Consider the following 144179-nt stretch of genomic DNA (forward strand, 5'->3'; position numbering starts at 1 on the left):
AAGTCGACTTCCTGGAATTCATACTGCCTGCGTAGTCTAAATCCACATATCATACCAACTTTGCTCCTATCTTCTCAAAAGATAAGACGTAGTCTTCTGTACCATCTCACCGCCACCCAATATTGCTTGTTGGGGTATTTGCTCACAACATCGATAGCCTGTAAAATAACCGGTCTAATACAGACTATGGCATGCACTGCCAACCACATTCGAATAAGGCTCATGAGACATATCCTGCTTTTCCTCATCTGTATTAGGACACATCCTGAGAAAAACTAGAAGTGAGCCGCGTAGGGAACGCTCACCAGCTTTGCTTGGTCCATCACATAATTGAACAATACCTACTCAAGGTATTCAACCTGAGATAACCAAAGCATACTCCTCTTCCAGTCTCTATGAATATCACCACCGAGAACCTTCTTTGTAGCCCTTAGATCCTTCATCTTGAATGTCACACTTAACCGAGTCTCCAGTACATTGATTTCAGACATGTCATGATTGATGATCTATATGTCATTAACATATAATTCCAGGATGATAAATGTATCATCACTCAGTGTCTTGCAATCGACACTGTGATCGTATTCACTCCTAGAAAATTTCTGACTCACCAATAAGGAATTAAATTTTATAACACTGCCTAGGCGACAGGTTGTGTAACGACCTCCTGCAAACTTTTCTTCTCAGCCCCTTTAAACTTTGAACCGCTCTAATTGCTTCATGAAGAACAACACTTTCAAATTCCCATGCAAAAGTGCAGTCTTCACATCCATCCGATCCAGCTCTAGATCGCATTAAGCAACCAGCGCCCCATACGAATCTAATAGACACCTACTATACCGCCAGCGCGAATATCTCTAAGAAGTTAATCCCTTCTCTCTGAGCATGACCCTTCGCTACCTGCCTCGCTCCGTATCTATTCTGTACCCTTTTAAAGATCCGCTTGCATCCAATCGCTTTTTGGCCCACTGGAAGTTCCACCAACTCCCATGTGTCGGTCTGGTACAACGAGTCCATCACATCGTTCATAATTACCTTCTACTTCTCAGCACTAGGCTCACCTAGAGCCATCTGAATAGTAGACGGATCCCCCTCGTCTATAACGAGAGCATATGAAATGTTGGAGTCATCCATGTACCTCACCGATATCTTGCGATTATGTTGTGTAATTCTTCTCACATGTGACTGCTCCACTTGCTCTATATCTCTGTCCACGCGTCTCAGCCTTCATGCCCTGCCCACTCATGTCACCATGCCCAGCATGCCACACAGTGCAAAGGTGGAATCCGCTACAGCTACTGTAGCTCCACCTGTTGAAGTGCTCCCTATCAACCTGTAAAGATTACCGAGTCGTTGTGCTTTCATGATAACACGTGCCCCCTTAGATACTTTAAGGGCACCATCAATACTCGTGAACTTGCATCCTTTTGCCTCAAGTACACTAAGAGAAATTAAATTCTTCTTCAAATCAAGAACATGCCTGACATCAGTTAAGATACGCTCCACCCCATCAAATATCTTAATGCGCACCGTACCAACAGCCATAACATTACAGGCATTGTCAATGCCCACAAACACCTGTCCACCATCACACTCGCTATAGCTAGCAAACCAACTCCGATGAGGAGTCATGTGAAAGGATGCCCCTATGTTTAGAATCCACTCGCCCCTACAATTATTGTATAGGCGACTGATTGTAGACACAGTCAAGACATCACCATCATATCCACTCGTTCCATCTGACGTGGCAGCGTTGGCCTCCCTGTATGAAGCCTCAGATTCTTCTCTCTTAGATTTAGGAGTTGCACAATCTTTCCTCATATGTCCTTCCATCCCATAATTCTAGCACTTTATCTTACCTTTGCTCTTGCCCTTGGATTTAGATCTAGAACTTGAAGATCATGTACCTTATTCAGAATTCTTGCCCCTTGTAAATAGTGCATCAGAAGATGTCCTCATATCGCCGTTTAGCTTTCTCATGGCCTTCCCTTAAAGGGCTGAGATAACGGGGTCGACACTCAAGGTTTTATTTGTGGTGCACATTGTGTCCTTGAATGAGTCATACGATGTCGGAAGAGAATTCAGCAACATACATGCTTGTTCCTCATCTTTCATTACTTCCTCCATATCCAGCAATTTGCAAAATAATTTATTAAAGTTACTGATATGGGCCTCTATATCTCCACCCTCTGTCATCTTGAAGTTATACCATTGTCGCTTCAAGTGTAAGCGATTTTTAGAGGATTTTTTTGCATAGTGTAACGCCCTGAAAATCGGGGGTCGAGCAAGAGCCCAACTCCCGAGTCCTAAAACATTACTTATGTAACATATATGATGATGATTAAATTTTGTCTGTATTAGTGCATTAAACATGAATGGGATTATACCAAATCAGTATATCATACTCCAGAGGCAGTTAAATAACGCAAGCGGAAGACTAAGAGATGTATATAAGCGTATATGGAACAAATAGACCATTGCCGGTCTCCGGAGTATGAATACATTGCCAGGTCAAATAATTACGTGCATTAGTTCAAAATAAAAAATATCAAAGATAGTCCAACTACAAATGATAAGCCCTGCACCCCCCGTTGATCAGGACGGTCTAAGTAAACCCGCCTGATAACTGTATGTAAGAGAACTCCTCCTCGTCGTCGTAGAGGCCCGACTCCACCTCATACATTGCGTCGCCATCTACAACTAAGACAGAGTCTGGTTGGTGTTTAAAACACCGTCTCAGAACGTGGGAGTGAGTGATCAACTCAGTGGATCTATAATGCAAAGGTTAACATGTTATCAATTCAATCAAGCAGAAATGATAAAGTAGTACAACAATCAAGCCCTAAATACTCTTGTTAATGATGGTATGATATGATGTATCCCCTCGCCTGCACTCCCTCTGCGAACTTCATCTCACAGTCGCGGCATGCACCACTCCAGACACATGCTACTCCCTCACTAAAGCACCGTGCAATACAATGTTATGAACGTGTTAACCAAGTTCTTACTTAGGTTTATTCATACAACAGGGTTGGGAAGCTAAGATACCTCCCTTATATCAATTCCCAAACAATGATCCATTCTAGGGTCGTCAGTCCTAGTAAATCTCATATGATGTTGCGGTTCTAGGTCACTACAAAGGGCTCGTCAACTGATCAGTGTAGGCCTAGTTTATACTCTAGTTGCTACGGAAAGACTCGTTGACTCAACGCAGTCTTAGAGTATGCTCGAGGTTACTACAAAGGGCTCATCACCTGATCAGTGGAGGCCGACAGCTCGAATACAGTATCCCATACCACCATATTCAGCTCACGAGTTTAGGTTGCTAACTGGTCACTACGGGGAGGCTCGTCACCCAGCGTAGGCCGACAGCACGACCACGGTGTCCCATACCACTATGTCCAGCTCATGAGTCTTAGCGAATCGAGGTACCAAGGTTAAAGGGGTTTCCACTGGTGAGTTTGGTACTTTAGGTTCAAGCAGTAGCGTCCATACATGGTGAACATACATCGGGTCAATCGGGTTACTTGACGAGCTCGACTAGTACGAGCGTACATCGAGATGATCGACATGAAGTGCGTAAGCACTCCGTATGGCCTAACCATTATCTACAACCAGCGTACGACTCGGATTCCTCGAGACATATCTTATGTGGCGAAATAATCTCGACCACCAAATCAGAACTTGTTACTGATTGCCGGGACTATTTCATAGTCCCAACCACACTCAATTCCAATAAGTAATCACATGAAGTAGTAAATGCAGTATTGAACAAATAATTTAGATCCTACAACCATTTAGCATTTTATGAAATACAGCATAAACATGGATTCCTACATACACATTCCATAAGTAAAAAGGACAATATAGTGCAGGTTGCATGGAGAGATTTATACACACAGTTAAGGTAGTTGAGAATCTTATCTTGACACCCGTATAAAGTACAATGCACCAAAATACTTACTCATACCGACATTTTTACAAACACTTAGACTACACATATCGACATACATAACATATGTTGATTATAACATATACTTGGACAGATCCTTCCAACAAGGAGTTGTCATATACACAACAATCATGTATTTGCATTCCATAGACATGGCAGGCACAAATCATAATCCCATATTCATCAGTCATTTCAACAAACACTTAGACTACACATTATAACATACATGATGTATGTTGGCCATAACATGTATTAGAGCAAATCCTTTCGCCAAGGGGCTTTCGCATATACAACAACCCTATATCCACGACGGATAATCATGTCAAACACTAGTCCAAATTCTATACACATTCAATCATTTCAACTAACACGTGGAGTACACTATACTCAACGTAGTTCATATATATCTGTAAAACGAAGGAATCTTCGCATTTAGCATGTGAAATGACACCCAAATCAGTTATAAATCATTAACCAACATTGAAAGCCTTGAAAACCATAACCTAAACGTTTATAGTCCGCACCTTATGCCGGTAGACTCGTAACGATCTCAGTTTAAACACTAAGTCTTTGTCTACGGCACAACTGTAACCTACAGTATGAAATAGGTTAGCTATTTTATCTAATACACCGTTTGGAAACCTAAAACAGATTAAGGTTAGGATTTCTTACCTAAGTATGGAACCAGAATCACTAGTATAGCGACACAGTAGCAGTTTTTCGATACTCAGAGCGGCAGGGAACGATTTCTGTAGCAAAACCCTAACTTCCCTCACGCTTTCTCTCTTTCCTTCTCTTTTTCTCTTTTCTCTCCCCTAGGGTTTAGAAATTCGTATGGAGTGAGAGAGAGGGGGTTTTAAGCCTTTATATAGGCCCAGGACTGATGGAAATGGCCTCAGGGCCAAGGTATACTTAGGTTATATCCAAAGGGCATCTTTTTCAGTCCGACGGAGCACTTCTTGTGGCCTCTCTTCAGCATGTGGTCGGACTTAAGCTCTCTAACATTGGATCTAGGTTAAGCTGAGTTTTCGATCCAACTGAATTTACAGATCGACCGTGGCGGACCAGTTTCAATTCGACGGTCACCGTTACTCAATCAGGGCCATAAGTGCACCAACATGAGTTGAAATTTTTCCCTAATCCAAGGGTGTAATAGGGTCAGATTCTGATGGTCTGAATATTTAGATTTGGCCTACAAGCGAACGACTCAATTCACTTAAATTTGAGTTCGTTTTCTAAAGATATTCGCGCTTCTCACACACTTCGTTCCGGGCTCAATACGTTACTGGGTATCATTAGGACTTGATTTCCAAAGAGGTTGTCAAGTCCAATACTGTGGTCATAAACATATAGTTTCACAGTAATCGGACTTTCGACGTGCGGTTCCGGTCCGATACGGAGTTTCAAGGTGCTCCCGAGAGCAATCAGGTTTAAAGATTGATTCTAGATTTCAGGGTAAAGTAGCGCTAATGATTCTGCACATTTTGGGTCTTGCAGATCATATTTAAAGTGATTAGTACTAATTTTACAGGTACTCTAGTGTAACACTAGCTAATTCTCATCTAATTTCTAAAGGATTTGGTCCTGAGTGATCTGCCTGAGGTGATACTCGGGTCTTCGTATGGATTTTTCCGAGACGTTACACATAAACGTCCTTTAACTTTGCCCATAACTTAGCCACAATTTTCTCCCTCATGACGTTGTAGAGAACCTCATCCGTGAGATACAAACAGATGGAGGTTAAAGCATTACTATAAAGAGTCTCCAATTCTTCATCTTTCATAGTCGATTTCCGTTCCTTAAGAGGTTTAGCTTCGCCTTGCTTGATTAATAGACTAATTATCTTAATCTTTCAGAACTCAAAATTATATTTGCCTGAGTACTTCTCAATATCAAACTTGGCGTTTCCCATTATTGTTAATCATACAGATTCAGATCTGTCCCCCAAAGATAGCTCTGATACCACTTATTAGGATTTGTGCTGCAGAATCGCATAGATATGGATCTAGGATAGCAATCCAATGGCGCCAAGCAATCACAAGAGAACACAAAGATTTAACATGGAAAACCCTTTCGGGAAAAAACCACGGCACAAAGCAATAAAGATCTACTATAAAAGCATAAATTATAAAGAGAAAGGACTTACCCGATTCGAACAACCTCAAATCTCACCCTTGCTATACCCTTTGAAACCCTAGAACCCATTCTAGAAACCCTTTCGAATACTTTAGAAAACCTTATCATACCTTAGAATAGCCATAGGGACCCCTATTTATAGTTTAGAAAACCTTTCTTTCGCACCGACTTTGGAATAGTTCAGAAACTGCCTCAAATTTACGCAGTCCGCGTAACCTTCGACTGGTCGAACCTATCCTTCGACTGGTCGAAGACCTCAGGAATTCCTTGCTGGACTTCGAGCAGAGCTTTCCTTTTACTGGTCGTATTTTGCAGATTTAAGACATGTTTTAACAACAATAACCAGCTTTAGTCTATGCTTCCTTAGGTAGTTCTCAAGCGTATTAGTGAGGAGTGCCTTTGCACTTCGATGGGAGAGCAGTGGGGGATCGCAAGGAGTGGGCAAAATGGGTATGGCACTCTCAGTTACTGCCTAAGATCTTATTGTTTGGCTGGAAAGTTCTGCAGAGGGCTGTCCCAGTTGACAAAAGAATTCAAGTTAGAGGCATTCACATGGCCTCAAAATGTGTTTGCTGCGGTCTCAAGTTGAATAATTCTTCTAAGGCTGAATCGATTGACCACCTTTTCGCAATGGGAGTTTTGGCATCTCAGGTATGGAAACACTTGCTTTTAGGGATTTCCTGTAGTGCAGACCATGCAGCAGCTAGGAGGGCCAACCAGTGGTGGATGGCAAGATAGTCTATTTCTCCATTTTGCAGGGTGTCATACATACCCTGTTTGATCTTTTGGGAAGTGTGGACAGAGAGGAATGGAAGTCAGTCTGAAGGGCTTCTAATCAAAGTGTCTAGGGTGGTTACTCGGGTTCAAAGATGGGTGCAGATGATCAGCCCGTCCCTCCCTCACCCAAGAAACTTAAGATGTCCACAGAGTTTGTGTTCCAGGCCATGGGTATTGCCACAGGTGCTAGCTAAGGAATCAATTTGTTGGTGGTTAAGTGGGTGAGCCCACAAGATGGCTGGGTTAAGATTAATGTTGATGGGTCTACTTGAGGTAACCCGGGGCCCTCAAGTGGTTACGGGTTAGGCTCCAACACTTGGGCCGAAGCCAGGGCTTTTGATTGAGGGCCTTTACCATTGCGTGGACCGGGTGCTTCTCTAAGGTGGAAGTGGAGAGCAATTCCATGATCGTGGTGGATATGTTTAACAAGAAGCTCCCGTTGATGTGGAGTATGTGGTATTTACAGGTCTGGGCTAACTCCAATACCCATTCAATCCCCCCGCAGAGGGAGCCTCTTCGTTGATGGCGTTGGGGTGGGTAATATTAGAGAGGGCTAAAGTTTTCTGTTTTGGGGCATATGATAGGTGGGCCCTGGGGTTTTAGTGTTGTGGGCCTGCCCGAATGTACAACTGATGTACAGCTTCCTGTTCTCCTTTAATAAATTCTGTTCTTTAAAAAAAAATAAAAATAAATAAATAAATAAAATAAATAAATAAATAAATTGTTTGTGATTTCCTGTCCCAGCAATACTTGCTATGCAAACACTAGGTATGCAGTTATCCACTTCTATTTTTTTACCAGAACATAAGTAAATTATTTTTATCATAGGTATAACATTTTTACTATTGTTATGATATTCAAATTATTTGGAGTAAAATACAAGGAAAAGGGATGAAAATACTTTTTTTTTATCTCACTTTTACTATTCGTCACAATTTACATAGCAATGTATACTCAGGTCTCACAACATTAATAACAATTTCACTTCTTCCAATTCCTATGTATATAAACAAATTTCACACCCTCACAATCATATCTAAGTATTATGACCGCGCCCAAAATCGATAAAGGAGAAACCCCACCATGCATAAGCCACCAGATACAAGGTTTGGTAGCACAGAAGAGGTACCGTCGAACTGATCCGTATGATTTTCCTGCATGTATCAATTGTCATGTGAATAAACCATACAAAGAGATTAGCATGTGTGGGACAACTAAACCATGATTTAAGGTGGATTCCACCATGTAAATGAAACAGCCCAATCTCCAGGTACACTCATGATGAGGGCCAAATCTGTAGCTTGATGCTAACTGTTTATTGTTCTAAATATCCTCTGGTGCCAAGTAAACTCAACTGAGTTGACTCAACAGCAGTGGAGAACGAAATGAGGCATTGAGGAGTCAGGCCAGATCAAAAGGATTCTGAGTTGGAATGAGCCAGAGTGAGTGATACCTTTCTTTTATCTCAATTCACACATGGAAGAGATCCTAACTGTTCATCCTGCAGACCGTAGCTTGTATGGGGATGGCCCAAAAATCACCTCAGTTGGTTATTTCTAACCATTTTATGGGCAAGTTTTGAGGAAAGAAAATAGATGTTTATGAAATTGATCAATGGCCCATTAACTAACCATTTTCCCCTCAAAAGTCATCAGGACAGATGCTTAAGACTGCTTAATGAATGTGTTCTTTGGGATTTTGTTCCATCCATGCCCCCATGGTAGGACCTACCGAATTAAAACTGATCCTATTCATGGCGTGTGTGGCCACTCATTGGGACCACATGATTAGATGGTCCTATGATTTGAATCATACATATTCTTGTTGCTACAACAAGCTATTGTCCCATAATCATGCTTCAATGATTATCCTAACCTTCGATTTTTAAAGTTGAATGTGAGAAATTGAAAATTTTCTTTTTATTGTTATTGACAGATAGTGATGGTCACAATCACAAGTTCAGCAAAAATTTCCTACAATGGATATTATACTATAGAATTCAGAACATGGGTGGTTCTGAACATTGACCACTTTGCATGTGGGTCCCAACAGTGTTCGAAAGATTGGTATTGTGTTACGTATTGCATCCTTAGGATATAGATATGTATCTGTTATCGCACATGATATATTGTTTGTCTCGGGTAACTTATCGTACTTTTTGGGAAACATGGAGAAACATTAGGAAAATAGTTGAATTTTTCAATGAAACTTCAAGGATTAGTTAAAAAGACCTTAATACAAACTTTTAAATCATAACATCTCAAAAAAGAAGTGCACATAATAGATTTCCCTTGCATAGGGTCCTAAGCCATACGTTGTCTGACTAAACTAATGCAACTATATTCAAATTGAATGCATAATATTTAGAGTGTATGTGATTATCATTTCATCAAACACTCCTAAATACATTGAAATTAGTCTCAATAAACAGTTGGTTGAAGGGAAATTTAATATATATATATATATATATATATATATATATTATAATATATTTTTATTAATTTTTAATTAAAAATAATTTTTATTTTTCAAAAATTGACAAGGACTTAACAAATCAATAGATCAGCCCTCATGCATGCTTGATTTCATGTTTTGAGTACAACATTGCAAGCAATTTGGGAGAAATTGGAGAAATTTCGAATTTTCCCCAACTTAGATCACCTATACTTAAATTTCAAATTTAGAGTGTATGTGATGATCATTTAAACAAATACTCCTAAATACTTCGAAATTAGTGTCAATTGATAGTTGGTTAAAGAAAATTTTCAAAAAAAGAAAAGAAAAACATGGAGAATATGAAAAACTAATGGATATCAAAATTAAAGCTCCAACTCCATGATTTTTCATGCAAAACATGAAAAACCAATGGATTTATAACCATTTGACATTGATTTAATATAATTTCAAAAAAAAAAAAAAAGGAATCGGAAATTGAAATGCTCACCAGATTGAACATGTGGGATATATCGGCACTACTTGTGTGTTTCGTATCGCAAAGGTGGGATACAAGTATATCGTGGGTTATATTGGCCGATATCATTGATATTTAAAACATTGGGTTCCATAGGGAGGAGACACATGCTAGTTATATCGTGGGTTATATTGGACGACATCATTGATATTTAAAACATTGGGTTCCACAAGGAGGAGACACATGCTAGATCCTAAGTCACGACCAGTGCTTTAAAATCAACGATATCGGCCGATATATCCCACGATATTTCTTGTATCCCACCTATGCGACACGAAATGCATAGGTAGTGCGGTATATCCCACATGTTCAATCTGGTGAGTATTTTCGAATTCTGTTCCTTTTATTTTCTGTAAATCATGTTAAATTAATGTCAAATTGATACAAATCCATGATTTTTCATGTTTTACAAGAAAAATCATGGATTGGGAGTTTCCATTTCGAGATTTGGAAAAGATGGTAAGTTGCGAAAAATTGAAAAAATCAAAATTTCCCAATTTCTCGCAAATCGTTTGCAATCCTTGTGTCCAAACATAAAATTAAGCATGTATGTAACCTAATCCAGTAATTCTTCTTTTGCTTGTGAATGTCTTGCATTTGTTTCCACATGTTTTCTTACATTTATAAATTATATGAATGGGCATTGAATATATTTGAATCAATTCAGTTAGACAGTGCATAGATTAGAACCCTATACAAAGAAAACCTATTATGTGTACTTGTTTTTTGTAAGGTTTTGATTTATAAGTATGTATTGATGTCTTTTTTAACAATCACTGAAGTTTTATTGAAAAATTAAACCAATTTCCTAATGTTTCCCCATATTTCCAACAACAACGATACATTACACAATACAACCGATATATCCCATGCGATACATAATGCGATACCGATATTTTGAACACTGGTCATGACAGAGTCAAAGCTAACTTAAAAAAAGAGTGAGCAGAGGTAGGTTTTGGTAATTACTTCTGAAAATTGGATAAGTAATAAATACCTTATTCAAACTTTAAGATAAACTAGGGGATTTAAGATTAAATGGAGTAGGCTTTTGTAATTTTCACAATAGACAAAACCTTCAGCTATGTTGCTATCAGAAAACAATGCATAAATGAGCATACTAGCATAATCAATATGACCCAACTAACCCTTGAGAAAATACTTACTTCTTCAGAGTTGTGAACTGGAATTCCTGCACCCAAACAGCACAAAACATACTTCTCAGAATCAGCAAGGCGTGTAAAACATAACATCTCCATGCACAAACATGTATGACAGTCAATAGGCTGGATTAGGGCCTGACTGAGCCGAACAAGCACGACCTAACAGACTAAGCCAATTCAATATCTGGGCCGAACCAATGCAAGTCATGTTATTTAAAGAAAAATTTGCATTGAGATACATGTTATTTGGTGCCCAAAATAAGGAAAGATGAAACAAGAAGAAAGCACAAGCACAAATGACTCTAAGACAGATGCAAGAATGGATACATAAGTTGGCATCTAGTAATGGGATTCAAGTCACCAGAAAGAAAATAAGTAATTAATGATGGTGATGGTGACGATGACAGTAGTGATGGTGTTGGTGGTGATGATGTCAACAACAACAACGATTACATTGATGATGATGACGACCACCTCTGGCCAAGATTGCAACAGATTAAAGCTTGCGAGGTTCTCCAACCCCCAAAGCCCTTTGGACAATCTCATATAGTGATGCTTGGAGTAAAGACAAGTGAATAAAATTGTTGAAGAGAAAGAATGCCCTCCATATAGTCAAGGATCTTGGTGGTTATGGGTGTTTGACATAATACTCTGCAGTTGGGGAGAGTGACAGAATGCACATCAACATATATTAACTAGGAAATTAGAAATTAGACCAACCTATCTTAGACCAGATACAAATCAAACCATAGATATCTGAGTTTGCTCTGGATGCTCTTACTGCAAACCTGAGAAAGACTTAACTTATTTGATTTTTAATAGACCTACATACCTATGTACGAGATCCGGGGGTTGATTATCTAGACCTGATCGAACTTCTGCCAACCTAACCTGACCTGATAATATTGATAGTATAGGCTCCAATCATCTTGTTTCAATGTGGACATGAAGGAAACAATTACGCAATTTGCGAGCTACTTCCTAATGAATACTCTGATAAATTTTCTAGTATTTGGCCATTTCATGTTGATTAAACTGAATATTTCGCAATTGAACAAAGCACAAATGAACTACACTATTAAACACCAGCAAATTACCTCCATTGGGCTTGTCTGCATGACTACTTTCCCCGACAGCTTTTCCTTTACTCTTTTGGGAATCGATGCTAGTGCTAGTATCCATAGGTCGAGAATTACCAGTTGCTTTCGATGAACTAGCTTTCGACTCTGAACTTTCCTTAGATCTCTGTTGTCGCAATGTATAAAGGTATTGTTAAAGCCACGATAGAAGCAAAGAGCCTCCAACAGAACTGAAATCATTGAATCAGCAAACACATGCGAAATGCAGCATTTGAAAGCACATACATTTGAAATTCATTTTATTAAAGCTTGCTTGCATGCCCTGAGTGTCTCTGTCATCCATACTAATGAACGACAAGCATACGATAATATGAAAAATAAGACATATGTTACTGATTGTCTTGGTTGTCTTGGTACCTTATTCAAATTTTAAGGTAAAGTACACAATAGAGAAAACCTTTAGCTATGTTACTATCAGAAAACAATGCATAACTGAGCATATGAGCATAATCAATACGAGCCAACTAACCCTTGCAAAAGAACTAACTTCTTCAGAGTTGTGAACTCCAATTCCTGCACCTAAACAGCCAAAACAAACATCTCAGAATCAGCAAGGTATGCAAAACATAAAATCACCATGCACAAACATATACAGCAGTCAATGGACTGGATTAGGACCCGGACGAGCCAAACAAGCATGAGCTGACGGGCCAAGCCAATTCAATATCTGGGCGAACCAATGCAAGCTATGTATGTTAAAGAAAAAATTGCATTGAGATTCATGTTATTTGGTGCCAAAAAAAAAAAAGATGCAACAAGAGGAAAGTACAAGCACAAATGACTCTAGGCCACAGATGCAATAATGGATACATAAGTTGGTATCGGTGTTTTAAATAGCGGTAGCATGTTGCGTAGCATTCAGCTCTCTATAGCGTGCAGCATAAATAGCATAACGTGTAGCGTGAGCTACATGATACTTCTATTTATTAATTTTAAAATATGAAAAACATGATAAATAGCAAGGAAAAAAGTACAAAAATTTAAAAATCATTCATTGTTCAAGTATAAGCACAACCTAACGGACTAAGCCAGTTCAATATCTGGGCCGAACCAATGCAAGTCATGTTATTTAAAGAAAAATTTGCATTGAGATACATGTTATTTGGTGCCCAAAATAAGGAAGGATGAAACAAGAAGAAAGCACAAGCACAAATGACTATAAGACAAATGCAAGAATGGATACATAAGTTGGTATCTAGTAATGGGATTCAAGTCACCAGAACGAAAATAATTAATTAATGATGGTGATGGTGACGATGACAGTAGTGATGGTGTTGGTGGTGATGATGTCAACAACAACAACGATTACATTGATGATGATGACGACCACCTCTGGGCAAGATTGCAACAGATCAAAGCTTGCGAGGTTCTCCAACCCCCAAAGCCCTTTGGACAATCTCATATAGTGATGCTTGGAGTAAAGACAAGTGAATAAAATTGTTGAAGAGAAAGAATGCCCTCCATATAGTCAAGGATATTGGTGGTTATGGGTGTTTGACATAATACTCTGCAGTTGGGGAGTGATAAAATGCACATCAACATATATTAACTATGAAATTAGAAATTAGACCAACCTATCTTAGACCAGATACAAATCAAACCATAGATATCTGAGTTTGCTCTGGATGCTCTTACTGCAAACATGAGAAAGACTTAACTTAATTGATTTTTATTAGACCTACATACCTATGTACGAGATCCGGGGGTTGATATCTAGACCTGATAGAACTTCTGCAAACCTAACCTGACCTGATAATATTGATAGTATAGGCTCCAATCATCTTGTTTCAATGTGGACATGAAGGAAACAATTACGCAATTTGCGAGCTACTTCCTAATGAATACTCTGATAAAGTTTCTAGTATTTGGTCATTTCACGTTGATTAAACTGAATATTTCGCAATTGAACAAAGCACAAATGAACTACACTATTAAACACCAGCAAATTACCTCCATTGGGCTTGTCTTCGTGACTACTTTCCCCGACAGCTTTTCCTTCACTCTTCTTTTGGGAATCGATGCTAGTGCTAGTATCCATAGGTCGAGAATTACCAGTTGCTTTCGATGAACTAGCTTTCGACTCTGAACTTTCCTTAGATCTCTGTTGTCGCAATGTATAAAGGTATTGTTAAAGCCACGATAGAAGCAAAGAGCCTCCAACAGAACTGAAATCATTGAATCAGCAAACACATGCGAAATGCAGCATTTGAAAGCACAACATTTGAAATTCATTTTATTAAAGCTTACTTGCATGCCCTGAGTGTCTCTGTCATCCGTACTAATGAACGACAAGCATACGATAATATGAAAAATAAGACATATGTTACTGATTGTCTTGGTTGTCTTGGTACCTTATTCAAATTTTAAGGTAAAGTAGGGGCTTTAAGATTAAATGGACTAGGCTTTCGTAATTTTCACAATAGAGAAAACCTTTAGCTATATTACTATCAGAAAACAATGCATAACTGAGCATATGAGCATAATCAATATGAGCCAACTAACCCTTGCAAAAGAACTAACTTCTTCAGAGTTGTGAACTCCAATTCCTGCACCTAAACAGCCAAAACAAACATCTCAGAATCAGCAAGGTATGCAAAACATAAAATCACCATGCACAAACATATACGGCAGTCAATGGACTGGATTAGGACCCGGCCAAGCCAAACAAGCTTGAGCTGACGGGCCAAGCCAATTCAATATCTGGGCGAACCAATGCAAGCTATGTATGTTAAAGAAAAAATTGCATTGAGATTCATGTTATTTGGTGCCAAAAAAAAAGACGCAACAAGAGGAAAGTACAAGCACAAATGACTCTTGGCCACAGATGCAACAATGGATACATAAGTTTGTATCGGTGTTTTAAATAGCGGTAGCATGTTGCGTAGCATTCAGCTCTCTGTAGCGTGCAGCATAAATAGCATAACGTGTAGCGTGAGTTACATGATACTTCTATTTATTAATTTTAAAATATGAAAAACATGATAAATAGCAACGAAAAAAGTACAAAAATTTAAAAATCATTCATTGTTCAAGTATAAGCACGACCTAATGGACTAAGCCAGTTCAATATCTGGGCCGAATCAATGCAAGTCATGTTATTTAAAGAAAAATTTGCATTGAGATAAATGTTAGTTGGTGCCCAAAATAAGGAAAGATGAAACAAGAAGAAAGCACAAGCACAAATGACTCTAAGACAGATGCAAGAATGGATACATAAGTTGGTATCTAGTAATGGGATTCAAGTCACCAGAAAGAAAATAATTAATTAATGATGGTGAAGGTGACGATGACAGTAGTGATGGTGTTGGTGGTGATGATGTCAACAACAACAACGATTACATTGATGATGATGACGACCACCTCTGGCCAAGATTGCAGCAGATCAAAGCTTGCGAGGTTCTCCAACCCCCAAAGCCCTTTGGACAATCTCATATAGTGATGCTTAGAGTAAAGGCAAGTGAATAAAATTGTTGAAGAGAAAGAATGCCCTCCATATAGTCAAGGATATTGGTGGTTATGGGTGTTTGACATAATACTCTGCAGTTGGGGAGTGACAAAATGCACATCAACATATATTAACTAGGAAATTAGAAATTAGACTAACCTATCTTAGACCAGATACAAATCAAACCATAGATATCTGAGTTTGCTCTGGATGCTCTTACTGCAAACCTGAGAAAGACCTAACTTATTTGATTTTTATTAGACCTACACACCTATGTACGAGATCCGGGGGTTGATATCTAGACCTGATCGAACTTCTGCCAACCTAACCTGACCTGATAATATTGATAGTATAGGCTCCAATCATCTTGTTTCAATGTGGACATGAAGGAAACAATTACGCAATTTGCGAGCTACTTCCTAATGATATTCTGATAAATTTTCTAGTATTAGGCCATTTCATGATGATTAAACTGAATATTTCGCAATTGAACAAAGCACAAATGAACCACACTATTAAACACGAGCAAATTACCTCCATTGGGCTTGTCTGCGTGACTACTTTCCCCGACAGCTTTTCCTTTACTCTTCTTTTGGGAATCGATGCTAGTGCTAGTATCCATAGGTCGAGAATTACCAGTTGCTTTCGATGAACTAGCTTTCGACTCTGAACTTTCCTTAGATCTCTGTTGTCGCAATGTATAAAGGTATTGTTAAAGCCACGATAGAAGCAAAGAGCCTCCAACAGAACTGAAATCATTGAATCAGCAAACACATGCGAAATGCAGCATTTGAAAGCACATACATTTGAAATTCATTTTATTAAAGCTTGCTTGCATGCCCTGAGTGTCTCTATCATCCGTACTAATGAACGACAAGCATACGATAATATGAAAAATAAAACATGTTACTGATTGCCTTGGTTGTCTTGGTACCTTATTCAAATTTTAAGGTAAAGTAGGGGCTTTAAGATTAAATGGACTAGGCTTTCGTAATTTTCACAATAGAGAAAACCTTTAGCTATGTTACTATCAGAAAACAATGCATAACTGAGCATATGAGCATAATCAATATGAGCCAACTAACCCTTGCAAAAGAACTAACTTCTTCAGAGTTGTGAACTCCAATTCCTGCACCTAAACAGCCAAAACAAACATCTCGGAATCAGCAAGGTATGCAAAACATAAAATCACCATGCACAAACATATACAGCAGTCAATGGACTGGATTAGGACCCGGCCGAGCCAAACAAGCACGAGCTGACTGGCCAAGCCAATTCAATATCTGGGCGAACCAATGCAAGCTATGTTTGTTAAAGAAAAAATTGCATTGAGATTCATGTTATTTGGTGCCAAAAAAAAAAAAAGATGCAACAAGAGGACAGTACAAGCACAAATGACTGTAGGCCACAGATGCAATAATGGATACATAAGTTGGTATCGGTGTTTTAAATAGTGGTAGCATGTTGCGTAGCATTCAGCTCTTTGTAGCGTGCAACATAAATAGCGTAATGTGTAGCGTGACCTGCATGATACTTATATTTATTAATTTTAAAATATGAAAATATGATAAATAGTAAGGAAAAAATTACAAAAATTTAAAAATCATTCATTGTTCAAGTATAGGCATGTTGAAAAAAGTTATAAATTATTACTTATCAAAAGCCAATCCAGATATATAAAGTTATAAACCAATCAAATAATCATCATGCCAACAACATTCTAAGCAAACCACTTTAATTAGTAGTCTAATTTAAACTACATGTCACAACTCACAGGTATGAAAAAGAAATAAAAATCTGACAGATTAAAAATATTAAGTACAATACAAATGTCATCAATACAAAGAGGGATTTTCAAAAACCATCTTTCGAAACCCTCTCTCTTTTAAGTTTAGTTTTTTAATGTGTGAGTTTCACACCAACTTTAACAAAGGATCATCACCATTTTAAGTGAAAGTAAACAAAGAAAATGTTTGATTTTAACTTCACATTTTAAGTTTTTCATTATGTGAGTTTTACACCCCTTTTTTTTTTTTTTTTAAAGAGGGACGAGTATTAGAGTAAACTATCTCCATATTACACTACAACAATGTAAACCTAAGCTACAACAAATAGATCAAATCTTAAGTATTAGAAATTCGGATCTAACACCTCCACTAATTCGCGCGCTTTGCGGAAGCACGATAAATGAAGATAGAACAATATAATGAAGCAGATAACCAAACAAAAAATAATCAACCACAGAACACACGATATTTTATGTAAGACCCATCCCCCAATTAATCGACCATACATTTCAATTTTGGCACCAACATGTTCTAGGCGGACCAGATTTACGAGTTTTGATCGAGAACCTATTCTAGTACCGCAACGACCTGAGATTTGTAGCCTAGGGACCACACAGGCGTTGCGACTCCAACGCCATGTGGCACACCCTGTTACAATACCCTGGGCAAAAGATGCCTATGTGTACGCTAATCGAAGCGGGCCGTGCTACGTACGTGTGGCGTGAGGCCCACCTAAAGAATCTAGTAAGGAATATCTAAATGTATCTTTTCTTAAAACCCTAAACTATCCCTCACCCATACGCATTCCAACTACCATTAACCAAATGACCAAGAATACCCCAATGAAGGACACCTCCACCCCTACTAATCCTAAAATGCACCTACCACCCATCCCCTCACCTCACACAAGTCAAAACACCCATGCTTTCTTTCCCTTCAAATCAAGCCACCCCATACCTCTCCATGCCCTCTCTCATGACACCCCATTCCTTTCTTTGTTTCCTTCTCCCCTTCCTACCCTTCCCCCTTTCCCCTCTTCCCTCTCTATCCTAAAATTCCTACCACAAAGCCCTAAATCCATTCTAATTTCCACCACATTTCCTAGCAAAAGAGAGTGAGAAGAAAAGATCGAGAGAGAGAGAGATTAGAGAGAAATTCAAGCAAGAGGGAGAGATTAGAGAGATGGTTTGGGAGAAAAGAGAGCTTGAGAGAGAATTAGGGAGAGATCAAGAGGTTAAGAGGAAGAGAGATTAGAGGAGATTAGGAGTGGAGAGAAGCTTGGTGAACCGTCCGTTCACTGATCCGAACCGATCCAACCGTCCATCTTCGTCGTGAGTGCATGGAGGATGAAAACCCCCATTTATTTTTTTTTGTTTTGTGTTATCCCATTTTTTGGTGGGCCCATAAGGGCGGGACCCACCTTGAGTATGTATGGAGTGTATGGTGGACCCCATAGTGACGGGGGGCCACCTCAATCACCGGAATCTTCCTTTCTTCCCCTTCTTTTCTTCTCTTCTTTTCTTAAAATTATGGCACTATGGGGCCCACAAGTGGGTCACGCTGTTGGAGAGAGTGCCCCGCATGCTATCACAGCGTGTACCACCTTGTGTGGCCCACCACGACATTTATTCTGTTTTACTCACTGATTTGGTTCACATAGATCTAGATGGTGGAAAAACACAAATTTCAGCTTGGCTCGAAGCTCCTAGGCCTTGCCATGAGCTGGCCAATCTGATGGACGGATTGGATTTTTCTAGGTGGGCCCCACCACCACTTAAACAAAGTAAGAGACGGGGGCTGCTGCTGCTATCGTTGGATGCAAACAAAGTCTAGAGACGCTACTACCCAGCCGCCAGTGCTGCTTGGATTAGAGAGGGCCACAAAGTGGACCCACTTGTGAGTCCCACCATGATGTACATGCCTCATCCATGCCGCCCATCCGATTCCCCATATCATTTTAGGCGTTGAGCCCAAAAAGAAAGCCGATCCACACCTCAGGTGGGCCACACCACAAGGAACATTTGGGTTGGGACCCCTCCCTACGTCAGCGTCCCCGCATGGGACGTGGGGAGCGGGTTCCCCACTCGTGGGACCCACCTTCATGTATTTATTTAATCCACACCGTTCATCTATTTGCCAGATCATTTTAGGCATTGAGCCCAAAAATGAAGCTGATCCGCATCTCAGGTGGACCCAAGGTGTTCCATAACGGTAACGGTGGCTGTAACGGCCACCACCATTACCTTTACGATATGGGGCATAACAGCCGTTACGGTCTCTCTTTTTTATTTATTGAAAAAAACCCCGAAAAACCTGTTATTGCGTCGTAATGTTGATTAAAAAGCATGAAAAACCTATATATGTCCCGTAATAGACCAGTACGAGGCTATTATGGCCTTTATAGGGGATGTAACGTGCCATTAACAGCAATTACGGGTCTTTTTTTTTTCCATAACGGTTGTTACGGCCCTTACGACCCCGTAACGTGTAATGGTTGCCACCGTTACCTTTACGTAACGGCCTTTACAACCCCATAACGGCCTTTACGGCACACCATGGGTGGACCACACCACAAGGAACATGAGGCTAGGGACCCACCTTGATGCATTTGTTTAATCCCCGCCGTCCATCTATTTCTCTAGACTATTTTAAGCCATGAGCCAAAAAATGAGGAAGATCTGAATCTCGAGTGGACTGCACCAAATGAATCACAGCCCATTGTTAAATCCTTCCAAGGCCCACTATGATATTTCTGTTCATCCAAACCAGCCCAAGTCAGGGCTCATTGAGCCCCTCATGAGCCAACCAATTCAATGGACAAATTGGATCATTCAAATGGGCCTCACCTGGATGGGGAAAGCAAAAAATAAATAAATAAATAAATAAAAGAGAGTTGTTTGGGCGTTGTGCCCAACATCCCGAAAGCCCTTCTTGGGCATGGAGTGGGGGCCCACTCGTGGGACCCACCATGATGTATTTGTTCGATCCGCGCCGTTCATCTATTTTTCCAGATCATTTTAGGCTAGGGGCCGAAAAATCAGGCAAATCTGAATCTCACGTGGACCGCATCGAGGGAAAACAATGGGCCAAGGGCTGCCACTTTTTGCAGCGGCGAGTGGGACCCACCTTGATGAGTGTGCTTCATTCGTGTTGTTCATCCTTTTCTCCAGAACATGTTAGGCCATGGGCCCATCAGGCCGATCAATACCTCGGGTGGGCTACACCACAGGGAACTCGTGGATTGGGAATCCTTGGATTTGGGATCCCTGGATTTGGAATCCCCTAACTATGTTTGGCACCCTAGATTCAGAATCCCTATAATCCAAAGGTAGCTATGTGTAATATATTTTTCAGGGGTTTGAATTTAATTATTAAATTAACTTTAATATCTTTAATTAATGTACGTATGTAATGTTTGACACAGTGGTTGTAATAAGCCCATTGGAAACATATGCTTTGCATGGGAATGATGAAATCCCAAGACTCAGATGGGCCACAAGCACAAGATCACATCCTAGTAACTAACCAATGATGTGTAACCACTGACTTACATCGATAACGATTAGACAGGTGCAACTCATCCTATTGAAGTAATTATAGTGATGTCGTTGATAATGTGATTGTTTTGGGATATCATCAGTGGGCCATGTGCCCAATAGATTGGTAGCCTAACGACACACAGGTTGCACATGTGGGTGTCTATCCGGGTCATTCCCAGTGGGCCACGTCTTGGTATATGTGTTTTATCCATGCCTTACATCCGGTTGCTAGACCTTTTCATGTATTGGCTACATGAGGAGCCAATGTTAGTCTAACGTGGGCCAAACCACATAGACCTCTATATTTCTAATGGAGTCTGTCGTTCGGGTCCCGCTTTCTGTATATGATGTGCCAATTAAGGCCGATTATCACATGATATGTCTGATAACATGCTAGTGTACTTGGCCTAATAGGACACACCAATAACATGCTTAGTGTAATGGATATTGTTGATGCAGTTTTCTGGCAGACCTTCTATGGTGTTTTTCCTTTGAACCTGCACAAGCAAAGGTGAGAGACAAAGGAGGCCCTGATTCGTTCAGGGGACTCTCTGATGCCTAAGTCAGGCTCGTGGTCTAAGAAGGATCTCCAGAAAAGAGATCAAAGTGATCTTTAAGGTTTCTGTGAACGTACCTCCCTCGGTGAAAAACATCCCTATATTTATAAGGAAGAAAGAGTTCCGCCGTAAGGAGGCTCTTTCCGATTGTCTTGGACATTTGGTATTGTCTGGGATCTTCTCGAGATCATAGGATCCCGAGATCATCGGGATCTGATCTTATCTCTTAAGATCTTAGGAGAGATCTTCAGATTTTATAAGGATCCTCCAGATGATAGCTTGGCTTTGGGTCGGATCTAAAGCGGGAGCTATCCTGGAAGGTTCTGCACTTCCTGTTGCCCGAGTATTGAGATCTTTCGACTTTGTCGGGGGAGTTGTTCTAAATCAGGACAGATCTATGACCGAACTATGGCCGTTCTACGATCGTCTTATATCTGATCTTCGACCGATCTATGGCCAATCTACGACCGAGCTATGGCTGGTCTGTGATCGTCCTGTGACCGATCTATGACCGAACTATGGTCGGTTTGTGATCGATCTGTAACCGAGCTATGGTCGATCCATAATCAACCTTTAGCCGACCTATGAATTAGGTCGATCATTCAACCTCTATTGGCCTTTTAGGTGCTCTTGTATTGGCATTACCCTTCTTTGAAGGTCAGCCTGTTCTCGCGCCTAGAAGCCTTGTCAAGCTCAGGCCCTTGTCGGCTGAGGCCGGTTCAGTAGAGTTGGTCCATTCCATAAGCCGACTTTCGGACTTGTAGATTTTTCCCCAACAGTGAGCCCCCTTTGCTTTTCAAACAGAGCTCGGAAAGTAAGCTCAACCATTGTTTGGTCGGGTTATGTGTGGACTAAGTCGGGCTGTGTAGTCATTAATGTCAGGCTTGGCGGCCAGCATGGCAATCGAGGTGTCGTTCATGACATGTCGTCGCGTGGCTCGAGGTCACGTGGAGCGCCAAGTTGTCGTTTCGGTGACAAGCCAATAAGACAGCAACACGTGGCGTCACAAATGATTTCATGGGCGAGCAGCGCGTGTGGTTGTGACACGTGGTGAGACGGGGTAAATGAAGGGGCGTTTGAACGGCGTGAAGTTAATGCGTCTTCCCCCTTTCATTCTCCTCTGCTCACGCTCCGACGATCATCCTCGCCGCACACTACTTGTCATCCAGTCATTCCTAGCTCCGATGAGCTCCACTTCTTCTTCCCTTTCCATTTGATTTCAATGTCTTGGTCCAGGAGCTCGCGGGAGGGGATTTCTGGTGGCAAAAGTGAGGCGAGCAGTCGCCTCCGGGTAATGTCGAACTCACCTTCGCCGCTGGTAGTAATGGCGGTTGCCGCTTTCCGGAATTCGTCTTCTAGGAGAGCGGAGGAGAGATCTCCGGCTTAAAGGCCGATGCCTACTGCTAGGGCATCTGCCGCCAGGGCACTGGATTTATTGTCCAGGCAGGAGAGGGCCTCTGGTATGCTAGGGCCCAGCCTATCTTCAGCGACTGACTGCGTTGCTGAGGCACGTGATCCACCCAATGATGATGGGGCGGGCGAGGAAGATCTGAGGGGGCCTGTGCCCTCGACTTTGACTGCCGATGATTTGATCCGGATCAGGCTCGGTTATCATATTCCCGAGTATGTAATCTTTGGACTTCCTTCGGTGGACGACCTCCTGAGGGTGCAGTGGCGATCTTCCAGGTCGCCCTTCAATGTGGCCTGCGATTCCCGCTTCAGGGGATCGTTCAGCCTGTCCTAGGTTGCCTTGGCTTGGCTCCGGGGCAGTTAACTCCGAACGGGTGGAGGGACTTGTTTGGCTGTGCAGTTCTATGGACTAAGCTGGAGCAGCCTAAGCTGTCGGTGAATGAGTTCCTTCACTTGTATCAGGTGAGACCGAACACCCTCCAGCCTGGCTAGTATTACTTCTCCGCTTGGTGGAACACTGGAAGTGCCCTGATAACCGACTCTCCTTCCTCCAACAAGCACTGGAGGGATAAGTGGTTCTGGGTATACAGGAGCTGGGAGACGGCTGACCCAGAATCGATGCATTCCCTCATCCCCCGAGCTTTTTTCGAGCCAGGTTTGTATTACAATGATAGAACGTCCTTCATTGGTCGGTTCATACTGCTTGCTGGCCTTATTCTATTCTTTGTTTCAATCATCCCAAGAACCAGCCCCTGCTCGATAGCGTGTCTGTAGCTCAGATCCGAGATTTGAAGGCCCTTGACGAGGTTCAACGATCTTGGAGGGTTCTTCTTCAACCCGAGCGACTTCTGCAAGCGGGTTTAGACAAAGTCCTCACAGGTACAACCTTTGGTAAGATCTTCGGTTGAACCTCGTAACTTAGAGAGTTCCTTTTGCTTGAACACCTTTTTTAACATGCTTGTTTTTATGCGAGATGCCTGAGACTCGGCCACATATCTGTCCTCCCTCTAAAGTTCGTACACCTCCTCGGGACGAGGGGGCGGCCCCGAAGAAGAAGCAAAAGACTTCTTCAAAGTCCAAGGGGAAGGTCGCTCCACCTCGTCTGGTTGTCGTTGTGGACGATGGAGAGGGTCGGGAAGTAGAGACTTCCTCTGGGGCCGCAGGGACGTTCGTCCCTGACAGTCCTGCTCATGATGGAGCTCAGGGGGCCTCAGGACTTAAGGGTCGACCTTATGGGGGAGCGGAGGCCGGAGAGGGGCAAGGGAGCTGACTTCATCAGAGTGTGGAGGATATCCTCCCTTGGGTCGATCGCCATACAACCGACAAGGAATGTGTCGGTTTATTCAACGCTCTGACTGAGGTGGCCCTTACGCACATGACGACCACCTTGCTCAGGGTAACTTTGTTGGAACGAATTTCATTTGTTTGTTTTTGTGTCTGCTTGTACTTATCACCCTGTTCTTTCCTATAGTTCGCTCCGTGCATACTGAAGTCGCATGCGGAGTTCGCTCGGATGCGCAATCGGGCGGAGGGAGCTGAGCAGAGGGCAGATCGGTTGGATGCCGAGCTTGAGGACGTGAAGGTGGCCGTTGAGACGTCGACAGCTGCGATGACGGCTCGGCTGGAGGAGGCCAAGCGGGCGTACGATAAGTGCCACGCCGAGCTACTCGAGCCTACGGGGAAGCTTGACAAGCTGAAGGCGGAGACGAAAGGCGTCATCACTATGACTCGGGAGGAGTCCATCCGTCAGTTTGTAACCTCCCAGGCGTTCATGAATGAGAGAGATACTCTCTTTGGCCAAGGCTACGCCGAGTGTACGAAGGACATGAGGGCTTCTTTCCCTGACCTTGATCTCTCAACCTTTGACGAGGCGAAATCGAGTACTGATGAGTTGGGCAATGATGGAGTTCTCGACGCTGCACCCGAACTGGCACCCGAGTCTTGAAGTTAATTTTGCAGAGCTTTTCGTCTTCAGGCATTTCAAGCACACCAGGAGGCCGAGCCTCAAGCACTTCAAACACATCCAGCGTCGTCTTCCTCTTTAAGCTTTTAGTCGTTCTTTGATGTACAAACCTTGATATTGTAGTCAATGTAAAACCGATGTAAACAGATTCTTGGGTTTTATTAATGAAAAGTGTTCCTTCTGTTTTGTCAACTCTCATGTGTTTGAGCCGACCTAGTAGAATCACTTTTTCAACTTTTTCTGCTATTGGTTGAACTGATGCCGAGCTGTTACCCGAGCATTAGTCTAGAGCGAGCTAAGGTTGTTATTGCCGACTGAGTCTTGATTAGACCTTCGACAAAACTCGCACGGATAGAGATCAGGTGTAGATCGGATATTGATCGGGCATAGGTCTGATGAATTCTTGTTATTTACTCTTGACTAATACAAAAGAGAACAAGTATTATTTCAATCTACCTATGGATGATAGATCTTCAGATGCTCGGCATTCCAGGGGTGCAGGAGCAACTGGCCACCGAGGTCCTTTAGTTAATACAATCCGAGTCAGCTTGTATGTGATACCACGTAGGGTCCTTCCCCAGTTTGGGCCTAGGGCCCCTATTCCCTCTTCTTTGGTGTTTTGAAACACCTTTCAAAGAACTAACTCCCCGACCTGGAATCTTCCGATCTTAACCCGAGCGTTATAGAACCGAGACACTTGCTGTTGACGAACAATGGTTCAAAGCCGAGCCAGCTCCCTTCGTTCTTCCAGGAGGTCGAGGCCGAGGCACATGAGCTTGTCATTAGTCGGTTCATCGAACGAACTTGTCCAAGCCGATGATAGTCCGATCTCTACAGGGGTAACCGCCTTTGCCCCATATGCCAGAGAAAACGGAGTCTCCCCGGTAGCAGTCCGAGTTGTAGTTCGGTAAGTCCACAGAACCTTGGGAAGTTCCTCGGCCCACGCTCCCTTAGCTTTCTCGAGCTTGGTCCGAAGGTGATGTTTGATGACCTTGTTAACTGTCTCTCTACTTGCCCATTTGCCTGGGGATGTCGTGGCAATGAATAGATGTTACAAATTCCGAGGTTCATGCATATCCCCTGGTATTGCTTATTGTCAAATTGCTTCCCATTATCAGAGACGATAGTTTGAGGGATTCTGAACCTGCATATGATGTTTCTCCAGACGAAATCTGTGAACTTTTGCTCGGTAATCTTTGCTAATGGCTCGGCCTCTACCCACTTGGTGGAGTAGTCGACTACAACAACGGTGAATTTGGTCCGACCTTTGCCCGTAGGGAGAGGACCAGTAATATCGATCCCCCATTGGGCAAAGGGACAGGGCCCGGCCATTGGTGTGAGCGCCTCTGGGGGCTGCCAAGGGATGTTTGCGAATCTCTAGCATTTATCGCATCTTTGGATGAGCTTTCGGGTATCATGTTGGATGGTTGGCCAATAATATCCCTGTCGAACGACCCTGTGTGCCAGGGAGCGTCCTCCCGAGTGATTCCGGCAAATCCCTTCGTGGATCTCCTTTAGGACGTACTCTGCTTCTTCTGGTCGAACACATCTTAGATAGAAGAGTTAGAACCTTTTTTTTATATATAAAGTATGCTGTTAAGCATGGTGTATCGGGCGGCCTTGACCTTCATTCGTCGCGCTTCTGCTCAATCTTCGGGGAGTTTGCCACTCTCAAGGTACCGGATGATCGGATCCATCCACGTTGGTTCCGAGCTAACCGGAAGAACGGGAGTAGGGTCGGCTTCTTGGATACTCGGTTTAGCCAGGAACTCAATCGGGATGGACCTCAGGATTTCGTCCTCATCTGCTGTAACAAGCTTCGCTAGCATGTCGGCCTTAATATTCTCTGCTCGTGGAATTAGGGTGAAGTTACACTTCTGGAAGCCCCTGATCAATTTCCTGGCTTGCTGGAGATAGGCTTTCAAGCGATCTTTCTTAGCTTGGTAGACGTTGGCTATCTGATTGACGATCAGCTGTGAGTCACTGAAGACTTGGAGGTGCTGAGCCCCCATGTTCACCACTAACTTGAGCCCGACGATCAGGGCTTCGTATTCCGCCGTATTGTTTGAGGCTTGGAATCCAAATCTCAAGGCATACTGCATGCATGTATGGTCGGGAGTCTCTATGACCACCCCGACCCCGCTTACCTTGGAGTTGGATGACCCATCAACATAAAGTGTACAGAGTGGAGGGTCGGGGAGTGTTTGGGCAGCGGCAGGCTCTGCGATTTGCTAATCAGAGGAAAGCCCGGGTCCATTTAGGTCAACCAAGGGTCGGTCTTCAGTCAACACTTGCTCAGGCGACTCTGTTAGTTCGACGATGAAGTCCGCTATTGCTTGGCCTTTTATTGCTGTTCACGGCTGGTACTAAATATCGAACTCGCTTAGCTCGATCGCCCACTTAGCCGGCCGAAAGCTTCGGGTTTCTGCAAGACTTGGCGAAGTGGATGATCAGTCAGGACATTGATTGAGTGAGCTTGAAAATATGGCTGCAAGCGTCGGGAGGATGTAACCAAGGCTAGGGCTAATTTTTCCAAGGTCGGATATCTCCTCTCCGTCGGAATTAATGCTTTGCTAACGTAATAGACTAGTAACTGTCTTCCATCGTATTCCCTTATCAATGCCGAGCTTACTGTTGCATCAAAAACGGCTAAATATAGTAGTAGTGTTTCCCCCAGCTCAGGTTTGGAGAGTAACGGATGCGATCCTAAGTATTCCTTAAGCTATCGGAAAGCGGCCTCATAATCTTCGGTCCATTCAATAATCTGTCTTCCCTTCAACTGTTTGAAGAAAGGGAGGCACTTATCAGTGGCTCTAGATACTAAGCGATTAAGGGCGGCCACTCTTCCAGTTAATCTCTGTATGTCTTTATTTGTTTTTGGAGATTGCATGTCGAGAAGGGCCTTTATCTTTTCAGGATTAGCCTCTATCTCTCGCTGGCTGACCAAAAATCCGAGGAACTTTCCCGAGCCTACGCCGAAGGCACATTTGCTCGGGTTTAGTTTCATCTGATATTTTCGGAGGATGAGGAACATCTCCTCTAGGTCGGCCACATGGTCTGCTACTTTTACTCTCTTGACGAGCATATCGTCAATATAGACCTCCATGGTCTGACCTATCTGTCAAGTGAACATTTTATTAACCAACCTTTGGTAGGTCACTCCTGCATTCTTTAAACCGAAAGGCATCACTCGGTAACAATAAAGACCTTTGCTTGTGACAAAGGCAGTCTTAGATTTATCTATTGGGTGCATTACAATCTGATTGTATCCCGAATATGCATCCATAAAACTAAATAACTCGTGCCCCACGGTGCTGTCGACCAACTGGTCGATCCTGGGAAGAGGAAAGTTGTCTTTCGGGCAGGCTTTATTCAAGTTGGTGTAGTCTACACAGAGACACCACTTGCCATTGGCTTTCTTTACCAGTACGACGTTGGCCACCCATTCCGGGTAGTAGATTTCTTCGATGAAGCCGGCCTTGAGGAGCTTGCTGACCTCTTCTCCAATTATAGCGTACCTTTCTGGGCCGAGAGCGCGTCGCTTCTGTCGGATCGGTCGGTAGGACGGATCGATGTTCAATCGATGCGTCATGATGGCGGGGTCTATGCCCGGCATATCCTCATGGGACCATGCGAAAACGTCGGCAAAGAGTCGGAGGGCTACCAACTTGTCACGCATCGGAGGCATCAGGGATGATCCGATCCGTACTGCTTTAGAGGGATCGGATTCATCCAGGAGGATCGGAACAAGGTCCTCCATAGGTCGGCCACGTGCTTAAGATTCCTCTCGTGGGTCCAGAGACTCAATTGTCATTGCTTCACAAGGAACCCTCGAAACTGTGGCATAGCATTGCCGTACTTCCTGTTGGTCGCCCTTGACGATTCCTACACCATCCTCGGTCGGGAACTTCATAGCGAGGTGGTAGGTTGACACGATTGCTCGGAGAAGGTACAGCAACGGCCGACCAAGGATAGCGTTGTAGACAGATGGTTGGTTGACCACAAGGAAGTCGACCATCACAGTGGTCTAATTTGGGTCGTCTCCGGCTGTGAGTGGAAGCTAAATAGCTCCCTCTGGCATAACTTTACCTTCGGAGAATCCGACCAGGGGAGTCTTAACAGCACAAAGGGAGTCCCGACCAACACCCATCTTATTGAAGGCATGGAGGAAAAGTACATCTGCTGACGATCCTGTGTTGACCAGAATTCGGAAAACTTTCCGATTAGCTATGATGACAGTGACTGCCAATGCGTTGTCGTGAGGGTGGCGAACACCTTGAGCATCTTCATTGGCGAAGGTCACATTGTATCTCTCCAGTTTTCTTTCTTTTGAGGGTCGGGCAAGGACCATCATCTCCGCTTTTGGGTGTCTGATGCTCCTCGCATGAGCCTTTCGAGTGTTGTTCGAATCACCTCCGCCTTTATGGCCTCCAAAGATTGTTCGGATTTCTCTGGTTGGTTGGTTGTCAATCGGTTGTTCCTCGGTCTCCGTGGCTCGGCTTCCCCTTTGATCTACGTGCTGGCCGAGGTGGCCTTCCCAGATGAGCCTCTCAATCTCCTGTTTGAGGTGGTAATAATCGCTCGTATTGTGCCCGTGATCTCGATGAAAGTGGTAGTATTTGTTCTTACTTCTTCAGTCGGGATTACCTCGTAGCTTGTTCAGCCATTGGACAAAACGTTCATCCTTTATCTCCATCAGTACCTGCTCTTGAGGTTTGTTCAGCAGGATGTAAGCGATGAACTTGCTGTCAAGACGTTTGCTCGACCTATGATCATCGCGAGACCGATCCTCTTTTCGTTTTTTGCTAGTATTGCCCTTGTCTGGATCCTTCTTCGCCTGCTCTTTAGTCACGGAACTTCTGTTTTGGTCGGCGTCTCGTAAAATCCGGGACTCCTCAGCGTTAGCGTACTTCTGTGATCGGTTCAGGAACTCTGCCAATGTAGCAGGAGGATTCTTATCCAAAGAGAAGCGGAACGGTTTGTCCCTCAGCCCGGTCATGATGGTGTTCAGTGCAGTTTCGTCCGAGTGTTTTCGCACTTCGAGTGCTTCCAAGTTGAAACACTTGATATAGTCCTTTAAGAGCTCGCCATCTTTCTGGATTATGTTCATCAGGTGAGCCGGCGCTTTGAGTCTTTTCTTCCCTCCGATAAAGTTGGTGACGAAAGCCTCGCTGAGGAAAACGATCTGATGAATCTCGGTTTTAGCTATTTAAACCAAAGCCACACAGCGTCAGCCAGGGTCAGCGAGAAGGCTCGGCACATAACTGCATCAATTGCATTGTGGAGCTCCATGTATGTTAGGAATGACTCCATATGCCTGTCGGGTCAGTGCTCCCCATGTAGGGGGTTATTTGAGGCAGTCGAAACCTATCCGGCAGCCGTGCCCGCATAATGTCGACAGTGAATGGAGATTGTCTCTTCCGAAACAGCCACATAGCCTCGGGGGGTCTGCCTCATGTCGGTGATTTGTCGCATTAGGCTCTGTAGCTCGTTCCTCCAAGGCTCCTCACTGTTTGCGGTGGCCTCGACTGGGGCTCTACTGCGCCTCCGCCAATCTATCTCATGTCATAGGTCGGAGGCAGGTAGAGGAGCTGTCCCCAACACGTGAGATGGAACGGGTTCAGCAGGGGCAGATTGGTGGTTTCGTTGTGATGGGACCTGTACAACTAAGGGCTAACGAGGATTAGCACATGGTCGAACGTGGCTCGACTGTCCCTCCCTTTGATGATCGGGCTAACGAGTAAGCAAAGGCTGCATGTTTTCCATCATCTGCTTTAGATAGCCTAGATCGGCCCTAATGTCTCCAACCTCTCTCAAGAGAGCGTCTTGTCGACCACCTCTGCCGTGCTTTTGCTAACCATGTCGGCTTGAACCCGAAGTAGCCTGGCGTTGTGGGGAGCCACGGCGACTTTCCTACCGCTCAGGACATTCGACGGGATTCGTGGCCTAGAAGGGGGTAGGCACAGTTACGATCGGGATAGCTACGGGGGGAGATTGGGCTTTCTTCTTTCCTTTTGCCATTTCTGAATAGCGGACGTTCACTGGTAGAACTGGAACGGCTTAACTGTTGTCGTTTCCCATAGAAGGCGCCAAACTATTGATGAAGTTTTCCAGCAGACCTTTTATGGTGTTTTTCCTTTGAACCTGTACAAGCAAAGGTGAGAGACAAAGGAGGCCTTGATTCGTTCAGGGGACTCTCTGATGCCTAAGTCAGGCTCGTGGTCTAAGAAGGATCTCCAGAAAAGAGATCAACATGATCTTCAGGGTTTTTGTGAATGTACCTCCCTCGGTGAAATACATCCCTATATTTATAGGGAAGAAAGAGTTCCACCGTAAGGAGGCTCTTTCCAATTGTCTTGGAGATTCGATATTGTCTGGGATCTTCCCGAGATCATTGGGATCTGATCTTATCTCTTAAGATCTTAAGAGAGATCTTCGGATTTTATAAGGATCCTCCAGATGATAGCTCGACTTTGGATCGGATCTAAAGCGGGAGCTATCCTGGAAGGTTCTGCACTTCCTATTGCCCGAGTATTAAGATCTTTCGACTTTGTTGGGGGAGTTGTTCTAAATCAGGACAAATCTATGACCGAACTGTGGCCGGTCTACGATCGTCTTATATCTAATCTTCAACCGATCTATGGCCGATCTACGACCGAGCTATGGCCGGTCTGTGACCGTCCTGTGACCGATCTATAGCTGACCTATGACCGAACTATGGTCGGTCTGTGATCAATCTGTAACCGAGCTATGGTCGATCCGTAATCAACCTTTAGCCAACCTATGAACTATGAATTAGGTCAGTCTTTCAACCTTTATTGGCTTTGTAGGTGCTCTTGTATTGGCATTACCCTTCTTTGAAGGTCAGCCTGTTCTCGTGCCTAGAAGCCTTATCAGGTTCAGGCCCTCGTCGGCTGAGGCCAGTTTAGTAGAGTTGGTCCATTCCATAAGCTGACTTTCGGACTTATAGATTTTTCCCCAACAAATATCATGCCTATTTATTTGCCCATACGCATCATTTATATGCCTGTTATGGATGACGATTGTTCATAGCGTATGCCCTTCAGCTTGAGCCACTTAAGGGATCCCATACGAGATAGGGTTGCCCCTATGATCACGCGATATGCCCAAGTTCAGTGCATGACTTGGATCGTGTGACTCATGCATTTAGCACTTTGTATGTCACAATTGACTTTATGCCCTAGCGACATTAGGGTTGTGGCCACCACAGACATACCGTGGCTAGCAGGATTGGATACCGAAAATATATTCTAGCACTTGGGCGCTTGGATGTCCTTGGGTGAAAGCCCCTAAATCCTGTGGTTCCGGTAGGATGCTTCAACGTCGAGACCAAGTGGATAACATGAGTGCCCAAGTGCCAAATACCAGTAGGTCGCGTCTTCCACTATGTCGAGGTCGGTTGAAAGGCGTGTGACCTTATCCACCCCAGGGTAGGAGGTTGTAAGCTAGGTTGAGTCTGACCAGCTCGTGAAATGGGTCTGCTATCAACAAGCCGGGTGGGCATTGGCATACCACTAACGGGGCAGATAATGAAGTCATTTCCACTCACTTCGTCATGCGCACGACGGGCGGAAGCCGGGTGGGCATTAGCATACCACTAACGGGGCAGATAGTGAAGTCTTTTCCACTCACTTGGTCATGCGCACGATGGGCGGAAGCCAATGTCAGAGTGTACTAGAACCCGATGATGTTTCTAGTTACAAACTATTCTGATATGTGGACTGGTTGAAGATTGACATGTTTGCGTTGCATCTCTAGCATATGACACTCGGCTATGTAGGCCTTACATTGCATAGCCTTGGTATGGCTAATAGCATTCATGGACTCAGTAGCTTAGCCCTCCATCATTTTCCGCGTACTTTGATATTTGTATTCTTATCATATGCATTGCACACGTACACGTACTCTACTGAGCTTCATATGAGGCTTAAGCGCGTTTGTTTACGCTGCAGGTGATGTTAGGGCATATTAGCAGAATTGAGCCTGGAGCATGAGCCTGATCCTTTGAGTTCTTGGTTATATTTTGTATTTCCATTTCCAACACTGTACTTAAAGATTATATAGTGAATATGTGATGATGATGTTTTTGTGACTTTGGTACACTTCTGATTATGCTCCTTTACATAAAAAATAATAATAATAATAATAATAATAATAATAATAAAATAAAAATAAAAATCACCCTGAAAATCCTCCTTTCGAGATCCCAAGATCGGAACTTGGCGTATGAGAGCTAGGAGCCAAGAATAGGGTACTACGGAGGCTATCAGTACCGAATTCGGCGGCTGGGAATTTAGTGAGCCCGGTTCTCAAGTTTGGGGCATGGCATTTTACGTGGAAATACCTTGAGGGAAAAAAACCATGGCACAAAGCGACAAAGATCTCAACTATAATCAAAACCTTAGAGTACACCACTCACCTTCTTTAATTATAGGATCGCCCGATCTCCCATTGCTATGCACAACCCTTGGAAAACTCTTCCCAAGCTATTATAAACATTGGAAACCCTCTTACCTCGCAAACCCTTGCCCCTAAAGAGAAAACATTCATCTGGTACAAGCTCTAATTCAGAATTAGGCTTAACCTTTAATTACGTAAAAATGCGCAAACAGTCAGTCGCACCTTCGGTCGACCAAGCTTTCAACAGAGACTCTCAGTCAAATGAAACAGTCCTCGGTTGACCGGGAACCTCACAGAGAGGTTCGGTTGCCCAATGATTTTCTCGGTCAACCGAACTACCCCTGCAGCCGAAAGGCAAAATGCAAAGCATTCTACACAACAATCTCCACCTTAACTTGTATTATGCCAAGTCGCCCTGAAGATCTCCCGTACAACCTCCATCTTAAGTGTAAGCCACTCCCTACATTCTCCACCTGGAACACAGATCCATTTGCACCCCTGTGCAAGGGTGCCCATTCTCATTAATGGCTAGTGAGATTGATCAAGCCCAAGCAATGCTTGAACTTATCTGTGGTCACCGGCTTTGTCAACATGTTTGTGACATTCTCATCCATATGAATATTCTAAAATAGAATCTCTCTAGAAGTAATGAGCTCCCGTATCTTGTGGAACTTTACGTTGATGTGCTTGGTTTGCACGTGATACACCTGATTCATTGGCAGATGGTTAGCACTATGACTATCACAATGCAACCGAATCGCCTCCTACTTTAACCCAAGTTCTCCTTGTAGACCTTTCAACCATAATGCCTCCTTTGCAACTCTGACGCTGATCGATCCAGAAGGATGACAACCCCAAGTGCAAGCTGCGAAGTAGTTTTAACTCGGTGAGACCGAGATTGAATTCTCAAGGACTTATATTGGTACGTTCTCAAAACATTTTATAACTAAAACTAAAACTAGAATTAACTATGGAATTAGAATTAGAATAAATAATAATGGAAATCTAAGTAATGTTGAGAGAAAATCAATAAAACAAAACACTAGAGAGCCAAGGATCCACTTCTGATCATTCTTAATGCCTAATTTACTTGATTCAATTAGATAACACAACTAAAATCAAAGTCTTATCCTATCCAGTCGGATAATAGAGCAGTTGATTCAAAATTCACAAACCAAAATGGATTTGAACTTCAATTGATTTAGTTCCCACATGAAGCACCAAGTTATTGATCGTAGGGAATCCAAAGTATCCACCGGGCCCATAGTATACAATAAATCCATGAATTTTATAGATCAATCCCTTACAAAATAGATAAGCAAACAATCTTAGGCTTCCTAAGCATCCAAAGTGCTCGGAGTCAATAATGGATAAAAGTAAAACTAAAACTAAAGCTTTATTCAAACTAAAATTAATGAATTGTTCATTATTCAAACCATAAAACTTGAATCAAAGTAAACTAGAACATTAAAAATAACTACAAGCTTCACCTCTTAGCCCTAGCTAAGAGATTTAGCCAACCATTGTCATAGTTGAATTAAACTCAAACAAAAATATGTAAAATAAATTAGAACCGAAAGATTGAAGAAGAAGAACGGCTCCATAGATGCTCCACCACCTCTTACTCTCTCTTAAACCCTAATTCATATTTTGAATGGCTTAGATCACCCCTTTAAATCGGAAAATTCAGCACCGACTTCCAATTTTCGCACTTTTGTTACGCTTTGGTCGCACTGGTGATTACCTTCGGTCGCACCGAAGTCACACCGAATCCAACTGAATATACCTTCGGCTGCAGCCAAATTTCTCCAAAACATGTCTGAACTCTCTATCTCCTTTTGGTCAAACTAAACATACCTTTGGTGGGACCGAACATCACTTTGGTTGCACTAAATGATCGAGCCGAATATACTTTGAAAATCACTGTTTGTTGTTGGACTATTGTTGGCACTTTCAAACAAACCGAACATGCCTCAGGTGGGACCAAATGGTCTGTTATTTCCATTATTTGACTATTTGATTTTCCAGACTTCACTTCATCTTTAGCACTTTGTTTTCTTAGAACATTGGCACATGACTTAGGCTGAGAAATCCGACCTATTCTCGTAGCAGCATTCAAAGTAGTGCTATTCAATATTGTCTTCCAAGTATCCAATCCTTAACTTGATCATTCTTTGAGCTTTAAATCATTACTTTAATCAACTTTTTCATCTTAGCTCTCCAAATCACCTCGCATAGAAAAACGCACGCTATTAGATCAACTTATCATATATATGCATATAAAACCAATGCACAATTGTGGGTAAATATGCAACATTTCACATTCATCAGTCGCAACTATGTATTCTGCCATAGTTATATACAGTGCTATTATAGACTATAGCGTAGATTCCCAACATATCAATCTGCCTGCTAATGTGAAAACATATACCGTAGTGGACCTTCTGTTGTCTAGATCACCTGCACAATCCGAATCCACGTAGCCTACAACTCCACCCTAAACTTCGTGTCCCCCGAACATGATTCTAGTGTCGACTATGCCCCTGAGATACCAGAAAATTGACTTAACAACATTCCAATACTCATATCCTGGATTTGCCATATTCCTATTAACCACACTAACTGCTTATGAGATAACCGGCCTTATGCAAACCATTGCATACATCACCACTGCACTAGCGTACGACACCCATGACATTTCTGAAATCTCTTTCTTGTACTTGGGCATGATCTGGCTGATAACTTAAAGTGGCTTGCTAGAGGCGTGCTAGCAAGCTTAGCACTTTTCATATAGAACCTCTCTAGCACCTTCTACACATAACCCTTCTAAGAAAGCCACAGTTTCCCAAACTCTGCCTTTGCTTATCTCCATGCCTAGGATCTTCTTCACAGCGCCTAGATCCTTCATGTCAAACTCTTTGCTTAACAGAGACTTAAGCAAGAGTATACCCTTCTTGTCCTTTGCAGCAATCAACATATCATCTAGTAAAGCATCAGTAAAATGTAGGACCTGTCCTCAAGTATCCTGTAGCATATGTAGGAATCATACTCGCACTTGTTATACCCAATCTCTACCATGTAGGAATTGAACTGCTTGTACCACTACCTTGGAGATTGCTTATTCTTCAGCCTACAGATGTGGTCTTCCTTACTAAGCTCATTGAAACCTTCAGGCTGCCTCATGTAAATGTCTTCCTCCAAGTTTCCATAAAGGAATGACATATTCACATCAATCTGCGCCAATTCCAAATTGGATTCCCCTACCATCACCAGTAACACCCTGATTGAGGTATGTTTCACGACCGAAGAGAAAACTTCATTGTAATCCACTCCTTCCCTTTGCGAGTACCCCTTCGCTACGAGCCTTGCCTTGTACTTGTCACCCTCATTTTCTGTTAATGCTTCTTTCTTCATGTATACCCATTAGCATCCTATAGCCCGCTGACCTTTATGAAGTTCCACCAACTCACATGTCTGATTCTTGTGTAGAGATTCCATCTCCTCCACCATGGCCGACATCCACTTGTCTCCATTCTTTCCAGATTTTGCCGCTCGAAGGTGGAGGGATATCTGCTACGTCTAAACAATGTAAAGACACCATGTCCCCGAACCCATACCGAACCAAGGCTCTAATGGTTCTTTTCTCTCTATTCCTGACTATACTTTCCTAAATATGCTGATTAATTTGCTCAATGTCTTGCTCCTACTGATTTTCACCTTCGGTCACCTGCTCGACTGGCTCCACCTGCCCCGACAATCTCGCAGTCTCATAATATGTATTTGATTGCCCTCCTACAGTGTCCTTGTTGGTCTTCAGCATTGACACCTCATTGAAGATGACATCTCTGCTAATAACCACCTTATGTGAAACTGGATCCCAAAACTTGTAGCCATTAACACATTTTTCATACCCGACAAAAATGCACCTTCTAGACTTTGGATCCAACTTCGACCTCTATCTACTCTGCCCGTGAACATATGCCAAACACCTGAAGATTCTCAATCATGACTAATCAACGACCTTGCCTGTCCAAACTTCCTCTGCAACCTTGGAATCTAGCGTTGTAGATGGTGACTAATTTACTATGTAGCATGTCATATTCACCGCTTTAGCCCAGAAGGTTTCAGGCAGCCCGCATGCAACCGTATACTTCTCGCCCTCTCTAACAGAGTTCAGTTCATCATCTCTACCACCCCATCTGTTGTGGGGTTCCTATAGTTGAGAAGTGCCTTGATCTTTGCAAAATTCCATAAATTTTGACTCTTTGCACTCTATACCATTGTCTAACTTAAGACACTTAACATGTCTCCCTATTTGTTGCTCTACTTCCGCCTTCCATTACTTAAACCTAGCGCCTCAGACTTTTGCTTCATGAAGTAGACCCAAACCTTCCTTGAGTATTCGTCTCTGAAGGACATGAAGTATCGTGCTCCTCCTTTAGATGGTACTATCACTGACCCCCAGACATCGGAATGAATATAGTCGAGCACCCTACTGCCAGTGTGTGTAGCAATCTTGAACCTTACCATGCACTGCTTGCCTAAGATGCAATGCTCACAGAAATCAACCTTACATGCCTTAACTCCCTTTAACAGTTTCTGTTTGTGGAATTTCATCATGCCCCTCTCGCTCATATGCCCTAACCGCATATGCCATAAATTTGTATTATCTGTGTCGGATTTGTGTGTGAGGTGGTAGCAACCTCACCCATAACTGTGCTCCCAACCAACTTGTATAGATTTCTAACCTTATGTCCCTTCATCAACACCACTGCACCTCTGGTGACCTTTAATACACCACCGAATGAGTTGAACGTGCAATCGTTTGTATTTAAAACCCCTAAGGATAATAAGTTTTTCTTCAAGTCTGAGACATGCCTAACATCACCCATGGTCCGTCTGACTCCATCAAACATCATTATCTTGATGGTCCCTATTGTGATAGCCTTGCATGCTGCATCATTCCCCATCAGAACACTTCCACCATCATAGGACTTGTTGGAACCGAACCAAGTCTTATCTGGACACATGTAATACAAACATCCTAAATCTAGAATCCATGTGTCTAAAAGATGGCCAACACCTAAGGAGACCAAGAGGTTTCCTTCTAGGCTCTCATTTGCTACGCTAATTGATTCACCTGTGTTCCATTTTCCTTTACTTTTCAGGTCATCCTTCTATTTCTGGCAGTCTCTCTTGAAGTGCTCCTTTATACCGCAATAGAAGCATCCATCATTTGCCTTCGATTTTGATCTAGAATTTTTCTTCCTATCAGATCGAGATCACTCCACGGATCGCCCACATCCTTGGCCCCCTTTCGCTACCAACCCTTCCACCTGATAGTCCTCATCAACTGACTTCTTCCTCATCTCATTAGAAACAAGAGCCACGGTGATCTCTTCCAGCTTCATTGTATTCTTCCCATACAATAGAGTAGTGACGAGCAAGGTATTCTGTATCAGTAACGATGGACGTAACGGTCACCACCATTACCAATACGAGTATCAGCTGTAACGGCCGATACAAGGGCCTAACGACTGTTATGACCACTGTAACAGTTGAAAATTTTCTTTTGCCTGAAAAATTCTGAAATATATATATATATATATATATATTTAAAAATCAAGAATAATGTAAATATTCCAAATATGTATTCATTTTTTGTTTTGAACATGTTTATGGCAGTGTAACAGTCCACTCTTTGGTGAGAGTGTTGTATCGGGCTGTCTAGTGAATTTGTGAGCATGATTATATGTATCTAATGTTTACACATCACAATCAAGCATTAAAACTAGATATAAGAAAATTTGCATAAAAACTACTTTTTCAATTTTTTGAAAAAAAAATGCCATCGGAGCTTTTATTCGCTCAAATCACTTCAATCTACAATTTTTATATTAAAAACTATAGTAAGAGTGGTCGAAATCTATTGTAAAATTATCTAGGTGAGTTTTTGGAATGAGAAAATTAAAAAAAAGAGAGAAAATGGATTTAAATAGGGAAAAAAAGAAAGTGGCATTTTTCCACCATTACGGGGGTAACGGTCGTTATGCAACTGTTACCCCCATAACGGCCGATACAGTCCCAACGTATCACGTAACAGTCATGGCCGTTACCTATACGTATCGACCTTTACAGGCGTATTGTAACGAATACGGAACACCTTGGTGACGAGATGGTTGTATGATGCGAGAAGTAACACCACTTTGTCTTCTTCCTTAACCGTCTCTCCAAGCCTTACTAACTCGTTACATACCTTTGTAAACATGTTCATATGCTCTAGGAGATCCAATCATTCCTTCAATTTCAGACTAAAAAGTTGTTTCTTCATAAACAACTTATTTGTTAGGGACTTCGACATGTATAGGTCTTATGTGCGCTTTGCGGAAGCACGATAAACGAAGATAGAACAATATAATAAAGCAGATAACTAAACTAAGAAAAATAACCATAGAACACACGATATTTTATATGGAAAACCCTTATGGGAAAAAACCAAGCAGAAAGCAACAAAGATCTCAACTTCAATCAAAACCTTAGAGTACACCACTCACCTCTTCAATTACAAGATCGCTCGATCTTCCCTTGCTATGTACAACCCTTAAAAAACCCTTCCAAAGCCCTTATAAACGTTGGAAACCCCCTCACCTTGCAAACCCTTGCCCTTAGAGAGAAAACATTCGTCTAGTACAAGCCCTAATTCAGAATTAGGCTTAAATGCCCTTTCCTTGCGCAAAAATGCGAAAACCGTTGCTCGCACCTTCAGTCAACCGAGCTTTCAACAATGACTCTCCGTCGACCGAAACAGTCCTCGGTCGACCAGGGACATCACAGCGAGGTTCAATCGACCCAAGGATTTCTCGATCGACCGAACTGCTCCTGCAATCGAAAGGCGGAATGCAAGGCATCCTGCACAACAATGAGTTTTACACCATTTTTTACAACAACAACAACAAAAAAAAAAAAAAAAAAACATTGTAGCGTACACTACAAACGCTACACGCTACCGTAGCTATAGCGTACGCTATAAGGGATTTACATTATTTAGCTACGCTACAGCATTATTTGAAACAACGGTTGGTATTTGGTAATGGGATTAAAGTCACCAGAATGAAAATAATTTATTAAAAATGGTGACGACAACAGTAGTGATGTTGGTGGTGATGACATCGACAACAACAATTATAACATTGATGATGATGACAACTACCTCTGGGCAAGATTGCAACAAATCGAAGCTCGCGAGGGGTTATCCAACCCCCGACTCCCTTTGGAAAATCTTGTATAGTGATACTCATTGTAAAGGCAAGTGAATAGAGTTGTTGGAGTGAATGAATGCCCTCTATATAGTCAAGGATCCCTTGGTGGTTAACCTCATATGGGTGTTTGACATGATACTCCGCAGTTGGAGAGAGAGATGGAATGCACATCAACATATATTAACTAGGAAATTAGAAATTAGACCAACCTAACTTAGACCAGATATAAATCAGACCATAGATATTTGAGTTTGGTTTGGATGCTCTTATTGCAAACTTGAGAAGGACCAAACTTGTTTTATTTTTTATTCGACATACATATCTATGTGTTAGATCCGGGGGTTGATATCTAGACCTAATCAAACTCCTATCAACCTGACCTAACCTGATAATATTGAAAATATAGGCTCCAATCATCTTGTTTCAAGGTGGACATGAAGGAAACAATTATACAATTTGAGGGCTACTTCCTAATGAATACTTATGATAAACTTGCTAGTATTTGGCCATTTCTTGTTAATTAAACTGAATATTTCGCAATCAAACAAGCACACATGAACTAGACTATTAAACACCAGCATATTACCTCCATCAGGGTTGTCTCCTTGAGTACTTCCCCAAACAGCTTTTACTTTACTCTTCATTTGGGAGTCAATACTAGTGCTAGCATCCATAGGTCGAGAATTACCAGATGCTTTCGATGAACTAGCTTTCAACTCTAAACTTTCCTTAGATCTCTGTTGTCGCAATGTATAAAGGTGTTGTTAAAACCACGATCGAAACAAAGAGCCTCCAACAGAACTGAAATCATTGAATCAGCAAACACATACAAAATGCAGCATTTGAAAGCACATATATTTGAAATTCATTTTCTTAAAGCTTGCTTGCATGCCTTAAGTCTCTCTCTCATCCGTGCTAATGAAAGGCATGCATGAGATAATGCAAAAAATAAAACATGTCTTACTGCCTGCCTTGGTTGTCTTACTACACAGATGAGAAAAAAAAAAAAACTGAGGCATCATGGCCTTTTTTCTCTCTATCTTTCTTTCTTTCTTCTTCTTCTTCTTCTTCTTCTTCTTCTTCTTTTTTTTTTTTTTGCATTGCAATTCATGTACTCATGCATTAGCTCATGGGGGTCCAGTTGAAGCCATAGCCAGATGATACAAATGCCATTTGCACAAACCACCAGATGGATAATCGGTGGGATCTTGAAGTTTCATCAGCCATAAAAAGTGCGCCCACTAGAATGGTCTGGATCACTCGAAGGTGGGTCAGACATGGACACGTTATCAGCTGTTGATAGGTAAAACCCAAGATTTCAAGACGAAAATATATTTATCAGAAATATGAAATAAGAAACCCAATGCATTACGATTGTGTACTGATGTAAGGTAATGATATGAGTGTTCAAGAACAAAACAAGAAAAGAAGAAGAAGAAGATCAAAATTACAGAGATCCACAGCCAGTCTTTGAATTCAAGACCTTTGTGCCTCTGGTAGTGAGCACAATGGCACAACCACATATAAAAGAGGTCATTCTGTCTGGCGCTGGCAGACAGCCCCACAACTGACTTGCTCATATCCAACCCACAAACAACCCCCTCCCTCATGATATTCATAAGATGTGAAAGATGGGTCTTATTATCCCCAGGCCATAATCCCACAGAACCACCTTCCAATCATTCGAGATCAATGTAGGTAGCATCATGCAAGTTCTAGTCACAGGACATGATAGGTGCATCATCGGCTTGGATGATGACCCTAGTCATGCTACTTGCCATGTCCCAGATTTGGAGGGTGCCGTCGGAAGATGCAGTAGCTAAGTGCATAGGATTGCAAAGGTTCTAGGCAACAGAGGATACATCTACAACTCAGTACTCAACAATGTAGTCCCAGGATGGTTTGGACTGCTTAATGAATGTGATCTTTGGGACTTTGTTCTCTCCATGCCTCCATGGTTGGTCCCAATGAATTATCCACAGATCCTATTCTTGGAACATGTAAGGAGTAAAATGGCTGATGACCTAAACATGAACTTGGTTATTTTGTAATTATAAAAATAAATAAATAAATAAATAAATCAAAAGGAACTTTGCATCTGTTGCAACTCAAGACCTAGCGTGTGAGGTCACCCATAGGGGCTACATGATTAGATAGTCATAAGATATGAACGGTCCATATTCTCATTGCTACCACAAGCTAATGTCCCATAATCATGCTTCATTGATGATCCTAACCTTGAATGTGAAAAATCAAGCCCCCACCCCCCTTCAGCAAAAAATTTCTTACAATGGCTCTTATACCATAGAATTCACAACATGGCCAGTAACATTGGACCACTCTGCGTGAAGACACCAATGGAAGGTGACACATGCAGGATCCCAAGTCACAACAGTGCCAAAGCAAACTTTAAAAAAGTGCTAGTGCAGGTAGGTTTTGGTAATTACTTCTGAAATTTGGTTTGGTTTCAGGAATAAATATCTTATTCAAATTTTAAGGTAAATTACAGCTTTAAGATCAAATGGAGTAGCATTTTGTAATTTTTTCCTATTAGATGTATGAATGAGCATATTAACATAATCGATATGACCCAACTAATCTTTGCCAAAAACTTACTTGTTTAGAATTTTGAACTCCAATTCCTGCACCCAAACAGCCCAAAACATAAATCTCAGAATCAGCAAGGCATGCAAAACATAACATCTCCATGCACAAACATGTATGCCAGTCAATGAGCTGAATTAGGCCCTGGCCGATCCAAACAAACATGACCTGATGGGCCAAGCCAGTTCAAAATCTTGGCCGAACCAATGCAAGGTATGTATATTAAAGAAAATTTTGCATTGCAATACATGCTATTTGATGGCCAAAATATGAATATATATATATATATATACAAAAAACAAAAAATACAAAGAAAGAAGGAAAAACAGAGAGAGAGAGAGGCGAAGGCATAAATGATAGTAAGACACGGATGCAACAATCGATACATAAGCTGGCATATGCTAATGGGAATCCAGTGACCAGAATGATAAATATTTAATTAATGATGGTGAAGACGATAATAGCAGTGATGGTGGTGATGACCACCACAACAACAACAATGGCGATAATGTTGATGATCTGATGACTACCTCCATGCAAGATTGCAACATATAGATGCTCCCAGGCTCTCTAACTACCGAAGACCAGTGTTTTAAATATCCACAATATTGGCCGATATATGCCACGATATATCTTGTATCCCACCTGTGTGATACAAAACACACATGTAGTGCTGATATATTCCACCTATTTGATCCAGTGAGCATTTTCAATTTTCGATCCATGTTTTTGTTGTAAATCATGTTAAACTAGTGTCAAACAGTTACAAATCTATGATTCTTCATGTTTTCCTTGAAAAATCATGGATTTGGAACTTTGATTTCGAGATTTGGGAGAGATGGGTCAAGTTGCAAAAAATTGAGAAAAATTAAAATTTCTCAATTCCTCACAAATTAGTTGCAATCTTTGTATCCAAACACAAAATTAAACATGTGTGCAGTGTTCGAATTATCTCCAATATTATTGAAATATCTTCGATATTATCTTTATCTCTAACTCAGTGATACCGATAACACTGGTAGCGATATTGATAACACTGGTAGTATCAGAAATTCCAGGTATTATCAATGTATCACTAAGTATCACCAACGTATCAATATCGCTAATATAATCACCAATATTTTCAACTACGTAAATTCTAGGTGTCGCTTGTATTGCCAATGCATCAATATCGCTAATGTATCACTAATATTTTCGACTATGTAAATTCTAAGTAATGCTTGTATTGTAAGTGTATCAACGGTATTTCAATAATATCGCCAACGTATTGATATCATGAAAAATTTGCTTATTAAAAAAAATTGTATTTCATTTTTTTATTCATGGGCACATGGTTATATGCAGTGTTCAATTTATCATTGATAATATTGATAATATCTCAATTTTATCGATATCGCAACATGTGCAATATTAAGACCACAATCTTTCATTTCCTTTCCAATTGTTGATGATTTATTGGTGAAATATCATGTGTTGTTGATATTTTGCAATATCGATTGATATTTGGATGGAATGTTGGATGGTTAAATAGGCCGCATGGGAAACTTGTTATGTATGCATTCTTTTTGTAATTTTTTTTATATTTCTAAATATACAAATATGTACATTTTAACATCTCCTGAAGTTTCGCTGAAAATTCGATCATTTCCCCATGTTTCCCCACATTTCCATTATCAACAATATTATCGGCGATATCGATATTGTTTCCGTATCCCTGGCCAGCGAAACTTATAGCGATACCGATACTTCGAACACTGCATGTGTGTAACCTGATCTAGTGATTATCCTTTTGCTTTTGAATGTATTGCTTGTGTTTCCAAACATGTCTTCTTACGTTTATAAATTATATGAATAGACTTTGAATATACTCGCATCGGTTCAGTTGGAAAACACATATATTAGGACCCCATACAAAGGAAACACCTATTATGTGTACTTTTTTTGTAATGTTTTGATTTATAAGTGTGTATTGATGTCTTTTTCAACAAACCCTGAAGTTTCATTGAAAATTCGACCAATTTCCCAATTTTCCCATGTTTCCCAACAACAACGATACATTACGCGATACAATTGATATATCCCATGTGATAACCGATATTCATCCGTATCCCAAGGGTACGATACTTTACACGATAACGATATTTAAAACATTGCCAAAGACCTCCGGACAATCTTTTATAGTAATACTTAGAGTAAAGGCGAGTGGATAGAGTTGTTGTAGTGAATGACTGATCTCCTTATAGTCAAGGATCGTTTGGTGGTTAACCTTCTATAGGTGTGTGATATGGGAGTGGCAGATTGCACATCTGCATATATTAACTAGAAAATTAGAAAATTTTAGATCAGATACAAAACCAAACCACAGATATATTCGTTTGGTCTGGACGCTCTTATTGCAAACCCGAAAAAGACCCAACTTATTTTATTTTTTACCTAACCCAGATGCAACCTACATATCAATGTTTTGGATCCAGGGTTTGATATCTAGAGATTCTAGACCTGATTGAACTCCTCTCAACCTTACCTGACCTGACAATATTGATGGTACAGGCTCCAAAATGAAATTATGTTGTTTTCAAGGTGGACTTGAATGAAACAATTTATGAAATTTCAGGGCTACTTCCCAATGAATACTATGATACATTTGCATGTGTTTTGCTATTTCTTGTTGATTAAACTGAATATTTCTCAATAAACACAAGCACACATGAACTTCTTTATTGAGCACAAGCAAATTACCTCCATCAGGTTTGTATGCATGAGTACTTCCCCCAACAGCTTCTCCTTCACTCCTTTGGAAATCGTTACTAGTGCTAGTACTCATAGGTCGAGAATCACCAGTCTCTTTCGGTGAAATTGCTTTTGACTCTTGAGTTTTCTTAGAATCTCTGTTCTCACAATGCAAATGAAGTTGTGGTAAAGGAACAGCAAAAACAAAGAGCCTCCAACAGAACTGAAATCATTAAATCAGCAAACACATGCAAAATGCAGCATTTGAAAGCACATACATTTAAAATTCAGTGTATTAAAGCTTGCTTGCATGCTCTGATCTTTCTCTCTCATCCATGCTAATGGAAAGCATGTATAAGATAATCCAAAAAATCAAACATGTGTTACTAACTGCTTTGGTTGTCTTACTATACAGATAACAACATAATAAAACTGAGGCATCTTGGTCTTTGTTTTTCTGGAGTTCATTCTTTCATGTATTGCAATGCGTGGTACTCATGCAATAGCAGCTGGAGGTCCACATGAAGCTGCAGTCAGATGATACCAACACCATGCTAAAAATATCACACTCAGACGATGATTCTGACCATCAATCTTTCACAGTAACTGTGGACCATTGACTGTTATTATTTCTGGTCATTCATTTTAAAGCCACCAGTCAATCTTCGACATCATCTTTCCAGCCTGATTTCCTTGGACCATACTCAATAGTTCCCAGCATCATGGTTTTTCCCAGAAATCAGCAATTCCATTTGTCTGAAAATGGATACATGTGGGTCCAAAGACATGCAGGAGGAGCAAGCTATGCAGAGAATGCAAAACGAATTCTGTTTTCTGAAAAGAGTTGCATACAATTGTTCTGAAAAAACCATATCATCTCATTAATTCATATCAAACCATCAAAATTAGTCAAAACAAACAAACAAAAACCATAAAAACTGTTATCAACTGTAAGCAATAAATGCACAAATGTAATACATGGACAACAAATGTTATCACCTATTGCTTATATCACATGTACAAAAGCGTGTTCAGTGCAAAGTATAGAGTTATCGATATTTTGCACTGAACCCGCTTTCAATCCTGAGCTATTATTAGAATCTGTATACTTACAATGTGCATTAATGGGATTGCAGTGAATAGCTAGGACAAATCCAAACAACCATCTATTAAAGATGGAAATTTAAAATGATGGTTCACCTTGAAGCCATGGCTGAATCACCATGTTCCTCCCCTAGATTGAGCAAAGCCAAGTTACTTGATAATGTCCATGGAGTCAGTTCTTTTGGGACACTTAAGATGTGAAATCTTACCCTTGGAATACAATAAGCGAGTTTATGAGGGAATTAGCAACAAGGCATGCAAGACACTTATGCCATTGCATCAAAAGGTCCTCACAAGTGAAATTCAGCCTGTTTTGACCTCTAAAACATTAATGATTTAGAAATGTAAGAGAAAACTTAAAGATATTCATATAATTCTTGTTATGATCATCATAGTCTGGACCAAGCTATTTGGATTGGGCTTAATGAATCCAGAGATTTGTATCACAGACATGTCAATGAAAGCATTGAGATATGAAAAGAAGCAAAATCAAACACCAGCACATGTCTAAACAACTCTCAAATGTAAAATAACAACCTACCTTAACTGTTGGGCTGAACCCCCACGTTCATTGCCTAGATTAAGAGCAGGAAAACATCTTGATAAGTCCTCCCCATGTTCATTGGCACGGACGATTTCTTTGGCCAAACTCGCGTCCTCCATAGCGTTAAAGAAGCATCCACGACGCTTTGCATCAAGGACTATTTTCTTCCAGATAGAACCACTTTTAATTAAAGTCTGTCCATTCCCCACAATCCAAAGGCAATACCTACAATGAAAAAAAAAAAAACAGCTCGACTATATAAGTGACCTCTATGTTGCGTTTGGATGTACAATTGACTCGGAATTCAATGATTAATTTACTGCAAGCTAGAAGTGAATGATCACATTTTTTATAATAGAAATATTATTTCGTACTTCACTTGCTCACCCTTTGGGTCCCATGTCTAATGAATTGGGCTCAGGGAAATACTAGGCAGGACAGTGTTGGAATGTGAGTGGTGTCAGTGAGCTTTTAAAAAGCCCAATTAAAAAATTAATGTTGAAGCCTGGTGGGCAGCTGATTGTGAAACTTTCATCAATCTAGAACTTAAAAGGCGCCCCCACACTGCTGGGAGAAAGGCTAAGGGCCTTTTTGGTAGACACCCAAAAATGAGTTCATCTCATTTTAGTAATCATAATCATGTATTTGAAATCACATTCTTTTCGTTAAGGATTAAAAAATAATCTTTATGACCAACAACCATGATCTCAAATACATGATTATGATTAACTAAAATGAGACAAACTCAGTTTTATGTGTCTACCAGAAAGGCACTATGATGTTGATGAACAATGACAATGACTTCTCTTGTATCACAATTTGGGATGAAATCTCCACTCTAAATAGGATAAAGATTACCTATACTTAGGATGTTCTACTTTGATGCAACTTAATAATCTCAATATAAGTCAGTTGTACATCCAAATAAGCTTAATAAATGGACTTATAAGTGCTTTTATTTAATGCTTTGATGAATGATGGCTCCTAATATCTTAGTAAGAGAAGCATACCTGGCCCTGGTCAAAGCCACATTTGTCCGTTGAGTATTGGAAAGGAAACCAACTGACCCGTTACTGTTTGATCTGACAGTAGACATTATGATTACATCCTCTTCACCACCTTGAAACCCGTCAATGGACTTGACATTCACAACAAAGTCCACTTGTGTTTCATATGTTTTTCCAAGTTTCTCTTGAATTGCAATGATTTGAGCTGTGTAGGGTGACACGACACCAACACTAACCCTCTGTCCCAAAACAATGGATGCTGTAAAAGAATAAATCAAAGCGAAACTGTTCATGCCAATACTAAAGAAATGAAACATGCATCCTTAAGAGTGTCAAAGAAATACTCATTGCGAGTAAATGCATAACTATTAGTAAAAATGTGGTTGACATCCCACAATCAAGAGTACAACGTATGCAATATGTATTACTAATGACTAGTATAGAATTCCTTCATCTGTCACTTAACCTGAACCAGGTGCTATTCCAACATGTCCAGGTTATGTGACTTTCCATATGGACACAAGGGAGGAGTGCACTTGATCCAGGTCTCTCATCAAATAGGCAGACAAAGCTTTTCAACTGTCCATATTTCCTCAAAGATTGCAATGAGGGGGTCATGCCACACATGATTAAAATCTCAAAAATTACAAAGAAGCACCCAGTTACCCAATGTGACAGAGGAATCAGAAACAACAATCCCAAGACTGACTACAATCTCTAAACAGATTATCTAAGCATCATTTTGATAAGCATCTGTGAACCGGGAAGCCCCACACCTTCTAGATGACCAGGTCCAAAATCGGGCTGGCATACTTATCAGGTGGGCTACACATATAACATTCTTTAAAACAAATAATACATCAAACACAAGCATAACAAAAGTGAATTTGCATGTTCATAACCCCAAGATGAAATATTTCCTGCTAAAAACAAACTGCAGAGGATAATATTCAACCAATTGACAATGCACGCACCTCCAAAAAGGTTTCTCAATATTTGCAAAACTACAGCCACCTCTACCATATTCTTCTGACTACGACCTTCGTCGACCATCTCCCTTCCATCGTCAATATTAATAAATGAATATGAACCGTAGAAATGGTGTGGAAGGTACTGCCTTTCGTGACATTTATGCTTGACGATTGGAGCATCGGAAATCTGGTTCCCATAAAAATTGGCATTTGGGAAAGTACTTATGAAAGGATGCATTCGGTACTGCACATTGAGAAGGTGCTTCTCACGTCCCACTGAACTCAACCTCTCAAAGAGGCTTCTTCCAAATCCAGCTTTCTCAGAAATCTAAAAGAGAGTAAATTTTAAAAATACAAAGAAAAATTATATCAGAAACAATAGTATGCTGTGAGGAACTCTCTGATACAACCCGTCATCGGATTTTCTTGGGTTGTTCAAGTGGGGCCAAAAGTTGGGTGATCAACTGGAATGTGTACCAGTGTTTGAAATATCGGTATTGCGCTATGTATCGCACCCTTGGGATATAGATACGTATCCGTTATCGCACGGGATATATCATTTGTATTGCATAATTTATCGTACTTTCTGGGAAACATGGGGAGAGATTGGGAAAATGGTTGAATTTTTTAATGAAACTTCAAGGATTGTTAAAAAAGCCCTTGATACACAGTTTTAAATCATAACATCTAAAAAAAAAGGTGCACATAATAAATTTCCTTTGTATAGGGTCCCAAGCTATGCGATGTTTAACTGAACTAATGCAACTATATTTAAATTGAATGCATGACATTTATAAATGTATCAAAGACATATATGAAAACACAAGCAATTCATTGAAAAGAAAAAAAAGTAAAAAATTGAGAAATATACATATCAATTGTGGGGACTAGTTGTGGCCTAGACCCACATAGAGTTGCGCAGTGGCTCGTATTCATTATCTCCATCTCGATGGGACTGGGAATAGTATTGCTACTTCACAAATCAACAATAGTGCCCAGGTCATAGTAGAGTGGTACCAGTTAAGATACTCCCTGACATAACGCTGGTACTCATCCTCTCCGAACTGTATCAATACGTCCATCCATGGGTACTGCGTAATCGTCACAGTCTGTGACTGATATGGATCTAGGAAAGGCACATATGAAGCTCCTTAGTATCCATATTGTTGGCCATATTCATACTATAGCTCATATCCCCGCCTATATGCAGAAGTGAACTCATGACCATAGTTGAAAAATGATGTGTCATAACTGCTGGAGTCACTCACTACATATCCACTAGGTCCATATCCATGCCCATACCGTGGCACAGAACTCGAGCTACTCTCTTGTGTTTGTGATCCAGATTCATATTGTGGCATGTAACTCGAGCTCCCCTCTCTCGTCCGTGATCCAAATCTAGAGCCACCTCACCTATCACAAACGCTTGTGTCTCTCATGCATTTTGCCAGCAGCTCCACCTCAAAATCTGAAAGTTACTGAGTCTGTTTTTTCTTCAGTAACTTTAGACGCGTGTATGTCTTATTGTAAATAAGACGGGGTCGTAGTTCTCCTGGACAAGAACCATGGTCAGGGTCCTACATGGCATGATCGAAATTCTCCTCCCCAGTGAAAGGACTAAGAAGCCTCTTATCCTGACTCCCACCCGCGCCGCCACCATCCCTGTCGCCATCATCATCATCGTTACTGTCATCAGAGTCATCGTCACCCTTATCGTTGCCATCACCATCACCGGACCCATTCCCCACATCACTCTCTTATCAGTCTCGGTGTCAGACAATATCTCCTAGCCACGTGTCCCGCATGATAGTGACTGCCGTGAGCTGCCCTCCAGACTCGCCGTCAATGGGTCGAATGCCTTATCAGGAGACCTCTGCTGCTCCACATGTGCGTCAACATCAATCCCTTGTGTCTCTGCTTCCGCCACAACATGTGGATCTGGTAGCCCATCTGAGGTATCCAAGTTATCTGATCTAACCCACTGGTAAACTGGGCCATCCTCCTCATCCTCAGCATATGCATATTGTTCAACCGTCATCAATGGCTATGATGCTGGATTTTCTGATTTAGTTGGTTAGGCTATTGATGGAAGATTGGCTGATAGAGATGAATTTAAGAAAAGGGGCCATGGGAGAAGCTATGCAAGATTAACCCATCATGGCCCCATCTCCACCATCAATTAAACCATCCATGTGGCCCACACCCAAGGGATTCATGCTTTAGTTTTGTTTGAATTCATAAGTATTTCCATCGTTTTTCATCTTTGTCCCTTACAAAGTCCGCCCGCTACCTGTTTGACAAAACGTCTAAAAGAGTTGTCCTTCCTCCTTTTTGGTATAGCTAACCCTTGAGAAAAAGCATGCTTGTTTCATGAAGTCTTATAGCGGAATGAATCCCGGGTTGGATTTAGATTGGCTAAGTCATGTGCATATCATATGCATGGTTCATAGTTTGTTGTATCATTGTATGATTGAGAGTAAATGATTCATATCATGGTATGGTGATCATAGTGGGTTGTGTTGTGACACACGATGTGTCTATGATTAGTATGTGAACCGTCTAGATACAGGATATATTACATAAGACCCCTATGAGGAACTTAAATTCATGAGGAGACCACATGAGGAAGGTCGTCCTATGCTAGCCTTGAAAAACATGATATATTATGTGGACTTATGCATGCGATGATTATAAATGCGATGAAACATACTTTATTAGGACTTGAGTTGGACACCACACCAGAAATGTGTAATTCGAGAGGACACGATTAGAGGGTCCCTGGGTGAAAGTCCCTAAACCCCGATTAGTACCATCGGGAGTGACCAATGCCTAGACCGGGTGGAAGAACAGAGCGTTAGAATGCTGAAATACCAAAGTAAGTGACGACTCCCAACGACGCATATCAATTGGTTGAGAGGTTTGACCTGACCTACTTATGGGCAAGCAAAGATAGGTTGTGTGTGACGAGCTCGTAAATTGTCCGCTATCGTTTTGCCAGGCGACTTATGACTTCTCGCTGTTAGGCAGATAGTGAGGTTCAATACAAGTGGGTTAGACTAGTTCGGCCCATGACCTATGTAGTCCCACCCATTGTAGTTGACCACGGTGGAAAAGCCTATGCAAGTGGGTAGCAATCATATGCAAGTCCCACCTCTGTTTCAGACCTTGGTGATCCAATTGGAAAATGTGGAAAGTTGTGAAAACGTTGAAAGAGTATGTATGTTGCAAGTGGGTAGAAGTCCCACCTCTGTATATTAAAATGATTTGGAACATAAAAAGTAGCATAATGCATTGTATCTTTATTTTATTGTTATCGGCCCAGTAGGCCTGTGCATTATATGAGCATGACATGAAACATGCATTTTCACTGCACACACACACTCACTAGGCTTAGTAGCTCAAGGTTTCCTTTCTATTATTTTTACGGGTGAGAGTAGGGAGCTGTAGGAGTAGAGGTTACAAATCCAGTTGTCCTTTTGTTTTGTACATATCAGTGTATATATTTTTTTTGTAGTACCCTATATATGTACATCAAGTATAGTAAATATGACATGGTTTATATTTTGGTTTTGCCTTGATGTGCTCAGTTGTACACAGTAACACATGTTGAATATGATGAAATTTGAGAAATGATGCGTGTTTGTCGTCTTTACTTTCAAAAATCCTCCTTGTGGAGCCCCGCTTATGGGACTTAGTATGCGATAGTTGGAAGCCCCAAAATCGGAGTTCTGCGGAGGTTGTCAACCAAAATTTGGTGTATAGTAATCATGGATTACCAACACTAGATTTAGGGATGTGACACATAGGGCCCACCATAACATTTATTTTCCATCCAATCTATTCATAAGGTTACACAAAACTAGATGAAGAGGAAAAACAAATATCATATTGATCTAAAATTTCTATGACCCCCAAAATGGTTTCAATGGTAGACGTTCAATCCCCCACTGCTTTTTACAGTGTGGTCCAATTGATTTCTGGATGTCTTATTTTTCGGCTCAACCCCTCAAATAAGCTCTTCAAGTGGACGGATGGTTTAGATATAACTCAGGCCTCATGATGGGACCCACAAAACTAGGTGACGTCAATACGTGTCAGTGGTGCGTGCTACACAGAAGCGGACTGTGTACTGAGTAACTCAGTACGCCAAGCATACTGAGTAACTCAGTACGCCCAGCATACTGAGTTAACTTTGTGGGACTCACTGTGATTTATGTATTTTATCCACTCCCCTCATCCATTTTACTAGATAATTTTAGATCTTTAGCCAAAAAATGAAGCACATCCAAAGTTCAAGTGGACCACACCACAAGAACAAAAACGGATGAATGTCTAATGTTGAAATATTCTTGGGGGAACAGAAGTTTTAGATCAAGATGATATTTGTTTTTTCCCTTCACCCATGTCTTTGTGATCTTATGAACAGGTTGTATGACAAATAAACATCACTGTGGGCCCTAGGAGGGTATCAACGGTGGAAATCATTATTCCCACTCTTTACTGTGGTATGGTCCACTAGATCTTTGGATATGGTTCAATTTTGGGCTCAACCTCTCAAAAGAGCTGGAAAAATGGATGGACGGTGTGGATAAGCCACATACATTCAAGATGGGCCCAACAGAGTTTTATCAGTACGATAAGAGCGTACACTGTACGCCAGCCAATCCGCTTCCGTTTAAAACATGCACGCACCAAATTGGTGTGCTGGGATGGTAGGTGGGGTCCACCTTGATGTTTGTGAGTAATCCACTCCGTCCATCCATTTTATGATATCATTTTAGGACATAGGCTCGAAAATAAGGTGGATCCACAAATCAAGTGGGCCATACGAGAGGGAAAATTGGGGAAAGAGTTTTCTACCGTTGAAACCTTCGTGGGCTCCACCTTGATGTTTATATGCCATCGAACCTATTTATAAGGTCATTCCCACTGGGATGAAGTGAAAAAACTGTCCACTTAGCCTCATGCAAAAATCCCAAGTGAGGCCCACTTAAAAATATTTCAACGATGGTGACTGAATCCCCACTGTTTCCTCTAGTGCGGCCCACTTGAGTTTTGGATTCGCCTCATTTTCAGTCATATGTCCTAAAATGATCTCAAAAAACAGATGGATGGAGTGGATTTCTCACAAACATCAAGGTGGACCCCACCTAGCATCCCAGCGGCGCCCGAAATGGCTATTAAAAGGGATGAAGCCGATTTTGGGAGGCAGAGGGTTTCGGGATTCCAAAAACCTGAAACCCCAAATCACGCCCAAATCTCGCCCAAATCTCAGATAATTTCCGATTTTGGGGGGATATTTTTCTAAGTTAGACGAGATTCACTCACCTATAAGCTGCAACGATTTAATTTTTGGGGGAGCTTCCGGTCATAGCAAACCTCTTTTCGATCACAGCCCACCTCTTTCCGATCACAACCAACCTCTTTCCAGGTATGAAATCCACCCTTTAAAGCTTTTTTTTTCTCCCTTTCTTTCCGATTGTTTCGAATGATTTCGTTGGGTCGAATATACCGATGTCCCGCCACTTTTATCAGTGAAATTGGTAGGTGGCTACAGTAGCCCCGTGAATGGGTAGGTGGCTACAGCATGTTCAACGAAAAAGCCTACTAAAAGTTCTAATATTGTCAATATCACACGATATTTTGTGATATCATGCGACCGATATTCAGCGATATCGAGCATTCCCCTATTTAAAAAAAAATAAAATAAAATAATTTCAAGTCTCTCCAGCTCGGTTTCGTATCGCTGGACTGCGATACCGATAATATCGGCCGATAGCATCGATATTACGAGCACTGATGTGTACCATTATATATATAGAGAGAGAGTCACGCTCACCTGCACACCTTCTTAGGTGAGCACCTGTGCGCACCTTTGCAAACATGTCATGGGCCCAAAATCCGAACAGTCCACATGATGCAGCACCCCATGAAACCCCCAGGGCCCAATTTTCAGCCTGATCCAAAACTCCGGTGTGTATGCGGGCGCGCGCATATGCGTGCATGTGTGTGAACGCGCATGCGTGTATTCCTTGAACGTCTAGCTCCTAGCCACCAAGAGAAGGTTTAGGATAGCCCCATTGAAGGAGACTTTTTGGGTGTCAACCATTCACTATAGGGCTCATCAGATCAACAGTCTCGAACCCAACCATTGGCCCACTTTTACAAACTAAGGACCCAATTAAACCCCACAATATGCAGATAAGAACCAACAGAGGAGAAAATGCAAACCTTGCTTTTAACAAGTGCAGGCAATTGGCACTCATCACCAATAAGAATAGCATGCCGTGTACCTGGTAGTTGTAATGGAATCAATGACTCACATTCTTTCAACTGAGCAGCTTCGTCAATAACCACCAGCTCAAATGGTTCAATCTCTAAAAAATGCAATGCAGATGAACTAGAAGCCGTGCAAAAAACAAGGGAAGAACTTTTCAAGCAAAATTTTCGAATCAAATCTTTTTCGAGAAATTGGGGAATCTGAAAATTTCCTTTAAGATCTCTCAGAACTTGAAGACACTCGTTTCGGGCCTTGCACAAATTGTTTACTCCTTCGGACTGCATCAATAGTTCCTTGAGCTTCTTGTTACTGACATTATTCACACGTAACAAGCTTTCAAAAGATTCAATCAACTTGAAAGCTGAAACCATGTTGTTATAGTTATTTTTCGAAAGTGAAGATGATGGTAAGTGGGTACAAAAGCTTCTTATATGATCCTTCAATGACTTTGCAATGGCACCGAATCGGCTCTTGACGAATTCCCGAAATGTTAAGGCATTGACACCCCTGTTATCCTCCTTTGCCTTTTCATTTTCCAAATAGAATTCATATTGAGGAAAACAATCTTCAAGAAATCGTATCATTGACTCTAGCTTGTATCTCCACCCTGATAGTAGTGCAAAGCAATCTGAAAGCCTATCGATGCGGTTATTCAGAAAAATACCTTCAAGATCGTCAGTAATGTTCATCCGGTCCTTATTTCCCATTAAAATTATGTCTCCCAAAGGGTATAGGTCAGTAGGACATGACTCTCTCAACAACCTCAGGAGACGCAAGGCCACTTCTAAGACTGCAACATTCGTCGGTGCACATACAAGTATTCTGCATTTCAATTCTAGAAGTGCCAGTAGCATTGTACTGATTGTTTTCGTCTTTCCAGTCCCTGGTGGGCCCCAGATTAGTTGAATCGAGTGCTGATGCTTGCATTGCTTTGCTTCTATAGAACTCAATACTGCTCTGATTTGTGACTCATTCAGCTCGAATGAGCATAAAATAGATCGCGTTTTTTGCAACAAAACTTCGATTTTCTGTGCAAATTCTCCCGAAGAACAGGTTTTGCAACTTCTCCCAACCTGTGTAAAGAACAAAACACTGAAACAGGTTAATTGCAAAAGTGAGGGTTCTGGGTGACATGACAACGTAAAATGCCATGGATCACCTTCTATTGTTCTTCTTCAAAGAAAAATAATCAATTGATTAGATATAGGATTTCCATAAATGAACCCACCATGGATTGTGGATGCTCCAACCATACCTTAAAATCTTGAAAAAACAACTAGATTCACCCTTGTTGAATCGACTGGACCAGATTTCACCAAGATTCGAGAAAAACTCTCTGGCTATGACTCAGTCAAAATTGAAGAGAACCCCGACTCATACTTAAAAAAAATATATAAATAAATAATTAATTAAATTAAAAAAATAATAATAATTAATTAATAAAAATCTCTTAAATAATTAATAATATTTAAAAACCACAGAAAAACTAATATGAGTTTTCAAGAAACTCAGCTGAGTTTTTTAAGTTGAGTTGACCCAACTAGGTTATTTTTGTGTTTTTAAACCATCACGCCAAATCTCCCAAATGGTAGGTCATAATGCCTCAATCATCGGCATACAAATGAACAGCCAAGAAAAGAAAAGAAAAGAAAAAGACTATCGTCCACATTAAAATGGGAATTAAAAGAAAGATGAAAGGCATAAGATCTTCCAATCTGGGAGACTTTGGGGACATCACCGTTCCATGGGGACCTTCATAAGATTAAACTCTATCAGTGTGTATTTGAAAAAAAGGGGAAAACAAAATCTCTTCTTCTTTCAAAGAAAATGAGGTATGCTTGCGACAGAACATAGCCAATGAATCAAATGTATGAAAAAAATAAATTATCAAGGGACGTTGCATACCGAAGAATTGGTGCATAATGCTTCCTTTACGACATTGGAATTTCTATGGACTGCATTCAAGGCCATCCATATACGATTGTTTGTCGTAATATTGATCAAGAAAACAGCAAAAAGAGATTTCTCCTTTCCTTTTGGAGCCACAACATCCTTCGATACTTTGGCTCGAATTTCAAATGGTGGACCACTTTCAGCATCTTCATTCTTAGTAACTAAACCAAGAGTGTAGGATCTTCCATCACAGTCTAGATCAGCAACTCTTGAAGGTACCACATCGCACAAAGCAAAGATATCTCCATTCTTTGGACCGGATGTTTCTTTTCCTCCCTTATCCAAAACATTTCTGAAAGGTTCCATGGAAATGCCATATACCGACTCCTTAGAAGCAGATAACCCAACTGATCGTATTTTATAGACTGGTGCTGTAGAGAGAACCTTCATACTTGAACACAATTCAGTCCGTGTTTCCTCGATCAAAGAAAAAATGAATGATCCATAATACTGCTCTATGGATTGAAATCTCCTTGGGATCTCTCTCACCTACAAAAACAAGTGGCTATCTGAAATTTCACATGAAAATAGGAAACATGGAGAAGTCAATGGCACTATTGATTCAGCTCATATATACCAATTCAAGATATTTCAAGTTCAAGATAAGATGAAGAGAGAGCTGAGAGAAACACAGTCCAAGATGAATAATGCCGTTTTTAAATGCGAAATTTTGTTTCATTTCTCTTAATCTAGTTTGCAATTTGCTTGAGAGTTCTTAGCCTGCGTTTGGATGCACAAACAAATATTATCTCGAGCATTCAATTCAATGAAGAGCAAATCACTAGTTTAATAATGTTTCTAGTAACTCTGAAATCGCAATTCCTTTTCCCATCAACTCCAACTTCAAAGTAGAAAAATATATACATGAATGCCAAGGAAATGGAAATATGATTATTTCCTCTTCATTAGAGCAGCAATTGCAGTTTGATTCGATAGCGAACCAAATTCACATTGGTGCACTCTAAGTCAGATTGTGGAAGTCAAAAAGTAGCCAAGGAAAGGAAAACATCACATGTCGAGGAGGGAAGCGAGGCCTAAGATGGAGGTGTTATGCGTTGAGTAATGGGAGCAAAGGTGAGTGAGTGAGTGAGTGAGAGAGAGAGAGAGAGAGAGAGAGAGTTTAAATAGGGGGAGAGAGCAGCAATGCATGACTAACCTCTCCCACTCCTCAATCCACATGTAGACGGAGGAGCTACTAGCCCCTTTGTGTTACCACACGATGGGTGGGCCACACAACAGTTTACTACCCCCAACCATGTGTCCTACATCTCCCATCAACCACATAATGGGGAACAGTTTGTTAAGTCTGCCACAATAATGTTGACCGACATCATATAAAAGAGCAAGAATCGAGGAGGTTGAACCAGCTTGGGTTCTAGTGTCTCTATACATACATGTCTATACGCTAAGCAACCACCGCACTACGGCACAACCTTCCAGTGTTTCTAAGGCCTGCCCTAGACCCACATGACCACACCAGATGGAGACAAACCTCAATTAAGATCACTCTGCCAGCATACGCACTTATCATCTTTTCGAGTTCATATCACAAATTTTTTGAAATGTTCTTTGAAGTTTTTAGAAAAAAAAATTATTAAGGTACGTATAATTTCAAGAAACAATTTGTAAATCATTATCTTGTAAAACTCAATAATGCCACAGTGGATAAGTCTAAAGTTGCACAATAATCCTAGGAATTTGGTGTGGCTATCAAAGGGTCTATCTTGTGCAACTATGCAACTCAGAATCAACTAAGGGGCTATTTGTTTTCTCAATTTCATGGTAAATATGGAGGAAATGTGCATTTATTATTGTAATTCCAACAATACTTTCAATGCAAACGTGATGTTTTTGCTTTTTGAACGCTAAAATTGAAGGGTGTGAATTTCATGTGGGACCCACTATGATGTATATGGCTTATCCATGTTGCCCATCTATTCTGCTAGATGATTTTAGGGCATGAGCCAAAAAAAATGAGGCAGATCCAAAGCTCAAGTGGGCCACACCACAGGAAACAGTGAGAATTGAATGCCTATTGTTAAAAACTTCTTGGGGGCCTCAGAACTTTTGGATCGAGCTAATATTTGTGTTTTCCCTTGCTCCATGTTTGTGTGACCATACGAACGAGTTATATGAAAAATAAACAACCTTGTCGGCTTTAGGAAGAAAAAACCTTTTAATGGTGGAAATTTTACCGCCTTTGTTTCTTGTGATGTGGGGCACTTGAGCTTTGGATCTGCCTCATTTTTTGGCTCATGCCCTAAAATGTTACATTAAAATAGATGGAGGGTGTGGATATGTCACATTCATCATAGTGGGGCCCACAAATTTAAGTCGGACCTTTCAAACTGGTTTTTGAGGTGGAAATACTCATCTATTTTCAAACAAGTGCAATGAGTAATAATGACCTATTTCCTAGGTATTTACTGTGGAAATGAAAAATCAAACAGCCCCTAAGCCAGTTTCCTAGTAGTACATCCTCGGCCAAATCAATCATGACCTCCGTACTGAAGGCTAAAGTAGCAACACTCGATCTCATCCTCCTATATGCAAAGGATGGTAGTTAAAGGCACAAGGGTCACCTACAATCAAGGTGTTCCATATCCGTTACGATACGCCTGTAAAGGTCGATGCATATAGGTAACGGCCATGACCGTTGCGCGATGCGAGGGTGAAATAGGGCACTTGGTTTTTTGGAACTGTATCGGCCGTTACATTAACCGTAAAGGCCATTACGAGGCTAACGACTATTACCCATATAACGGTAAAAATAAAAATAAAAATAAAAATAAAAATAAAAAACCACTTATTTATTTCTATTTAAATCCATTTTTCTCATTTTTTTTTTTCACTTTTCTCATTCTAAAAACCTCTTATATCATTTTATAATGGATTTCGACCACTCTTACCTTAGTTTTTAAAATTAAAACTATAAATTAAAGTGATTTAAGCGAATAGAAGCTCCAAGGGCCTTTTTTCAAAAAATAAAAATTGAATATTTATGCCTTTTTTATGATTTCTAGTTTTAATGCTTGATTGTGATGTGTAAACTGTTAGACAGCCCACATTCCTTGTATAGAAGATTTTGTATTTATCATCTTATCTTGTATAGTCGTTGTAAAACTCTATATATTCAACCCTTTAGGGTTGTCTGAAATACAGAAAAACATTCTCCAAATCCGTGTGTTTTCATGGTATCAGAGCCAAGTTTCTGAACCGGCGCTCCTCCTTTGATTCCGGTGGTCCCTCTTCGATTTCCGGCAGTCCACGATTCTGGCAGCCTCCTCCATTGATTTCAATGGCTCTGTCATCTTCTCTGCAACCTGCCATCATCTCCATCATACTCCATCAACGTGCTCGCTGTCAAAAACCATCTCTAGATCCGTTGTAGTTGCGGCCAGTCTCTACCATCTCCAGATTCAGCGGCCTATACCTGCTGCACGACCATCAAAACCTCCAGATCCACATCAGATTTGGTCCTGCTCTCCATTAACAATCTCGTTCTGCTCATCAGATTTGGTCCTGCTCGTCAAATCCGATCATGCTCGCCAGATCCGATCCCTGCTACACCTGCTGCGCTCGCACCTACTGCGTCCGACCCCTCCTGTTGCGCACGCCCCTGCTGCGCTCACCCTTGCTGTTGCTATTGCTGTTGTTGTTGTTGTTGCACACGCCCTGCGCACATCCGATCTGTTTGTTGTTGCTGCTGCGCAAGCCTTTGCTGCGCTTGCCCCTGCTGCGCTCATCCTTTTGCTGTTGCGCATGCCCCTACTGTTGTTGTTGTTCTGATCTGATCCGGCTCGTCCCCTGCTACGCTCCCTCCTTTTGTTGTTCTGATTTGTTGCCGTTTGCTGGTTACGGTTCTGACCTATTGGTGGTGATATAAACCCTCTTGCTGATTGTTGTTCTGATCTGTTGCGATTCTATTGCCTGCAACCAACTCTCCTGCTGCAAGGTACCTTCTTCCTTGGCGTAGTTTATATCTTTTCCTATCTATGGACAAAGACTCTCGTACAGAGGCCCCACGATGTAATTTCAATGGCACCAACTATAATCTATGGGCCATCCACTTTCAAAGTTTTCTCAAGGGTCGTGGTTTGTGGGGACTGATTGATGGATCTGTTCCTGTTCCCGCTTCCACCGATGTCGACAAAATGGCTGATTGGGAAATGAAAAATGGACGGATTATTACCTGGATTCTTGATTCCATCGATCGATCAATAGCTGTTGGCCTCACGCCACATCGCACTGCTAAGACTATGTGGGAGCATCTCCAGACAATATATCAATAGAGTAATGCGGCTAGGTTATACCGCCTGGAACAAGATCTGGTTCACCTTACTTAGGGTGACAAAAGTATTCCATCTTTCTATTCTACAATGGTTACAATTTGGACAGATATGGCTATGATGGATCCTGACTTCCCAAATGACTTTAAAATATTCCACACAATGCGTGAGAGTGCGCAAGTTAGACAGTTTCTTATGAAACTGCATTCGGAATTTAAGCATTGCAAGGCTTCTCTCCTGAACCGTAGCCCAACTCCTTCAATGAATTCGGTTATTAATGATTTTTTAGCCAAGGAACAACGACTCCAGGTCCTCTCTCAGGGGACATCTCAAGGACCATCTGACCTGGCACTTACTGTATCCACTTCTGACCAAACCGTGGTTCCACTCCGTTAACTTGTCGCAGCTGTAACAAAGTGGGACATGTCGTCGCTCAGTGCAAAGATTGGTACACGTATTGTCGAAGGACTGGGCATGGTTTCAGGACTGTCGTTCACATGCCTACGCATCCTCATTCAGTCGTGGATGTGGTGGTCGAGGTCGTGGCGGTCGAGGTCGTGGCCATGGTCGTGCTCTTTCTGCTACTTCTGTGCCTACTTCTTCCGAGCCTTTTGTTAGTGATACTGCATCCACTGGTTTTGTTGACAGTCTTTCCTCACCTTTAACTCCTGCGATGCTCCAGCAGATCGTGCAGGCCCTTTCTACGGCCGGTATGTCAGGTATAACGGCATCTTCACCATGGTTCTTCGATTCTGGTGCTTCAAATCATATGACTGGTGATATATCCCATCTTCGCAATATTTGTCCCTACACTGGCAATCAGGCTATTTCTACTGCAAATGGAACTAAACTACCAATTCAGTTCGTTGGTTCCTTAACTTTCTCTCCTTCTGACCATCGCCAGTTTACCCTTCGTGATGTTTTTCATGTCCCTAAACTCTCCTCAAATTTAATTTCAGTTAGTCAACTTACATCCAATAACTGCCTAGTCATATTTCTTCCAAATTGTTGTTTTGTACAGGATCTGGCAACGGGAAAGGTACTTGGGAAGGGTAGGCGGCATGGATGTTTGTACGTGTTGGACTTTCACTCATCAGTTACTCCAGCTCATTGTTTCTTCTCACCCTCTTCCTCGGATATTTGTTCGACAAATAAAATGTGGAAACTCTGGCACTTTATTTTAATCACCTCGGCTATTGGTGAGAGTGTTTTATCGAGTTGTCTAGAGAATTCAGCACAATATCTTCTAATCTCACTACCACTGTGAATGTTATTCAACTCTAAGAATCCCATCACCAGTCACGCAAAGCTATCCATTGTGTGATTACATGAGCCAATACGCATTAACACTTGTAAAAATTCATCTAAATGTGCTCAACACGTTAGGGACCAAATAATACATATACATAGTTGTAACTAGATACGGTCATGCCTTGTGCTACCTCATCTTCTACATCGCTATGAAGGCAGTTGAATCTTAGCGTGCTTCCTTATCCTGAACATGGCTTCTACTCATATATCAGGGGTGGTTAATTCCCATGCGAGTGGGGAAGACCGGCCTGCCGACGAAAAAACCATGATTGATGATCTTAGGCTAAGAAAAATTGATTGTGCATGCATATTTAATTGATATGTGGCTATTAAGAAAATTAATTTTATAAAATAAATCTTAAATATAAGACAATATTAATTTACATCACCCAATCTCTAGAGAGAGTGCATGGACTCTACCACATCTCAAGTGTGGAAGTCCCAAACACTGCATAGTGGGATCTTTACCATCACAATTAGTGAAGAATATAACTGAAAATCTTAAAAAATTGCCACTCCCACATTTACAAAAAGATATTAAGCTCTCCTAAGTCCCATTTGCCTGACATGTATTTAAATATGTCTCTAACAATAGGTTTCCCCCAGTGTTTTGAATAGCACCCGCAGTGTAGCGGTAGTGTAGCTACGACACTACGTGGTGTTAGCAAATAGTGTAAATCCCCTGTAGCGTATGATACGGGGTTCGTGGTGCATGTAGCATTGTAGCGTGCGCAGTGTATGTAGCATGTGTGTAGCGTGCATAGTGTATGTTATGCCTTTTTTTTTATATAAATAGTAATTATATTTTGTACGTTTTTTAAGGTAATTATATTTTGTATTTTGTGCTTAATACTCTCAACCTGTGGGATTTTAATTTCTTTTCATACTTGTGACTTGCAGTTTCAATTAGACATTATTAATTATAGTTTGCTTTAAAAAGTTGTTGACATGATAATAATTTGATTTGGTTTATGTATGTGAATTGGCTTTTGATAAATGATGATTAATAATTTGTTTGAACATGCTTGTACTTGAAAAAATGAATAATGTTTTAGGCATTTTTTTATTCATTTTTTTTTATTTTTTGTTTTTTCTTACTAGTTATTATGTTTTTCCTATTTTTAAATTAAAAATATATATAAGTATCGTCTAGCTTAAGCTATATGCTACGCTACTTAGGCTACACGGTATAAAGGGCTAAACGCTATGCAACACGCTATTGCTATTTAACACATTGGTTTCATCATAGGATCAACTAACATCACTCAAGTAGGAATATTCAAGTAAACCCAATGTTCAAAGTATCGGCATCGCTACAAGTTTCGTTGGCCAGGGATACAGAAACAATATTGATATCGCCGATAATATCACTGATAACCGGAAATGTGGGGAAACATGGGTAAAACGAAGGAATTTTCGGCGAAACTTCAGGCAATGTTAAAATGTACATATTTAGAAAAAATAAAAATAAAAATTCAAAAGGAATGTATTCATAACAAGTTTCCATTTAATGGGGCCTTAAAAGCATGTGCTGTTGTAAGAAATCAGTCTAACCATCCCATCTGGCCTATTTAACCATCCAACCTTCCATCAAACATCCATCGATATTGCAAAATATCAACAACACATGATATTTCACCAAGAAATCATCAACAATTGGAAAGGAAATAAAAGATTGTGGTCTCAATATCGCGCATGTTGCAATATTGATAATATTGAGATATTATCAATATTATCAATGACAAATTGAACACCACATACAACCATGTACCCATGAAAAAAATTAAAATAAAAATTTACTATTGAAATATCATCGATACACTTAAGATACAAGCATTATCTAGAATTTACATAGTTGAAAATATTGGTGATACATTGGCAATACAAGCGACACTTAGAATTTACATAGTTGAAAATATTGGCGATTACATTAACGATATTCATATGTTGGCGATACTTAGCGATACATTGTTAATACCTGGAATTTCTAATACTACCAACGTTATCGGTATCGCTAACAGTGTTATCGGTATTGCTGAGCTGGAGATAACGATAATATCGAAGATATTTTGATAATATCACAGATAATTCGAACACTGAGTACAACATGCCCATCTCTCACTTGATTTCTAACGTAGTGATGTTTAACCTCAATGTTCCTGGATTTCTTATAGTGCTTTGGATCCTTCGCGAGGTTTACAGATGATGTGTTGTCATTCTTATCAAGAGAGGAGCTTTAGCAATAGGAACAACACCCAAGGCTCTTAAGGTAGGGAAAAATCCTCTTGCCTATTTACCGATGTATTTGGCCTAGATTACTTTGATATCAACTCACAAGGCCCACAACGTAACACATACCTAGCCCGGTGTTGAGGTGTGGAGCCAGTACACCAAGGCGTTGCTCGACCAGTCGAGGGGAGCTACTCGACCAGTCGAGGCTCGCTCGACTCAAAGTCCAGCTAGTGCTGTTCGAGCCGCTCGACCACTCGAAGGGGTCATTCAACCAGTCGAGGACATGGCTCAACTAGTCGAGGGTTATGCAGATTCGGCGTAAATTGCGTAAATTTGAGGCGGTTTTCGCAAATGTGCGAAAGGAAGTTGCCTAAACTATAAATAGGCGTCCCTAGGGCTCTTCTAGGGTAGTAAGGAAGCAAAAGGGGTATTAGGGTTTCTCTATCTCTGTGTATGGGAGCATCTCAAGGTTAGTATTTTGCTTGTAATTTCGTTTTCTTCATAGTGGAAGATTGCACCCATGGTTTTTTACCCTTGTTAGGGTTTTTCCACGTAAATTTTGTCTTGTGGTTTGTTGGTATGCTTTAATTCTTCTTCTAGATTATATTTCTTCTTGTTTATCGTTTTATGGGTGAGATCGAAGATTGGATCTCGATTCACCGGCGTTGTTAGCGTGCTGCGCAACAACTGGTATCAAAGCTATTGGTTTAGTTCAAGAGGGAGCGATGACAGAAGAAGGGAAGACTAGAATTGAAAAGTTTGATGGTTCAAACTTTGCTTTCTGAAAGATGCAGATGGAGGATTATCTGTATCAGAAGGACCTCTATATTCCTCTAGGAGGAAAAGAGAAGAAACCAGAGAAGATGATAGATGATGAATGGTCTTTATTGGATCGGAAGGCTTTAAGAACAATCCGACTCTCTTTGTCTAAGAGCGTCGCCTTCAATATATCCAAGGTGAAGACCACAAAAAAATTAATGCAAGCCCTAGCCACGATCTATGAAAAATTCTCAGCGTCCAACAAGGTTCATCTTATGAAACAGCTATTCAACATAAAGATGCCAGATGGTGGGAGCGTGGCTGAACATCTAAACAAGCTCAATACAGTCACGAGCCTATTGGAATCTGTTGGCATCACTTTTGACGACGAGGTCAGGGTATAATTGATCTTGTTCAGTTTGTCAGACAGTTGGGATGGTTTAGTGATTGCTGTGAGCAATTCTTCAGGGTCGACAAAGCTGAAATTCGATGATATGGTCGGTCTAATTCTCAACGAAGAATCTAGAAGAAAGTCATCGGAAGTTTCAGGGGATTCGTGGAATGCTCTAAACGTTGAAGGAAGAGGAAGATCGCTGAACAAAGGAGGTAATAAACATGGACGTTCTAAGTCGAGGAAGAAGTCCAAGGGACCGAAAGATAAGGACAGGTGTTGGCATTGCGGGAAGAAGGGGCACATGAAAGATGATTGCATAGCGCTTAAGAAACAAGAAGGAAGCTCACAAGGTGGGAAGGATTCAGTGAATCTATCTGAGGAGAGTAACACAGAGGCGCTAATCTTATCTCTTGATGCGCGGAATGAATCTTAGGTCATAGACTCGAGTGCTTCGTTTCATGCCACTTCGTGTAAGGAAGTTCTGCGTGATTATGTTTCAGGTGACTTTGGGAGAGTCTACCTGGGTGATGATGAGCCGTGCAGTATTGTTGGAAAGGGAGACGTTCATATAAGTTAGAAAGACGGAACGACTTTGAAATTGAAGGATGTCGGACATGTACCGAGTTTGAAACGGAATTTCATCTCAGTAAGGCAGTTGGCCGATACCGGATATGTGACGACATCCACTAGTGATTCCTAGAAGATCAAAAAAGGTGCCTTGGTGATATCTCGAGGCAAGAAGGAAGGTACTTTGTACGTGACTTACAGATCGTATAGTTCACTCGCAGTCGCATCAACTGGAGTGAATGGGCAATTATGGCATTAGAGGTTGGGACATATGAGTGAGAAAGGGATGAAAGTGCTATTGTCAAAAGGGAAGCTATCAGAGCTAAAGTCTGTTGACTTGGAATTCTGCGATGACTGCGTGTATGACAAGCAGAAGAGGGTAAACTTCAAGAAAATAAGACGCGCTCTAAAGATGCATCTGTTGGATCTTGTACACACTGATGTGTGGGGACCGGCACAGGTATCATCTCTTGGTGGTTCACGTTATTTTGTTTCTTTTATTCATGATGCTAGTAGAAAACTATGGATCTATTTCTTAAAGCATAAATCTGATGTATTTGATGTATTTAAGAATTGGAAAGTAATGGTAAAAAACGAAATAGGTAAAACAGTAAAATGTCTCAGATCAGATAATAGGGGAGAGTACTGTGATAAGAGGTTTGAGGAGTATTGTGTAGCACATGGAATCAAATATCAGAAAACGATTCCAAGAACACCGCAGCTGAATGGTGTGGCTGAGCACATTAACAAGACTATCCTTAAGCGCGCCAGGAGCATGAGGTTACGTGCAGGGTTGCCCAAGACATTTTGGTCAGATGCTGTGAATACTGCCGCATATCTTATCAATAGATGTCCCTCAGCACCATTAGATAGTGGGCTACTAAAAGAAACGTGAACTGGGAAAGAAGTGAACCTTACACATCTCAAAGTGTTCAGTTGCACTTCATATGTTCACATTGATGCAGAGCACAAAAACAAGCTAGATGCAAAGTCTAAGAAGTGCACGTTTATAGGCTACTGGCAGCATGATTTTGGTTACAGGTTTTGAGATACAGAGAACCGGAAAATCATTAGAAGCAAAGACGTAGTCTTCAATGAAAAAGTGATGCATGAGGACAGTGTGCAGCAAAATAAGGGCGATGAGAAAGAATTCGTAGAGTTGGAAGAGTTACCGAACACCGGTGTTACACTGCCACAGGATGAGCATGCACAGGAGCATAATGAGGCAGAGCCGCAGACACCGGTTGTGAGGAGGTCTACTCGGGAGAGGAGACCCACAGTCTGATACTCACCCTCCTTACATTATTTACTAATGACAGATAATGGTGAACCAGAGTGTTTTGAAGAGGTATTACAGTTAGATACACGGGTTAAGTGGGAGCAGGCCATGAATGATGAGATGGACTCTCTTGAGTCAAATCGTACATGGGAGCTAGTCATTCTACCTAAGGGTAAAAAAGCTCTTCATAACAAGTGGGTTTACAGACTGAAGGAGGAGCACGATGGTTCGAGCCAGATTGGTTGTGAAAGGGTCTCAACAAAAGGCAGGTATCGACTTCACTGAAATATTTTCGCCAGTGGTAAAAATGTTTATGATTCGAATGGTCTTGAGTAAAGTGGCTACAGAGGACTTACATTTAGAGCAGTTAGATATTAAGACAGTCTTTCTTCATGGGGATCTTGAAGAAGAGATATATATGTATCAGCCGACAGGATACTTGGCACCAGGAAAAGAGAACAAGGTGTGTAGACTGAAAAAGAGTCTATATGGCCTGAAGTAGGCCCCGAGGCAGTGGTACAAGAAGTTCGACAATTTAATGTCGAGAAATGGTTTTAGGAAATGTCATGCAGGCCACTGTTGCTATTTGAAGAAGTTTGATATGTCGTACATCATCCTTCTTCTGTACGTTGATGATATGCTTGTGACCGGAACAAGCATGAAGGACATCTCAGATCCCAAAAGATAATTGTCTAGAGAATTTGCCATGAAGGATTTAGGAGCTGCAAAACAAATCCTAGGCATGAGGATAAAGCGTGACAGGGAAAACAAGAAACTAGTTTTGTCACAGGCAAAGTACATAGTCAAGGTACTTAATCGATTCAATATTGGAGGTGCTAAGCCGATTAGCACTCCATTAGCAAACCACTTCAAGCTTTCTAAGGAGAAAGGTACGAAGATGCAGGAGGAATGGGACTACATGACTAAAGTCCCATACGCGTCAACCATTGGGAGCCTCATGTATGCTATGGTGAGCACGAGGCCAGATATTGCTCAAGTAGTGGGAGTTGTTAGCAGGTTCATGAACAACCCCGGGAAGGAACATTGGGAAGTTGTGAAGTGGATCCTTAGATACCTGGTAGGTACTGTGGATGTAGGGCTATGTTATGAAGGATCAGAAATCAAGCTACAAGGCTACGTAGATTTAGATTTGGCAGGAGATATCGACAGCAGAAGAAGCACTACAAGGTATGTCTTTACTCTGGGTAGTACTGCAGTCAGTTGGGTCTCTCAATTACAGAAGATAGTATCCATCAGTACAACAGAAGCAGAATATGTTGCAGATACAGAAGCGTGCAAAGAGATGGTGTGGATGCAAGGTTTCATGGAAGAGTTAGGAAAGAAGTAAGCAGATTGCAAGCTGTACAATGACAGTTAAAGTGCAATACACTTGGCTAAGAATTCAATCTTTCATTTAAGGACCAAACATATTGACATCAGATATCACTTCATACGTTCGTTACTGGAAGATGAATCGATTGCTCTAGAGAAGATTCATACAAGTGAGAATCCTGCGGATATGCTGACCAAGGCGGTCACACGAGAGAAGCTGAAATTCTGTTCAGTTTTTATTGGTCTTCAGGCTTGAAGACGAGGAGATGATGCACTCCAGATGTAGAAGACGGAGGATTATGGTGATGTGTCTCCAAGTAAGAGATTGTTGAGGTGTGGAGCCAGCACACCAAGGCATTGCTTGACCAATCAAGTGGGCTACTCGACCGGTCGAGGCTCGCTCGACTCAAAGTCCAGCTAGTGCTGTCCGGGCCGCTCGACCACTCGAAGGGGTCCCTCGACCGGTCGAGGACATGGCTCGACTAGTCGAGGGTTATGCAGATTCTGCGCGAATTGCGTAAATTTGAGGCGGTTTTCGCAGAGGTGCGAAAGGAAGTTGCCTAAACTATAAATAGGCATCCCCAGGGCTCTTCTAGGGTAGTAAGGAAGCAAAAGGGGTATTAGGGTTTCTCTATCTCTATGTATGGGAGCATCTCAAGGTTAGTATTTTGCTTGTAATTTCGTTTTCTTCATAGTGGAAGATTGCACCCGTGGTTTTTTACCCTTGTTAGGGTTTTTCCACGTAAATTTTGTCTTGTGGTTTGTTGGTATGCTTTGATTCTTCTTCTAGATTATATTTCTTTTTGTTTATCATTTTGTGGGTGAGATCGGAGATTGGATCTTGATTCACCGGCATTGTTAGCGTGCTGCACAACAACCGGTACATAGTATGGTACACATAAGGCTACCTATTGCATTAGCATAAGGCACGGATGACATAGATTGCTTTTTCTGTATCAGACTAGGGACACATACTTTTTTTTTTTTAATTTAAAGTATTTATCAATCAGAGTTTTGAATTGTGCATTATGAATATTTCTAGAATCTTCTCGATATAAGATGACTACAACATCACAAAAACTTCTTCGAACGATCTCTTGTGATTTTCACCCCACTAGAAAATTTACCTTGCCAAGGTCTTTCATTTCAAAATTTGAAGATCGTTATTCCTTAGTCGAAAGTAGCAATCCCATATTATTGCTTGCTAATAAAATATTATCAACATATAAAGATAATATCAAAAAGCGTCGATCAAATCACTTCATATATACACAATGGACTTCTTCACACAAAGACTTCGAAAAAGGTAATGGCTTCATGGAAACTCATATACCACCACCTCAACAATTGCTTTAGCTCGTAAATAGACTTTAAGAGTTTACAAACCTTGTTTGCCTGACCCTTTACTACATATCCCAGGGATTGTTCCAAACAGATCTCATGTAAGTCTCTATTCAACAAAGCAACTTATACATCCATGTAATATAATTCTAAATCAAGGTATATGCATAATTACTAAAATGCAAATTGATGTAAATCTAGCCACATGTGAGAAAGTTTTTTCATAATCAATAACTTTTACTTGTATAAAACCTTTTGCTACTAAATAAGCTTTATACTTATCAATTGAACCATCTGCCTTTCTCTTGATATGAATTGGGTTCATCTTCATTTATTGTGATACATAGTACGACTCACCTTCTATTTCAAAATGTCTTTTAGCATTTCTTCCTCGCAAACTATGTTGCAACTCAAGTACACTAGACGACGCACTACCACAATCATCATGAATCCTAGGAATGCCTTGATTATCACTGTTTAGACTACCACTCCCAATTTCTTAAACTCCATCCAATATCTCATAGAGTTCTATTTCTATTCTGGGTTTCTTTCTACTAGGAAATTCATCTTCCATAAATGTCACATCTCCATATACAAATTCAATCTATCTACCATGGTCTTCATTTACTAATACATTCCTTCAAATGGACGGGATACCGAATAAATGTATCTAACTTGTTTTTATTCAAAGCAAGAATTAAAACATGAGCCATTGAACCCCATGGACGTAAATCACACAATGAGTATCCTAGCAGTCCATAATTCAAAAGGTGTTTTGAGAATGGATTTTAAAGGAACTTATTCAATACATATGCAATTATAAGCAAAGCATCTCCCCAAAAGGTAGTTAACATAATTACATGAGCGATCATAAATCTTACCATATCTAGCAAATTTCTATTTCTCCTTTCGGCTACACCATTTTGTTGAGTATAAGACAGTACTTTTGAGCAATGTCGGCATATTCACAATATGATTTGAAGATGCCTAATGTGTATTGTCCACCTCTACCTGTCCTCAACTATTTGATGCTTCTATTTAATTGATTCTCTATTCTAATACGTATTTCTAAAATTAGTCAAGTGCTTCTGACTTTTGAGAAATTAGATATAATGTTCTGCATTGTTCGTAATCATCAATTAAGGTTATAAAATAATGACAGTCATTCGAGCTCACACATTCAGGAGTCAACATATATCACTGTGTATAATCTGTAAAAGCTCTTTAGATCTAGCTATTTTAGGGAATAGTTTTCTAATCACTTTTCCTAACACACAATATTCACAGAAGGGCAAATCTACTCTCGTCCACGTTCCCAGTAAACCTTCTCATCCTATCCTCATCATTCGATCTTCTTTTGTATATCTCAATATGTTGCGTCATTTAATAGATTCATATACAACACTAGCATCGAACACACTGCAAAAGACAAGTTACTTGGCATTGACGAAAAAACTATTTAAAACATCTAATTTAGGCAGATCTCTTGATAACTCACCCAATCACCCTACGCATGTATTACATTGTTTTCCTTCAATGAAACTATCTTCACAAAATCTTACATATCATAGGGTTGTAAGGGTTGTGGAGGTTTCATGGGATGATAGCTAGGCAGATACAGTCAGTTTTGAAATGGATATGGCCGGTATTAGGGTGAGCGTTATTGATAACAAGACGGATAAGGATGGAAATGAGGAGGAATGGGTGGACGATAAGGTGGATAAAATTGATTATTAGGAGCACTATATCTGTCTATTCTTATAAACCTTTACTTTAATCAGATATTCCGCTATTGACTTTTGGCAACAAAAACACACTACTTCTAGATTAAGCTACTTTTAATTTAACTTCATGCTCTGAACGATGGGCTAAGTTCCTAAAAGTCTTTATTGCCTCATCGTGATTTAAGATGTTTTTAATGTGGGACCATGAATCTAGTAGAGATCGAAACATCCAATAATTTTCTACTTATCTTTTAAGACGCAACCTACATTCAGAAACTCTATCATCATCTATTTCATCTTTTTAATGTAATCCTTAACGGAACATCTAACCAGCTTCTTATATGCATCAAACCTCATTTACATCATCTTGATCTTAGCGTTTGATATTTTGACATAAAACTCAACTAGGGCATCCCACATATCTGTGGCAGTCCCATAAACTTTGTATGTGGAGATCAATTCTTTAGAGCTAAGAAGAATATTTCTAGCAGCTCTATTGTTTTTCTTCAATTCTTTGTATCTCTACTATGCAAGTTTTAGGCTACTTTTTTGAATGTCTTTATATTCTATCTCCAGCTTTCACTTAATGGTTTTAACGTGTACAACACATTTTCTTCATCTTCTAGATCCTAACAGATCTGCAACAGTCATCAAAATTATTCCCGTCAAATTTTTATCCTTTTAAAAGGTCGGCCAAAACTGATTTAGGCGTCATTTCTTGTCACTACATCACATCAAGTGAGAGAGTATCTTGTATTTCTTTTCAGAAGTAGCCGTAAAAGGTGCATCTCCACAAAAGATAGTTGGCATATTTGTGTAAGCTACCATAGACCGAACCACATTTAGTAGGGTTTTATTTCTTCTTTCATCTAGACCATTCTACTAAGGAGTGTAAGCCATGGTATACTGATGAGCAACACTGACATTTCACAATATGATTTAAGATATTTTTAATGTATACTCTCATCCCCTATTTGTTCTCAACATTTTGATTCTCTTAGCTAATTGATTCTTTACTCTTAATATGTATTTCTAAAAGTAGTCGAGTGCATCTGACTTTTGAGAAATTGGATATACTATTCCATATCAAGGGTAGTCATCAACAAAAGTTATAAAATACTAGCAGCCAATTAAATTCGCATTATCTGCAAAAGTTCCATATATCTCACATTCAGGGGTCCACGTATTACTGTACATCAATGTTCGAAATATCGGTATCGCACCATTGGTATACAGATACGTATCAGTTATTGCACAAGATATATCGTTTGTATCGGGTAATTTATTGCACTTTTTGGGAACATGGGAAAACATTGGGAAAATGGTTGAATTTTTTAATGAAACTTCAGGGATTATTAAAAAAAAATATCTTAATACACACTTTTAAATCATAGCATCTAAAAAAAGTGCACATAATAGGTTTCCTTTGTAAAGGGTCCTAAGCTATGCGCTAGCTGACTAAACTAATGCAACTATATTCAAATTGAATGCATAACATTAATAAATGTATCAAAACACAATTAATTCATTCAAAAAAAAAAAAAGTAGAAATTGTAAACATAACCATCAATTATGTGACTGGTTGATTTTTGGGGCATGATGGACGTTTTATCCTCACTATTTCATGTTGTGTGGCCCATTTGATCTTAGGATTTGCCTGATTTTTGGGCTCATGCCCTAATATGCTCTGGAAAAATGGATTTATGGAGTGAATTTCTCACAAACATCATTGTGGGCCCCACCATGAGCCTCATAGGACCACCCGTCACTAACTAGGTCCTGGCAGGATGCAGATTGCCTACTGACGCTGTCAGTAGCCAGTGGCTTTGGATCCAAATCTGAGGGCCCCACCATAATACATACATTTTATCCACTCCGTCCATCTATTTTTCCAAATAGTTTTAGACCATAATCCAAAATATGAGGTAGATTCAAATCTCATGTGGACCACACATTTGGCAACATGGGCCATATGAACTTTTTAATGATGCGTCAGTGGGATTTGGATCTGCTTAATTTTTTTAGATTTTTGATAGTGAGGCACTCAACCACCACTGTTTCTTATGGTGTGGTCCACCTAAGATTTGGATTTGCTTAATTGTTTGGACCACGTCCTAATATGGGCTGGAGAAACGGATGGACAACATAGATATACAACACATCGGTAAGGTGGGGCCCACAGTAGGGGTAACACCCATGGGTATTACCCAAGTAGTACCCAATCCGCAAGGACTTGCAGGCAATGCGAAACCAACAATGTGGGTGAACCCTCATAGTAGGGCCCACCTAGATGTATGCATGGTATATCCACATCGTCCATCTATTTTGCCACCTGATTATAGGGGTTGGTCCCAAAAATGACGCAGATACAAATTTCACATGGACGTGAACCACCTCCCCATGAAACATTGATTATTGATCATTAAAAACCTTTTGTGGGCCACAATTTTTTGATCAAGCTGATTTTTGTTTTTTTCCTTTCATCCAAAAGTCTGTATGAACTTATCACCAGGTTGGATGGTCAGTAAACATTACAATGGACCCAAGGAAGTTTTTAATGGTGTGAGATCAATGACGGTATTTCTTGTAGTGTGGTCCACTTGAAACTTGTATCTACTTCATTTTTGGGACCATGCCCTAAAATAAGCAATCCAAATAGATGGATGACGTGAATATGCAATACATACATCGAGGTTGGCCTAGAGAGTTGGGTGGACCAACTATGTAGTCCGCTTTCCCAAATCCAAGCCAAATATGCAATTTGCTTCCTTAAATATAGGGTTTTGGGGCGTGGATACATAGCTAGATACGGACAATCTGTCAATGGTTTTGTGGGGCACACTGTGATGTATGTGTTTTATCCACGTCGTCCATTCATTTTAACAGATAATTTTAGAGCATGAGCTAAAAAAGTAGGGAGATCTAAGGTTCAAGTGGACCACACCATAGGAAGCTGTGAGGATTGAACGCCTACAGTTGAAAATGTCTTGGGGGCCACAAAATTTTTGGATCAAGCTAATATTTATGTTTTCTCTTCATCCAGGTCTGTCAAACCTTATGAACAGACTGGAGGGCAAATAAATATCATGGTGGGCCCTAGGAAAGTTTCAACAGTGGGCATCATTGTCACCATGACTTCCCGTGGCGTGGTCCACTTGTGCCTTAGATCTGCCTCCTTTTTGGGCTCATGCCATAAAATAACCTATCAAAATGGATGTACAATGTGGATAAAATACATACATCATGGTGGGCGCCACAGAGCCCCCGACAAGACCGTCTATCTCCAGCTACCCAATTTGTGCTCATAAAAAGGCATTCGAAGCCTTTTTTTTAAAAGCAGAGAGGGTTCTAGTCCTTCCTGCCCTGAACCCTAAAACCCAAAAGTCTCTATTTGTCTCTCAAATACACTCCAAATCTCTGGATTTTTCAAATTATTTGCTGAAATTGCATTGCCATATTCAATTTCTAATCTATTCCAAAATATATATATATATGGGAATCGAAGATTTTTTTCACACTTACCTACAAACAGGGCATTGTTTCGATCAATTGGCCCACCAAATGCAACTTCCGATTAAGCAATATCTTCTACAAGTACCGAAATACACTCCCTCGGAAGTTTTTCCCTTTTTTTAATATTTTTTTATTTTCCGGGGCTGTCCTGATTTTTTTATGATTTTTTCAACATTCCCGGCCCTTTAATTGTGAAGAAAATGTTAAAATCCCCAATAAAAAATGGTAAATGTGATAATATATGTTCATATCGCATAATATTTGGCAATCTCTCACGATATTTTGCAATATATCGCACGGTACACAAGATTCTTCGAATTTTTTGTATTTCCAAGGACCTTCTGAGGGGTTGGCCGATAGTATCGATATTACAAACACTGCTGTATATAACCCAGAAAGGTGCCTTATATTTGGTTGCTATAGAGAATGGTTTTTTAGTCACTTTTCTTAACACATAATATTCAAAGAAGGGTATGTCAATGTTCCTAGTAAACCTACTCGTGCTAATCTCATCATTTAATCCCTTCCCGTATATCCCAATTTGTTATGACAATTAATAGATTCAGATACAACACTAGCATCGGACACAACAACAAAAGATGAGTTGCTTGGTATTGACAAAAAATTACTTACAACAACTAGTTTAAATGGGTCTTTAGACAATTCTCCCCAAGCAAGTAATACATTGTTTTTACTTAGTGAAACCATGTGTTTACAGAAATTTATATCAAAATTCTCTTTAACTAGACACATGACAAATATTATATTTCTTCTCATCCCGAAAGCAAAAAGAGTGTTTTTAAGTAACATGGAATGGCATGTCTTTGACATCCTATGATGCATTGTTTCGTATATATAGCTTGTGACTTCTAAGTGGGATAATCCAAAAGTCCACAAAGCCTTCCTCATCCTTTGTCACATGCATTGTTTCCCCTAAATCCACAATCCATTACATGATGGACTATAATGGTTGTGAAGGTTTCATGGGATGATATTGACGTGGATATGATTTGTTGAGGTGGATATAGGTGGTATTGGAATGGTCATTGATGGTAACAAGATGGACACAAATGGAAACAAGGATGCATGGGTGAACAATAGAATAGATTGGACTGATGATTGGGAGCACTATGTTTTTCCATTCTCCTAAACCGTTTATTTCATCAAATATTCTTTATTTTTATTTTTATTTTTATTTTGCTTTCAACAACAAAAACCACACTACTTCTAAATTGAATAGCTTTTGACTCAACTTCAGATTCTAGATAATGGACTAAATCTTTAAAAGTCTCAATTGCTTCGTTGCAATTTCAAATGTCCTTGTTGTGGGACCAAGATTCTAGCAAAGATCAAAATATTGCTATGATTTTTTTATATTTTGTGAAGTCGCACCCTACATTCCGTAACTCCATCACTATTCGTTCCATCTTTCTAATGTTGTCCTTAATGCAGCATCCAACTGGCATCCTGCATGCATCAATTTCCATTTACATCATTCTAATCTTAGCATCCAATATTTTGGCATAGGACTTAATTAAGACATCACACATTTCCTTAGCAATTTCATATATAGGGATCACATCTTTGTGCATAGAGTTAATAAGGATATTTTTGTTTGTTTTGTTGTTTTTCTTCCATTTCTTGTATTTTTGTTGCACAAATTTCAAACTACCTTTGAAATATCTTCACGTTTTTATCTCCAGCTTTATCCTAATGGTTTTTAGGGTGTCTAATACATTTTCTTTGTCCAATATAACAACTATGTGCCAGCCATCAAATTTTTCCCCTTTCAAAATATCAACCACAACTAATTTGGACAACATATCTTATCACTACATCAGGTGAAAGAGGGTCTTGTATTAGTCAATCAAAAAACATGTTCAAGACAGATAATTTTAATAATATTCATGCACAATCATCATCAGTAGTCCGAAAGGTCGAAACTGGCATCCCATAAGCTAATTGACACAAGGTCAATACAGTCATTGTCAGTCCGACCCCAAAAGTTCCACTTACTCGATTAGTCTTAGCAGAAACAATCAAAGTCGAAAGGAAAATAAACGAATCCCTCCATGCCAAAATTTAGGTAACACTTACAATAACAAAACTTAATTGCTTCATAACATATTAGAGAAGCGCCGCTATGGCTTGTATGTTGCAGCGACCCTCGCACGACTCAAACAATAGGAATATGGCATCCTCTAAATAGAAGAATTTCACATAGGATGATAAATAGGTAAATAGGCAACCCATCTCATTACTCTTTCTCGTCGGAATCATGTCAATTGATGCTCTGATACCATTGTTCGGGGCATACGGATAGCATGACACATTATATTTATTATTGTTGTTGACTGGGTAAAGGAGTTGAAACGTGGAACCCAGTGGTCCGCTCAAATCAACCACATATGAAAAGACGAGCCAATTCACCTCACATACCATATGCAAGCACTTTGAAATGGTACACATGCCATGCATGTTAACTCAAATTAAACCAACTATACTTACATTCGAAAATCAGAATGGTTAAGCAATCCGAACCTCTGATTTATGAACCCTGTTTGTTGAAATAAGTTCAAAGGACATAATTTCAAGCTTGGAAAAAAATGTCAGCCAATCTGTGACTCTGATAATCAAATAAGCATAAGATCTGCTACCGGATAAATCTAAACTAATACCCATTTGAGCAGTTTAATTTAAATTGCTTGCATGCCACGTATGCAATTCCCATGTAATTTCTACGATAGTGGGAAAAAAAATACCTACTCAATAGGTGCGTTTGCTTGACTACAGTTGTATCTAATCGCACATACACGTGCCAAACAATACATTTGTGAAAGATCCAAGCCATCAATCAGGTTGGCACCGTTCACCACGCCCCATAAATCAGGTGGGACCTCACATCAGGTGGTACAATCGCATTAAAACGAAACGGAGAGTTTAAAGAGATTCACCAGCGGTCCGAAAAGGAGACAACAGAACGAGCGAATCCCGCCAATATTTCTAATCGAGTATGATAATCGGGTTGGATTTTTATACGTGTGTGCTGAGTTGGCACGTGTAAACTCGAAGAAAGCTGCAAGAAACGAAGATCTAACCTTTCCTTTGAGGAGATTGTCGTTGAGTACGTCTTGGATGGACCAAGCGAAGACGAAATTCACCAAACCATTCTCCGCTTTCTCTATTGCCATTGCCTCTACTGATTTCTACACGCACTCACCTGAATTGGGAAAGCAGCTCTCTCTCTCTCTCTCTCAGAGAGTATAGGAGGGGTAGGAATATAATGAGTAATAATTATAGCTTAGGAATAAAGAAAGGCAATTTGGGGAGAGCGAACGTCGGCGTCTGTTCGAGTCTCCTTCTCTTCTCTTTCTTTCGTTTTCCGTCTTTATTTCTTTGACTGAAGTTCGCCATGCCTCCCTAAATCTAAACGAATACCCAACTGGGCAGTTTAATTTAAATTGTTCGCATGCCACGTATGCAATTCCCGTGTAATTTCTACGAGTGGGAAAAAGAAAAAGGCTACTCGATAGGTGCATTTGCTTGACTACAGTTGTATCTAAACGCACATACACGTCCAAACAATACATTTGTGAAAGATCCAAGCCATGAATCAGGTTGGCACCGTTCTCTAAATACCACGCCCCATAAACCAGGCGGGACCTCATATAAGGTGGTACAATCGTATTAAAACGAAACGGAGAGTTTAAAGAGATTCACCAGCGGTCCGAAAAGTAGACAACAGAACGAGCGGATCCCGCCAATATTTCTAATCGAGTATGATAATCGGGTTGGATTTTTATACGTGTGTGCTGAGTTGGCACGTGTAAACTCGAAGAAAGCTGCAAGAAACGAAGATCTAACCTTTCCTTTGAGGAGATTGTCGTTGAGTACGTCTTGGATGGACCAAGAGAAGACGAAATTCACCAAACCATTCTCCGCTTTCTCTGTTGCCATTGCCTCTACTGATTTCTACACGCACTCACCTGAATTGGGAAAGCATCTCTCTCCGAGAGTGTTAGAGGGGTAGGAATATAAGGAGTAAGAATTACAGCTTAGGAATAAAGAAACGCAATTTGGGGAAAGCGAACGTCGGCGTCTGTTCGAGTCTCCTTTCCTTCTCTCCCGTCCTTTTTCTTTCTTCATTGGGATTTTTCCACACAGCACCCCGCCGTTTTTTTGGAAAACCTCCTGCTCGTAAACTATTTCCCGGAACCCGCCCATCTAATTCAAAAACGTTTTATAGGCGCTCATACGAATGGATGCTTGACACTACTAACTACCGAGAGGGCAATTTTACCCCTGCTCAATCGCAGATATTATGTTTCATGTCCTTGCTTGGTTTTAACAAAATGACGCTGTTGCCCCTTTTTCGCCCGTTTGAACCGACTAGAGATCGTGAGGATAGGTGGGGTCGACATGAACATCTCTCCATGAAGATAGGTGTAGTACACGTCAGCGCCGCTAATTGCATGTACATCTCTTTTGAACTAACATCCATCGATGGCAGTGATGGATCTCGATCGTCGAAATCAAACCTATCACACGCATCTAGCTATGAATTTAGCTGACGAGCAGTTGACAAATTTCTACTTTAACTATTTTTTAAGGCCACCCATGACCCAACGGACAGACAAAATTGATTTACCAGTGTTGTAGTTGGCTTGGTGGTCATCCATGCTAATACATAATTCAGGAGGACTCGGAATAATGTGTACAAGAGCACCAACCTTGGTGTTGTATTGTGGTGGCAAAGTTATGTGGGCTCTAAATTTCTTGGGGCCATTGTGTGCCATTTTGAGCTCCATATCTGCCTCATTTTTTAGTGTATGTTCAAAATGAGTTGAAAAAACATATGGACAAGGTGGATTTCTCACAAACATTAAGGTGAGCCCAACAAACGATCAAAGTTAGGTTGTCACAACAATCAACTTCCGTCAATAGCAGGCAGGAGGTTTGATGGACATTTAAGTCTAGAATGGGAGGGTTGCTCGACCTAGGTGGGGACCACCATGATGTATGTAACAAATCCAATCCATCCATCTATTTCTTCACCTCATTTTAGGACTTGGATCCAAAAATGAGGCTGATCTCTAGCTCAAGTGAGCCAAACAAATATTAAAAATAATAATAATAAGAAGAGTTAAACACCTATCATTAAAATATTTGTCAAGCCACGAGATATTTTTTTTACTAATCCACCCTGTCCATTTAATTTTCAGCTCATATTATGGCTTGTGCCCAAACATGAGGCCGATAGCAAGCTCATAGATTAAGTCCAGGGGTAGTTAGACAATAGTGGGGCCTATAATCATGTTTGTGACCAATCCACCCTGTCCATCTGTTCTGCCGCCTCATTTTAGTGCATGGAACGAAAAATGAGACCGGTAAAAATCTAAAGAAGGTAATACGAACATGAAACAGTGGAGATTAAAAGCTCACCGTTAAACACACTCATTGAGCCACAAGATGTTTGTGACAGATCCACCCCGTTCATCTATTTTTCCGACTCATTTTATGCCATGGGCTAAAAAATGAAGCCAATATCAAGACCCAGTGGGCCAAGTGACAATAAATAGCGGGAACTGAACATCCACCGTTGAAGAATCTTGGGGCCATTATATGTCCCACTTTGCACTTTGGATCTGTCGCATTTTTAGGCTCGTGCATTAAAACAAACTGATAAAATAGATGGACATGATGGATTTTTCACAGATAACAAGATGGCCCTACATACGGTCACGGGTTAACGGATTAAGGTGCAATGCCCATGTATCCAGAGCAACGAGGGGATATTACTAAGTGCGGTAAAGTGAGGGCAGTTCTGTCAATATAAAAATATGCAAATCCATTGGTACGGTAAACTAAAAGCAAGCAGTTTAATCTCTAATGTAGAAAACTGTGAGCGGGTTTTTTTTGTTTGTTTTGTTGTTTTTCTTCCATTTCTTGTATTTTTGTTGCACAAATTTCAAACTACCTTTGAAATATCTTCACGTTTTTATCTCCAGCTTTATCCTAATGGTTTTTAGGGTGTCTAATACATTTTCTTTGTCCAATATAACAACTATGTGCCAGCCATCAAATTTTTCCCCTTTCAAAATATCAACCACAACTAATTTGGACAACATATCTTATCACTACATCAGGTGAAAGAGGGTCTTGTATTAGTCAATCAAAAAACATGTTCAAGACAGATAATTTTAATAATATTCATGCACAATCATCATCAGTAGTCCGAAAGGTCGAAACTGGCATCCCATAAGCTAATTGACACAAGGTCAATACAGTCATTGTCAGTCCGACCCCAAAAGTTCCACTTACTCGATTAGTCTTAGCAGAAACAATCAAAGTCGAAAGGAAAATAAACGAATCCCTCCATGCCAAAATTTAGGTAACACTTACAATAACAAAACTTAATTGCTTCATAACATATTAGAGAAGCGCCGCTATGGCTTGTATGTTGCAGCGACCCTCGCACGACTCAAACAATAGGAATATGGCATCCTCTAAATAGAAGAATTTCACATAGGATGATAAATAGGTAAATAGGCAACCCATCTCATTACTCTTTCTCGTCGGAATCATGTCAATTGATGCTCTGATACCATTGTTCGGGGCATACGGATAGCATGACACATTATATTTATTATTGTTGTTGACTGGGTAAAGGAGTTGAAACGTGGAACCCAGTGGTCCGCTCAAATCAACCACATATGAAAAGACGAGCCAATTCACCTCACATACCATATGCAAGCACTTTGAAATGGTACACATGCCATGCATGTTAACTCAAATTAAACCAACTATACTTACATTCGAAAATCAGAATGGTTAAGCAATCCGAACCTCTGATTTATGAACCCTGTTTGTTGAAATAAGTTCAAAGGACATAATTTCAAGCTTGGAAAAAAATGTCAGCCAATCTGTGACTCTGATAATCAAATAAGCATAAGATCTGCTACCGGATAAATCTAAACTAATACCCATTTGAGCAGTTTAATTTAAATTGCTTGCATGCCACGTATGCAATTCCCATGTAATTTCTACGATAGTGGGAAAAAAAATACCTACTCAATAGGTGCGTTTGCTTGACTACAGTTGTATCTAATCGCACATACACGTGCCAAACAATACATTTGTGAAAGATCCAAGCCATCAATCAGGTTGGCACCGTTCACCACGCCCCATAAATCAGGTGGGACCTCACATCAGGTGGTACAATCGCATTAAAACGAAACGGAGAGTTTAAAGAGATTCACCAGCGGTCCGAAAAGGAGACAACAGAACGAGCGAATCCCGCCAATATTTCTAATCGAGTATGATAATCGGGTTGGATTTTTATACGTGTGTGCTGAGTTGGCACGTGTAAACTCGAAGAAAGCTGCAAGAAACGAAGATCTAACCTTTCCTTTGAGGAGATTGTCGTTGAGTACGTCTTGGATGGACCAAGCGAAGACGAAATTCACCAAACCATTCTCCGCTTTCTCTATTGCCATTGCCTCTACTGATTTCTACACGCACTCACCTGAATTGGGAAAGCAGCTCTCTCTCTCTCTCTCTCAGAGAGTATAGGAGGGGTAGGAATATAATGAGTAATAATTATAGCTTAGGAATAAAGAAAGGCAATTTGGGGAGAGCGAACGTCGGCGTCTGTTCGAGTCTCCTTCTCTTCTCTTTCTTTCGTTTTCCGTCTTTATTTCTTTGACTGAAGTTCGCCATGCCTCCCTAAATCTAAACGAATACCCAACTGGGCAGTTTAATTTAAATTGTTCGCATGCCACGTATGCAATTCCCGTGTAATTTCTACGAGTGGGAAAAAGAAAAAGGCTACTCGATAGGTGCATTTGCTTGACTACAGTTGTATCTAAACGCACATACACGTCCAAACAATACATTTGTGAAAGATCCAAGCCATGAATCAGGTTGGCACCGTTCTCTAAATACCACGCCCCATAAACCAGGCGGGACCTCATATAAGGTGGTACAATCGTATTAAAACGAAACGGAGAGTTTAAAGAGATTCACCAGCGGTCCGAAAAGTAGACAACAGAACGAGCGGATCCCGCCAATATTTCTAATCGAGTATGATAATCGGGTTGGATTTTTATACGTGTGTGCTGAGTTGGCACGTGTAAACTCGAAGAAAGCTGCAAGAAACGAAGATCTAACCTTTCCTTTGAGGAGATTGTCGTTGAGTACGTCTTGGATGGACCAAGAGAAGACGAAATTCACCAAACCATTCTCCGCTTTCTCTGTTGCCATTGCCTCTACTGATTTCTACACGCACTCACCTGAATTGGGAAAGCATCTCTCTCCGAGAGTGTTAGAGGGGTAGGAATATAAGGAGTAAGAATTACAGCTTAGGAATAAAGAAACGCAATTTGGGGAAAGCGAACGTCGGCGTCTGTTCGAGTCTCCTTTCCTTCTCTCCCGTCCTTTTTCTTTCTTCATTGGGATTTTTCCACACAGCACCCCGCCGTTTTTTTGGAAAACCTCCTGCTCGTAAACTATTTCCCGGAACCCGCCCATCTAATTCAAAAACGTTTTATAGGCGCTCATACGAATGGATGCTTGACACTACTAACTACCGAGAGGGCAATTTTACCCCTGCTCAATCGCAGATATTATGTTTCATGTCCTTGCTTGGTTTTAACAAAATGACGCTGTTGCCCCTTTTTCGCCCGTTTGAACCGACTAGAGATCGTGAGGATAGGTGGGGTCGACATGAACATCTCTCCATGAAGATAGGTGTAGTACACGTCAGCGCCGCTAATTGCATGTACATCTCTTTTGAACTAACATCCATCGATCATGTGGCAGTGATGGATCTCGATCGTCGAAATCAAACCTATCACACGCATCTAGCTATGAATTTAGCTGACGAGCAGTTGACAAATTTCTACTTTAACTATTTTTTAAGGCCACCCATGACCCAACGGACAGACAAAATTGATTTACCAGTGTTGTAGTTGGCTTGGTGGTCATCCATGCTAATACATAATTCAGGAGGACTCGGAATACAGTGTACAAGAGCACCAACCTTGGTGTTGTATTGTGGTGGCAAAGTTATGTGGGCTCTAAATTTCTTGGGGCCATTGTGTGCCATTTTGAGCTCCATATCTGCCTCATTTTTTAGTGTATGTTCAAAATGAGTTGAAAAAACATATGGACAAGGTGGATTTCTCACAAACATTAAGGTGAGCCCAACAAACGATCAAAGTTAGGTTGTCACGACAATCAACTTCCGTCAATAGCAGGCAGGAGGTTTGATGGACATTTAAGTCTAGAATGGGAGGGTTGCTCGACCTAGGTGGGGACCACCATGATGTATGTAACAAATCCAATCCATCCATCTATTTCTTCACCTCATTTTAGGACTTGGATCCAAAAATGAGGCTGATCTCTAGCTCAAGTGAGCCAAACAAATATTAAAAATAATAATAAGAAGAAGAATTAAACACCTATCATTAAAATATTTGTCAAGCCACGAGATATTTTTTTTACTAATCCACCCTGTTCATTTAATTTTCAGCTCATATTATGGCTTGTGCCCAAACATGAGGCCGATAGCAAGCTCATAGATTAAGTCCAGGGGTAGTTAGACAATAGTGGGGCCTATAATCATGTTTGTGACCAATCCACCCTGTCCATCTGTTCTGCCGGCTCATTTTAGTGCATGGAACGAAAAATGAGACCGGTAAAAATCTAAAGAAGGTAATACGAACATGAAACAGTGGAGATTAAAAGCTCACCGTTAAACACACTCATTGAGCCACAAGATGTTTGTGACAGATCCACCCCGTTCATCTATTTTTCCGACTCATTTTATGCCATGGGCTAAAAAATGAAGCCAATATCAAGACCCAGTGGGCCAAGTGACAACAAATAGCGGGAACTGAACATCCACCGTTGAAGAATCTTAGGGCCATTATATGTCCCACTTTGCACTTTGGATCTGTCGCATTTTTAGGCTCGTGCATTAAAACAAACTGATAAAATAGATGGACATGATGGATTTTTCACAGATAACAAGATGGCCCTACATACGGTCACGGGTTAACGGATTAAGGTGCAATGCCCATGTATCCAGAGCAACGAGGGGATATTACTAAGTGCGGTAAAATGAGGGCAGTTCTGTCAATATAAAAATATGCAAATCCATTGGTACGGTAAACTAAAAGCAAGCAGTTTAATCTCTAATGTAGAAAACTGTGAGCGGGTTATTGGAAATAATTTAAGTGGAAGGTTTTCGGTACATGCACTAAAGGCAGGTGGCCATATGGAAAAACCCGTATGCCTCCCATGCGTTTGGAGCCCTTTCCATTCACACGCAAGAACTTATGTCAATTAATTCGCATCTGTGCGTGGATACGAGCTGTCCATCCCAAGGGCCACATTCTTTCGATGTTGTAGTTGTTGCTAGTGTGAAGTGTGTGGTGTGCCAAAATTGAAATTGCAGCTCAATTCAAACTGAACAACTATTACCCCAAGTGCTAAGATTGGCAAACACATAATGTATGACTAAGATATGATGAGATCGATCACCTATTTACCCACTTGCTTAATGTGTAAATAGGATAAGGCGATATTCAAGGGGTAGAGTTCGTCCTTGATGATAGGTTACACTTTTGTCTTCCATATGAAAGAACTTTTCAATACAAATGAATGAAAATGAGGAAGAGATTCTTACAATCGGTCATGAAGAACAGCTGCAAAACATCTTTCTGAGTGAAGAATTGAATCCAGCATGCAAGCATAGACTAAAATTACATCTAAGGTTATCAGCTACTTGATTAACGCTATGGGTTACACTATGGAATGTAAACTGTTAGGGGGAAAATAAAACGACTTATGGAATGGACCAACTCTACAAACCAGCACGAACCCAATAGGGCTAAACCACTTAAGTGGCATCTACTGGTAAAGAAAGGTCGACCTTCAAGTAGGTCAATACAATTGTAAGTCTACTCAAATAAGATACAACTATAAGTCCACTCAAGAAGTGTCTGCTAGCAAAGAAAGGTCGACCTTTAAGTAGGTCGGCATAATCATATGTCAATTATAGGTCGGCTATAGGTCGACCTAAACCATATGTTGGATATAGCTCAGCCATATGTCGGCTATAGGTCAACCAAACCGTAAGTCGTACATAGCTCGGTCATAGATCAATACAACCTTTGACAAGATAAATGCCGAAAGACTCAGCATTATTTACTTCTACTGAATCTACCGCCTCTACCTACAGTCCTTCTAATGACCCAAAGATGTCTCCTAAGATCTTCGAGAGATAAAATCAGATCCCAAGGATCTCGGACAACCATAATGTCGGAAAGATCCCTGGCAAATTTAGAAACCTGTGTAGGAATATCTCCGACATATCAGGAATCCTGAATGAAAAAGACTCCCTACAGTTTGATCTTCTCTCTCATATAAATAGGGGTGCTTCTAGCTAATGTAAGGTACACATATTCTATCACAAAATACGACTAGTGACTCTTTTCCAAGAGATCATCTCATTTTCAAAGACCTAAGATCCTGACTTAGGCATCGGAAGGTCCCCTGTACTAGTCAGGGTCTCCTTTGTCTCTCACTTTCATCTTTGCAGGTTCTCAGGGGTTAACCAAGGAGAGTCTACCGGAAAACTGTATCAACAGTTTGGCGCCGTCTATGGGAAACAAGATCATAGTCGTTTCCTGCTCTACCATAGAAGCTACAATGGCCAGAGGAATTTAGAAAACCTGAACCTCCACGGTTGCAGTCCCAATTGCGCTTGACCTTACACCGCCACCAGAACAACCCGATGGTCATTGGGGTTTGTCCTCTCAGCATCATGTTGATTCTGATCCTGGGAGGCAAGGCCAACGGCCCCGCAACAAAGGAGGGCAGTTGAACTCCCTCGAACAGCAGGTCGGAATGCTAAGAGATAACATGAGCTATATGAAACAGTTATTGGAGCAACTACAGCCTCAGCACATCCAGAGGACTACCAGGGAGGATAAACAAATGGGTAAAAACCCTCCACCTTCCAGTTCGCCTGCCGCTTCGCAGAGAAGTCGACAATAAGGCTCGGTCAAACTAGCTTCGTCCCACATTTCGGGGACAACGGCCTTGCCTGCTTCCAATCTACGCCACGAGCTAGACCAAAAGAAGCGCGACAAAGCCCCAGTCGAGGCTACTGTTGAAAGCCGTGAGCCTTGGGAGGCCAATCTCAAAGGCCTGCGTGGTCAGATCGAGGACATATGAGAAGCATACAGTACAAATGCCCCAACCCCGATGGAGGGAATAATGGAGGAAACTGAGCCTCCATTTACGCTGACATTATGAAGGCACGACTGGCAAACAGGTTCCTCTTACCTCAGATCACCTCGTTCTCAGGCAATACTACCCATCAAAGCAAATGGAATCCTTTACGATCTACATGGAGCTCCACAATGCATCTGATGCAATTATATGTCGAGCTTTCTCCTTAACCTTAACTGAAGCCGCACAACTGTGGTTCAAGCAGTTAAAGTCGAATTCCATTGGTTCGTTCTCTCAGCTCATCCAGGCCTTCCTCGCGAACTTTATCGGGGGAAAGAAAAGACTCAAACCATACTCCCACCTCCTTCACGTTGTTCAGAAGGAGGGTGAACTGCTAAAAGACTACATCAGACACTTCAAATTGGAAGCATTGCAGGTGCGGAAGCATTATAAGGAGCTCGCCTTAGCTGCAATCATGGGAGGACTGAGAGATCAACGATTCCTCTTCTCGCCAGATAAAAATCCACTGACAACGATGGCTAAACTGTTGAACAGGTCGTAAAAATATGCCAACGCCAAAGAAGCTCGAGTCCTTTGGAACGCTATCCAAAACAAAGCTCTCCCGATCAAATAACAATAGACGAGGGTAGAACCGATTTCAGACCCTATGAATAAGAAGAGGAAGGATGATCAATCATGAGACAATCATCGCTTGAACAAGAGCCCAACAGTAAGTTTAAAACTTACACTCCGCTTAACAAAACACCCAAGCAAGTTTTAATGGAGATCCAGGACAAGTGTATCCTCTACTAGCCAAGCAAGTTGAAGTCCGATCCCAATAGGAGGAGCAAAAACAAATATTGCCTTTTTCTTTGAGATCATGGACATACAACGAGTGATTGTTTTAACCTCAACCAAGAGATCGAAGCACTCATTCGCAGCGACCATCTTGGGGAGTACGTCAGTCGCAGAAGAGATCGGGTTGCGTCAAACGACGAATGGCCCGTCAATAATGAGCCAGCTGGAGAGATCCGAACGATTTTTAGAGGTCACAGTGGTGGAGGCGATTCAAACCATGCTCGAAAAGCTCACACGACGAGTATTGGTCGTTCCAAAGAAGAGGTCCTCATTATCGGCAGGCCTCCGAAAGAGCAAAAGGTGGAGGCTCATAGCCTGACCTTTACCGAAGAAGATGCTCGAGGAATCCACCATCCGCACGACGATGTGCTTGTGGTTACCCTGACCATAGCCAATTGTAAAGTGTTTCGAATCCTCATGGATACTGGATCTTCAGCTGATGTCCTCTTCGCACAGGCATTTAACAAGATGGGAGTTGGTCGGTCCCAACTCCGGTCCGTCAAAACTCCATTGCTCGACTTCTCAAGCAGTCAAGTCATACTTGAAGGATCGATACAACTCCCACTTTTAGTCGGAGAGGGACAAAATCAGGTAACTATGATATTGACTTCTTGGTAGTGGACTGTTCGTCTGTCTACAATGTGATCCTCGACCGACCATCTCTTAACGCCCTGCACATTGTGGTCTTAACCTATCATCTAGTCATGAAGTGCCCAACTGAGCAGGGCGTCGGGTCCATAAAGGGAGATCAACATGAAGCTCAACATTGCTACGCGATGGCACTGAAAACTTTGCACCAAACAATGACCATCACTTCTTTGGACCAGCGGGAAGAGTCTGGAGAACGAGGTTGCCCCGTGGAAGATCTCATTTCCGTTCCACTCGATGACTCTAGCCCGTTCAGAATAATTCAAATCGAGTCATCTTTGACATCTCCGTTACGAGACAGAATCACAGATCTCCTTCGATGTTACGTAGACGTCTTCACGTGGTCGCATGAAGACATTCCCGGCAACGACCCAAAAGTCATCGTGCATCGTTTGAACGTCAACCCCAATTACCGACCAATTCGGCAGAAGCGTCGTGCGCTTGACCCCAAAAGATATGCAGTGATCAGAGAAGAAGTCAACAAACTCCTCAAAGCCAGGTTCATTGAGGAAGTCTACTATCTAGATTAGATAGCCAACATCGTGTTGGTCAAGAAAGCCAATGAAAAATAGCGCGTCTGTGTTAACTACACAGACCTGAACAAGCCTTGTCCCAAAGATAGTTTTCCCCTTCCCTGAATCGACCAACTTATCGACAGCACTGCTGGGCACGAGCTACTTAGTTTCATGGATGCTTATTTCAATTATAACCAAATTGTAATGCACCCATATGATAAGACAAAAACAACCTTTGTTACTAATAAAGGTCTTTATCATTACCAAGTTATGCCGTTTGGTTTGAAAAATGCTAGAGCCACTTATCAGCGGTTGGTCAACGAAATGTTTGCCCACCAAATAGGGCGAACAATGGAAGTCTACGCCAATCATATGTTCATCAAGAGCATCAAGGTAACACATCACATCTCTAATCTCGAGGAGATGTTCCTCGTCCTTTGAAAATACAAGATGAAATTGAATCCAAACAAATGCGCCTTCAGGGTTAGTTCGGGAAATTTTCTCGGTTTCTTGGTCAGCTAACGAGAAATCGAAGTAAACCCCAAGAAGATCAAAGCTCTACTCGACATGGATTCACCAAAGATGACCAAAGACGTTCAATGGCTTACAGAAAGGATCGCTGCACTCAATCGCTTCGTGTCTCGAGCTACAGACAAATGTCTCCCCTTCTTCAAACAACTGAAAGGGAAACAGGTAGTAAATTGGACCGAAGAATGTGAAACGACCTTCCAGAAGCTTAAATAGTACCTTGGGTTGTCTCCATTGCTCTCCCAACTCGAGCAAGGTGAATCTCTACTGCTATAATTGGTCATTTTGATGTTGTGGTTAGCTTGGCCTTAATTAGAGAACATGAAGGGAAGTAATTCCCGGTATACTATGTCAATAAAGCCCTCATTGCGGCCGAAACTAGATACCTGAACCTAGAGAAACTAGCACTAGCCTTGGTCATCTCTTCCCGATGACTGCGACTGTATTTCCAAGCTCACACTATCATCATCCTGACTGATCAGCCACTCCATCAAGTGCTCCAAAAGCTTGAAGCTTCAGGAAGACTGACCAAATGGCGATCGAGTTAAGAGAGTTTGATATTAAGTACCATCCTCGGACGGCCATTAAAGGATAGGCAATGACGGACTTTATCGTTGAACTAACTCCTAACTCGGACAAAAAACCGACCTACCCATGTTAGAACTTGTCCCAGGAGTTCAACAAGGTCGGATATCCGGTTCACAAGTTATGGTTTTCAAGGCTTTCAATCCCCGTTAGTGATTTATTCTTGTTATGGATGAGATTTCACATGTCAAATGTTATGTTTACATTGCTTTCCGATATGCATGTGCTATATTGAGATTTGTGTATTCTAAGTGTATTTATAAAGTACCGTATACGTATAAAATACGCACTTATGTTTGCCATGATTTTTGGTCATGTATGTATGCTAGATGCATGTATGATAACTCCTTGGAAGAAGGAATTGTCTAAGTGCATGTATTTCAACATGCGTCATGTATGTTGTTCCATGAATGCTAAGTGTTTGTAGAAATGCATGAATGATCTACGTGTAATTGATTACACTAAATGCAGGCGTTGAGAAGTGATTCTCAATACTCCTATGGATGCGCATGATTTCCTTATGCATTTACATTCCAAGTTATTTAAATTCAAGCATTCCTATGCTTACATTTATGTTAAATTGATATTCTTCAGATGTGTATGCACCATGATTTGAGTGGTTGTTCCATTACTGTTTTACATTCCATATGAATATCTGTCGTAGTGTAGGATGTTTGGGACTATGCCTTAGTCCAAGAAATCGGTAATTGACCCTTTGGTCGTGGTTGAGATTGCTTTCGCCACGTGAGACGCATTAGACGAACCCGAGTCGTATTAGAGTTGGCGGCAGTGGTTTGGCCACGCGGAGTGTTTGCGCACTCCATGTCCTTCAATTCAACGTGCGCTCGTGCTAGTCGAGTTCGTCAACTAACCCGATTGTCCAGTGTATGTTAACCATGTATGGACGCCACTCTGCTTGAATCTAGGGTACCGAACTTACCAGTGAAATCCTAATAACCATGGTACCGATCCGCTAAGACTCATGAGCCGGACATGGTGGTATGGGACACCGTGGTCGAGCCGTCGGCCTACGCTGGGTGACGAGCCTCCCGTAGTGACCGTGAGCAACTAAACTCGTGAGCCGATTATGGTGGTATGGGACACTATATTCGTCTTTGTCGGCCTACATTGATTGGTGACGAGCCCTTTGTAGTGACCTCGAGCATACCGGATACCGCAAGGAGGTGACGAGCCGATCTGTGGTAGTAAGGGCATGAAAGGCGTGCATTGATTGGTGACGAGCCCTTTGCTACGACCTCAACTATATGATCGTATGAGATGTCTAAGATTGACGACCCTAGTATGGATCACCGTTGGATGGTGATATGAGGAAGGTATCTTAGCTTCCCAATCCTGCCTGTATGAATTGGACTAATAACAACTTGGTAATCATATCCATGCACCGCATTTGCATGTGCTTTGTAGATGTGGCGCAAATTGAGGCGATGTCAAGCGTAACGTAAGATGAAGACGCGGAGGGTGGACGCGTGAGGGCACGCGTCATACCGCATGCATGCTTGCATTAATAAGAGTACTTAGGATTTATTTAATTGTCCCGCTTTATCATTATTGTTTGATTGAACTGATAGCATGTTAACCAATGTGCCTTATTGTTCCACCGAGTTGATCACTCACTCCCACGTTTCGGGGCGGTGTTACACACCCACCAGACTGTCTTAGGCCCCGATGTTGCAGATGTGGATGCGACGCCTGAGGCAGAGCGGGAGCCGGATGACGACGAGGCCGCCTTCTCCTATATGCAGTTCAGATGGGTTCTAGCGAGCCTCGTGCATTGCGCGGGATCTATGGGATGATTATTTTGGGAACTCGAAATGATGTAACTTGTACTTATAATTTTGATAAATAACACTTTTACACGATCTGGTTGTATATGTAATTCGGGACTTACACTTGTACACATATTTTACTATAAGTCTTCCGCTTGCTTTATTCACTTACCCCTGAATCATATCTGCGTTTTGGCTTAATCTATCCCATGTTTATGTGCTAATACAGTCAACATACATCTCTCATTAATTATGTTGCATAAGTGATGTTTTGGAACTCGGGAGCCGAGTTATGCTCGACCCCCGAATTCCAGTGCGTTACACCAGGACTCATCTCATTTCCGTTCCACTCGATGACTCTAGCCCGTTCAGAATAATTCAAATCGAGTCATCTTTGACATCTCCGTTACGAGACAGAATCACAGATCTCCTTCGATGTTACGTAGACGTCTTCGCGTGGTCGCATGAAGACATTCCCGGCAACGACCCAAAAGTCATTGTGCATCGTTTGAACGTCAACCCCAATTACCGACCAATTTGGCAGAAGCGTCGTGCGCTTGACCCCAAAAGATATGCAGTGATTAGAGAAGAAGTCAACAAACTCCTCAAAGCCAGGTTCATTGAGGAAGTCTACTATCTAGATTAGATAGCCAACATCGTGTTGGTCAAGAAAGCCAATGAAAAATAGCGCGTCTGTGTTAACTACACAGACCTGAACAAGCCTTATCCCAAAGATAGTTTTCCCCTTCCCTGAATCGACCAACTTATCGACAGCACTGCTGGGCACGAGCTACTTAGTTTCATGGATGCTTATTTCAATTATAACCAAATTGTAATACACCCATATGATAAGACAAAAACAACCTTTGTTACTAACAAAGGTCTTTATCATTACCAAGTTATGCCGTTTGGTTTGAAAAATGCTAGAGCCACTTATCAGCGGTTGGTCAACGAAATGTTTGCCAACCAAATAGGGCGAACAATGGAAGTCTACGTCAATCATATGTTCATCAAGAGCATCAAGGTAACACATCACATCTCTAATCTCGAGGAGATGTTCCTCGTCCTTTGAAAATACAAGATGAAATTGAATCCAAACAAATGCGCCTTCAGGGTTAGTTCGGGAAATTTTCTCGGTTTCTTGGTCAGCTAACGAGAAATCGAAGTAAACCCCAAGAAGATCAAAGCTCTGCTCGACATGGATTCACCAAAGATGACCAAAGACGTTCAATGGCTTACAGAAAGGATCGCTGCACTCAATCGCTTCGTGTCTCGAGCTATAGACAAATGTCTCCCCTTCTTCAAACAACTGAAAGGGAAACAGGTAGTAAATTGGACCGAAGAATGTGAAACAACCTTCCAGAAGCTTAAATAGTACCTTGGGTTGTCTCCATTGCTCTCCCAACTCGAGCAAGGTGAATCTCTACTGCTATAATTGGTCATTTTGATGTTGTGGTTAGCTTGGCCTTAATTAGAGAACATGAAGGGAAGTAATTCCCGGTATACTATGTCAATAAAGCCCTCATTGCGGCCGAAACTAGATACCTGAACCTAGAGAAACTAGCACTAGCCTTGGTCATCTCTTCCCGATGACTGCGACTGTATTTCCAAGCTCACACTATCATCATCCTGACTGATCAGCCACTCCATCAAGTGCTCCAAAAGCTTGAAGCTTCGGGAAGACTGACCAAATGGGCGATCGAGTTAAGAGAGTTTGATATTAAGTACCATCCGCGGACAGCCATTAAAGGATAGGCAATGACGGACTTTATCGTTGAACTAACTCCTAACTCGGACAAAAAACCGACCTACCCATGTTAGAACTTGTCCCAGGAGTTCAACAAAGGTCGGATATCCGGTTCACAAGTTGATCTCGACCTACCTAGATGAACGTTATATATTAACAACTCATCCAACTCTAAGGCAAGTGGGCTAGGATAGTCCTAGAAACCCCAGATCGTACATGCATGTAATATGCCTTGAGATTCAGATTTCAAGCCTCCAACAATTAGTAGAATACAAAGTTTTACTCGTCAGACTCAGGCTGGCGGCCGCTATGGGAGTTCAGTGCCTCGAAGTCTTCAGCGACTCCCAGTAGGTCGTCAATTAAATAGCAGAGGCATACCAGGCCAAGAAAGAGCGCATGAAATCCTATCTATGAAAGGCCAAAGAATTGGTTAGTAATTTCTAAAAATGCAATGTCGCTCTGATTCCTCGGGTGGAAAATTCTAAAGCCGACATGCTGGCAAAGCTAGCCACTACAAGCGAAGACGATATTCCAAGATCCGTCCCAATCGAGTTCCTTACCAAACCGAGCATTAACAAAGCTGACCTCGCCATAATTTTTTCGGTAAGTTCGGAACCTACTTGGATGGATTTAATCATCGAATATCTCAAAGAGAACAAGTTACCCAAAGACTGAATGGAAGCACGTAGACTGCGAACTAAAGTAGCTCGTTATACCATACTCAATGACGTCCTTTACAAAAAAGGATTCTATCTCTTCTATCTCAGATGTCTTCGACCAGATGAAGCAGAATACGTCCTAAGGGAAACACACGAGGGTATTTGTGGAAACCACTCCAGAGGCCGAGCCTTAGCTCACAAGGTTATTCGACAGAGGTACTATTGGCTAACCATCCAGGCCAATACTTGACAGTTTGCTCAGAAGTATGACAAATGCCAGCGCTTCATGAATGTGCCTCGGCAGCCTCCCGAAGATCTCACTCCTATGACTGGACCATGGCCATTTGCCCAGTGGGAAATCGACATCATCGGTCCTCTCCCAACTGGCAAAGGTCAGACCATGTTTGCCATAGTAGCGGTCGATTACTTCACGAAGTGGGATGAAGCCGAACCTCTGGCAACGATAACCAAGCAAAAAATTACAGACTTTGTCTAGAAGAACATCATATGTAGATTCGAAATTCCTCGAACGATCGTCTCTGATAATGAAAAGCAGTTCAATAACAAGCAATTCCAGGGAATGTGCGAGAATCTCGGAATTCATAATGTCTAATCTTCATTGCGACACTGCAGGAAAATGGATAGGTCGAAGTAGTCAACAAAATCGTCAAGCATCACCTCCAAACCAAGCTCAAGAAAGCCAAGAGAGCATGGGCCAACGAACTTCCTAAAGTCCTTTGGGCATACCGAACTATTGCTCGAATGATACCAGGGAAACTCCCTTTTCTTTATCTTACGGAGTAGAGGCAGTTACTATAGTAGAAATTGGGCTACCAACAACTCGAACAGAGGCGTTCGATGAACAAGTGAACTCCGAGCTAATGGTGTTGAGTCTCGACCTTCTCGAGGAAAGGAGACAACAAGCTCAGATCCGAACCACTATCCGTCAACAACAAGTGATGCGTTTCTACAATTCCAAGTTGAAAGTTAGGAGGTTCCGAGCTAGTGACTTAGTCCTTCGAAGAACCTTCTGTAAGTGCTATGGTTTAGATCTAGCACCTTGTATTGTCAAATTTTGTAGTGACGAACCAATTTGGAGTGAGTGACTTGTGTGATAGATGGAAAGCTCACCTTCAAGTTCAATAGATGGAAAGTTCACCTTTATACAAAGATGAGTTTCAAGTCATCTACATCAACATCAAATGCTACTACAACTTTAAATCTAAGTGTGTCACACCCCAAACTCGGAAACCGGGCTCACAAAATTCCCAATCGCCGAATCCGATGCCGACAGCCTCCGTAGCACCCCATTCTCGGTTCTTAGCGCCTATATGTCAGTTTTCAATCCTGGGATCCTACAAGGAGGATTTTCAATATGAATTTGTCTCCAAGTTGCATAACCACAAGTATACCCAAATCACAAGAACAACATCGTCACCACATATTTACTAATATAATTATTTGAGTACAATGCTGAAAGAAAAAATACACGCATATAATAAAAATCTTCACAAGGCTTGGCTGCATGCTCCTGCTCCTGCTCAGCTATGACTACGTCCTAGCGTCACCTGCATGCATCTATCGTGCATAAGCTTATAGAAAGCTTAGAGGGTGGTGTAAGTGTGTGAGCAGTATGTGCGTGCTCAGAATATAATATCAGAGTAAACGGAAATACTGGTAAGTCCACGACCCATACAATATCAGAGTAAGCAGAAGTACTGATAAGTCCTATAAAAATATCATCAACCTAATCCAGGATATACAATGAAAAGACATAACAAGCCAATGTCATATACTAAGAAAGTAATGTAGGTCAGTTATGCAATGCGAAGACAACGAGTCAAATATCAGATAGCGATGATATAATACCATATGCAATTCTGAAGAGTTACAAATACCATCAGCCTCATCTAGGTCATATGAATGCAGAAACATAGCAACCTAAAATATCATATGCTAAGGATGTAATGTAATATGCAATATAGGATGCGAATGAAATGACCAAGCTGCAGTGTGAAGTCGGGATGATAGTATGTGGTATCGCAGGCTATGAGGCCTATCACAAAGGACTTCTATCTAAACCAGTCTCATACCTAAATTTGGATAGATAGACTTAATATGGTAAGCTTCTGATCTCAAGTTAGTCGTGCGCCCCAACTGAAATTCTGGCCATTGCGAAAGTACACATAATAATTAGTTTTGTACCACCAGCTCGAGTGGATAGTGAATGGATGAATGAATGAGTATAATGCTGAGTATATAACTCTTACCCAGTCAGTCCATAAATTAGTATTGTACATCTATGGGATCATCACCGAGGTCTAGTACACTGTACATGCAATCGCCGCCCACTGACGCACGACCATGTAAGTAGAAGAGACCTTACTATCTGCCTGACCAGTAGTCAGCCAATATCTACCTGACACGTCGATGGCAGACCCAATCACGAGCTGGTCAAACTCAGCCTAGCTATGCCCCCTACTCTCGGGCGGGTAAGGCTACACCCCCTTTTAACCGACCTCGACACAGTGGGAGACGGGGCCTACTGGTATTCAGCACTCGGGTGCTCATGTATTCACTCGGTCTTGACGTTGGGGCATCTCCTGGCCACGAAGGTTTAGGGACTTTTACCCACGGACATCCAAAGTGCCCAAATGTTCGAACCAAACATTTTCAGTGTCCCATCTAGCCATCCATGACATGCCTATGGAGGTCACAACCCTAATGTCGTTAGGGCGTACAGTAATCACAATCACACAATACAAGATGCATGAGTCATGTAGTCTAATCACGCATCAATCCTGCGCATACTGTGTGCTCATGTGAGATAATCTCCACTTATCAGGGAGTCTCATAACCACCTACCCAATGGCATATGCAATGGTCAACCATATCTCATAATAAACATGCAGATGATGTGTATGGGAATGTATCATGATGCTATGCTGTCACATAGTCATAACTAGTACCGATAATCAATATCGATAATCAGCATCGACAATCGGCTTCGATATCCATCCTCAATGATCAGCCTTAAGAATCGGCCTTGATATCCTTCCTCGATGATCGGCCTCATCGGCCTCGATAATTGGCCTCGATATTCAGCCTCGACAATCAGCCTCGATAATCGGCCTACGCAATCGGTGAGGATAATCTGATATTTAACATATATTGACGTATAGAAACATCACAGTGGGCCCTACCAGATTTTAGCCATAAATATCATTGTTCTCTACAACAAGGCTCGCCAGAGATTTAGATTGGCTTCATTTTTTGGCTCAACGCCTAAAATAAGCTGGGAAATTGGATGGACGGTGGGGATCAGATCCATACATTAAGGTGGGGTCCACATGAGTGGCCCACTAGAATTTTTGGATCAAACTGATATTTGTGTATTCACTCTGTCCAGGGGTGCTGAGCTCCTCGCATGCGAATGGTCTGAATGGGGCATGCCACCAAAGTGGCCCCATGTCCAGCAATGGACAGACACCTTGGATGAACACAAGGACATCTGGTGGGTCCCACATGGTGGCCCACCACGGTTTAGATTAAGCAGATATTTGTGGGTTCTCTTCATCTGGACCTATCCAGATGGACAGGCCAGTGGGCCTGCTGCTGGATGGTCCACCAAGGTGGGCCGACATATGGATGGCATGGATATAATACATACCTCACAGTGGGGTGCATCAAGGTGGGCCACACACATCAAAAGAGAGAGAGAGAGAAAGAGAGAGGGAGATCGGAGTAACGGAGGGACCGTGCCACTATGGGCCCCCTCTATACAATGCACACATCAATGTGGGTCTCACTATATGTTAGCCCTAAATCAAAAGAAAAGGTATTATGAACACCCACCTTTGATCACGAACTTCTCCTTCCATTAACGCATTCTAGAGCTCTAGTGGATGAGATTCAACGGCCGAGATGAAGCTTGGATGGTGGAGATAGGAGGTATGAAGGTGGGCCACACCAAGCTCTGTCATGGAGGTTGGGACGTGGGTTGCTTGGAAAATGAGAGAGAGAGAGAGAGAGATGAAAGAGGTAGGTTGTAAGGAGAGAGAGGGATGGTGAGAGGTGATGGAGTGAAGGGTGTGTACTTGACATGTAAGGAGAGAGTTGACTTTATGGGAGAGGTGGTTGTACTTGGGGATGATTGCTTGTACTTGACTTGATTTGATTGATTGATGTGACGTGCCGTAGAGATTTTCTCGGAATTCACAACATGTGGCATTTTCCTCGAACTGAACGTGGACCCACATCACCTAGCCTGGGTGTCATATCGGTGCGTGAGACGCGACATTGAACCCAACAATGGTGCGGTCGCGATGGTATAAGTCTTGGGTCGAGCCGACTTAGATCGGTAGGATACGACTCAGGGTCGCATGCAAACGTCGATTACAGATCGCGAGTTGCCAGAATTCGACTAGGGGAACTGTGGAAGCCTACATAATGGTACGGTCTACGATACGGACCTGACAAGGTGCATGTTCAACTGCAACTACAAGATCAAGTTCATGCACAAGATCGAGTACAAGTGCGACTTCAAAATATTAATTCAAGTCCAAATGCATTATATGATCAAGTTCAAGTATACAAGTCCAAGTTCAAGTGTACAAGTTTCAAGTTTCAAAGAATACAAGATCAAGCTTCAAGTACTTTAAGAATACTATCTATCAAAATGAATGAAGTTTACAAGTTCAATACTCATATTTAAGGTATATGTGACCCTAGAAAGACCTTAGGGTTAGGTCATTCATATTGCATATTGAATTTGGGTCATTGTACTTATTTTAGGCTTTGCTTCAACTAGCCCTAGTCATACTTCGACTAGTCTAGGCACTGGATTGACCAGTTCAGGGTTTTTCTTGACTTGTCCAGAAATTAACTCAAATTTTTGGATAAGTCTAGTAGGTCTTCGACTAGTCGACCACCCTGCTCGACCGTTCATGAAGACTGGCTCAACCAGCCGAGCAGGGGCTCAACTTAAAGTCCAATAAGGTTTTGGAGCCCCACTTGACCAGTCGAGTGCCATGTTCGACCAGTCGAGCAGGCCACTCGACCTGTCAAGTGTCGAGTTTATCCAATCGCGCTAAAATTTTTGAAAATTGGTTACTGCCAAGACCAGTCGAGGTAGTCCTTAGGCTAGTTGAGCGAACCGATTTTCACCCTATAAATAGAGGACTTTTCTCAGCATTTCATACTCATTCTAAGCTAATTCATGCCTCCTCACTGAGAACTAAGTCCCTGCTATTGGGAAGCTATTGTACGGTAATTTAAGATTCTTTTATAGCTTTTTGATTTTAAATTTCTAGATCTCTTGTTATTCAAGTTAAAAAGAGAATTTTGTTTTACCCTTTTGAGATCCAAGAAATTGAATTAAAGTAGCCCAAGGTTGGATTTAAATTAAAATTCATTTAGTCTTAGAACCCTGTCATTTGTGAGATTGAACATTGAACATCTACATCTTCAAAAAGGCAGTTCTATCGAGCTACATTGAAGAAGAAGAATCTTTAGATAAGTATTATCATTTCAATTATTGTATTTTGGTTTGTGAGATTACCTGAAAATCTCTTTTGTAGTTTTGACTGAGATAGCGAGAAAATCGTAGTGTGTGGGGTTTTTAATTATCGTAACCGATTGAAAACACAATTATAAAGGTTTTAAGGTGAACCTTGGAAAACCTTCTTTCATAATTATAGCCAATATCTCGTGGGTAGTGGATATTGGGAGTGGAGTAGGTGTGGCTATTGGAGAACAGTTGGTGTACACACCGAACCACTATAATTCTCGGAGTTTGAATAATGATGATGAAGATGTATGTGATGTGGTGAATGCTGTATTTTATTTTCATGTTCATGTGGTGAATGTTGTAATGGCTAGATTTATTTCATTTATCCTTTGTATTAGTTTGAGTTTTTTATCCTTACTAAGTTCAAGACATCAGGTTGTCCTACTATAAACCTTGGTTTTTGGTGTAAGGTTTTCCTTTGAACGAAGTTTGTATTAACCTTTCAAGACTAGTGCATTTGAGGTTGCTATTTATTTCAGCTATCTGGATTTATATTCCACTTTTATTTTTTATTTGGCATAGTCCTATTCCCTCTCCCCCCCCTCAAGGACTGAGAGCTCACCCCTTTTCAAGTGGTATTAGAGTTGAGTGGCTCATATATATTTTTTTGGATTCATTTCCTGAGTTTATCGATCCAAAGCTTTCAGGATGTCAAATTTTGATAGCCTATCTGTTACTAGGCCACCACCATTTGATGGTTCCAACTATGCATATTGGAAAGCCTGAATGAGGATCTTTTTAAGGTCCATTGATGAAAGCATGTGGCAAGCCACACTGACTAGATGGAAACCACCAATGTCTGTAGTTCTAGGCAGTGATGGAACCAAGTCCATGAGAGAAACACCATTTATAGTTGGACTACTCTTTAGAAAAATGAGAGCAATGCAAATGCTAAGGCTTTAAATGCAATCACTTATGCACTATCACCTGATGAATTCAAAAGAATTATATCTTGTGATACTGCTAAACAATCCTAGGACATTCTTGAAATGACACACGAGGGTACATCTATTGTCAGAAAGGCAAAAGTTCAGATCCTCACCACTAGGTTTGAGGAAATACGTATGGAAGAAAATGAGTCATTCATGGACTTCTATACGAAACTAAATGACATAGTGAACTTTATGTGGGGTCTTAGAGATAGCATCCCAGAAAGCAAAGTCTGTGCAAAAATTCTGTGATCACTTCCTGAGAGATTCAATCCAAGGTTACTGCCATTCAGGAACTTAGAGACATAGATAACATGAAGGTGAAGGAACTTGTTGGTTCTCTTCAAACATACGAGTTAAATTTCAAAGCTCCAAAAGGTAAGTCTATCACTCTTGAATCATCCAAATCAACTTCACATGATAGTAATGCTAATTCTAAATGTGAAAACTCAGAGGATGATATGGCTTTACTTGCGAAAAAGTTTTATAAAATTTTTAAAAGTAAAAAGAGAGTTGATTTTCAAAAACCCTCTGAGAAGAAAAAGGGTAAATCCAAAACATGGAAATCTCTAAAAGATAGCTAATGTTTCAACTGCCATGAATACGGGCATTTGGCAAATAAGTGTCCAAAGAGGGACAAGCCAAATCAAAAAAGCATGTTAGCCACATGAGATGAATCACCCAGCTCTGAAGCTTCTTCTAAGTCGGATGAATCAGAACCCGAAACTTCAAATGAAGTCAAGGCTTTAATAACACTAGCCAGAGTCACTTCTATAGATAGTTGCAATTCAACCGAATATGATAATCTGAGGAGTGACACTAAGAATGATAATGAAGATGATCTTCAAGATGCCTATAATGCCCTATACAGGGAGAGTTGTAAGATTGCTGTCAAACTTAAACTTCAAAAAGAGAAATTTCTGAAATTAAAAGTGGATTTTGAAAATACTGTTTTAGAAAAATCTCATATTTCTGATTGTTTTGAGAAAGGTAAATGTGATTTGAATTTCAAAACATCTAAATTGGAAAAATTAAGAATAGAAAATGAGAAACTAAAACGTGAAGTTTCTTCCCTATTGAGTTCAAAGGATACATGGAGGTATGCCCAGGGAGACCCTAAACTTGAAAAGTTATTAACCGCATCAAGAACATGCGGAGATAGATCAGGTCTGGGCTATGATAAATACATGCCTCTGAAAAATAAGAGTATAACTCCTATATTTGTCAAAGGAGAATCCTTTAACTCAAAAGGAAAGGACTCGAAATTTAATAACCAAAACAACTCTAGAAATGGAACGACTTTTCAACACCTAAAGTTAATCCTAATGTCAGCTTTAGAAAACATTCCTATAATCCTTTAGCTGAAAAAATTGTGGATTTAGTCAAGGAGCTCCTCAAATCTAACTCTAATGTGAGAGTTAATAATTATAATAAGCGAAGAAAAACCAACAGTGTTCTAAAACCCAAAACTACTATGAAATGGGTTCCTAAGGTTACTTGTTTGGTTATCCACACCGCCTTCAAGGCTTTAAGTCAATCAAAGTGGTACCTAGACAGTGGTTGCTCAAGGCACATGACAGGTGACAGAGATTTGTTCACCAACTACAAAGATATGACTGATGGTTCAGTCACTTTTGGTGATGGAAGTAACTGCAAAATTATTGGCCAAGGTACGGTTCATATCTCTAACCTCCCTCCTTTTGAAAATGTTTTATTCGTAGAAGGGCTTAAGCACAATCTTTTGAGTATTTCTCAAATCTGCGATAATAAGCATAGTGTAAAATTCACTAATCAAGGATGTGAGATCTCAAATGAGAAAGGTTGTATGATATTAAATGGATGTAGGACATCTGAGAATTGCTATATCGTAAGTGAATCTTGCTCATATAAAGTATCTTGTTATATGGTCCAAACCAATGATAGCTAATTATGGCACAAGCGCCTTGGACATGTAAACTATTGAAATTTGTATAGATTGAGCAAAGTCGATCTTATTAGAGGTCTACCCAAATTAAAGAAAATGGATAAAATATGTGGGGAATGTGAAATTGGAAAATAAACAAGGAGTAGTTATAAGAAAGTGAACCCCACCGCCACATCTAAACATCTTGAACTTCTCCACATGGATCTAATAGGACCAACCGGAATGGAGAGTAAAGGTAGTAAGAAGTATTTCTTGGTAATTGTAGATGACTTTACCAGATTTACTTGAGTTGCATTCATGAGAGAAAAATCTAAAACTGTCACGTCCCAAACCCAGAGATCGGACTCACAGGAATCCTGATCACGGAATTCGGTGTCGACAGCCTCTGTAGTACCTCATTCTCGGCTCCCAGCACTCATACGCCAGATTCGATCCTGGGATCCTATAAGGAGAATTTTCCAACGTACATTTATCTTGTAAAAAGCATAACCAAGTTTACCCAAATTACAAAGGCAACATCATTATCACATATCCACTAATATAAACATTTGAATACAATGCTGAAAGGGAAATACATATGTCAAAATCAAAGCTCTAAAAGACCACTGCATGCTCCATGCTCAACGCTGCTGCAACCTAACGCCACCTGCACACATCTATCGTGCATAAGCTTATAAAAAGCTTAGTGGGTGGTGAAAGTGTGTGCACAAGGTAAGTGCTAAGTAAGCGAGAAATCAGAGTAAGCGAAAATACTGACAAGCTCATAAATCATACAATATCAGAATAATGCGAAAACATACTAATTGGCCTGTAAATACCATCAGCCTTATCCAGGCTATGTGATACAGAAATATAATAAAAACAATATCATATACCGATGAAGCAATGTAGATCAGTTATGCAATGCAGAGACATCAAGCCAAATATTAGATGTTGATGATGTAATGCAATATGCAATTCCTGATGAGTCCACGAATACCGTTAGTCGTATCTAGGCCGTATAAAATACCTAAATATAGTAACCCAAAATGTCATATGCTACAGATGTAATGCGATATGCGGTGCGAATGGAATGACCATGCTGGAGTGTGAAGTTGGGATGATAGTACGTAGTATCGCAGGCTATGGGGTCCATCACAAGGGACTTCTATCCAAACCAGTCCCATACCTAAATTTGGATAGTCAGACTCAATGTGGTAAACTCCTAATCTCAGGTTAGTCATGCGCCCTAAATGAAATCTTAGCCATTGTGAAGGTACACGTAACAAATAGTTGTGCACCACCAGCCCAAGTGGATAGTGAATGAATGAATGAATGAGTATGCAACTCCTGCTCAATAAGTCCACATATCAGTACTGTTCATCTCTGGGATCATCACCGGGGTCTAGTACACTCTACATGCAAATCGCCGTCCACAGATGCTCGACCATGCAAGTGGAAGAGACCTCACTATCCGCCTGGCCAGTAGTCAGCCAATATCTACCCAGCACGTCGATAGCGGACCCATTCACGATCTGGTCAAACTCAGCCTAGCAATGCCCCCTACCCTCAGGCGGGTAAGGCCACACTCCCTCCCAACCGACCACGACACATTAGGAGACGCGGCCTCCTGGTATTGGGCACTTGGGCGCTCATGTATCCACTCGGTCTCGACGTTGGGGCATCCTCTGGTACCAAGAGGGTTTAAGAATTTTCACCCAGGGCCATCTGTAGAGGCTACGGCCCTGATGTCGCTAGGGCGTACAGTAATCACAACGCAAGATGCATGAGTCATACAATCTAGTCATGCATTAATACTGCGCATACCGTGCGCTCATGTGAGATAACCTCCCCCTATCAAGGATTCTCATAACAACCTGCCCAATGACATATGCAATGGTCAACCACATCTCATAACAAATATGCAGATGATGCGTATGGGCATGTATCATGATGTTATGCTATCACATACTCATAATCAGTATCAATGATTGACATCGACAATCGGCCTCGACAATGTGGACATTTAACCAACATTACCCTCAAGGAATGACCCACATAGAGCCTAACATATATTGGACCCATGACCTCACACAAGGACCTAATATACAACACCATAGGCCTCACTCAAGAGCTTAATACACATCAAGATGGGCCTCTCATATGGGCCTCATCACAATGGACTCCATCGCATGACCTTCCAATGCATCACAATGGACCTCATCACCTAGACCTTATATTCATCACATTAGGCATTAAACATAGACTGTATATACATCACACAGGGCGAATACACACCATAATGGGCCTCAACTATGGGTCACATATACATCATATTGGTCTCGATAATCGGCCTTGACAATTGAAATCGGCATCGACAATTGAGATTGGTCTTAACAATGGGAATCGGCCTTGACACTCGGCCTCAACAATCGGCATCGGCCTATACAATCGGCCTCAACAATCAGAACCAGCCTCGATACTCGACCTCGACAATCGGAATCAGTTAATATAATCGGCCTCGATAAATCGGAATCGGCCTTAATACTCGGCCTCGACAATTGGAATCGGCTTATACAATTGGCCTCGACAAATCAGAATCGGACTTAATACTCGGCCTCGACAATTGAAATTAGCCAATACAATCGGCCTCGACAAATAGGAATCGGCCTCGATACTCGACCTCGACAATCAGAATCGGCTTATACAATTGGCCTTGACAAATCGAAATCGGCCTCGATACTCGACCTCGATAATCGGAATCGACCTATATAATTGGCCTCGACAAATTGAAATCGGCCTCGACACTCACCCTCAATAATCGGAATCAGCCTCGATACTCAGCCTCGACAATCAGAATCAGCCAATACAATTGGCCTTGACAAATCAGAATCGCCCTCAATACTCAACCTCGACAAATGGAATTGGCCTCGATACTAGGCCTCGATAATCGGAATCGGCTTATGCAATTGGCTCGATAAATCGAAATTGGCCTCGATACTCGGCCTCGATAATCAAAATCGGCCTATACAATCAGCCTCGACAAATCAAAATTGATTGATAATCGAAATCGACAATCGGTCATGATAATCAGAATCGACAATCGGTCACGATAATTAGAACCGATCGATAATCGGAATCGACAATCGGTCACGATTATCGGAACCGATTGATAATCGGCCTCGATGATCGGAATTGACAACCGGTATTAATGAGAGTGTCCTAACAAGGCCTAAGGGAAGGTCACGATGTGGACATCCAACCACATTGCCCATCAATGTGGACATTTAACCGAGATTGCTCCCAAGGAGTGGCCCACATAGGGTCGAGCATACAGTGGGCGCACGACCTCATACAAGGGTCTAATATACATCACAATGGGACGAATACACGAGCATAATATACATCATCATGGATCACGACCCATGGTCCTCAAATACATCATAATGGGCTGCAACACATGGGCCTCAATATACATCAAGTGGACCGCATTAATGGGTCTCATATACACGACAGGTGGGCCCTGCACGTGGGCCTCATATACACAACATGTGGGCCCTACACATGGGTCTCATATACATCAAATGGGCTATGTACCTGGGCCTCGAATACATCACAATGGGCCTCGAGTACATCACAATGGGCCACAACTCATGGGCTTCAAATGCACAATCGGTAAGCCCTACACATGGGCCTTATACACATTAAGTGGACTACATCAATGGGTTGGACTAATGAGCCTCATACACATCAAGTGGGCTACCTCAATGGGCCACATCCATGGGCCGCACCACATGCCAAAAATAAATCATATCGAAAGATCATCTAGACTGTACTCCAAATGGCGGCGAAGATGATGATTGGAAGATCCTCTGAACCATAACACAAATAGTGGCGGTGATAATGACCTCCACTGTTAAAATCTTATAGGGCCCACTACAGAAAACTGTGGGAGCAGCCACACCACCGTTAAACATTTATAGGACTCGCTGTGATGCATTTTTTTGAGATCCAACTATTCATAAGTTAACATAGAGATAGATGAAGTGAAAACAAAAATATCAACTTGATTGGAAATTGTCATGGCCCTTAAGAAGTGTTGAACGGTGGATATCACTGTCCCCATTAATTTTCAATGGTGGGGGTCCGCTTGAACTTTAGATCTGACTCGTTGTTTCGCCCATGTCATAAAATGATATTTCAAATTGGTTGGACGATATGGATGCAACACATGCATCATGGTGGGTCCCACCGTCCAAGGCATGGACGTTGGGGATGGACATACACCATGGTGGAGTCCAGCGTGCTGCTGCTGCACGTACAATAGCGGCTGGTAGCGGCCCACCATCAAAATAGATGGATGGTGGGGACTAAACACATACTGTGGACCCCACGGCTGCATCAGTAGGGATAAAACACATATTTTATGTGTGGGCCCACAAATGGGCGGTGTGGATCAAACCCACACGTGCTGTGTGGTCCATGCAGATGGATGGTGTGGATCAAGCCCACATAGCACGGACGCGATACACCAGCTATATAGCTAGTTTGTGGTAGACCATCCAATTCACTTTTCCCATCTAGGTGGGGCCCACCATCATAAGTAATAAAACATATTATTATAATATTTTATTATTATTATTATTATTAAAATCATTAGCGTCTAGCAACCACCGTCCAGTGGACTGGATGGTGTGGATAGTGTATCACGGTGTGTCCCACCTGGACGGATGGTGGAGATCAAACACCTATATAAGGTGTGGTCAGATGGACTGTGTCAGATAAAACACATACATCAGTGGTGAGGCATAACAGCACCGTCCAGATGGTCTGGACGGTGTGGATATACAACACATGACAGGTGGGTCCCACGGGGGATAAAACAAATACATTACGATGGTGTCCCACCGTTCAGATGGTCTGGACGGCTGGGATAAAACACTTACATCACACGTGGCTCACACTTACATCACGTGGGTCCTACCTAACATCTCAAAATGGTTGGACGGTATGAATATAATACATACATCAGATGGGTGCCACGTCTAGACCCCGGACGGTCTGGATATAACACAAACATCAAAGTGGGGCCACATCTAGACACTGAATGGTCTGGTGGGTCCCACTGTCCCACGAGCAGCACCGTCCCAGCTAGACGGCGCAAATAAAGTACATACTTCAAGGCGGGTCCCTGTCTAGCATGGACAGCGTAGATGTACATATAGCAGGGCCCACGTCCAGCACCATCAAACTGATGGATGGTGTGGATGCAACACACTCATCAGGTGGGCCATCACACAAGGAAAGAGAGAGAGAGAGAGAGAGAGATGGATGGAGGAGGGGAGGGACCCCGCCATTATGGGCCCTCCCTATACATTGCATACATCAAGATGGGTCCCACCAAATGTAGGCCCTTAAATCACAAAAAAATAAAATAAAGATCACCCACCTTGAGATCTCTTCTTCCTTCTTCCGCCAACACGTTCTATAGCTCCAAAGAATGTGATCTAACGGTTAAAATGAGGATTGGATGGTGGGATTGAGAGATAGGAAGGTGGGCCACACTAGCTTCTCCATGGAAGCTTGAGAAGCGTGGACGTTGGGGCTTATGTTGCTTGGGAGAGTGAGAGAGAGAATGAGAGAGAGAGAGAGAGGTGATTGGAGAGAGGGATGGGGAGTGATGGAAGGGTGTACTTTGTTGTAAGAGAAGTTGAGTTTGGAGTACTTGTGTAAGAGAAAGGATGGTTGCTTGTACTTGACATGTGAAGTGATGGATGTGTACGTGATTGAGGTGATTGATGGGACATTCTCTTAGGATTGCAATCTCACGGCGTTTTCCTTGAACTGAATATGGCCCACATCTCCTGGCCCAGGTATCGCCTCGACGCGCGAGACGCGGCGTCGAAACCGTGGCGACGGCGCGGTCACAATGATATAAGTCTCGGGTCGAGCCGACTCAGATTGACAGAATGCAACTCAGGGTCACGTGCAACTACCGATAACAGATCGTGGGTAGCCAGACGGAACAGTACGGGATAGGAGACAGGTCTTACAGAAACTCTCAGTGAAGTTAAAAGAATACTTAAGCGTATTTAAATGGAAAAAGAAATGAATATAGTTAAGATCTGAAGCGATCGTGGATCAGAATTCGAAAATAGAAATTTTGAGAAGTTCTGTAGCGATCATGGTATATCGCACGGGTTTTCTGCTCCTAAGATGCCTCAACAAAATGGGGTTGTTGAAAGGAAGAATAGAGTGCTACAAGAGATGGCCAATGTAATGTTAAATAACATGAAGTTACCTAAGAACTTATGGGCTGAAGCTATTAATACTGCATGTTATATAATAAACCGTGTTTATATCAGAAAATTAGAAGATAAAATTGGTTATGAACTGTGGTTTAATAAGAAACCCACAGTCAAATACTTTCAAATTTTTGAAAGTAAGTGTTATGTTTTACATGACCAAAAAAATTTAGGGAAGTTCAACACTAAAAGTGGCGAAGGAATTTTTCTAGGTTATGCTTTGAATAGTCGAGCATACCGTGTTCTTAACAAGAGAACTGGTGTTATTCAGGAATCTATTAATGTGGTTATTGATGATCACCTAAACAAACCAATATCTAGTTCAGAACATGATGAAGTCACTGTGTTTGATAAACCTGACTCCTCATCTTGTCAAATTAACACTGAACTACGATTAGTCAAAGATCATCCTACTGATCAAATTTTAGGGAACCGTCTCACTGGTGTATGTACTCGAAAACAATTGAAAAATATATGCAATTATGTATGTTTTACTTCCCAAATTGAACCGGCCAATGTGAAAGAGGCAATCACTGATGAAAATTGGATAGTTGCCATGCAAAATGAACTGAATCAATTTATCAAGAATGATTTATGGTATTTAGTTCCAAGACCATCTGATAAACATATAATTGTAACTAAGTGGATTTTCAAAATTAAATCTGATGAGTTTGGAAATATAATAAGAAACAAGGCTAGACTGGTTGTACAAGGGTATACTCAAATAGAATGAGTCGATAACGATGAAACCTTTGCCCTAGTAGCTCGTCTTGAATCAATCAGATTATTCATATCCATTGCATGTTTCTAAATGGTGATTTACATGAAGAGGTTTATGTTGAATAACCTAAGGGTTTTGAGAACCTTAAACACTCTAATCATGTGTATCGCTTTAAAAAGACACTTTATAGTTTGAAACAATCTCCCAAGGCATTGAATGAGAAATTGACCAAGTTTTTACTAAGTCATAATTTTGTTATGGGGAGTATTGATAAAACTCTTTTTGTTAAGAAACATAATGAACACATACTTATAGTACAGATCTACGTTGATGATATTATCTATGGTTCTACATGTTCTAACCTGTCTATTGAGTTTGTAAAGTTGATGAAATCCAAGTTCGAAATGAGCATGGTGGGAGAATTGAATTACTTTCCAGGTTTACAAGTTAAACAACTTGATGACGATATTTTCATTTCTCAAACTAAGTATGCTCTAAATCTAGTTAAGAAATTTGGATACGAGAATAATAAAAATTTTGAAACTCGTATGAGTACAACTCTTAAGCTTTCTAAGGATGCAACAGGTAAAAGTGTAGATCCTTGGTTATATTGTAGTATGATTGGTAGTTTATTCTACTTAACTGTGAGCCAACCTGATATAGCATTCAGTGTAGGCATCTGTGCTAGATATCAACAAGATCCTAAGGAATCTCACCTTACTGCTATCAAGTGAATTATTGGATATGTCGCAAGTATAGCTAATCTTGGCTTATGGTATCCACATGATACTAATGTTTAATTAGCTGGATATTCGGATGCTGACTGGGTTGGAAATATAGATGACAGAAAGTCTACCAGTGGTGGATGTTTTTATATTGGGAACTATTTGGTTTCATGGCACAGCAAGAAACAAAGTTCCATATCTTTATCCATAGCTGAGGCTGAATATATCGCAGCCAGAAATGCTTGTACCCAGTTGGTATGGATGGAAAGAATGCTCAATAACTATGGTATTGCATAAGATACTATGATACTATATTGTGATAATTCTAGCGCAATTAATATTTCTAAGAATCTAATCCAGCATTCACGTACCAAACATATTGACATTAGGTATCATTACATTCGGGAATTAGTGGAAGATAAAATCATTGCATTAGAATATGTACAAACTGAAAAACAGCTTGCGGACATATTTACTAAACCACTTGACAAAAATAGGTTTTCTAAGTTAAAAATGGATATAGGTATGTGTAATTTGAATTGAGTTTATCATGTTTGCATGCTTTATTTTTGTATATTTTTATACAAATTATTTGGATATATATATATATATATATATATACATATATATATATATATATATATATATATATATATATATATATATAATGTGCATTTTGTTGAATCCTTTAATTTTACATGTAGTAAAACTATGTACAATATGTACTCGAACAGTTGAGGAGCGCGGTTGGAGGGCCTTTAAGTGTGAAAAAAAACATGTTTTTCTACATTTCTTTCATCTTCCTCACTTGCCCCTTCTTTGATCGGTTGAAACCACCTTCAATTACTACTTGGTAAGTGCTCCATTTTCGATTTCCTTTCATATTTGGGTTCCTTGAGTCTCACATTGTTGGATTCTTGCATTCATTTCATCTTTTCTAGTGATTTCTAAGGTGTATTTGCATAAAATCTGTTGGGTTTGAAACCCTTGATTTCGTTGTTGCATTTCTTTGTTGATCCTTGCAATGGAAGGAAGAATGAAGAGGAAACCTTCTAAAGCATCCTCTTCTTGTTCCACACCTATTAGGGTGCGAACTCTTCGACCACCCGAAGAGGACCTTGAATATGTGTGGGATCTTCGTCACCGAGATGTTATAGTTGAGCGCACCGTCAATGCCATTGACCTTGCACAATTTCATATTATCCCCCTCCTTGCTGTAAGATGGGACAATATTTTGAATTGGGGCAGACCCGCATACCGCTCTATTGCTTAAGGGATGTATACTTGCATAGGTGATGTTTCACTTGAGGATTTGACCTTCACAATCATATTTAGAGAAGGCTCATTTTCGGGTTTAATGGATATCAGTGTGAATGATGATGGCATTCCAATTTCGACCCTAGCCGAAAAGCTGCATGAGTTGAAAAAACATTCTGTAACCCGAAAATTGTGTAACATGGCTCGGAATAGAGTTCAGGTAATGCGCTCTGGGCCAACCAAATGTTGCCCAGATACAGAGTGTTGCATCGTATTTTTATTTCCAATGTCTATCCTCGATCCAGAAACAAAACTGAACTTACATCATTTATGGTTCGTATCATTCATTCTATCGTGTCTGGTGTCCCTATATATGTCTTCCTTCTTTGATATGTTATTTCATTATACAATTTCATCTTCACCTCGGCCATAGCTTTATCCCTTTTGCCTATTTGATGACCACCCTGGCTTTGCATTGTCTTGTGAGCATGCCACCTAAAGAAGCTCCTATTTCGCATCTTCCATTCAATAATTCAAATATAAACAAGTTGAATTTGAGGCTAGCTCTTGGTCAAAGGGATGGGGTTGCTGAGGAAGTTGGGGAAAAAGTTGGAGAGGAAGATACGCTACCAACTGATGCCAACATGGATGATATCTTTGATGAATTGGAAACAGATGATGTAGAGGCTGATCCTAATTTTCAGCCTTCTGGATTTGATGAGCGCCTTCGCGCTTTAGAAGAGAAGGTGGATGGATTAAAAATATCCCAAGATAATCAAATAAAATATATGCGTAAGTATTTTCGATGCATTATAAAGGGATTGCACCAAATTGATCTGTCCATTCCACCTCCCTCTTCACCTGGCTTTGACTAGTTTACTTTACTTGATATTTGACTTTGGACATGTATTAACTCTATACTTTCACTCGTTGACTATTTGTTATTTGGACATGTATAATTGTTTGATGTTAACTCTTCCCTTCATTATGGTTTAACTTTTAACTTTTTATTCTCTTTCTACTATTCTTTTCATATGTCATAATCCCTATCTTGTTTGCACTTTATTGTATATTTCTTCCTTTGTCATATTATGACAAAAAGGGGGAGAATTTGTGTAGAATGGTGGTTATGTTTTGGTGAATGATGTAGAGAGATGCATGTATGTATATTTTTTTTTGGATATGTATCTGTTAATATAGGTTTCTACAAGTTACCAAGCTCAACTTGAGGGCGAGTAGATTGAGGGGGAGATTTTTGAAAGTTTGATTTGTTTATGAACTTGTAAATAGGTTGATCTTCTAAGTTGGTTTTGTCACAAATTTGACCAAGGGGGAGATTGTAAGTACTATGGTTTGATCTAGCACCCTGTATTGTCAAATTTTGTAGTGACAAACCAATTTGGAGTGAATGACTTGTTTGATAGATGGAAAGTTCACCTTCAAGTTCAATAGATGGAAAGTTCACGTTCATACAAAGATGAGTTTCAAGTCATCTACATCAACATTAAATGCTACTATAACTTCAAATCAAAGTGCATGTTCAACTGCAAATACAAGATTAAGTTTATACACAAGACTGAGTGCAAGTGCGACTTCAAAATACTAATTCAAGCCCAAATGCATTATATGATCAAGTTCAAGTATACAAGCCCAAGTTCAAGTGCACAAGTTTCAAGTTTTAAAGAGTACAAGATCAAGTTTCAAGTACTTCAAGAATACTATCGACCAAAATGACCGAAGTTTACAAGTTCAATACTCACATTTAAGGTATATGTGACCCTAGAAAGATCTTAGGGTTAGGTCATTCATATTGCACATTGAATTTAGGTCATTATACTTATTTTAGGCCTTGCTTTGACTAGCCCTAGTCATACTTTGACTAGTCCAGGCACTGGCTCGACCAGTCCAGAGTTTTTCTCGACCTGTCCAAAAATTAACTCAAAATTTTGGACAAGTCTGGTAGGTCATCGACCAGTCGACTACCCTGCTCGATCGATCATGGAGACTGGATCGACTCAAAGTCCAGCAAGGTTTTTGAGCCCCACTCGACCAGTCGAGAAGGCCACTCGACCAATGGAGTGTCGAGTTTATCTGATTGTGCCTAAAGTTTTGAAAATTGGTTATTGCTAGGACCAATCGAGGCAGTCCTTAAGCCAGTCGAGCGAACCGATTTTCACCCTATAAATCGAGGACTTGTCTCAACATTTCATACTCATTCCAAGCTAATTTAAGCCTCATCTCTGAGAACTAAGTCCCTGCTATTGTGAAGCTATTGTACGGTAATTTAAGATTCTTTTATAGTTTTTTTTATTTCAAATTTCTTGCTCTCTTGCTATTCAATCTTACTTGTTAAAAAGGAAATTTTGTTTTACCCTTTTGAGATTCAAGAAATTGAATCAAAGGAGCCCAATATTGGATTTAAAATAAAATTCATTTAAACCTAGAACCCCGTCATTTGTGAGATTGAACATTGAACATCTACATCTTCAAAAAGGTAGTTCTACCGGGCTACATCGAAGAAGAAGAATCTTCAGATAAGTATTATCATTTCAACTATTGTATTTTGGTTTATGAGATTACCAGAAAATCTCTTTTGTGGTTTTGACTGAGATATCCAGAAAATCTCAGTGTGTGGGGTTTTTAATTATGGTAGCCCATTGAAAACACAATTGTAAAGGTTTTAAGGTGAACCATGGAAAACCTTCTTTTATAGTGAAAGCCAATATCCCGTGGGTAGTGGTTATTAGGAGTGGAGTAAGTGTGGCTGTTTGAGAACAGTTGGTGTACACACTGAACCACTATAATTCTCGGAGTTTGGATGATGATGATGATGATGTATGTGATGTGGTGAATGCTGTATTTTATTTTCCTGTTCATGTGGTGAATGTTGTAATAGCTAGATTTATTTCATTTATCCTTTATATTAGTTTGAGTTTTTTTTATCCTTACTAAGTTCAAGACATCAGGTTGTTCTACCATAAACCTTGGTTTTTGGTGTAAGGTTGTCCTTTGAACGAAGTTTGTATCAACCTCTCAAGACTAGTGCATTTGAGGTTGTTATTTATTTCAGCTATCTGCATTTATATTCCACTTTTATTTTTTATTTGGCATAGTCCTATTCCCCCCCCCCTCTAGGTCTGAGAGCTCACCCCTTTTCACCTTCCAAAATACTAAGGAACCAGGATCGAGAACTTTGGGCCCGAACTGGGAAGGACCCTACGTAGTAACAAGTACAAGCCGACCTGGCTCATACCGATTGGAAGATTTGGATGGTCAAATCTTGCCTCATCCCTGAAATGCTGAACATCTTAAGATCTATCGTCCTTAGTAGATCGACGCGAAGTTTACTGTATGCTAATCAGCCTCAAGATAGAACTAATAAAGATTTGTTGCAGCATGATTCCTATTGGGTCCACTGTGTCTACCGGGTCCGACCGAGGTCCAATCTATAGGATTCAACCTATGTACGACCTATCTATAGGATCCAACCTACGTCCGACCTATCTATAAGATCCGACCTATAGTTGACTTAACCGCAAGATCCGACTCGTGTACTATCTATCTACTAGATCCGCCTTGACTATTGGGCATGATCTACCTAACTTAGAAGAATTTACAAATGAACACATTATCTTAAAAAGGGGTAAAATTCCATTGATAAAGCCCTAAAGGGCATATTTACATCGATCTATGTTAGAAAAGAGAGAGAGAGAGAGAGAGAGAGAGAGAGAGAGAGAGAGAGAGAGAGAGAGAGAGAGAAGTTGGTCTTTAAGCCTCGAGGGGCTGCGTCGAAGCTTGACTCAGTATCATCAAAGCCAGAGAGGTGTAACTCTGGAAAGGCCTCCTTCATTGTCTCGATGCACTTCTAGAAACATAGCCGATACAAAGAATTTTTGTTATCCATGTATGCATGGGAAGACTTGTATTCTTCGACAACATCCTCCCGAGCTAAGGCAATAGGTGCTCAGGTTTCTGCCATGATCTTCTGGAGCTTTGCTTCGGTCTCTCTAAGCTTTTCCCCTGCACCCTCGAGCTTGGCCTCTAGCTCAGCCTCCCGCCAAGTCGACTTATCAGAAGCCTCTATAAGAAGCTTCTTTGTGGCCTCTAGCTCGGTCTCTAGAGAAGAAGCACGAGCCTGGGATTGTGCGACCTCAGATTCCTTCTATGCAAGCTTCTGATCAGTCTTGCACATTTTCCCTTGTAGCTGAGTGATCTCATGATGCACTTTCAACATACAAGGAGCGATCTGCTAAGGAAAAGAAAGAATGAGTAAATTCGAATGATCAGGGAGAAAAATGAACTACTTATGGGAACACACTCACCCTAAGAAGGCTCGTTGCTGCAAACATGAGGACTGAGTTTGCAGGAGAGTCCAACAAGCCAAGGAATTCCTCCCTGGACACATGCCGATTCGCCCATGGAAGGATCTCTTCAATAGCTCGGTGGAGGCCTCGACCTTCCTTCTCTTAGACTTCTGAAGGGTCAGCTGAAGGGTGGCCAGTCCCTTCGGTCTCCATAGGCCAAGCCTTAGTAGAAGGCTCGATAGATCCTTGGGCCTCAGTAGGAGAAGCCTCTTCTCGAACGACCGTCCTGACCGTTGCAGCAGCAGCATCAGGGATAGGCTTCACAGCCGCTTTCCTGTCTCCGACCTCCACAACAATGGGGAAAGAGGGGCCGACCTTCCCCTTACTTTTTGAGGAGGTCTTTGCCTTCTTCCTTTTTGGCACCACTACTTGCTCCAGGGAAGGTGCCTGAAGCTTGGAGGTGGGCCTTATCAAAGGGAGAGCTTCAGTCATTTTTGCATCACAACACGAAGAAACTCAATTATGGAATTCCATGACATTTTTCTAAGTCCTAAAGGTCGGCCAGGGTTCTTACCAAAGCTCTTATTGGTGAGGGTGAGGTTTAAGCCCGACTTAAGCAGCAATTCAGGCTAGAGAAGTACTCTCCAAGACCGTTCCTCCTTCCCTAATGCTTTTGCTTCCCTGATCCGAGCAAGAGATCCATCGTCTAGTAGGGAAGGGTGCTTGGGAATAACTGCGACAGAAAACATATGTAAACAAGTCAAGAAAACTCGAAAACTGACCAACCAAGGAAGAGCTCAAGGGTAGCTAAGTCTGAGGAATACTGACCTGGCTCGGTAAATGTTGTGGGGACTAAGTGCTGATCCAAGGATAGGTCGGCCATTTCTCAACATCTAAAGGCCCAAACCATTTGTCCCTCCAATTCTTATTGGACGATTAGGGGGGGGGGGGGGGGGGGGTTAGTTATAAGGCTTCCTCTAGTCCCCCACCAAGCAAAGAGGTAATACCAGCTAGGGTGAAACCTGTTTGACTTCAATTGGTATAGATGGAGGAACTCCTCGACGGTGAGCTCGGGCTGCTCTAGTTTGAACCATAAGACCACACATTCGATCAAAGCCCTCCATCCATTGGGGATCATCTGTTCCGGAGCCAATTTCAAGCGAGCAAGTACCTATCTTACTAGACCTTGCAGAGGGAGCCTAAGGCCGCATTGAAGTTCGACCTGAAAAATGGTAACTACTCCCTCTGGAGGATGATCAGGAAGCTCGTTTGACGAGGAATCCGGAGGATTACAGGCTCAGGAATGTGATACTCCAGTGTAATCCGAGCTAATTCTGCCTCAGTAAGGGTCGAGGGCACAGGACCTCACGAACCCTCCTCACCAGAGGACTCCTCGGATCCTCTTCACCAGACAGGCCACGGTCCACCCTAACCGGGCTCTCTACTGGGGACCTCTTTATCGCTTCGACGACTGCGATGTCCAGAAATCTGCATCAACCATCATCGCCAACAGCAATGGTGGGTTCAACATCGTCTAAAGGTTACTCGCCCACTGTCGCCGCCGGAAGCCCCCTCCCATGAGCTCAAAGAGTTAGATATGGTGACTTTTATAGATGTTGAAAGTTACTGACAAAGGAAGGAAAAAGAAAGGAGGGGGTGAGTGAAGAATGAAGCTCACTGGGGAAGGAATCACCCTAGATCACTGGAAAGCATAATCACCGAAAATCACCTCTGTGGGTTAAGGAAGATAACTGGAAGGGGAAAAAATGCAAATGGACTTCTAAAATGCATTAGGACTTTCCTTATATAGGCGAGCCATGTGGCGACACTCGAGTGTGCCCATCAATGCGGGTTCCAAACGATGCCCTCTCAACTACCCCGTCTCGATATGTGGCGTGACCCCATGCGTCACTTGACCCTAATATCGAGCATTAGCCACATGTCATGTTCTCATTGGTCTGACATTGATATGGCAGCCTGGTAGACCAAGGGACATCGAGCCACGAAACGCCACCTCGATTACCCCGTACATGATTACTGACATGCCTCGACTCCTGTGCTGGCCGCCATACTTGGCATGTATGATAACATAACCCGACCTAAGCTACATTCAAGGTTACTTCCTGAGCCTTTGAAGATCAACTCAAAAGTAAGGGGGCTTATTTTGGGGGGAAAAATAGAACAACTTATGGAATGGATCAACTCTACAAACTAGCACAGACCCAATAGGGCTAAACCACTTAAGAGGCATCTACTGGCAAAGAAAAATTGACCTTCAAGTAGGTTGATGTAACTGTAAGTCCACTCAAAAGGCCGACCTATTGAATAGGTCGGCATAATCATATGTTAGTTATAGGTTGGCTATATGTCGACCTAAACAATAGGTCAGATATAGCTCGGTCATATGTCAGCTTCAGGTCAACCTGACTATAAGTCGGGCATAGCTTGGCCATAGGTCAGCATAACCATTGAGAAGATAAATGCCGAAAAGCTCAACATTATTTACTTCTACTAAATCTAACGTCTCTACCAACAGTCCGGGAATCCCTCCAACAACCCAAAGATCTCTCCCAAGATCTTTGGGAGATAAAATCAGATCCCAAGGATCTCGGACAACCATAATCTCAGAAAGATCCTTAGCGGATCTGAAAACCTGTGCGAGAAGATCTCCGACATATCAGGAATCATAAATGAGAAAGACTCCCTTCGGTTAGATCTTCTCTCTCATATAAATAGGGGTACTTCTAACCAATGTAAGGTACACATATTCTATCACAAAATACAACTAGTGACTCTTTTCCAAGAGATCATCTCCTTTAAAAAGACCCAAGATCCTGCCTTAGGCATCGGAAGGTCCCCTGTACTAGCCAGGGTCTCTTTTGTGTCTCACTTGCATCTTTGCAGGTTCTCAGGGGTTAACTAAGGAGGGTCGACCGGAAAACTACATCAACATAAACAATAAGTTGAAATTAAAGGATTACAATAAGAAATGTAATTTACTTAGCAAGAAGTAGAAGATTACACTAAGGAATGTAAAAAGGTCTGGTAATTGAAACAATAATTCAAAAATAATGTTTGGTTTGATTTGGTTGGTATGAGATGTATTCTTCTTGCTGAACTCCTTTGCTATTTATAACATTAACCCAACTATTTTGATCATTCCCACGTTCTGACAGTTGCTATAACTGTTCAACACTACCTAACCTTCCAGGGACTTCCTTAGCACCCATCCCATAACCGCTCCTTCATGATCAACCATCTCTGTCATCACCCAATGTATTCCAGCTATGTTATTAAGAAATTATCTCCGTACATCTCTGCATATATTCAAAAACACCATGCGAATCCATATAGATCACACGTAACTCACTTTGATTGGTTCTCATTAGGAATGGTGATTATGGGGATGGACATTTCCCCCACGTTACTTCACCTTTGGAAAAAGGTGAAAGCGATGTAAAACCCCCCATTAATGCAGTGTTTATTATTCACATGTGGCATCAAGCCAATAACCGCACTCGACCAATTCATCGTAACACGTCATCGATAACCACCCTTTTTTCGAAACCAATGTTAAACCTTGTGACAACATGTGCCCTTTGCATCGTTTCCAACAAAATCAATGATGCCCTAATTAATGCTTCCTTGCCTCAGTCAATATAAGCGTTGTTTCAATACTTTTTCATTCTTAGGCTCTCCTTCTTTCTTAAAGTAGCTTCAAACTTCAACCCTTTCCTCAATCAATGGCTACCTCCTTATTTTCTCCTCCATCATTCAAGTAAGACGATCTCATCACAGTGATGGATGTTCTCTCTGAAAAATGCATCAACAAAGTAGTCTTCAAATCTCCCATTGGAGATTATTACTGTATGGGTTCGGTATTCTCTCTAACAACAGGCGTTGATGAAATCAGTATGATGCATACCCTGTTTCCCATCTGTCTCGATGAAACTTTGCTAATTCAATCTGAAAACATGCCTGAACCTTCTAATGCTCTAAAGAATCCTTGATCATGGTCAAGACCTCTTCCAGAATGGGATACTTGGTTTGCCTATGTCTCTTCTCAATATGAGGTAACATGGAGAGAATCAAGCATCTATGAATGTATCAAGTTTTTCATCTACTGCTATCCTTTAAATCCAACTATTCTCGTTGTAGCTTCAACATTTTGGAGCTCTTCTACTAACACATTCTTCTTCGGTTGAGGCCCTATGAGCTTAATCATCTTCGACATCACGGCTTTAACTTAAATTTTTCCTTTTGGTGAAGTTGTCTACCCAAGTTTCACACAGAAAGAAACCAAACGTTTCTTAAATAAAGCCGGTAAAGTCTATTCTCACTTTTTGTAGGCTTACTGTAAATGCAGCGAACCAGTCAATTATAAGGAACACATGGCATTTGTTCTGCTCTGGATATGCCATCATCTACTCTGCGTGAATGCCTTACATGTCACAAATGAATAAGTTCCAGCAGAGGCACTTGATAAAGGTCAAAAACTTGCCCTAGCACCTTTTGTACTCAGCCACCTGTACAGGAGTATTTACGAAGTTACCACCAAAAGTTTATTTGTTGGAGGAATGTTGTGGCTTCTCCAAATGTGGATATATGACTATTTTCATCATTCTCTCATATGCGATCCCATCCACTCAAAAGTCGTTTATTCTTCCTACGGTGAACTGTAAGTGTTAGTATCCTAAGCACACATGTAGTTGTCAAATTTCGTAGACAAGATATGGTATATATATTCAGCACACTTCAGTCCTCTAGGACACTTCAAGAACACGACTTAACATCTCAAGTATAGAAGCTTCGAAAAGGTTTTAAGTGAAAGATCAAGTGTATGACAACCTACATGTAAAATGACCTTAAAAAAGACCATAGGATAGAGTACTTGATCATGGCTTTTAAAACTCTAAATTGTGAAAATTTTACTTGAAAATTTGATGATGTTTGGCCAACCTGACCCTAGGTTCAGCCAACTAAACTTAACTAGGGTCAGCCCGATATCAGCCTAGGTCAAGTTTCCAGCAACTTCAATTGGAAATTCAGTTACAGCCCGACCCTAGGTTCGGCCAACCGAACTTAGCTTGGGTCAGCCCAAGGGTGACCTCGGTCAAGTTTACAGCAATGCATTATTTTAGATTTTAAGGGAATTCGACCAACTGAACTCTATATTCGGCCTGCCGAAGGTTGTTCCAGCCAGCTAAATTTTTGCTTGGGCCAGCCGAATTTCTACGAAATCTGATAGCCATTGGAACATTATCATGAAAATTCAGCTAGCCAAAGTAAATCTTAGGCTAACCGAAAGACCAAAACCTTTAGCTATTGTCACGCCCCAAACCTGGAAATCAGGCTCACAAAATTTTCGATCGCTGAATCCGGTACCAACAGCCTTTGTAGTACCCCATTCTCGGCTCCCAGCGCAGGATACTCCAGATTCCGATCCTGGGATCCTACAAGGAGGATTTTCCAACGTACATTTGTCTCGTAATAAGCATAACCACAATTTTACCCAAATCACAAAGGCAACATCATCATCACATATCCACTAATATAAACATTTGAATACAGTGCTGAAAGGGAAATACATATATCGAAATCAAAGCTCCACAAGACCGTTGCACACTCCATGCTCAATGGTGCTGTAACCTAACGCCACCTGCACGCATCTATCGTGAATAAGCTTATAGAAAGCTTAGAGGGTGGTGAAAGTGTGTGCACAAGATAAGTGCCTAGTATTCAATAAAGCTCATAAATCATACATCATCAAAATAGGTGGAAATACTGACAAGATCATGAATCATACAATATCAGACTAAGCGAAAATATATTGGTAAGTCCATGAGTCATATAATATCAGGGTACGCAATGCAGATCATAATGAGCCAAATATCATATACTGCGGATGCAATGCAATATACAAATCCTGACAAGTCCGTCTAAGCCATATAAGTGCAGAAACGTAGTAATCCAAAATGCCATATGCTGTGGATGACATGCAATATACGATGCGAATGAAATGACCAAGCTGGAGTGAAGTCGGGATGATAGTACGTAGTATCGCAGGCTATGGGGTCCATCATAAGGGAATTCTATCCAAACCAGTCCCATACCTAAATTTGGATAGTCAAACACAATGTGGTGAACTCTTGATCTTAGGTTAGTCACGCGCCCCAATCAAAATCCTGACCATTGCGAAGGTACACGTAACAAATAGTTGCATACCACTAGCCCAAGTGGATAGTGAATTGATGAATGAATGAGTATGGAACTCCTGCTCAGTAACCTAGCACATTAGCCCCACCCACATCACACCCGCCCACATCAGCGTCCGCCCACGTGCGCCCGCCCATGTGTGCAACAGTGACGGAGTGTTATAATATCATGTCAGTCCTCATTTCAAGTCCACATATCAGTACTGTTCCCCTCTGGGGAATCACCGGGGTCTATTACACTCCACACTGACTGCCGCCTCCCTAGCCACACAGCCCAGTAAGTGCAAGAGACCACACTATCTGCCTAACTAGTAGTCTGCCAATACCTACCCGGCTCATCGATAGCGGACCCATTTACGAGCCGATCAAACTCAGCCTAGCTTACAGCCCCCTCACTTGGGCGGATAAGGCCACACCTCCTCCCAACCAACCACGACACAGTGGTAGACGCAACCCACTGGTATTCGGTACTCAGGCGCTCATGTTCCACTCGGTCTAGACGTTGTGGCATCTCCTGGCCTCGGAGGTTCTGAGACTTTCACCTAAGGACATCCTAAGTGCCCACAGTGCTAGAACTAAGTATTTTCGGTGTCCCATCTAGCCATCCACGATGTGCCTGTGGAGGCCACAACCCTGATGTTGCTAGGGCATACAATGATCATGTCACACCTATGTGAGATGCACGAGTCACACCGTCCAGTCATGCAGCAATCCTACACGTTTCGCGCGCTCATGTGGGTAACTCCTATCAGTGAGTCCCATGAATAGTCTGCCTAATGGCATATGCTATGATCAGTCACTACTCACATCAAGCATACATATGATGCATATGGGCATGAATCATGGAGTTAAACTAAACATGTTATAAGGTGATGAACTATCCTTACAACGAAGATGAGCCTATATGGCCTACACACAACAAGTATGAGCCAATCAATAGGCCCTAGGGAGAGTTATAATGCGGACATTTAACCAACATTATTTTTACAATGTGGACGCTAAACCATCATTGCTCCCAAGGCACGGCCTACCATAAACATCATTACATAAACTATGGTGGAATTACACATTACAATGGGCCTTATGTACATCCCATTAGGCCTCAACCTATGGGCTTAGATACATCAAATGGGCCGCATCACGTGCGCCTCATATATACCAAGGTGGGCCTCAACAGCGGGCCTCATACATCAATTTGGGCCTCATCACATAGGCCTTATATATCAAGGTGGGCCTCAACAACAGGCCTCATACATCACATCAAGGTGGGCCTCGACAACGGGCCTCATATATCACATCGGGCCTAATCAAATGGGCCGAATCAAATGGGCTAAGATGAATGGGCCGAGTTGAATAGACCAAAACGAATGGGCCAAACCCAACTCATTTATTTTTTGAAGTTAATATAGAGTATTATATAAAAAAATGAACCATATCAAAAGATCAACTGGACCATACAATGACTAGCAATGGTGATCATGATTTCCATGGTTAAATTCTAGTGGGCATCATCATAGGGTTTATTTCCCATCCAGCCTATTCATAAGGTCACAAAGGCCTGGATTTAGAGGAAAAACAAATGTTGTATTGGTCCAAACCCTGTAGCCCAAGGGTTTTAATGGTGGACATTCAAACCCACTATTTTTTATAATGTTGTGCACTTGATCCTAGATCTACCTTATTTTTAGTCTCAAGATGTAAGACGAACTTGCCAAAGGGTTGGACGATTTGGATGCAACACATCCATCAACGGACTCCGTATAGATGGAAGGTATGGATAAAGCACGTACCTCATGGTGGGGGTCCACACATGTGGAATACAATATATACATCAGTGGGTCCCACGTGGGGCCCACCATAACGTTTATCTACCACCCAATATGTTGATAAGGTCACAAAAAACCAAATAATTAAATAAATAAATATTATATTTATCCAAAACTGCTGGACTCCAAGGGAGTCCAATGGCAGACGTTCAATCCCTCACTGTTTCCTGTGACGTGGGCCACCTTAGCCCCACACGCGGCTGATTTTTGGAGGGGGCCTACTGCTGGAAGGGGGGCCCACCAAATGCACGGTGTTGATGTTCTACACACATCATAGTGGGGCCTACGACTAAGACCTACGGTCCCTGCCTCTTTCGTCTAAGGCGCAGCAGCGTCCTGCGCTGCTGACGCAGCAGCAGGCACTGCTGCCTATATATTATTATTATTATTATTATTTTAGAAAACTTATTTTTCTAAGGTTTTTCTCCAGTGGGGCCCGCATCAGGTGGATCTACTTCACCCATTGGATTCTATGGCTCAAGATAGTCTAAACGAGCCCAATATTCAGCATGTTTCGGTGTACAAAAATATCAGAGTGAATTTTAACGGTAAAACCACTATTTTCTATGATATGGCCCGCCAGATAGTCAGATTGGCCTCATATTTCGGCTCAACGCCTAAAATGAGCCAGGGAATGAGATGGACAGCGTGGATCAGATTTATACATCAAGGTGGGGCCTGCATGAGTGGCCCACCCAAAAGCTTTAAACCAAGCTGATATTTTTGTTTTCACATGGCACATCCAGACATGCATCCCACTTTCTGTTCACACTTCACTACACGTCCAGCATCCAGGAACATTGGATGGTGTGAATATAACTCATTCTAGGTGGGTCCCACGTGGACGTGGCTCACCTGATTTGTATCAATCTGATATTTATGTTTTCCAATCATCTACAAGGTAGGGCCCACATGATTTGGACGACGTAGATCCAACACGTCCATTAAGTGGGTCCCACGAAGATGGACAACAAGGATAAATTGCATACATCATAGGGCTAACAATAGAGGAAAGAGAGCGAGAGAGAGAGCGAGAGAGAGAGAGAGAGAGAGAGAGAGAGAGAGAGAGAGAGAGAGAGAGAGAGAGGCACGTGTGCATGGAGGGCTTCGCCACTATGAGCCCTCTCTTTCCATGCATTCAATCATACATCAAGTGGGTCCTAATACATGTGGGCCCACCAAATCAAAAATTAATGGTGGAGATTCCTTCTCCACCAAAATGAAAGGTCTAGATGACCTCTTTCAAACTTAGAAAAGTAAACATTATGATGGGGTCTATGGGGAATGGCCCCATCATGGAATGATCATGATAATCAAGGTGGGCCATTGGCCACACCAAGGGTCCAAAGTGAGATCCATACCATCAATCGGTAGGCCTTGACCCATCATCAAAGCATTAAATCTAGGCCTATAAAAATACCCACCGTTCGATCTTCTTGGTTCGATGGAACACCGATCTCCTTGTGTCTCTCTTTGATGGAAGATGATGAGAAATGAAGGGCTAGGATGATGGATCTTGGGGTGCGAAGTGGGCAACACAACTCACTCTTTTCTCTCCTTGGAAGAGCTTGGACGTCCACCACTTTGCTTACTTGGAAAATGTGAAGAGAGAGAAAGAGGGTGATTGTAAGGGAGAGGTGATGAATGTGAGTTAATAGGTGTACTTGACATGTATGTGTATGTAAGAGAGAGGGTGAGAGAGAGTTGACTTTGGGGTTGCTCTTGTACTTGACATGAGGTTATTGATTAATTGATTGATTGAGTGATTGATTGATGAGACATGTTATAGAGATTCTCTTGGGATTGCAAACACGCGGTGTTTTCCTCGAACTGAACGCCCACATCTACTGGCCTGGGAATCTTCTCGACGCGCGAGACGCGGCATCGGAACCACGGCGATGGTACAGTCGCTAGGGTATAAGTCTCAGGTTGAGCTGACTCTGGAATACGAGACACGACTCAGGGTTACGCGCAAATGCAGTCTAAGCGTCGCGGGTCACCGGAATTCGACTGAGAGGATCGCGGAAGCCTCTGAAATAGTACGGGCTAGGATATGGGCCTTACAGCTATAAATAGAAACATTTTCTCATTGTTTAAAACATGAAAAAGTGAGATAATTATTCCTCAAGCAAAGAGAGAAATTTTGGTCATTTCCAAATTAGCTGTGTGGTAATTCTTAATTTATTTATAGCTTATTCAATTCCTTTTCTCAAGTAGATTTAAATTCAATTAGAGAGTAAGAAATACTCAACTTGAGATTAGAGAATTAAATATGTAGCTTTTATGGTTTTATTCTTTGAGAAATTATATATATCTCCAAATCCTTTTTGGTTGAGAATACATTGATTCATCACTATTAAAGAAAGAAGATCATTACATTGATTGAAGCATCTACAAGGCTTCATCTGTATCTTTGCATTGACGCATTCATCTTCAAGAAGATAACTATTTGCTTTCAGTTTATTATTTCATTTTGGGTTTGTTGAGATTGCTCGGATATCTCATTGGGTTGTATAGTGGTTAGCCTGTGAAAATCACTTGAGGTTTTATTGTGGTAAGCCCATGAAAATCACAAGAACTGTAAGAGGTTGTTGAGGTGATCCTGTGAAAACCTTGAGACTAGTGGAAAGCCAAATTCATGGAGTAGTATTTTTGAGAGTGGAGTAGGTGTATGTTAAACATTGAACCCTTATAATTATTTATGTATTGTGGTGATGGTTTATCTTATTTTCTGCTTTTATTATTTTGAAAGATTGGTTTTAAGGATGTCGTAAAATAATATTGTTTTGCATAAAGTTTTAGGTGAAGGTTGTCCGACGACTTAGTTAAAATCAAGATTTCAATATCTTTTGTAGTTGAGAATATATTTTCCGCGATTAATTATCAGAAATTGGTTTGGTCCTATTTACCCTCTCCTTTTAGACTTTGTAGCTCATCTTTCTAGTGGTATTAGAGAGAGGTTTCTCTTATTGGGATTTGCCTCCCAGAGCTAGATCCAGAGTTATAAGATATCAAATTTCAAAAGTTTAGCCATATCCAAACCACCTCCCTTTGATGGCTCAAACTACTCTTATAGGAGAGCTCGGATGAAGATTTTCCTCAAATCTATTAATGAAAGTGCGTGGCAAGTCACAATGACTCAATGGAACCCTCCTGCCATGGAAGTAATAGCCAATGATAGAACCACGTCCTTAAAAAGTGATAGCTTATAATTTATGGACTACTTAGAAAAGTGAAAGTAGTGCTAATGCAAAAGCCTTGAATGCTATAACTTGTGCCCTATCACCAGATGAGTTCAAAAGAATCATTTCATATGATATGGTAAAACAACTATGTGATATACTTAAAATGACACATGAAGGAACGAATATTGTGAAAAAGTCTAAGATCCAAATCCTCACAAACAAATTTGAGGAAATATGTATGGAAGAAAATAAGACATTCATAGACTTCTATACAAAATTAAATGACATAGTTAATTCTATGTGGGATCTTGGTGAAAACATCCATGAAAGCAAGGTTTGTGTAAAAATACTATGATCACTTTCTGAAAGGTTTAACTCCAAGGTTATTGCTATATAAGAATTGAGGGATACTGACAAAATGAAGGTTGAGGAGTTGGTTGGATCTCTAAATCTAAATCAAATGTTTTGAATGAAATTTCAGATGATGAGGAAAATGAGGATGATATGGCATTGTTGGCAAACAAATTTTATAAAATTTTCAAAAATAAGAAGAAAAATGATTTTAAAAAACCTTTTATTGAAAGAAAAGGAAATTCAAGCTCTTGGAAATCAAAATATAAAGACACTCAATGCTATAACTACTCTAAATTTAGGCATCTTGCTTCAGAATATCCTAAAAAGGATAAATAAAAAAAGAAAGGGCATGATTGCTACTTGGGATGAATCATCAAAGTCTGAAACTAATTCAGAAATTGATGAATCAGATCAGGAAAATGTAAAAGAACATAATGCCTTTATGACAATAGTCAAAGTCACTACTTCAGAAGATTGTGAAACATCTGATTATGAAACTCCCAAAAGTGACTCTGAAAATGAAGAAGATCTTCAAGAAGCCTATGATGCTCTTTACAGAGAAAGTTCAAAATTGTGGCAAAGTTAAAAACTTAAAAGAAAAAATGCGAGGAATTAAAATTACAACTTGAAAAGGCTATTTTGGAAATGTCTCAATTTTTTTTTTTTTTTATTTTATAATTATTATTTTTTACTATTTTGAAAAATCAAAACTAGATTTAAGTTTGAAAAATTCAGAACGGTAAAATATTAAATTTGAAAATGAGAAATTAAAAATTGAAGTTTATTCACTTAAGAGTTCAAAGGATATTTGGCAGTATACCCAAGGAGATCAAAAACTTAAAAAATTTCTAACTTCATCTCGTCGGAATGGTGACAAGTTTGGTCTTAGCTATATTAGAGATTAAAATCTAAGAATTCTACTCATACCTTTGTGAAAGGAGAATCCTCGAACTCTAAAATAAAAACTCTAAATGAGTTTGATTGAAAAAGAATATTTTAAAAAAATCCAAAATCCTTTTAACAATTTCTAAAGTAAAAACATTTGCCAACAACCTCGGATATTAAAAGAGAGAAAATAAAAATCTGTAGACTTGCTTAAAGAGCTATTGAAATCTAACTTAGGTTAGAATGGAGTAAACTGAAATAGGAGATATCCTAACTCTAAAAAAAAACACAAGGAAAGAAACCCTCCAAAGTCTAAAAACGTCATGAAGTGGGTACCAAAGGTAAAGTGTCTTGTTATCTCCATAGCTTTCAAAGCAAGTAGCCATTCAAGATGGTATATGGACAGTAGATGTTCTAGACATATGATAGGTGATAAAGCCATTTTTTCAAATATCAACCAAATTGATGGCGGCTTGGTTTCATTTGAAGATGGTAGCAACTGCAAGATCATCAGCAAAGGTATTGTACATCTTCCCAATTTACCTATGTTTGAAAAGGTGTTAGTTGTGGATTCGACCTCGTTCTCATTAAGTTATTACTACATCGTGACCATGCACTTCGGGTTGTGGACAAGTTTTTGGTGTCGTTGCCAGGGAGTGGCGTTGAACACGATTAGGTTTAGGTTTTCTAGGTTTGATTTTTTTGTTTTAGATTAGATTTTTCTAGTTTTTCTGAATTTTCCAACCTAGGGTTTTAGAAATTTCTTTTAGAATTTTGTTTTTAGGGCTTATTTTTTCCTTTTCTAATATTACTAACATTGTTTATTGTTTCTATTTTGTAGGATCTTCTATTCTAGTTCTTCTCTTCTGGTAATATCCTTTCCCTCTTAATTTTCTTTTCTTATCGCCGTAGGACTTTTTTTATAAATTTTATTTTTAAAGTTTCACCATGTACTTGTAAGAGTGGATACGTAAGTATGCTAATCTACTTCTAGAAGATGAGAGATACCGTGAAGGGTTGTCAGATGATTATGTTGGGATAAAACTTATGTCTTGAAAATTTTCTGAAACTATTATTGAGAACTGACCGGAATATAATGCTTCACCAGTTAAGAAGTCTATACGTAATCATATGCGGGAGAATAATTATACTCCACCGATTAAGAAAATATTACATGATTATTGGAGTGAGAACAATTGTTTCCCATCTAGTAAAAAGAAAACAATGGGTGATTCTATTATGGGTGATAAACCATACCAACAACCATTAAACCCTCCCACATATAACCCATATAACTATGATCAGTGGAAACATCAACATTGGAGAGATGGGCCATCAATAGATTATAGTGACTATTCTCTTGGATCTCCTACTTATAAGATCTAACCAAAAACAATCCAAGAGGATTCACTTCAAAACCACATGGATGCTCAAGAACAATTCGACCAATTTGTAGCACAATCAATCGCAGACATTGCAAAATCTATAGAATTGATTGAATCAACCATTCTAGAATGTCAATCACACCTTATTGACGAGGAAGAGGCTAGTTTATACCAGCCTCAACCCAATCTAGAAACACAATGCGAAGAAAGTAATCTTAACTCGCTTTTGGAGAATACTGAAATTGAGAATGAGGAGTTGGATTATGATCATGAGTATACGGTTTAATTTTTTAAAGAATTGATCTCAATGACTATCCAAGTTAATGATCGAGAGGCAAGGTTATTTTTCAAACATAGTGATATTGACTCGCTCCACCCACCTGACACGCTTAATTCCAATGTGGAGAATGAATCCCTTTCAACTAAATGTCTCAACTCTTTAGAAGTTTGCTTGGCACACCTTGAGGATTCTATTGATAATATGATAAAAGAAATAGTGGATGCCTTGCAAGGCAACACCTCGGTAGTTGTTACTGACTGAGTGAATCATTATTCTGAAGTACCTCCTTTCACAGATCCTAAATGTTTATAATTAAAGGAGGAGGAGCTGAAAATTAAACCGAAGTTTAAAACTTCGGAATGTGTTGAGACTACACTGCTTAATAAGATTTTTTTTTTAATTTCACAAAATTATAGTCTCTGATTCACCATGGTGTACTAACATTAAAAAAAATTTCTTTCGCAGGTGAATATTATCCACTTTGGATACCTTAGGAGATTGAAAGAAAACTTTATGCTGAGGTTCATAAATTTCTTTGGACATTCATACTCCAGGGCATCCAAGCCTATTGTAAAAAGGGCTTTTGGATGATATTGTTGAGAAACCTATTGAAAAATTTATCGAGATATTGGCTAGAGGAGGAACCTTGTTGTATGATGGAGTAGTTTTCCCTTGCATTCCTAGTTTAAGATTAAAATTTATTTTCTTTCTTAGGATTACTTTGTTTTCCATATTTTAGTTGTTCTGCTAGAACCACATTTTATTAGAAGATTGTTTTCACTTTATAGATACTCTTCATCTACTTCCTTTTATTTTCATTGCTCTTAATTTTGCTTTTATTGTATATGTTTATACATTGAGGACAATGTAGATTTTAGGTTGGGGGGAGGTTTCCTATCGAAAATTCTGCAAATTTGAACAAAATTGTTAAATTTTTGAGCTAAAATTCTTCAAAATTCTTAAAAATTTATGTGAATTTAAGTAATTTTGAAATTAATTCATAGATTAGAATTATAAGATACTTAATGTTGATGATTTTATGACTTTGATAGATTTCAAAATTAAGTTGAGTTATTAATTCTTAATTAGAAGTTTTAAACATTGATTGAGTCATGATTTCACATGTCACATCTAGCTTACAAATTAAAGATTTAGTTTGATATTGAATTGTTAACTTGATGATTATTAAGCATGATAGGAACCAACCTGGGAAATTTGTCCATCATGTTCAATGAAAAGAATTGAAGAAAAATAAAGAAAGAAAAAGAAAAGAAAAGAAAGAGGTAATACCCATTAAAAAAATAATTGTCGTCGAAAAGGGCTACTTCCTTGAAAAATCTATTTATGAAAAAAAATAAAAGAAAGAAAAGTGAAAATAGTGTGAAAGACATCGATAGAAAAATCAAATGCTGGAAGAATAAAGTATTGAACTATAAGGCAAGTTTTGATTTTAGTTTTGGTTATCTTGAACTCTTTTGATTATCAATGTTATCATAAAAATAGAGAATTGAACCTTTGGTTGTGATAAGTCTAGACTTCACTTTGCACCCATGGAACTCAATGTTTAGAATTGTTTTAATTAGAGGATTAATACTTTGAACTTAATTAGGAAATTTACAAAGTAATAGAGTTTAGGAGAAAGTAGTGCGAAACATTAATGTATTTTAGACTTCTATAAACTGGGTTGTTTTTAGAACCACTTGAGCTTATGGAAATTATACATTGATTTTCGAAATATCTTTCGCATGTTTTGCTCAGGACTAGCAAAATGCTGGTTGGGGGGTGTGTTGAGACTCAAATATTGCATATTTAACTCTTTAATTATATTGGTTTTCATGACATTTAATTGATTATTTGATTTAATTGGGTCCTTACTCTTACTCCGGTGGTAGACTCTCGGGAGTTTTAACACCTGGTTGAGGGTTCGAGTACCCATAGGTGGTGAAATCCCACTACGTCATGAGTGTGTGGCAGTATGTGTGTGTAAAGAAAAACATAAAAAAAGATTATTTGATTTAATTATATACGTTTTTATCATACGAGGTAATTTAGAAGCTTATGATGAATATGCACTTAAAAGGATGGATTTAAAGCTTAAAAGATGATAATGAAGAATTTGAGATTTAGAAGTTATTAATGAAGAATTCACATGTTAAGGATCCAAGAAAAATAAATGAGAAATGAAGAGAATTGAAGGTTTGAAGTGAAGAAAAGGAATCCTGAAAATTGGCCAGAAAAATGATATTCTGAAACTCCGAGTCTAAAAGACAAATTCCTGAAATAATTCCCAAAATAGACTTCAATGGCATTGACGATTTATGAATTTTAGGCTCGACTCGCTGGACAATTCTGAACAAATTTTGATGGAATCGAAGACACTTCGATGCCATCGAAGGTGCAATCATAGACTGTTTAATAGCATCGAAGTTTGCCATTGAAGATGTGCGGAGTACATAAATTTGAGGCGGTTTGCGAACTTTTACAAGGCGGTACAAAATTTTAAGTTATAAAACTATTTAAAGAAGTCCCTAGGCTATTCCAAATCATCTTCTAGGGTTTAGAAAGAGAGAGAACACTTAGGTGGAGCGCCGACAATGTTCTTCCACTTCGATTTCTTCACGGTTATAGTAGATATTTTTATTTTTTTTCTAGGATTTTAGTCTTCTCAGGCTAATCTCTTAGCTAAGGCTAAGAGATGAATCTTATAGTGTATTTTGATATTTATCTTACTTTGATTCAAGTTTATGGTTGAGCTTATATTGATTTCTAGTTTGAATAAAGGAATATTTCCAATTTTCTATGGTTTATTGTGACTCCACTCTACACCAAATTCAGTGAACTGGAATAGGTGAGATTTTGGTTTAAAAACGGTTTTAAGCCGTTCCTGATTTGCAACGGTTATCAATCGTACTAAAATCCATTGTTGTTTTAACAGTCTAAGTTGTTATTTCCACTATTTTGTTGGTGTGTCTCGATTCAGTTTTGGATTTGCTTATTGTTTTATTTAAAAAAATAGATGGATGGAATAGATTCGATTAGAACCCTCTCAGTGGACCCCACAAGGCCCAAGAGGCACATTACTCTATATATACTGGATCTTACTGAATCATTTTCACCCTTATCTACGCCAAAACCCTCATTTGCATCTGTCTCCCTCTCTTGATTTCAACCCTCTCATTCTCCCTCCCTCTATCTCAATCTCCCTCTCCCTCGATCTCCCTCTCCCTCTTCCGATCTCGATCTCCATCTCACTCCCCTTCCCTCTCTCGATCTCCCTCTCCCGTTTCGACTCTAGATCTGCAACATCCACCAGCCGTTACAACCCTTTCATTGAAACGACAGTCCCCACACATGGGGTATCATCTTCAAAATGATAAGAGCTTAATCGCCAATGTGTGTTGCAAAAAGCACTATGGATGTGTCTTCTCCAAGGTATTCCTTAATGGTAATGGGGGCATGACATTTTTTTTTAGGTTTCTTATCTAGGCTAGTTTTCTGTATGCCTTTTGTTTTGATGTTTCGCTAGGTTTTTTCCTATTATATGTTCCATTTGTTTGTCTTTGATTCTTTGCTTGTTGGGCCCTTTCATCAAAGGATCTTTCATTTTGAAATGATCTTTCAAAGGATCTTTCATTTTGCAATGATTTTACCTATGCTTCATGCACGAAGGCCCATGATTTAGGTAGTTTGGATTGGCCTACACGTATGCCATGTATTACATAAATATATTATGGTTTTGTATGGATTTGTAGAGTTTGTTGAAATAATTTATTCTTCTAAACACTTTAAATTCTTGCTATGAAAATCTATTGCTGGCTTCTCCATTCCTTTCATAGTTTGTAAGAGAAATTAAATATTTTATTATAATTTTGGAATGTTGTTTAATTATTACTTTATATACAAATATGCACGCTAATTGTTTGAAGAAATGCTTTAACCAAGACCATCTTTTGAATGAAACCATTGTTACGCCCCGAACTCGGAAACCGGGCTCACAAAATTCTCGATTGTCAAATCCGGCGCCGACAACCTCTGTAGTACCCCATTCTCGGCTCCCGGCATCTATACACCAGGTTCCAATCCTGGGGATCATACAAGGAGGATTTCAAATATGATTTTGATTCAGTATAAGCATAAATATAAGCATAACCCACGAACAATAACCACAAGAACACCATCACAAAATCCACAATGATCAAAAACTTTAAGTACAATGCGTATGAAAGAGAAATACAATATGACGAAAGTAACAAAAACTCCAGAAGCTCGGCTGCACACTCCAACTGCAGCGAGGCTATGGTTGCGTGCTGGAGTCACCTGCACACATCAATTATATATAAGCTTATAGAAAGCTTAGAGGGTGGTGTAAGTGTGTGCGCAATATGAGCGTGCTCAGAATGCAAGGTCAGAGTAATGCAGAATCATACTGATAAGTACATGTATGCAAATACTCATACCAAGGCTATGCGGTGCAAGATATGAATGTTATCGGCCATATTAAGACTATGCGATGCGAGATGCAACTCAAGCATGCCAATCCTCATCTAGATCCTCATACAACTCATTAAATATCAGTACAGTTCTCATTCTGGATAATCACCGGGGTCTAGTACACTCTACGCTGCTTGCCGCCCCATCCGAACGCACAATTGGGAGAGTGGAAGAGACTTCACTATCCACTTGCCAATATCGGGCCTAGCTTGTCGATAGCAGACCCATTCCTCAAGCTAGTCAAACTCAACCTAGAAATTGTCCCCTCACTCAGGCGGGTAAGGTCACACCCCTTTCCAATCGACCACGACACAGTGGGAGATGCGGCCTACTGGTATACGGCCCTCGCGCGCTCATGTATCCACTCAGTGTCGACGTTGGAGTCATCCTCTGGTACCATCGGGTTTAGAGATTTTCACCCAGGGACATCTATGGTGCCCCGATGCTAAAAACAGTATTTTTGGTATTCAATCCAGCCATCCACGAAGTGTCTGTGGAGGCTATGGCCCTGATGTCACTAGGGCATAAAATAATCATAATCACACAAATGCAAGTACATGAATCACTCTACCAGACATGCAACAAATCCTGCGCATACCGTGCGCTCATGAAGGGCAACTCTGCATATCAGGGAGCCCATAAACAATCTGCCCGAAGGCATATGCTATGATCAATCACTCCTCATATTAAGCATATATGATCATGAATCATGGATCTATACCAAGCATGTTATATAGTGATGGGCTCCATGCATAGCGAAGATGGGCCTAGACGGCCTACACACTACAAGTATGGGCCTATCCATGGGCCTTAGGGAGAGTGACAATGCAGACATTTAACCAACATTATCCTTACAATGTAGACGTTAAACCATCATTGCTCCCAAGGCATAGCCCGCTATAAAGGTCAACACATAAACCATCGTGGAATCATATTATAATGGGCTTCATGTACATCCCATTGGGCCTCGACCTATGGGCCTCCAATACATCAAATGGGCCTCATCCACATGGGTCTTGTATATATCAAGATGGGCCCCAACGGATGGGCCACAACTACATCAAGATGGGCCTAATCACATGGGCCTTATATTTATCAAGTGTGCCGTATCAATGGGCCGGATCAGTGGACCTTACGTACATTGCAATGGGCCATAACCCATGGGCCTCCAATACATCACAATGGGCCTCACAACATGGGCCTTATACAAATCAAGGTGGGCCTCAACAATGGGTCACGCGTATATCAAATGGGCCACACCCAAATATAAGTGATGATAAGTATTTTCACCATTAAAATTTCTGGATAAGTGGTGACAAGGTCTGGATACAAAATCCTATATTATCAAGGTGGGACCACGTTGGTGTGGGCCACCAACTCTTTGAATCAGAGCTAATATTTGTGTTTTCTCTTCACTTAAGACTGCTAGACGTCCAGCGGATGGACAACCTAGATGAAACACTGGTGTCTAGTGGGTCCCACGTGTATGTGGCCCACCACAGTTGGCTCAATATGATATTTGTATTTTTATGACTCCTCACTTGTATAGTTGATCTGTATCACAAATTCTGATATTGTTCCTCATTTGTATAATTGATCTGTATCGCGTATTCTGAGTTTGTTCCTCATTTGTATAGTTAATCTGTATTGCGTATTCTGATATTGTTTGACTCATGGACTTGTCAGTATTTTTGCTTACTCTGAAAACTTATGATTCATGACCTTATGCCTATTTTGACATTGTATGATTATGACATTGCGTTAAATACTTAGCACTTACCTTGTGCACACACTTACACCACCCTCTAAGCTTTCTATAAGCTTATGCACGATAGATGTGTGCAGGTGATGTTAGGTTGTAGCAGTGTTGAGCTTGGAGCATGTAGTGGTCTTCTGGAGCTTGATTTTCGATTTATGTATTTTCCTTTCAGCATTGTACTCAAATGATTATATTAGTGGATATGTGATGATGATGTTGCTTTTGTGAATTGGGTAATCTTGTGGGTATGCTTATTATGAGTTAAATGTACAAAAAAAATAAAAAAATCCTCCTTGTAGAATCCCAGGATCGGAATCTGGCGTCTGGACACTAGGAGCCGAGAATGGGGTACTACGGAGGCTGTTGGCACTGGATTTGGCAATCGAGATTCCTATAAATCCGATTTTCAGGTTTGGGGCGTGACAGCCATGCTAGCTGTCCTCACCTTTGACAGGCACATGTAATTGTATGGTTGGAAGATATCATTGCATCTTCCATCTAAGTTGACCTGATCCTTCTATGGAGGACCATCCTATTAATGCACATTGATTTGACAACTTTACTCGTTTGATCAATGGCTTCAATTTTTTGTTTAAAGGCCATTGATCTGATGGTCAACATCTTACTATCACTTCAATTTTGAATGATGGTAGTCGTTCACGAAGAGTTCTTGTGAAGATGACCTTGTGCAAAAATCAAGTTGACAACTAACTAGGTGGGCCACACTTGTATCTTCAATTGGCATAGCTGGGAATGTTATTTAAACTGTGGATGCTTTTTTGCACTAGACCACCGTATGAGTGGGCCAGTCTGATTTTAATTTTTTTGCATATGCTCTTCTTGCATATGATTATTTGCTCTGTAACATGTGTTCCTTTTGGTGGCAATATTCTAACCTTTTCTTGTTAGCAGAGAACACTGATGAAGCAAGAAGTATGAACTGTGCAGTCAGTCCAAACCTTCAAGCCAATATTAAATGAAAATGGTGATTTCATATCTAGGATAAAATCTGATTTGCATTTGTAATTGGTCAACAATCTCACAAGTTCTCATTTTATTGGAACCAGAACTGATGTAGAGAGGGTCGCTGATAGTTACATGGCCAAGATGGATCAGAAAAGGCCCGGTCGACGATAGAAGTGATCCGGACCATCAGACCTTAAATCAGGCGTATCTCGCAATCCAGAATGAGTTATCAAACGTAAAATATATGATTTTGGGGTAGAACGAGCTACTTTAGCCAACCAACCTCTCTATGCCAGGTTACCCAAGCTGGATTTGTGAAATACCACCAGATCGACAGTCGTTTCCCTATTTTAATTTCATTTTTACTATAAATAGTAAGTTTTAGTTTGATTATAACTCTTCATCCGTTGGACTTTAGGAGTTACGTCCAACGTGAAAAGAGCTTAGAAAAATTAGGAGAACGGTTTGGTGAAGCCAAATAGGACACTTACTTTTTTTGGCCGAAAACCTTGCACACCAGTAGACATCATGACCGTCTATAAATATTAAGTTTACTATTTATAGTAAGTCGCGAATTCTAGGAGTTTTAGTTGTAGTTTGATTTTGATTTCTTTCCCATTGCTTGGTACCACTATCTAAAGGGTTGTGAACTCATTTTTATTCATTCATCAATCAATTTTGAATTTATTAGAATTTATTTATATTTTCTTGCTTTCTTTCCTCATGGATTCGAGAAGTCTCTGTGAGGAGTCCAGAAAGTTCCATGGATTCGGAATAATTATCTTCTTGAGGAAGACAGTGCTCAACCTCACGTCCTCCCCTGCGTCATGAACTAAGTGGAAGTTGTTAACCATCCACTCGTTGGCATTTTTTATAGGCTATTGCTGTATTTTTTTCCTTAACCGTTTACTCCAGGGACATTGATCAAAAGATTAGGAACCTCTCTATCAGAGGGCATCTTCCATCCACACTAAGATTTATTGGATTTATAGTGTGGATTATCACTTGCCTCATTTGGATGAAATGAGTGCATCATCACAGTTTTTGCATTTATGTATTTCTATTTTGTTGATGAATTACTTTACTATGAATAATTGCACATCATTTTTAAGCTTTAACCAGAGATTTAATTTGTACTCTCTAGATTTTATAGGTGATGCTGCTTGCACATTTCAGGCGATTGATGAGAGAGTTTACACATATGCATGACCAAGCTGCTCATCCAACCTGATTCTTGAACTAAGCATAAGTTGTGGGTAAGTTTTAATAACATGTGTGTGAAGCATTGCCCAACCAAATGCAGCCACATGCACCAATGTAGCATAAGGTTGTGAGATAAATGCTTTCCATTAAGTGGGTCACACTTTTTAGAACTTTTAGCTTAAAAATCAAGTGTTTCCTTACTCAAGTGGACCGTATGAAACAAATGGATGTTCGAAAGAGCTATATTAGCCATTATATATATATATATATATATATATATATATATATATATATAATGCCCAATTTCAAGAGAAAAAAGAACTAGATTCTTGTGCAAGGCTCATCTAATGGAAAATTGGGTTCTCAAACATACGTTCCATATTTGTCTGTGTGGCTGCATGTGGATGGTCATAATTCCACATGTGTGTGGGCTCAGCCTCTGTTTTATGTTAACTTGATGTGATTTTTTTAGTAGTTTAGTAGTACCATCTGATAGTTGGTGTTACAACATGTAAAATTTTCAATTACAGCAGTGTAATCTTTGTTTTATATAGAGAACACATTGAGGAGTTAATGCATTTGGATTTGTTTGCATTTTATCCATGCTTTGAAACTCGTATTGGATGAATATACTAATTGCACATTTTAAGCTTAAATGTGTTCATGTCAGTAATATTCTCGCAACCTAAAAATCTCTCTATTTGTTATGACTAAGTAAATCTAATTGCAAGTTCCTTGCCATCCAATCTTTTACAATCTCTTTTGCTGTGCAATTGATGTTTTATTTTCCTGTCTTTCGTAGGGCAACCATCGAGAGATTAGACAGGAGCTTCAAGTAAGATTTTTGGAGCATCTTTTGTCTATGATGGAGTGTATTAAATCGAAGTTTGGATTTCAGAACTACTGGCACTACACCAAAATTGCTAATCAGGAACGAGTTTTTTTTTTGGTTTAGGCACGGTTTTAAACAGTTCCTAATTGACGACAGACCAAGTATCTTTTCTTCCATCTTTTCCTCTATCTTATCAAATAGAAGTGTCGGTTAGTGCTTTTTTTTCCCTTACCCATTGAATCTAATGTATTTTCATTTTCTTCCCTAAATGCTGTGTTTGGATGCACTCCAAATTTGTGGGAAAAGAGGCGTCTGGGGTCACTCGGAAGAAACACATTCGACAAGATAAGAGCTTTATCCGCCTTTTCTGCTTCCAACAATGTCTCATTTGTCGCTGCTTGAATCTATAATGCATAAGATGTTAATTTGAAATGGGGCATTGTGGCCACCTTCCTAAGGTCATCCAAATACACCCTATATTGGTTTGATTCTACAGTTTATTTGCTTTTCTTATTCTGGTCATTGTTCTTCTAAATCCACCTTAAGAAATTGTGTTTTTTTTTTTTTTCTATCTTGATTTAGCTTTCCTCTCACTTCTTCAAGTATACATCTTTCTCTTTCATTTCGTTTTAGTTGTTTTTTCTTTTATATCTGCAGAAGAATGGGTTTTTTTTATTTTTATTTTTTCTGCAATTCAAACGAAAACTAGCAATATTTGCTCATATTCTTCATTTTCCTTCTATTGCCATCAATCAACTGAAAAGTAGTACTTGTTGCTTTATTATTTCTTTTTCAACCTTTTAAGTGCGGCGATTTTTTTTTTTTGGCCTCTCATAGGGTCATTCAAACACACCCTATATTAGTTTGAATCTACAGTTTATTTTCTTCTCATTCTGGTCATTGTTCTTCTAAATCCACCCTGAGAAATAGTGTTTTTTTTCCTTTTCTTTTCATCCTTATTTTGCTTACTCTCACTCTTCATGCATACATCTTCTCTTTCATTTGGTTTTAGTTGTTTTCCTTTCATATCAGCAATAGAATGAGTGATTAGTTTTAATATCCTTGCTTTATTATCATTTTTTTCGACAATTGGAAAGGAAAAGTAGCAGTTGTTGCTTTATTATTTCTTTTTCAACCTTTTGAACGCGGTGACATTCCCCCTCCCCCCCTTTTTTGCCTCTACATTTAGACGTATGGTGCATCCCTACTGTGGGGCCCACCTTGATGTATGTATTCTGTATCCACTTTGTCCATCCATTTTTTCATAAAATCATTGTGGTATTTATATTTATTTGCTACAAAATCACCTGGAAGAAAGAATCTTATAATTTTAGTGTAGAAACTTGCACCAAGTATTCCTTACATATATCTTTCTCCATGGTGCTCCAACTTTGAAATTAGTAGTGAGACTAATTTCACAATGCAAATGCTAATTGTAGTTCTAATGTTTACGGGCATGTCGTCAAAACTAAGGATTATATTGAGGATGATTATCTGAATCCATGCTCAGCACCCAATTCTCTGTATGAAATATGCTTTTTTAGGACCAAGGCTGCATGACACCCACAACCAATCAGATAAAAATCTTGGAGATCCAAAGGCAGCTCACAATTCAGGTAATAGTCTAATGTCCATATGGAATTCATGAATGTCAATCAAAACTGTCTGAATTGTGAGCCCCACAGATTGGTTGTGACCCAAAAATCACATAGAGCAGATTGGTTGTATTAAGTCTCTTTCTCCCTCTCTGTCTCTCTTTCTCAATTTCTCTCCTATCTCACATTTATTGGGCCTGATTGAGACTAGATGTTGCTTTCTTTTGTTTTTTGTTCATTGACTTTCACATAATAGATCTGTGCTCTATTTCCAATTGGGCATGTCCTCTTGCATTTTCCTTTTGGCAATATTACAATTCTCTATTGTATTATTTTTAGAATACCCTTTTTGGGTTGGTTGATAAATTGAAGTTAAAGTATTTACTAAAAACTGTTTCTAGGAGAAAATTCTCTCTATTTAAATTCACTTCCTCATCATAGGAATTTGCTTTCTAGTTAAAAGTATTTATTGAAAAATACTCTCCCCAGTCAAGTAGAAAGCCTCTCCACCAAACAGTAAGGGTAAAACTATAGTTATATACTCGAGCATGTTCAACATAAGAGTTCTATTTAAATTTTTATTAGAAGTTTGTGTTGAGTACATGTTGCAAATGATAGTTATCAAGAGAATCGTAGTCTTTTTTCCCTCATTTTTTCGGTATTAGATTTATAATATTCACCTAGCTCTAGTTAACTTCTATTTATGCTTGGAAGATTGTTCATATAGTGCATGGTTCTAAAATGCCATGTCCACGTGTTTGACATGGCAATTTTTGGAAGTTACAACATTCTTTTTACGTAGGTCCCAAAACTCCCTAGTCCTTGGAGGTTCACATATCTCCGTATGCAGTTTGGCAGAACTTTCCAAACTTGTGTTACAGTTCTGTTTTTCACTCCCCTTCTTCTAATGGTTTCAAGGTTTTCCCATTGATAGTAGCCTAGCTGATATGTTTTTTTTATTCAGTCTTGTTCTTCATCAATTAAGTTCAAATAAGTTTGTCATTGGTGGTTTCTGATATGCTTTACTGTTCTTGTAGGTTGCCTTCCTGAAATCAAGAAAGGGATTCATACGCATAGCCATGCAGATGGGCAAGCCACTAGTTCTAGTATGATTTTTATGCATATATAGCACTTATAAAAACTTGCACTGAGAAGATAATATTACCCATATGATTTTTCACTTTGAATTTAGACCACTCATTGTTTTATTTTTAAACATCCATTTGATTTATGTTAATTAGATGCCTAGGATTGCTTGATTATTGTGATTTTAGATATCTGTCCTATTTACAATAAGGCCCACAATTTAAATGATTTAGAAAGTTTCATATCAGTAAATCATGTGGAGAGGATGAGGCACACCTATTTTTTAAATGATACAAAACTAGCATGGGAATCCATGGTAAAACTAGTAGAACATGTCTATAAGACAAAGTCATATCCCCATATTGTACTTGGTAGGTTGATGTA

The 144179-nt window shown here is 40.6% G+C and overlaps 1 protein-coding gene across 2 annotated transcripts; it reads right to left on the reverse strand.

The window, feature by feature from the left end:
- Positions 1-7754: 7754 nt before the first annotated feature.
- LOC131243040 (regulator of nonsense transcripts 1 homolog) lies at positions 7755-80630 on the reverse strand. Of its 2 annotated transcripts, XM_058242102.1 has the most exons (17): positions 80318-80630; positions 57665-58201; positions 55711-56832; positions 49483-49807; positions 48512-48767; positions 47499-47726; positions 45863-46011; positions 43136-43161; positions 41106-41256; positions 16669-16718; positions 16118-16268; positions 14641-14690; positions 14089-14239; positions 12608-12657; positions 12097-12244; positions 11003-11028; positions 7755-8019 (listed from the first exon to the last, which is right to left on the reverse strand). In XM_058242102.1, the coding sequence occupies exons 1-17, from the start codon at positions 80408-80410 to the stop codon at positions 7909-7911; spliced, it is 3624 nt and encodes a 1207-aa protein (XP_058098085.1). In that variant the 5' UTR covers positions 80411-80630; the 3' UTR covers positions 7755-7908. The 2 variants fall into 2 exon arrangements, with proteins under 2 accessions (XP_058098085.1, XP_058098086.1); XM_058242103.1 differs by lacking the exons at positions 11003-11028; positions 12097-12244; positions 12608-12657; ... (1 more) ...; positions 14641-14690; positions 80318-80630 and adding an exon at positions 79552-79703.
- Positions 80631-144179: the final 63549 nt, after the last annotated feature.

Source organism: Magnolia sinica, chromosome 4 (assembly GCF_029962835.1).
Source record: "Magnolia sinica isolate HGM2019 chromosome 4, MsV1, whole genome shotgun sequence".
Taxonomy (NCBI): domain Eukaryota; kingdom Viridiplantae; phylum Streptophyta; class Magnoliopsida; order Magnoliales; family Magnoliaceae; genus Magnolia; species Magnolia sinica.

Bases quoted from the DNA above. Each gene is read 5' to 3' on its own strand.
- LOC131243040 (XM_058242102.1), bottom strand. From the start codon at position 80,410: ATGGCAACAGAGAAAGCGGAGAATGGTTTGGTGAATTTCGTCTTCTCT. The intron at 47,727-48,511 runs GTATGCTTCTCT...TTTTCATTGTAG, and splicing joins GTGGCTTTGACCAGGGCCAG to GTATTGCCTTTGGATTGTGG. The intron at 11,029-12,096 runs GTAATTTGCTGG...GTTTGGGTGCAG, and splicing joins TGCAGACAAGCCCAATGGAG to GAATTCCAGTTCACAACTCT.